Source organism: Panthera onca (genome assembly GCF_046562875.1).
Source record: "Panthera onca isolate mPanOnc1 chromosome Y unlocalized genomic scaffold, mPanOnc1 haplotype 2 h2.ChrY_unloc_6, whole genome shotgun sequence".
Classification (NCBI taxonomy): Eukaryota; Metazoa; Chordata; class Mammalia; order Carnivora; family Felidae; genus Panthera; species Panthera onca.
In genome coordinates, this window is record NW_027675869.1 from 1039877 (window position 1) to 1184055 (window position 144179).

The window sequence follows — 144179 nt, forward strand, 5'->3', positions numbered from 1 at the left end:
AAATCACTGCCAGTTACAATTTCACCAAGAACCGTAAAATACCTAGCAAGAAACCTAACCAAAGATGTAAAAGATCTGTACAGTGAAAAGTATAGAAAATGTATGAAGGAAAATGATGAAGACACAACAAAATCAGGAAAAAACAAACAAACAAAGAAACAAACAATCCATGCCTATAGAGTGGAAGAATGAATAGTGTTAAAATGTAAATACTACCCAAAGAAATCTACACATTTAATGCAATACCAATCAAAATTGTACCAACATTCTTCTCCAGACTAGAGCAAGCAATCTGAAAATTGGCACGGAACAACCAAAGACCCTGAGTAGCCAAAGTTATGTTGAAAATAGAAAGCCAAAGTGGGAGGCATGTCAGACTTTCGACTCTCCTACGAAGCTGTAATCAAGATAGTATGACATTGGCACAGAAACAGGCACATTAACCAATGAAACAGAATAGTTAACCCAGAAGAGGCCCCACAAATGTATGGTGAACTAATCTTTGACAAAGCTGGAAAGAGAATCCAATGGATAGAAGACAGTCTGTTTACAAGTGGTGCTGGGAGAACTGAACAGCAACATGATGAAGAATCAACTAGATGACTTTCTTACACCGTGAACAAAAATAAATGCAAAATGGATGAAAGACTTAAATGTAGACAGGAAACCATCAAAACACTAGAGGAGAAAAGAGGAAAAAAAAACCTTTGACCTCAACTGCAGCAATTTCTTCCTTGGCATGTCTCAAAAGCCAAGGGAACGAAAAGGAAAAATGAATTATCAGGACCTGGTCTAGATAAAAATCTTCTGCACTGCAAAGGAAACAATCAGCCAAATTAAAAGGCAACCGATGGAAGGAGTGAAGATATTTGCGAATGACATATTGGTAAAGGGTTAGTGTACAAAATGTATAAAGAACTTACCCAAGTCACACTGGAAAATGTAATACAGTGAAAAAATGGACAGAAGACATGAATAGACACTTTTCCAAAGGAGACATCCAGATGGTCCACAGACACATGAAAAGATGCTCAACATCACTCATCATCAGGAAAATACAAATCAAAGCCACACTGAGACACCACCTCACACTAGTCAGTGTGGCTAAAATGAGCAACTCAGGAAACCACAGATGCTGCCGAGCATATGGAGAAAGAGTAACCCTCTCTCACTGTTGGTGGGAAAGGAAACTGGTGCACCACTGTAAGCATGAAACCTACGGACATCACAATGACTCTAAACGCATATCTTTCCCTAATAACACTGAATTTCAATGGATTAAATGCTCCAACCAAACAACATAGCGTATCAGAATGGATAGAAAAAACAAAAACAAAAAACAAAACAAGACCCATGTCTTTGCTGTCTACAAGAGACTGATTTTAGACATGAGGACACCTTCAGATTGAAAGGGAGGGGATGGAGAACTATCTATCATGCTACTGGAGGTCAAAAGAAACCTGGAGTAGCCAACTTATATCATGCAAAGTAGAGTTTAAATTAAAGGCTGTAACAAGAGATGACGAAGAGCTTTTTATTTTAATTTCAGGGTCTCTCCATCAGGAAGTGCTCAACATTTTAAATGTCTACACACCAAATTCGGAGACACACACATATATAAAACAATTAATTAAAAACATACAGAAACTTGTTGATAAGAATGAGGTAATTGAAGGGACATTAAATTAACCACAGAAAAAAGGATGGAAAATCTCCAAAAGCATGGAGGTTAAAAAACATCCCACTAATGAATAAATGGGTCAACCAGGCAATTTGAGAAGAAATTAAAAGATATAAGGAAACAAATGGAAATGAAATACAACAATGCAAACCCTTCGGGATGCAGCAAGGGCAGTCCTGACAGGGAACAACAAAACAAAACAAAACAAAACAAAACAACAATAGCAATAACAACAAACATTGCTATCCAGGCCTATCTCAAGAAACAAGAAAAATCCCCAATACAAAATCTAACAGCACACCTAAAGGAACTGGCAGCAGAACAGCAAGGCACCTCAAACCGAGCAGAAGAAGAGAAATAATAAAGATCAGAGCAGAAATAAACAATATGGAGTCTAAAGGAAAACAGTAGAGCACATCAATGAAACCAAGAGTTGTGTTTTTGAGAATATACACAAAAGTGATAAACGTCTAGCCTAGCTTCTCAACAAGAAAAGAGAGGGGACCCATATAGGTAAAATCACGAATGAAAATGGAATTATTACAACGAATCCCTCAGAAATTCAAGCAATCATCAGGAAACACTATAAAATCTTCTATGCCAACAAACTGCACAACCTGGAAGAAATGGACAAATGCCTCCATACCCACACACTTGCAAAACTCAAACCGGAAGAAATAGAAAATGTGTACAGACCCATACTAGTGAGGAAATTGAATCAGTTATCAAAAATATCGCAATAAACAAGAGTCCTAGACCAGGTGGCTTCCCTGGCGAATTCTAGCAGACATTTAAAGTAGAGATAATAGCTATCCTTCCCAAGCTGTTCCAAAAAATGGAAATGAAAGGAAAACTTCCAGACTCATTGTATGAAGCCAGCATTACTTTGCTTCCCAAACGGGAAACACAGAAAAAAAGGAGAATTACAGGCCAATATCCCTGATGAATAGGGGTGCAAAAATTCTCAACAAGATACTAACAAATCACATTCAATAGCATATAGAGAGTATTATTCAACACGATCAAGCGGGATTCATTCCTGGCCTGCAGGGCTAGTGCAATATTCACAAATCAATCAATGTGCTACATCACATTAATAAAAGAAAAGATAAGAACCATAGTGCACTGTCAATAGATGCAGAAAAAGTATTTGAGAAAATACAGCTTCCTTACTTGATACAAACCCTCAAGAAAGTTAGGATAGAAGGAACATACCTTAAACATCATAAAAGCCATTTATGAGAAGCCCACAGTAAATATCGTCCTCAATGGGGAAAAAGTGAAACCATTCCCCCTGAGATCAGGAACAAGACAGAGATGTCCACTCTCACTCCGGTTGTTGAACATAGTGTTGGAAGTTTTAGCATCAGTAATCAGACAGTAAATGAAATTGAAGGTATCATCATTTGCAAAGATGAAGTCAAACTTCCACTTTTTGCAGATGACATGACACTATACATGGAATATCGGACAAATTCCGCCAAAAGTCCTCTAGCACTGATACAGGAATTTAGCAATGTTGCAGGGTACAAAATCAATGTACAGAAATTGGTTGCGTTTTATACACCAATAATGAAGCAACAGAAAGAGAAATAAAGAAACGGATCCAATTTACAATGCTCCAAGAGTCAAAAAATACCTAGGAATAAACCTAACCAAAGATGTAAAAGATCTGTATGCTGAAAACTACAGAAAGCTTGTGAAGGAAATTGAAGAAGATACAGAGAAAGCGAAAAACATCCCATGCTCGTGGATTGGAAGAATAAATATTGACGAAATGTCAATATGACCCAAGGCAGTCCTCACATTATATGCAGCCCCAATCACATTGCACCAGCATTCTTCTCCAAGCTGGAACAAGCAATCATAAAATGTGTATGGAAACACAAAAAACCCTGAATAGCCAAAGTAATACTGAAGAAGAAAACCAAAGTGAGAGGCACCACAATGCCAGACTTTAGCCACTACCACAAAGCTATAACCATCAAGACAGCATGGTATTTGCACAGAAACAAATACGTAGACTTAATGGCATAGAATAGAGATCCCAGAATTGGACCCACATACCTATGGCCAACTAACCTTTGAAAGAGCAGGAAAGAATATCCAATGGAAAAAAAAGACAGTCTCTTTAACAAATGGTGCTGAGAGAAGTGGACAGCAACATGCAGAAGAATGAAACTAGACCACTTTCTTACACCACTCTCAAAAATAAACTCACAATAGATGAAGGACATGAATGTGAGACAGGAAATCATCAAACACTTGAGGAGAAAGCAGGAAAAATCATCTCTGACCTCAGCATCAGCAAGTTCTTAGTAGACACATCTCCGAAGGCAAGGGAACTAAAAGCAAAAATGAACCATTGGACCTCATCAAAATAAAAATCTTCTCCACAATGAAGGAAACAATCAACAAAACTAAAAGGCAACTGACTGAATGGGAAAACATGTGTGCAAAAGTCATACTGGATAATTGGCTAGTATCCAAAACCTATCAAAAGAACTCACCAACTCCACACCCGGGAAACAAATAATCCAGTGAAGAAACGGGCAGAAGACTTGAACAGACACTGTTCTAAAAAAGAAATCCAGATTGTCAAGAGACACATGAAAAGATGCTCAACAGCACTCCCCGTCAGGGAAATCCAAATCAAAACCGACTGAGATACCACCTCATGCCAGTCAGAGTGCCTACAATGAGCAAATTAGAAGACTATAGATGCTGGTGAGGATGTGGAGAAACAGGAACCCTCTTGCACTGTTGGTGGGAATGCAACCTGGTGCAGCCTCTCTGGAAAACATTGTGGAGGTTCCTCAAATCATTAAAAATAGACCTACCCGAAGACCCAGCAATAGCACTGCTAGGAATTTACCCAAGGGGTACAGGAGTGCTGACACATAGGGGCACATGTACCCCAATGTTTATAGCACTACTTTCAACAACAGCCAAACTATGGAAAGAGCCTAGCTGTCCATCAACTGACAAGTGGATAAAGAAGTTGTGGTTTATGTATACACAATGGAATACTACTTGGCCATGAGAAAGAATGAAATCTGGCCATTTGTGGCAACGTGGATGGAACTGGGGGGTATTATGCTACGTGAAATAAGGCAGGCAGAGAAAGACAGATACCATATGTTTTCATCCATGTGTGGATCCGGAGAAACTCAGCGGAACACAATGGGGAAGGTGATGGGGGGAAAAAGTTATAGAGAGGGAGGGAGGCAAACCATAAGAGACTCTTCAATACTGATAACAGACTGAGGGTTGACCTGGGGTTGGGGAGAGGGGAAAGTGGGGGACGGGCATTGAGGAGGGCAACTGTTCGGATGAACACTGAGTGTTGCGTGGAAACCAATTTGAAAATAAATTACATTTAATAAAAAAACATCCAGGGGTTGCTCTTACTGAATATGAGGATAGCTTTCCATTTTCAGCACTTTATGAGCGTGAGGTAGTAGTAGCTTAAGCTGCGTAGATGAAAGTTTTGTTTGTGTGTTTAAGAAAAGGAGCTGAATAAAGACAGAGGCCTCTCACATGTATCACATTGACCTTGGCAAGTTTCTCTTCTGATTGTTACCATGACTTATCACTCTTAGTGATTCACATAGCTTGGAGTCATCCTTTCATGGGGAAGTGGATTTCAGTTGATCATGGTAGGTGGTCCTTGTAGTATTTTGTGAATGAATTGTGTATGTGGTGATGATGGATGGACTATGCTGGTTGCTTTCAAAAGCACTTACACAGACGGTGTAACACGTTTTCTACCCTTGGAATCCCATACGTTCTCTTACTACCTTGTGTATGCGTTACCTGAAATATTCATGAATTGCTAGGTAGTGAATAGGTTTTAGTGGCACTGAATGCCCTACTGGCCACTCACACAGAATTCGTTGACCTTTGCTCTTAAGCACACAATGACTCGGTCTTCCCTAGGCTCCATGAAAGTGAGCATGGATACTAACTAGGCAAACTGTTTGCTGCTGCTGTGAAGAACAGCTTCGTGAACTGTGAGCTGTAGCAACACACGTATGGAACCCTAAGCAAGGCACAGTATATCGGTATTCTTTGAAAGGGTAGAGTAGTAATTTCAATTTGGCTTTCAGTGCGTTGCATGACAAGGCATTTAATTAGCTAAAACCCTCTTAGAGTCGTGTTTGATTGCAAGTTGTGTGTACTGTCCACCGCTAAGTGTCATTTCATGTTAGATGGAATTAATGGAGGCTGAAGCACCCGTGCATTCACCTCTAAGACAACCCTCTTGAATTCGTGTGAAGAATTATGGGCCTTCTCAGGTAAGACTAGGTACAGGTCTTTCTCAAGGGCATAATCTTAAACACAGCCAAACCTAAGGCAGCTTTGGGCAGCCCACCGTGATAAGATATGCAGACATTGTGACCTCACAACGCGCCTGGTCTCCTAGCAACTGCGGTGTAACTCTCACAGCCTGACGCCTGATTTGGCTTCATGGTAGGAAATTCATCAGGGCCCTGCGGCGGCCGCGAGACCTGGCAAGCGCGGGCGGCCCCTAGCGGCCTCACATCCTGAGCAGCATGAAGAGGAGATGGCGCTGGCCCAGGGAGGCCCTGGCCCCGGCCGCCGGGGGAGGAGCCTCTAGCGCTGCAGGAGGGGCCGCGCTGGAGGCGCCTGAGGAGAAGCTAGTGTACATGCGGTGGCAACCGTCGCGACTGTCGCTGGCCAACAGCACCAAGGCGCTGATCGACGTTTTCAAGCTATTCCTGCCCCGCAGCACGGAGTTCATGAGCTCAGACGCGGAGCTCCGGAGCTACCTCTGCAGCCTCAAGCACCAGTTCTCCCCCCACATCCTGCGCAGCAAGGACGTCTAAGGCTACTCCTCCCTCCTGGCCCTGGTCCCGGACCCCCGGCACCAGCCCCCCGAGGCCCGCCTCCAGACGCGCCGGCCAGCTGCCAGGCGGAGGCGCCACGGAGCCCGGACGGTGGCGGTCGGCCAGAGGAAGGTGCCGCCCCCGCCGCCACCGTCCCGCGAGGACAGCAGCCCCCGTAAGCCCGCGGCACCCGGGCCCTGCTCCAGGGGCCGCACCCTGGAGGAGAGTGGGAGGGCGGCCACCCCGACGTTGACCACCTTCCCCACCATTCGCGTACCGGGCGACGTGTGGGTCGAGAGCAGCCTGGCAGAAGCGCGGCGCCAGGCGCGCCAAGTCCCGGGAGTTAACCTGGAACCCGTGGTGAGACTCCGCCGCTTCCCAGTGCCTGGGCGTGAGATGCGGGCCAACGCCGCGCGACCTCTCAGCCCCGGGACGGGTTGTGCCTGGAGGGATGAACCAGGGACAGCCTGGACCGCGTCCCCTAGTGTACTTTATGGGCGAAGAAGCACCAGACGGTCCAGGCCCGCGCCCCCGGGATGCGGCGCCGTCTTCTTGGACTCCCGGGCAGCAGTGCCCTCTGCTGCCTCCCAGCACCGGGTCTGCGGAGGAAGGAGACCCCTGGACCGCAAGGGAGGTACCCTTTCTTCCTAACCCCAGATTGAGATGTCTCCAGGACTGTAGGGGCAGATCCATGTTCTCTCTTGTTCCCTCCTTGGTCTGAAGTCGTCAGACTTCCACCCCCACCCCCTCCAAAGGAATTTGGTTCCATGCTTGTGTAATAAAGCTAGAATTTCCTTGCTGTTCACCCACCTCCCGGCTCCTCCCGCCCCATTTGTTTTTTCTTTCTTTCTTTCTTTCTTTCTTTCTTTCTTTCTTTCTTTCTTTCTTTCTTTCTTTCTCTCTCTCTCTCTCTCTCTCTCTCTCTCTCTCTCTCTCTCTTTCTTTCTTTCTTTCTTTCTTTCTTTCCTTTTTTGACTGCCACTCTTTCTGGACGGATATGTGTGGAATATTCCATATATTCTGTGGAATATGTGTGGAAGATCGAATATGTGTGGAAAGTTGTTGTAATAGTTGGTATTCTCAATACCAATTGCAATAGTGGGTATTCTCAATCCCACACCTTTCTGAGTTTTAACTGGATTCCAAAGCTTTGACCAAGGATATTGTCTAAGAAATTCAAGCGTATCACTGTTAATAATGTAAGGATTTGTATGGCTTTGAATGTCATGGGCTCGGTGATTACAAACCAAAAGATTCAAAGTTCAACTGTGTACACATTCTTAAGACGTTTCTAAAGATTTTATATTGAAATGTAATGTTTATGTTTACTGAGCTCCTAAAGGAAATGGTAGACACTTGGAAGGTTTTGTTTAGTAAAATTAACTTGGGAAATTCTTTATAAGTGGGTAAAATTGAAAGTGCATTGAGAAACCACACGGTTTCTATTACAAACCAATGAGTGAATTTCAAAAAATAAATGAATAAAAAACTGGTGCTGGTTATGGACATGGATGGAATCCACTCGGAAATGACTTGGCCTTGTACCAATCTCACATACTGATCTGGGAATCTTTCCAGGATAATTTATTTTAAAATAGAAATCACATAGTGTAAATGAGTATGGGTAAGGGTGGTGACTAAACCTGCATACAGAATAGCCGTTGGAATTCTCTGAAGTATTACTGATCTAGAGCGGTGGTACATTTTTTTTTTTTTGGCACCAAATAACTGGTTGAGGTTATCTTTGGGCAAAATAGATTTTCCTCACTTGTTTTTGTCGTTGTTGGATAACAGGAAATATCCACATTACCATGCATTACTCTTATCAATATCATGGCAGTTGGTTAACAGTTTTGCTCCAGGATTTCCTTTATTATCTTATGTCGATGCACAGTTATGTTAGCAGGTATTGGTCTTTTGTTTGACAATCAAAGACCACAGGGATCAAACAGGAGAGCCACACAGAGTACTTTTCACTTTTATGATAGTGTTTATATCCTGTGGCCCAGCATGGAATTCTTGATTATCCAAGTGACCTCAGTTATTGGTGGCAGCAAGACTTAATGGTGTTTAGTCAGTGGTGCCGCAGCCAGATTTTACTGCGATATCGGAAAGGCCAAGGAGTTATTTTGTACCATTATTCTTTCAAGTTTAAGTATTTTGCAATAGAACCATCCATCCCAGGCTGAAACATGACCTATTAAATCTTCAATACTACGGTTTCTCTCTGCTTGGCAGCTTTTTAGGGGAATAATGAGAGTTGTGGTTTTTTTTTAAATTTTCTTTTAATGTTTATTTATTTTTGAGACTGAGAGAGACAGAGCATGAATGGGGGAGGGTCAGAGAGAGAGGGAGACACAGAATCTGAAGCAGGCTCCAGGCTCCGAGCTGTTAGCACAGAGCCCGATGTGGGGCTCGAACCCACGGACCGTGAGATCATGACCTGAGCCAAAGTCGGACGCTTAACCGGCTGAGCCACCCAGGCACTCCGAGAGTTCTGATTCTGACTCTTGGGCTTGTAGAGTTCAAATGGCATAGCTTCCTAATATACAGTTTCCCAGTAAGCCTCATATTCTTTTTTTCACTACTCAATGATAATGTGTTGTTACAAATACTGCCACATGAGTAAATAAAAGTGAATAATTATTTAAAAGATGCAGAGGGTTAAATTATACTCATTTCATAGGAAGCTTATATAAATTTTCGTTACTAGCTTCCATTGCCAATGGTATTTCAAATACAGAGGTTTTTCTCCCCCACCCTTCCCAAATTAACTGTTTTAGCTAATTAGCCCCTAAGGGAAAGATACATATTTGTACAACTTCCCTATTGTATATAAATGTATAATAATTAAAAATGAATCCAATGACCATATTAGAATGTAATTTCATCATATAGCTTACCGAGGTAGCTTCCCAGAGGGTTTTGAAATTAGATGTAGCTGGGAGGATAACTTTGCTCAGCACAGCTTTGAAACACAACCATTGACACCATGCAGTTATTTGAACTTAACTGAGAATCTTAGTTTTTCCCTGCTATACCGTGTTACTTTATTGCACTTGAACTTGCATTCATGCTTTGGGTTATCTGGGCTATCTGATTTCGGTTTGGATCTGAATGTCCATCCTGAATTCAATATGTTGTTTAGCTGGTCCCTTAAAAAATTTTGCCATTTCTAATTTAAAAAACAGGATGTTAAAAAAAAATCTTTGTTTTTGCTAAGTTTTTAGCAAAACCTTGCTGAAGTTTTGTTTTACAACTTATAAAATGTGAAGAAACAACTAATATAGTTGATTCATATATTAATAGGAAAATGAAAGTATTTTATGTATCCTTTTGGGCAGACCGTGAAAAGGAACTTGACACGGTGGCCTTTCTGGTGAGGCATTCATTTACTGTCTTCTAAAACGAGTCTGCGCTTAGGTTGTACAGATTTTTGAAATAAATCCCATAGTCTTTATTCATTCTTGTACCTTTATATCTCATATGGCACAAGTAAGGAGGAAGTTTATGACCTTGCTAAGCTTGAGTGCCTATATGTGGTGACTGGCACCTCAAATAAGCTTTTGAATTCCTGATGTCATTTTTATCCCCCTTCTACTTGTCACCCAGCAACTTAATTTTCCTTACAGAACCAGTAATGTTATAATTGTGGAGAGCAAGCTTCATTGTTGTTTACTGTACTGACCATGGAGTTGGGCGGACACCTTAGAGAGATTCCTGACAGTCTGTGGGAAGTGTGTGTGTGTGTGTGTGTGTGTGTGTGTGTGTGTGTGCGCATGTGTGTGTGTGTGTGTGTGTCAGAGAGAGAGAGAGAGAGAGAGAGAGAGAGAGAGAGAGAGAGAGAGATGGAGAGAGAGAAGTCCCAATAAGGAAATGTGATATTTATTCGGATTGCCTCTTCAATTCATTTTCAAAGGATTCAAATCACAGGGAATTTTTCTTAAAATGAAAAGTATGTACTGAGGTTAATCCTAATAACATTAATCAGAAAATAAGACCTAGAATTTGATGTCCATCAAATTATAAATAAATCCTTCTGAGGCAAAGGGGTCAACATGGTGGAGAAGGAGGGGGATCTGTACATCCCATGTCTCTCAAACAAAGTGCTGAGCCAAAGTATTTTGAATCCCAAAAGTCTGTGAGGAAAACACACTGAATACTCCTGAAGGAAATGAGACAACTTAAGAAATGACAGGTGGCTGATTTTGAACTGGGGTACATAAATTGGGCCAAGTAGGAATGGAGGGAAGAGATCCCCTTCTGCGGAGAGACAAAAGTAAGAGAAAGAGTGGCTCCAGAAGTGTAGGGCTGTATGTGGATAAGAGGAGAACCTCGGACTGGGACTGAGAGGGATCTTATCTCTAACTGTGGGGCTTTCTTGGGTCTGGGGCTAGGCTCCCTGTTTGCGCACCTGGGGAGGAGAGGAGCCAGCACTGGTTTCAGGGGTAGATCAGGGGCACAGTGCACAGAAGGAGACAGTAGCCCCTCCCTGGAGGGCTGTGCAATAGAACAAAGCCTGCCTGCATCCACCACCCTCCGGATCAGTGGCTGGGTCTAGGGCGCAGTCTGCAGTAGGAGAAAGTGGCCCCCTCCCTGGGGGCATCGCTGTGGGACAAAACAATGCCTGCCTGCATCCACCATGCCCAAGCTCAGCAGTGAGGTCAGCAGGGCAGTCCAAGGCAGGAAAAGGCAGGGGTCCCTGAAGCACAGCAGCACAAAGATAGCCAGGAAAACATTTGTAGCAGCACAGAGAGGCACTTCCCCAGTGCCAGAGCACACGGAACGGGTCTGCGAATCCTAGACAAGCGCTATGCCAAAGGAGTCAGCGGAGCAAGAAGGACCACCCTGCGTGTGCCCTGGGCACAATGAGGACAACTGGAACGGAGTGCACCAGGTCATGGAGAAGAGGCTGGGCATCACCACGTAAACTGCGAGATTGTGACCCAAGATGAGATCAAGAGTTGGACACCCAACCGAGTGACCCACCCTTTCTTACATTTATTTTATTTGTAGTGTCCAGAGTTTTAGTTATATTTAGTGGGAGGAAGAGGGAAATGTATGTTTACTCCACTTTCCCAGAACCAGAAGAGAAACCTCCTTCATCTTCATTTTTAAAGGAGAGTTTTGTTGGACAGAGAATTCTTAGTTGATGGTTTTTTCAGCACTTGAGATCTATCACTACACCATCTTCGGGCTTCCATTGTTTCTGATGAGAATTCAGCCATTAGTCACATTATTCTTGACATATATGTGATAAGGAGCTTCCTCTTTCTACTTTCAAAATAATATCTTTATTTTCCAATAGTGTAACTATGATATCTCTAGGTGTGTTCTTCTTTGTGTTCATCCAAATTGAAGTTATTTCAAGTTTTTGGATCTTTCAGATAATTTTCATCAAATCTGGTATTTAAACAATTTCTTCAGTAATATTTTGTCCCATTTTCTCCCTCCTCTCCATCTGGGACTCCTATTATACACGTGTTACATAATTATGTTGGAGCACCTGATATTGTCACACAGTGCTCTACTGATTTGTGTCCAATTTCCCCCCCCCCCCCCTCTATTCTTTGGCTTGGGACATTTCTCTTGATTTACCTTCAGGTTCACTGATTCCTTCTTCTATTTCTAACCTACTGAGTTAATCTAGTGAAATTTTATTTGAGTTATTGTGTTTTTCAATTCCATAAATTTCACTTTTTTAAAAATCACTTCCATTTGTCTATTGTGATTCTCGGTGGACTCACATCATGTTTCCTACTGTATCTTTGAATACATGTTCCTTTAGTTCCTTAAATATAGTAGCTGCTGGAAGTCTTTAAGTCCAAATACATTTTCCTTTAGTTCTTTAAATATAGTAGCTGCTTGAAGTCTTTGTTAAATCCAAAGGTGGGCCTAGTCAGTTTCTATTTAATCGTTTTCCTTAGTATGGGTTAAACGTTGTTAATGTACATGTTTCTTTTTTTATGGTGAAAAGTAAACACTTGTTTAGATTATCTGCTCATTTGCTCGTGTGCACACGCATGCATGCAGGCACACACACACACACACACACACACACAAACACACACACACACTGGTTGCTATCATGACTGGCAAGAGATAACATTCTCTCTATTCTTACTAATTAGTATTTCCATAACAAAATCCTAGAAACAATAACACACTCATACATGCTAATACAAGCATAGACTCCGTGTATAAAAGGGGCCACTAAAGAACAATTAAAGTTGCTTGAGGAGGAAAGAAGGGATTTGAGATACAGGATGAACACGTGTACCTTTTGAAACTCACATCCACAAACTACTTATTCATTTAAAAAACAAAAAACAAAAACAAAAACAAAAACAAATCTGTTTCACTGATACTCAGCAACAGCACTGTGCATTAAAACCTAAAAGCACCTTTTATTTTGTATTTGCTACCTTCTCAGCTAGAATCCTCAGGAGAAATTTTGGATGCCACCCCCACTCCCACCCCCGCCCTAATCCCTAAATCCAGCCGATCTGATCAGCTCTACCTCCAAAGCAGATCTCTAATTGTGGCAGCTATCATCTCCATGGTAACCACGCTGGTCCAAACCACCATTTCTCACCGGGACTACTATAATATCTGCTAAAGGGTCGTGCACCTTCCTAAATGCTACCTAGTCACAGCATGACGATATTGGTAGAATAGACAAAGACTATGACTCTGCGGGGGGTGGGGGGATCTGGTGGGGGGATCTGGATCAAAAAAAAAGTACTTACTTTATGATCTCACTCATCAAGAACTCTAAAAAATAGAAACTAATATATTGTGACAGAAGGCAGATCAGTAATGGGTGGCAGAGAGGGGCAAGAGGAAAGGATGACCAAGGGAAACAAGGAAACTTTTCAGTGATGGATATGGTCACTGTCTAGACTAGTGGTTTCATGGATATGTGTGTGTATATACTTTATGATCTGTGTGTATACTCATCCACACTGATGTATAAACTTATCAAATAGCACATTTTAGTTTCCTGCAAGTTATGCCAATTATACGACAATAAAACTTTTTAAAAATAAAAACAAACAGGATGATATTTTAAATAAAGTGCAACGTGTGGGATTTGTCTCAAATAAACCAGGGGAAGACGGGAGCAAGGACAAAACGGGTAGAAAGACAGATGAAACAAGATTAGACATGAGTTTTTGATAATTTTTAAAACTACATCCTAAGCACATGGGGGTATAATATACTATTTTCTTGACTTTTACATATTTGACATTTTCTATAATAAAAACAATTTTTCAGTTGAAGGGGAGCAAATCATAAACCAGGATAAACTAAAAGAAGAAAAATACTATGCTGGCTCCAGAGTCCAGACTGCTAGTAGCCAAAGACTTTCTTAGAAGATGAAGAGCAGGGGAATGTGGAGTTTAAAGGGACACATTTTATTCTCTACTCTATCACCTGAGAAACGTGCACGCTCCTTTGAGAGCGAAGCCATCCTTTCCCTGGTTGGCTCAAAGCTGGGCTCCCTTGCACACTTGACTTCTCATGGAGCCTTCAAGCTGTCAGACCACACAGGCTTCCACAGATATGCTTCCAACAGCCTGAAGTTTAGGATAAAAGAAAAACCATCTTGTCACCCATTTGAAGTATTTCATGCATGCTGAAGCAGCACCTGGTTAGATAGCCAAGTACTACAGCCACAGGCAACTCAAAACACACAAACAGAAGCAGCATTTTTATCTTCTTTTCCTCCAAGCCTCTGCTCATGCATCTTACAAAAGGAGTCCCAATCACATCAACCAATTTTTAAAGAAAGGAACTCTTTGCCAACATTTGCTTAGAGCACACTAACTCATCATCTCATTTGAGCCTCATGTTTAACCTTGGGAAGCAGCACATGTCTTTACCCCCCTTTTTAAGCATGCTAAATACTGAAACTCAGAGAGATGAAACAAATGGAGTGCCCAAGGTCACACAGCTAGCCTGTGGCAGGGCCAGGAGTCAAGGTCCGTCCCACCTCTGTGCCTGTCTAGCGTGACTACCTCACAAGCTTAGCAGAAACTCTCATCAAGATGCCTATATGAAGAAAAGTCATATCCCAATTAACCCACGTTTTTCTACCCAATCTCAAACACGTCAAAAGATTTTAAGAGTAGGCCCATGAAACCATTACTGCAAATAAAGCTTTTTCAGTTATGTATAATTTCTTTATCCCCTAGCACAAGGATGTAAGAAGAAGGGACAGCAATTGACTTTAGACATTACATGAGGGGAGGAAAAGGAAGGTATTGCCCAAAGAAAGATCAAAGAAAGAAAACTAGGGATCAGACTGGAAAGAACAGCACATTAAACACAAAACCCAAATTAACAACCCCCATGGTATTTTCTCTGTAACACCAGCATGTCCTGGGTGGTGATTACCCTGTTAGTGAAATGAAAGAAAACGGCCATTTTTTTCAAGCTACTGGTTTCACCATGCTAGGTTAAACTGGAAGAGAATTTTTCAAAACTGTATTAAATTTGCTCACACTGTGGTGATTCTCCATTTTCCAACAAAACATGTCACTTTCAGAGTTCAAGGTCTACAGTAACAATCCTTGCCTCTGGGGTAATGCATGAAACTGGATAGTTAAAACGTGTATTCTGGTTGTCACAGCTAATAATAGCAACTAGAACTTACTGAGCACATATTATGAGCAGGTGTTGTTTTTAATGCTTTTAATCTTCAAAATGGATCTTCTGACACAGGTTCGCTTATTGTTAGGGCAACAATATAATATATTGTCCAAATAAAGATACTTTGGGGAATCAAAGCAGAAAGCCATTAACAATTGTGCCAGGCACGACCACAATCCAGGAACATTTGGACATAGAATCACTAGCCTCATTTTGCAAATGGAGACTTAAGGAACAGAAAGGTTAAATAGCCTACCCAAGGTCACACATCTAGTCAGCCAGGGTTCAAGCCCAGGTCATCCGGCTCCAGGCTCATATTCAGCCATTCTGCCATGTGCCCCCTCTGAGCTGATATACTACCTTAAAAAAAAAATACATCACCCCACTGTTCCCTTTGAAGCACACAAACCTCTCTGTATTTCAGAATACATTTGCTACAAGAAAATGGCTAAAACCCAAGGAGAACTATGACTCAAGAGTTCATATGTTTAAAAAATAAAGACAGGGCGCCTGAGTGGCTCAGTCAGTTACTATCGGACACTTGATTTCAGCTCAGGTCATGATCTCATGGTTAGTGACATAGAGCCCTGCGACAGGCTCTGCACTGCAAGGTTCTCTCTCTTCCTCTCTCTCTCTCTCTCTCTCTCTCTCTGTCTCTCCTCTCTCTCTCTCTCTCTCTCTCTCTCTCTCTCTCTCTCTCTCTCTCTCCCCCCTTCCCCTGCTTGCATTCTTTCTCTCTGTCTCTGTCTCACACAGAATAAATAAAAACTTTAAACACACACACTCACACACACACACACAGACACACACACACACACACACATACATACACACATACATACATTTGCTATTGGATATGCAACTGAAACATGTCCCTTGTTACACATGTTTTTCTTAATTACTTTTCTCCAGATACAGTATCCCCTCATTTCATTCAGGAATAAATCCACAGCTAAAGTAGCAACAGCTACCATTCAGACATGCATATTTAGATTGATACCACAGATACATTCAGTGGTTTCACTGGCTCAAACCACACTGGGCTTTGGGGCCTTCACCTTATACCATAGAAGCAAAGTCTCACCTTCCCTTGAGTAGTACTGGATGGTTTTCAAAAACTTCCAAGAAAAAATGATGTCCCAGAAATGAGTTTGGAAACTAGAGAATTCAACATTTTCCTTTCATTACTAAAAAAAAAAAAAAAGAAAAAGAAAACTACAGGCATCATAAAACTTCAGAGAGCCACAATGCCAGGTAGGTAGAAAGTGTTTTTGTGAATATACAAGACTGCTTGCAGATGTGCTTTTTGAGGCAACACAATACTGGCGTGTTTCACATCATCCCCTTTCTCAAATACCTCAGTGATACCACTGTCCTTTTACACTTACAGCTCTTCCTGCATCTTCCCTCAGATGACTGCACGTTTGCTTCAATGCTCCATTTAGTGTGTCTGTCAGACAGCAATTCACCAGCCAGGCTAAGATCATGCCCTTCCACCAGCCAGCATCACTCTCCCTCCTCTTACCCCATCTATCCCTTTCTTCGTAGCCAGGGTAGAAGAACAAATAAAAATAAAATAAATAAAAATAAAAATAAAAAAATAAAAATAAAAATAAAAATAGTGTTGAAAGGGAAAAAAATACCCATTGAAAATTCTATATCCAGCAAAAGTGTATTTCAAACTGAAGAAAAAAGACTTTTTGGGGTGCCTGTGTGGCTCAGTCGGTTGAGCATCCGACCTTCGTTTCTGCTCAAGTCATGATCTCAGGTTTAATGAGATTGAGCCCCACATAGGGCTCTCTGCTATCAAAATGGAGTCTGCTTGGAATTCTCTCTCTCTCCACCCCCCTCTCTCTCTGCCCCTTTCTCCCTCAACATAAATGTATAAACATTAAAAAAGATGTTAGGCATGGAGTGCGTTACTCTTCCCAAAAGCATCTGAAGTTTACAATCCCTCACCTTTGGAAACAACAAGAACAACAACAAGAAAAACAACAACCACCCAAAAACAAGTAATACGTTGTGAAACAAAAAAGGAAGGACTTTATCACTAGTAGATCTGCCTTGCAAGAAAAAAAAATTTCCTTGGAGGATACCTCAGTGGTTAAATACCTGACTTTAGCTCAGGTCATGATCTCATCATTCATGAGTTCAAGTCCCACAGTTTGTGAGTTCAAGTGCCACATCAAGTGAGCTCCAGCCCCACTGCAAGTGAGCATGAGCCATACTTTGCGTGAGATCCCATTATCTCTCCCTCTCTCTCTGCCTGTCGTGGGATTCTCTCTCTGCCCCTTGCTCATTTGTGCCCCCTGTCTCTCTCAAGAGAAAGGTCTTTAGAAAAAGGAATATGGATATAGGTTATAGATAAGGAATTCAGATCTATGTTTAAAAAAGAAGAGGATTAGAGTAGGAATAAGGGAAGGTAAGATAAAATATTTTATTTTTCTCATTCCCAACTTATCTGATAGATAACAATTTGTTTAAAGTGATAACAGCAGCAATATACTCGGTTGATCATAGCACATGGATAAGGAGGTAGATGACCTCAATATTAGAAGGCATGGGATGGAGGAATTGAGAAAGTTTTATGGGGTAGCTGCACTACCTGTGAAGTGGTACAGTGTGATTTGAAAGAGGAATTTGACTAGTTATAAATGAGTAATGCAAATGCAAATAAAGGGGATACCACTCCAACTGTTTAAAATAAAAAAGTATAATGAATATGCTAAGAGAAAGAAGAAAATGGAATACACCCACTGCTGCATTAACATCCAGAAGGCAGAAAAAGGTGAAGATAGAAAGGAAGCAAAGTATGAGTGCAGTGAATAGAAAACAGTTACAAACATGGTAGATATTATTCCAACTATATCAATACTCACATCAAATGTGAATAGTCTAAATATACCAATTAAAGCTCAGAGATTGTCACAAGAGATCCAAAAACAAGATGCAACTCTATATTGTCTATAAGAACTTCACATGAGATATAAAGGTACAGATAGATTAAAAGTAAAAGGATGAAGAAAGATTTGTCATGCTAATGCTTATCAAAAGAGAGTTGGAGTAATTGCATTAATTCCAGACAAAGCAAACTTCCAAACAAGGAAACTCTAGAGAGATAAAGAGTGTCATTATATAAAGAGATTATCTAGAGAGATAAAAGGGTCAGTTCTGTAAGAAAACATAACAATCCCTAATTTTCTATGTCTCACAACAGAGAATGAAAATACATGGTGGAAAAACTTTTCACATTTCAAGGAGAAAGGGAAAAATTCATTATTATAGTGGAGACTTCAACACCTTTCTGTCAGTGACTGACAGGTCTAGAAGGATATAGGTAAGGCTACAGCTGGACTAAGCAGTAGCAGTAATCACCTAGATCTAACTGATACGTATGGAATATTTTATCCAACAGTAGTTGAATAAACATGTTTCTCAAGTTCACACAGAACATGCACCAAGTCAGAACATGTTCTGGGCCATAAAACACATCCTACCAAATTTCAAAGACTAGAAGCCATACAAAGTATGCTGTCAGGCCACACTGGAATTGAACTGGATGGAAAGCAATAATAAAAAGATAGCAGAAAAAATCCCCAAATGTTTAGAGATTTAAGAACATACTTCTAAATAACACATCAAAGAAGGAATCTTGAGAGAAATTTCAAAGTAGTTTGGACTCAATGAAAATTAAATACAACCTACCAAAATGTGCAGGGCGGGGTGAGGGGGGCACTGAAGACATGGCTTCCAGTAAAATGAACAGCACTGAGTGCATTTATTAGAAAAGTAGAAAGATCTTCGGGCATCTGGGTGCTCAGTCGTTTTAGCATGCAACTCTTAGTTTCCGCTCAGGTCATGCTATCATGGTCATGAGATCAATCCCCTGTATTGGGTTCCTGCTTGGGATTCTCTCTCTCCCTCTCTCTGCCATGCCGCTGCTCAGGTACATGCTTTCTCTCTCTCTCTCTCAAAGTAAGTAAATAAATGTAACAAAATCGAAAAGGAGAAAGACCTTAAATTAGTAGCCTAATTGAGCCCTGTGTCAGGCTCTGTGCTAACATCTCAGAGCCTGGGGCCTGCTTCAGATTCTGCGTCTCCCTCTCTCTCTGCCCCTTCCCACCTTCCACTCTACAGATCTCTCTCAGAAATAAATGAAAACGTTTTAGAAAAATATAGAAAACAAATAAAAGACACACACTCCTAAAACCCACATAAGGAAACATAGATTATCTGGATAGGCCTATATTTATTAAGTAAATAGAGTCAAGGACAAATAACCTTCCCAAAAGAAAGCATCAGGCCCACATGGTTTCACTGAAGAATTCTAGCAAACATTTACAGGAAAAAATGATGCTAATGTCTTATAATCTCTTCCCGAAAATAAAAACAGAGGGAAGACTTCCTCATTCTAGGAGGCCAGCATTGACAAAACAAGGTAAAGTCATTATAAGAAATTAAAACTGGAGACCAGTGTCTTGCATTTTCATAGACACAAAATACCCAATACATGTTAGCAAATCAAATCCAACAATGTGTAAAAAGAATTATACATCCATAACCAAGAGGGATTTAGTACCAGTATGGAGACTGGTTCAATATTAAAAAATCAATTAGTTTAACCCCTCACAACAATAGGCTAAAGAAGAAAGACAGGACAATGATCAGATGGTCTTAAAAACAGATGCAGACAAGGCAATTGTTACCTCCATTCAAAATAAATAAAACATTCTCTCCGCAAACTATGAGTCCAGGGAGACTTCATCAACTTGATAAAGGACTTTTATAAAACAAACAAAAACAAATCCCCACCAAAAAAGCCTACAACTAGCATCACAAAAGTTTCACCATTTCATGGGGTGCCTGGGTGGCTCAGTCAGTTGAGTGTCCGACTTCAGCTCAGGTCATGGTCTCACAGTTCATGGGTTTGAGCCCTGCATCAGGCTCTGTGCTGACCACTTGCTCAGAGCCTGGAGCCTGCTTCGTATTCTGTCTCCTTCTCTCTCTGCCTCTCCCCCACTCACACTTTGTCTCACTGTTTCTCAAAAATAAATAAATGTAGACACAAAAATTAAAAAAAAATGTTTCACCATTTCAGTGGGGAAGAATGGGATGCTTTCTGAAATGCTACTGTAGCTGATTACGAAGAGGCCAGGTAGGTGAAGACACCTGTAGTAATAATGGACATAATTATATAATTCTATAAGAACACACCCAGAACAGGCCTGTTCTGTTGAATTGTTCCTGATTCTGCTACAACACTAACTGTTGATCAGTTAATACTTTGTGATTCCATCTTTAGAGGAACTAAGTATTGACAAACAAACATCTCATAACACTGAATGTATATTTATATTGTCAGAGGGACGTCATACACCAACTTAGAGCTACTCAGAGTAAATAGAGAATTACATGGAGCCAAAGTATTCCCTGCAAATGATATTTTTGTTTTTATATTATATTCTGTTGATTTTTTCCAGTTTTTTTTATATTGTTCCTTTTTTTTTTTCAAATCCCGATGATTCTACAAATATTAAAGTTTTAGTCATTTGTTTAGAGGTGAATTTTAAAATCATCGGTATCTAGCTAAAACTGGCTGGCTGAAGAGAGTTTCCAGTTTCCATGAATGCAAATTAATAGATTCAATTAAGGGAACAAGCTTGAAAGCCAGATGTTGCTGTACCTCAAGGATAGGCCCCAGCTAGTTGAGAATCAGTGAGAATATATTACCTTTAGATAGCTCACAAACAGGAGCTTCTTAAATTTGGCTTTAGTATACACTCCACATAATAAATAAATGACAAGGAAAGTAAAACAGAACCACAGCAATGACTGCAATCTGTACAGTAGAAAAGACCCTCCAGGAGATAATACATGTGTGTACAAGTTGTACATTTTACAGATTTGAGGGTTACCATTCGCACTATAGTTCATATAAATCATGCCTCCTAGAACTGGGCAGTATACAGCTTGTGCAACCAATAGCAACAAACTGAAAACATTCTGATGCTGGTATAGAATAGCAAATATATGAACAAGGAGTACAAATTACATCTGAAGTTATAAGGTGTATAAATTGGATTCATATAAAAGAAAAAAAATCTCTAAATTGCCCTTCATTAGTACTAAAACTTTTGCTTGGTAAAAGACTCTGTGAAAAGAACAAAAAGACAATCTATGGACTTGGAGAAAATATTCCCAAATCATATATCCAGCAAAGGTCTTGTGTCCAGAATATCATATATTGAAGTGCGCAAAACGATGCTCCACAACACTAGGCTTCAGGGAAACACATTAAAACTGCCCTGAGATACTGCTATACACATATTGAAACCATTTTTTTCAATCTTTACTTATTTTTGAGGGATAAATGAGACAGAGTGTGAGCAGGGAGGGACAGAGAGAGAGGAGATACAGAATCCAAAGCAGGCTCCAGGTTCCAAGTTGTCAGCATAGAGCCAAACATGGGGCTTGAACTCACAAACCGTGAGATCATGACCCGAGCTGAAGTCAGCTACTCAATCTACTGAGCCAACTAGGAGCCCATGAAATATATCTATTTTTAAAGACAATACCTAATACTTGCATGTGACCCATAAATCTGACTCCTAGACATTTGCTCTAGAGAAGTGAAAACTTATGTTTATAAAACAAAAACAAAAACAAAAAAAAACATGCACACAAATGTTTACAGCAACTCTAATCATAACTGACAAAAATGGAAAAACACAAATTTCCTCCAGGAAATGAATGGTTAAACAAAAGCTGGTATATCCGTACAGGGAAACACTAAGAAACAGATGTATTGTAAAGGCATGATGTTGAATGAAAGAAACCAGTCTCATATAGTTACCTACAATAAGGATCCATTTATATGATATTAAAGTTGGAGATAGATGGTTGCCAGGCCTCAGGGGTGGGGTGACAGTGATTCAACATGAGGGAATTCTGGGAGCTGATGGAATTGTTCTCTTTGTGTCTAATTTTTTTTTTTGGGAGGAGACAGAGAGTGAGAGTGGGGGAGGCACAGAAAGAGAGGTAGAGAGGGATAATCGCAAGTAGGCTCCGGGAAGTTCGTGAGCAGGGGCTGAAACTCAAGAACAGTGAGATCATGACCTTAGCCGATATCAAGAGTGGGATGCTTACGTGACTAAGCCACCTATGTGCCCCAGGAACAGAACTCTTCTGTATTATCACTGGGGTGACATTTACATGAGTATATACAATCTGTAAAACTCAAAGCACTATGCACCAAAAGAGTTATTTTATATGATGTTAATTACACAACAAAAAGCATTTTCAAAAAAATACCACATCTGTCCTCATCTCTCCATTTCCTGCATCCATCCTAATTTCTGTCTTGTTCACCTCTCCTGGTCAACTGCAATGACTCCTTACCTGATTTCCTCCCAATTACCTTCTTCAATCTGTCTTTCTAATAAACTTATGAAATATTACTCCTGAATAAAGTGTTATAAGGAAAAAAAAATAAGCCAGATCTAAATAGCTGCACCTTCCTTAGATCATGCATGTACACCACTCCCTATTGTATTTCTAACACGAAGACCCAATGTGGAAATACAATAAGCAGCCAAGGGGAGCCTAGTGGCTCAGTTAGTTGAGTGACCTAATCTTAGTTTCAGTTTAGGTCATGATTTTGCCATTTGTGGTTTCAAGCCCCAGGTCACACTCTGCACAGAGCCTGCTTGGAATTTTCTCTTCCCCTTCTCTCATCCCCTCCCCTTCCTCACACACACTGTAAATCAACCACCCACCCACCCACGCAACCAACCAACAAACATTAAAATAAAAATAAGCAGCCCAAATAGTAAGGGTTTGTAGTCTGTTACACATTTCTCCCATAGTTCAAATAAAAGCAAAGAAAACTTGACTATCGTGCTGGAATTATTTTTCTTTCTTATACCCAACTCATTTTGCTCACTTGTGGTTCATTTCTGTGTCTCCTCCTCTAAATGCAGTGCCCACTTCCTCCGGCAGTCCTAGTTGAAGTGAATTTCTAACTGCTTCAGCTCAGTACCTTCTTCATTCTGTTGCCTTTGTCATGAAGACCTGGAACAAAAATCCTTGAAAGAATGAAAACCCCAGGCCTGGCATGCCAATACTAATACCTGGCAAACAGCAACAACGTCCCAGAGACAGCAACTAGCAAACAATCCGTTGTCTATGTAGGAAACATGAGCGAGAAGATGGAAGAAATAGAACTTCCCAAAGGGAGCCTGAAAAAGAAAACCAAAAACAAAATCCACTGGCGTTAAAAAGTGAAAACAGGTAACACCAAGGTTTATCTCAATGTTATTGCAGGTGTTCCTGGATAGACTAGATGAACCTGAATCAAATGATTTCTAAACAACAAAAACAACAACAGCAGTAGCAGCAGCAACAACAACAACGAAAGAGTCTTCTAAAATATGCATTGGTGTAATTTAGCAGATAATCAGAGCTGCAGAAACTAGCTTTATGTGGGAATAATCAGAATACCATAGCTACTCAGAGGAGTCACGCTTATTGAGAATAATTGATGCTCAGGTGGTGTGATCACTGTATCACACAAAACCAAGTAAGGGTGTTAAAAAGGAGGAGGGAAACCACGCAGGGCAGCAGATGCCAGAACACATGGGGTGAATCAAGGGCTCAGTGAAACGGAAGACTTAATCACAAAGTGAACAATTTGCCTGAAAATGCTGCAGATTCAGGCCAGCACACAGGCCTCCAGGCTCCCTGGTATGAGTCCTGGGAATACCAGGGGCAAAGCAATGAACTTACAGCTACCAATCACTTCCCTTTGGCAAGCACGTTACCTGATAAAGCATCTCAATTGACCCTGTGTACAGAAGAAGGAATTGAGGCTGAAGGAGAAGTTATAATTGCTCAAGGTCACAGAACTAAGAAAGTTATGGAAATGGCCGTTACCCCAAGCACTCTGACTTCTTAGTGCATTACATGCTGTCCCAAGTATGCAAAACTCAGCTTCAGTAACTCTTTTACCATCTTTTTAAGTAAATATGTTTTCAAAAAGTTTTGATTGTTGTATTTTCATTTTTATTTGTTTCCTTATGTCTTTTAATTTCTTTTCTAATTGTCTGGTTGACTGATTTGTTCTTTAGTAGGATGTTTTTTAACCTGTATGCTTTTAGAGGTTTAGCAGACTTTTTCCAGTAGTTTATTTCAAGTTCTAACCATTGTGATCTGAAAGTTTGCATGGTGTCATCTCAATTCTGTTATATATATTGAAGGCTTTTTGTGACCCAGTGTATGGTCTCTCTTGTAGAATGTTCCACGTGCACTCCAGAAGAAAGTATCCTCTGCTGCTTTGGGATGTAGAGTTCTAAAATATCTGACACGTCCTTCTGGTCCAATGTATCATTCAGGACCATTGTTTCTTTCCTGATTCTGTCTAGATTTTCTGTCCGTTGTTGTAAGTTGAGTCTTAAAGCCCCCTGCAATTACCACATTCTTATGAATGAGATTGTTAATGTTTGTAATTAAATGTTTTAAATCTTTGTGTGCTTCCGAATTCACTGCATAGTCATTATAATTGTTAGCTCCTCCTGATGGACAGACACAGTAATTATTTAATAATCCCCTTAAACATCTCTTGCTACAAACTTTAATTTAAAGTCAAGTTTGTCTGATATAAGTATGGCTAACACAGCTTCCTCTTGACTCCCAGTAGCATGAAAGGTAGTTCTCCATTCCCCCACTTTCAATAGTAATGTGTCCTCAGGTCTGAAAGGAGTCTCTTGTAAGACAGCAAATAGATGGGTCTTGTTTTGTATTATCCATTCTGATACCCTATGTCTTTTGGTTGGAGCATTTATTCCACTTCCATGCAGTGTTATTATGGAGAGCTATGGTTCCGAGGCAGTGTAATGTCTGTACTTTTCATGCTTGTACTGGTGTCTGTGGCACTTTGTGATACTTGTGACATTTCCCTCATAGAATCCCTCTTAGGATCTCTTGCAGGGATGGTTTAGCGGTGATGAATTCCTTCAGTTTTGGTTTGTTTGGGAAGACCTTTACCTCGTCTTCGATTCTGAATGGCAGGCTGGCTGGATAAAAGTTTCTTGGTTGCATATTTTTCCTATTCATCACATTGAAGATTCCCTATTCCTTTATGGCTTGTCTGATTTCAGTAGATGGGTCTGCTCCTATCCCAATACTTCTACCTTTGTACGTTAAGGTCCACTCATCCCTAGCTGCTTTCAGAATTCTTTCTTCATGCTTGTATTTTGCCAGTTTCACTATTATATGTTGTACAGGAGATCAACTCAAGTTACATCTGAAGGGAGTTATCTGTGCCCGTTTGGTTTCAATGCCGGTTTCCTTCCCCAGATTGTGGAAGTTCTCAGCTATGATTTGTTCAAGGTCATCTTCACACCCCTTTTTGTTCTCTTCTGGAAATCCTGTGCTATGGATATTGTTCCATTTGATTGCATCACTTAGTTCTAATTCTCCCCTCTTGATCCTCAGTTTTTTCTCTATCTTTTTCTCACCTCCTTTCCCCCATGTTTTTATCTTCTAACTCATTTAGTCTCCCCTCTGTCTCTTCAATCCGCGCTGTGGCTGCCTCCATTTTAAATTGCCCCTCATTTATACCGTTTGAATTCATCATGACTACTTTTTATTTCCTTGATCTGTGCAATAATGGATTCCATGCTGTCTTCTATGCCTTTGCCAATCCCAACGATTCATCCTTTGACTGTTATGCTAGATTCTGATATGTAGCTTATATCTGTTTTGATCAAGTCGTTAGCTTTCCACTTCTTCCTGGAACTTCTTTTGAGGGGAATGCTTCTGTTTCATTATTTTGGCTAGTTTTCTCTCTCTTAAGAGATTTACAAGCTTGTTATTTGCTCTGCACTTGCAAGAATTGTTATATGAAATGGGGGTCACGCCCTGTGCAGGTTCTAGCCCTGCAGGTAGTGTTTCCTGGAGAGTGGTACTGGCTCTCTGTTGTTGTGGCATTTGCTCTTTGAGTTCTCTACTCGTCATGATGTTTTTGACCCTCCACAAGGTGTGCTTTTATTTGTCCCTGGAAGTAGCCCTGGAAAGGAAAACAAACAAAGCAACACATAGGAAACAGAGACATGGAAGGAAACGTGCAACTAAAATAAATAAATGGACACACACGCTCACACACACAGAAAAACAGTCAGAAATCAAAAACGAAACAAAACAAACAAACCAGAAAAACCAGCTACAAGTAAAGAACAAGGTAGAGGCGTTGCTGTTGGAAGAACACATATAAAGAGGGAAATGACAGGAGTGGGGAAAAGGAAAAAATATATATATTGATCAGACTAGGAGGCTAAATGGCTTAATGCAGAGAGAGAGAGAGAAAGGAAAATAAGGAAGGAGGTGTGGGAACAAAAGGAAGATAAGTTTACCCAGGCAGAGAAACTAGATGGCTTGATTATTCCAGAGAGAGAAAAAGGAAAGTATACAAATATAGGTAGGAAATGTATCAAGGGAGTGGATTATAAATGTCCGCTTAAACGAACCAACAAGCAGAGTTATCAACCTAAAAGAGGGAAGAGATAGGGAGGGAGAATATGTCTAACTAACAAGAGTTGTCCCGGAATTAATCCAGTCTATGCAGCATCATTGGTCCGGATGATGGACCTGCCTGGTTCCACAGCGCTTATCCTGCTCCATCAGATAAGCAGGTACCTAGCACAGAGGGGCGTGGTTTGGGGTAGGCTGGTCCCACCTCCGCTATGGACCCTCGACTGATCCCTGAGGCCCCGCCTTGGTGGTGGTGGTGGTGGTGGTGATGGTGGTGGGGAAATGGTGATGTCCAGCCTCGTCTCCATGACCTGGTGTACTCAGTTCCAGTTGTCCTCATTGTGCCCAGGGCACACGCAGGGTGGTCCTTCTTGCTCCGCTGACTCCTTTGGCATAGCGCTTGTCTAGGATTCGCAGACCCGTTCCGTGTGCTCTGGCACTGGGGAAGTGCCTCTCTGTACTGCTACAAATGTCTTCCTGGCTATCTTTGTGCTGCTGTGCTTCAGGGACCCCTGCATTTTCCTGCCGTGGACTGCGCTGCTGAACTCACTGCTGAGCTTGGGCATGGTGGATGCAGGCAGGCATTGTTTTGTCCCACAGCGACGCCCCCAGGGAGGGGGCCACTTTCTCCTACTGCAGACTGCGCCCTAGACCCAGCCACTGATCCGGAGGGTGGTGGATGCAGGCAGGCTTTGTTCTATTGCACAGCCCTCCAGGGAGGGGCTACTGTCTCCTTCTGTGGACTGTGCCCCTGATCTACCCCTGAAACCAGCGCTGGCTCCTCTCCTCCCCAGGTGCGCAAACAGGGAGCCTAGCCCCAGACCCAAGAAAGCCCCACAGTTAGAGATAAGATCCCTCTCAGTCCCAGTCCGAGGTTCTCCTCTTATCCATATACAGCCCTACACTTCCGGAGCCACTCTTTCTCTTACTTTTGTCTCTCCTCAGAAGGGAATTTCTTCCCTCCATTCCTACTTGGCCCAATTTATGTACCCCAGTTCAAAATCAGCCACCTGTCATTTCTTAAGTTGTCTCATTTCCTTCAGGAGTATTCAGTGTGTTTTCCTCGCAGACTTTTGGGGTTCAAAATACTTTGGCTTCAGCACTTTGTTTGAGAGACATGGGATGTACAGATCCCCCTACTTCTCCACCATGTTGACCCTTCTGCCCCAGAAGGATTTATTTATAATTTGATGGACATCAATTTCTAGATCTTATTTTCTGATTAATGTTATTAGGATTAACCTCAGTACATACTTTTCATTTTAAGAAAAATTCCCTGTGATTTGAATCCTTTGAAAATGAATTGAAGAGGCAATCCGAATAAATATCACATTTCCTTACTGGGACTTCTCTCTCTCCATCTCTCTCTCTCTCTCTCTCTCTCTCTCTCTCTCTCTCTCTCTCTCTCTCTCTCTCTCTCTGACACACACACACACACACACACACACACACACACACACACACACACACTTCCCACAGACTGTCAGAATCTCTCTAAGGTGCCCGCCCAACTCCATGGCCAGTACAGAAATTTCACCAGTACTCAGGAATAGACATCCTCACTAAGGTCTGCCCGAACAAAATGGAAGAAAACAGCCTCTGTCAGTCCCACTCTCCTGCCTGTTCAGTTTCCTCCCTCCTGCCAGGTCTCGCTGACCCCCACCCCACCTTGCTGTCAAAGCCCATTCTATAACTACCTGACAAACTTAGCTAGTGTTTGATTCTGCAGCAAAATGCAACAAAGTTTCAAAAGGTCTCAGCCCTCCCAGGCCAATGAGTCAGCAGGAAAACACCAGGCCAAGAATCACACTAGGAGAATTCTCATTCCAGCTGTACCACTTCCTGGCTGAAGATGCACAGTGAAGCTGTCTTCCAACAACAGTCTAGCTCCACATCTATAGGCCTCTAGCCCACCTGCATTGCTACCAGGCTCGGGGACACATCCAACAATTTTGTTTCTTGAGCCCCTTCTGGACTGTGTTTGCTTTGTTTAAAATGTCTACCTCTAGGATAAACTACATTTTGAGATACAAATATGCACAAATATGCAAATTCCCCAAGGGAAAAGACACGTCCAGGAGTCTGTTCTTGCAGTCATCCATGTTCCCAAAGCACTGATTTCTACCGTGTACATAATTAGAGAGAAGAAGCAGGCAGACACCTGCCCAATGACAATGAAAAAGCAACAGAAGGTGATGGAGAGCCCCCCTGATGTAGTAGCTGGAAGCCCAGAAGTCAAGAATTACCCACAACCACCACAGAGGCAGGGGTATACCTCGAGAACAGAGCCTGGCACACAGAGTCCCTCAGTAAGTTTTCGGTTTAGTGGTGAATAAAGCCACAGGTGGACCAATAAACAGACAAGCAAGCGAGCAAAGTCTGACAAGGGAAAATCCACCTGTTCTATGGTGGTATAGACAAAGTAGGTGCTTTTAGCAATGACAGTAAGAGGGTAAACATTATAGAACAGGCCAATTAGTGAAAACTGTGGGTGGAATGTTTTCTCCTAATTACAATGGGCAGCTTATCCATCCTCCATCTCTGAAGCGTATGGTAAGTGGACACCACATGCTGGGGACAACAAGTTCTGGAGTAAAGGAGTGGAAGTAACAAGTCTCCACCTTTGCTAGCATGCCAGTTTCCATTTACAGACCCTCCATCTGGCCCCTGGCCCTTTCTTCCTCCCACCCACCCCGATTACTCCCACATATTATGTCCTTACTGCAATCTTGCAATCCTTGGTTTTGAACCATCCTTCTAATCTTTTTGTTGTTGTTTGTAAGATCTGTCATTTATCTACATAAAAACCTGGGAATTTTAAACAACTATACAGCTGCACGGCTCATGCTAGGTATTTAAACCTTGACATATTTTAGCTTTCTGTTTTTCATTATTTAATATAGTTTTGAGAATTACCTTTTGCTACAATCACATAACTATTAACTTGGGTAACGGACATCCAAGTTTCCAGCTTATCTGTTTTTGTATCAGTGATTAAAATCAATCCCTATGTCATTGCCTTTGTAATTAACCATGGCTATGTTTTAGTTCTTTTATCACTGAAATACTAAATACTCTGTTGTCTTCTATGCCTTTTTTCAAGCCCAGTGATTAATCTTATGACAATTATTCTAAATTCTTGCTGTTATACTGCTTTTATCTATGTTGATCAATTCTTTAATGGTCACTTCTCCTGGAATTTCGTCTGAGGGGAATTCTTCCGTTTCATCATTGTGGATAGTTTTCTATTCCTTATGTGTTTTAACTTTGTTGTTGTTGTTGTTGTTGTTGTTGTTGTTGTTGTTTGGTTCTGTTTTGTTTTATGTGCTCTGCACCTGAGAGCACTGCTACATTAAAGTGGGCTCATCTCCTCTCCATGGCCTGGCCCTTCTGGGGGTGTGTTTTGGAAAGTGTTACTTGCTTTGCATTGCTAAGACTTTCGTTGTTTGATTTCTCATCTCAGAGTGAGTTTTGAAAATTTTGAAAATCAAAACACTCAGAGGTGTGCTGTGATTTGCTCCTTGAAGTACCGAATGAAGTAATTGGAGGTTTGCACTACCTTGACAGGGGTTAAAACACCTTAAGTTGCCATGGATGGATATTCTTCCCCTTCCCAACAATGGGGGTTTCTCCTGGTAGTGAGATCCTGGAGATGTGATGGCGCCAAAGCCCCAGCTCCACACAGATGGCTCCTCTGAAAGGCTCTGGGCAGCTGCACTTATGAAAGCCACTCATTTTCTGATTTCCCAGAGGTTACCTTGGGCAAAATTGTGGATTTTTTGAATTACCTGGCCCCATCAATTTCTTCTACCAGCCAGGTCTTTGATTGTAGGCAAATGATACCTCAGAGTTTGCTTTTCCAATTTGTAAAGGGCAAGTATACTGCCTATGTTCAGTATAGTTGTGAGATTATTGGTAATGCCTGTAAAACGTGTGGAAAAAATCCTGGCACATTACACTCAATAAACATTGTATTGTGTTTTGATTTCTTCATAGTTGTCACTACATCCATGCAAACTGTATCTCCAGGGTGGGATCTTTTGTAGGTCAAAATGTAAGCTACACCATAGAAGCTATCAACGAGGCAAACTCTTTTTCCTATTCTTGAGGAGGTGACCCTTCCCTTTCTTGTATATGAATATTAACTTTGGTGGTAGAGATTATTGAAGACTTGAATGTATATTGCAGTCCAGCACACCGGGAGATAGTTAAAAGTGCCCTATTTCAGGCACTGTGGATATACATATCGAGCACCTTAGGTGTCAGGTGCTATTAGGTTCAAGTACACAGTGATAATCAAACATGCACACTCCATATATTCAGGATGTTTCAAACCTTAGCTACAAAAGGTACATGTGTAATTACAACTTGTGGCAAGTGCTGTTAAATAAAAGACTAAATATTATGAGAAGGAATGACACAGGGGACAAAATGTCGATTAGAGGATTGGCCAACAAAGGTTTCTTGGGGAGAAAAGTCCTTTATTCAAACTTGGACCCGTAGCAAGAACGGTAAGGAAACTAGCAAACACAAAATGCATTCTAAGCGGCACCTACGTGGGTCTAGTTTGAGAAACCAGGAGAAGAGACGGTCCCAATCACCTAAAGAAAGGAGAATGAGGAAAGATGGCATTAGAGGGGTGCAAGGCAGGACTGCCAACGTCTGGTGGTCACGTTACAGATTCTGTGTGTCATTTTGAGTACAGTGGAGATTAGAGGGTTGTTTTAAGCAGAGGAATGAACTGCTCAGATTCAGGATTTTTGGATTGCATTCCTGATGCAGTGAAAAGAATGGACTGGGATTTTGGTGGGAAGGGAAAGACAGCATGGGGCTAAGAACGAAAATGGAGAGTAGGCAGAAGGTGGTGAGAAAATAGCTGGCTTGGCATACGTTGGAGGTGGAGTTGAGAACCCCTGCTGCTGAATGGATCACAGGAAAGACGTTGAGGAGGAGACGACTGACAATGAGTCTCTTTCCCTCCTGAGCAACTGAAGACAATGTCCCATTAACAGAGAGACACAAGAGGGGTCTTAAGTTGGTCATGGATTTCAATTGCTTATTGATTAGGTATTAATTCACATACTTACAGAAGTTTGCTTAGAATTTTAACTTTTCGTTGTTTTGTGTCTACCAAATTGCTTTGTTATTACCATCTTGAGGTTCTAACTGATGGTCTCCAATTCTTCTCTGTCAATAAGACCTTCTTACATAAGATTATGGAATTGATGGGTGATGTAGGTACCTCATCTTCTACCCAGTCTTGGTCATCGTCACAAATACTTAATGGCCACTGTTGTAGAAGAACCTCAAGCTCCAACAGGGTTGTTCTCACTGTTCTTGGAATGCCTGCCCCTCCTTTTTCCCCACACATTTGCTTTTGTCTCCTTTGTCCTTCTCCTTTATGCCTGCCAGCCAAAAATTTGGTCATCCTTTAAGGTTCTTTGTGCTATGCCTCTGAGATGCCTTTACTGATCAACTCAGCTCAGTGGACTTCTCCTGATACATGAAACTTGACCTTGAAGTCTTACTGTGCTTTGTATGGTGTTTGGGTTTTTTCTACCCTCAAATATTGTAAGTTTCTTGAAGGCAAAGATGAGATCTTCCATGCTTCCAGAAACTTTTATAAACACTCAAACATGGTCATACTTTAGAAATCATTCTTGGTGAAGTGGTGGAGTCAATGTCATATCAGGTGGGAGGGGAGTCTGCTGAAGGAATTTTCGGATTCAAGCGCAACCTTGAAACAACGTTTACATCACAAACTAAAGGCAATTACCTAACTTCACAAAAATAATAAGTTACTGCACATATCTTCACGTTTCACAAAAGAGTTATATCATGACCTCGGTTTTCTCCTACCTCTCAATGCATATTGGAGACTGAACTTGAAGAATGTGCTTTCAGAGTTTTGTGATACCTCAATATTAACTGTTGCAGTACTTTCTAGAGTCACATTGTTCGTTTTTGGCTTTCATTCTCTGACATATATTCATCAAGACAGATTCTGGGCATGAATCCAAAAAGCAGTTTCAGGAAACTAGAAAATTAAAGAGCACCAACTAAATTTTCAGTTGTAACAGTTACTACTAAGGAGATCTCATTTCATTCTGTCTTTATCTGGACCATGGAAAATTAACTCTTGCCTTTTCCAGTCTCAGTATTTATGGAGCTGGGATACCAAACTAGGTCATGTCTAGATATTTGATACCCTAATCTCCCACTCAAGTGTGCTGTATCATGGAACACATATTTGTCAAAAATGTCTAAAGACGTTTCTTTTGAGAATTTGGGGAAATTTCAACATATTATGGAAGCCATGCAGATTCTCTTAAAGCCTATAGGTAGTCTTTTTGTGTAAGAGCTTTATGAAAAAGAAGAAGAAGAAGAAGAAGAAGAAGAAGAAGAAGAAGAAGAAGAAGAAGAAGAAGAAGAAGAAGAAGAAGAAGAAGAAAGGGGAGGGGGAAGGGGGGAGGGCGAGGGCGAGGGCGAGGGCGAGGCCGAGGAAAGTGATGTCAATATGGCCACAAAATAATTTTTATATTGCATTTTATTGTCCAGAAAGAGGAACCCATTGAGAATTCCTTAAACTGGATTCATCTCCTCCTTTTGTCTGGGGATTTCAACATCTACCCTAGTGGTTCTTACTCCAAGCTCAAATTAGAATGATCTGTGGAACTGACATCCAGACATCAGGGTGATTCTGATGTACAGCCAGGGTTTAAGGCTAAGGCAGCTAACTAAACATTAACGCGCTGTAGTAGATACGCTTCATGCTGAGCACAGTAAAAGGGAAATGTTCATAGCAGTCTTCCATATAATAAGTACAGTATGGAAACATACATTCCAAACGTAAATCAACAGTAGAAGGGATAAGCAAATTGTTAAATAATCATGTAAGAGAATACAATGTGGAAGTACCAATCCCTGAGTTACACCTATACAAAACAGCATCGATGAGCGTTATAATGTTGAACGGAAGAAGCCAGATCTAAAGAAATGCATATTATTCCATTATATTTTTATAAAATTCAAACACGGACTAATTTAATCTCTGTTGCTCAAAGTCAGGATATTGATTACATTGGGGAAGGGAGATGGAGCAGGATTGGGGAGTGATCGCAGGGAGAGAATTCATGGTGCTGGTAATGTTCTCCTTTTGGAGTTTCATGGAAGTTAGAGGCCTAAGGTTATACAATATAAAATTATGTATTTCCTTTACATTTTCAGTATGTCCTCAAACCTATATGCTGAACTAATTGCAGAAGTTCATCTGTATTAAAAGCAATAGAATCCTTTGAAATAAGCTCTTTGGCCAAAAAAATAGTAACAAATTTGACAGTGGGATGGATCATTATGCGTCATGATTTGCTAATAGTTCTTATTTTGTTTGTTTCTTTGCCTGTCTGTTTGTTGGCTTGCTTGCTTGTTTGTTCGTGTTTAATATGATGTGGTCCTGGAGCAGACCCACTGAAGATGATATTTTGAAGTTAATATATTAATTAGAGTAAGTGTAGTGATGAATCTGTTCACTAAAGTCTTTCCTAAAGCCAATAGCATATGATGTAAAGCCAATTATATGATTTTCAAACAAATGTAATTTCTTATAAACTCAGTTTTTATGGACTCCTGTGTGGCTCAATTAGTCAAGCATCTGACTTCAGGTCAGGTCATGATCTCATAGTCTGTTAGTTTGAGCCCGGAATCTGATTTGGATTTTGGATTTTCTCTCTCTCTCCCTCTCTCTCCCTCTCTCTCTCTCTGGCCCGGTTTTTACTCTTTCTCTCTCTCTTAAAAATAGATCAAAATTTAAAAAATTAAAACAATGAAAAAAATAATAATGTTGATTTTGAGACAGAGAGAGCACAAACAGAGAAGGGGCAACAGAGGGGACAGATGATCCAAAGTGAGTTTTATGCTGATAGCACTGAGTCTGGTGTGGTGCTTGTATTCACAAATTGTGATTTCATGACCTGAGCAGAGGTTGGACACTCAGCTGACTCAGCTACCCAGGTATCCCTAGACTCCCATTTTAATCTAGACCTTAGCAACGTTAACACTGGACTATTTGAAACTATCCTTGATATGTTGAATGTACCTAATAAATGTATGAAATTGAAACACTTTATTTATTTAAATGATACTAGACTGAATCATTTATTTGAAATGTTATTTTATGACTATGGTACTCTTAAAGTTTATTGCAGAAAAGCTAGAAAATTTAAAATAAAAAAGAAAGAAAAATGGTCATAAGTCAAACACCTGGAGATAAGCATATCTAAACACCGTTTTTATGTTTATGTATTTTTGGCAGAGAGAGAGAATGAGAGAGAGATGAGCAAGAGTGAGGGATGGGAGGAGAGAGAGAGATAGAATCATAAGCAGGCTCCACGCTGTCAGTGCAGAGCCTAATATGCAGCTTGGTCCCATAGACTGTGGAATCATAACTGAGCTGGAATCTAGAGCCAGATGCTTAACCGACTGAGCCATTCAGGTGCCCCTGGAGGTAAGCACCTCTAACACTGTGGTATAATCGCCACGGAAGAGGTATATGTACATGCATTAACCAAAATTAGCTATGTAGCTGTGAATCCCATTTCTGGTCATCTAGTGATACGAGCATTTCGCTAGGTCATGAATATTCTGCAGGGCTATGAATTTTAAAGGCCACATAGCATGCCATAACCTATTTAAACACTGCTATTGATCATTGAGGGTGTTCCATTTTCTTGCTTCAATTAGTTGCTACAAGTAGAATTAGCTTTTCATGGTCTAGACACAGTTTAGTAAATGTCAATTAAAAAATAAAAAGATCTGCAGCCGGTAATGTGAGGCGGAGGAACAGGTATGACCAGATGTGGCTTCACCTTGTCTATTGCTGGCAGTGTTTACATCCTTCTCTCCCTCATCCTCTTTTTCTCCTCCTTGACCCACAACCTCACCTCTTTATTGCTCCTTTTTCTCATCCTCCTTTCTCTGTCTATACTGGCCTCCTTGCTTCCCATCAGTACACACGTTCACACTCCTCCCTTGGGGAATTCATGGGTCCTTCTGCCTAGATCACCTCCTGTCAGCAGGTAGTTCTCTCATTTGCTTGAGGTATTTATTGAACTGACACCTTTTTCAGCAAGATCCTCTGTGTCTAGTATTTCACCCTGTCTAGTATTTCACACCCCCTCCCCCAATTCTTCTATCCTCTCCAAGATGTATTTCCTTTTTTTCCCCATTCATTATTCTCTACCATAGTTTCTATTTCCATTATCTTTGTCAGTCCCCCCACTGGACTATTAAGCACCAAGATCACAGTGATCCTGGCTCCTTTTGTTCACTAGTGGATCCTCAGGGCGTAGACTGTGTTGTCTCACTCTACATGCTCCAAAAGTTTTTATTGAATGATTCAATGAATCAACATCACTCCTTCTTTCTTATGAAAGTTTTATAATTTTGTACTTTACACTTACATCTATGATCCATTTGAGTGAATTTTTGTATAAGTTATGAATTTAGGTCAAGGCTTCTCTTAATTAATTAAACAATGAACCGATTAATTAAACAATTAATCACTTAGTTCATTGATTACTATTGCATACGAACACTTAATTGTCCCAGTAACACTTGATGAAAGACTATATCCCTTTGTCTGTTAGGTTGGGTATATGTCATTATCAGAAGTTGGGTGAGGATGCCTGTGTATGGGGTCAGTTTCTGGATTCTCCGTTCTATCTTGTGACCTGTGTCTCCATCTTTCTTCACTATCACACTGCCTTGATTACGGGAGGTTTATATTGAGTCTTAAAATTGTGCAACATGAGTTCTCCAACTTGGTTATTTTTCAGAGCTGTTTGGCTGTTCTAGTTCCTTTGTCTTTTCACACACATTTTAGAATCAGCTTGCTGATATCCACAAAACAATCCTCGGATTTCGACTGGGATTATGTTGAATCTCTAGATCAAGTTGATAATTGACATCTTACTAGCGAGGCTTCCATGGGTAGATATGGCATATCTCTCCATTTATTTATATCTTCCTTGATTGATCCAATGAGCCTTCTGTGGCTTTTAGCATACAGATCCTGTGCATGGCTGTTAGATTTAAATGTAAGTATTTCAATGTTTGGTGTGATAATAAATGGTTCTTCAAAAGCATTTCCTATTCTAATTGTTCATGGCTTATGTATAAAAATACAACTGAGTTGTATATATTGAGCGTGTATTCTGGGGCTTATTTAATTATCTTTGAGTTCTAGAAAACTGACGTATACCCCTTAGAATTTGTTTCATGTTGATAACCCCATGATTTAAGAGTCGCGGCAGTTTTCAGGGCACCTTGATGGCTCCATCAGTTGACTACCAGACTGCTGGGTTCAGCAGCTCAAGTCATGGTCCCATGGTCAGGGGATTGAGCCCCGTGTGGGACTCTGTGCTAAGCATGGAGCCTGCTTAAGCTTCTCTCTCTGTCTTTCTCTCTGTCTCTTTCTCTCCCTGTCTCTGCTCATTCTCTCTTTCCAAAATACAAATTGAAAAATAAATAAATAAAAGAATCGAGATAGTTTTTATTTTTACTTTTTCCAATCTGAAGGCCTTTTCTATGCCTTTTTGTGAACATGCCACGCTTGTAATCAGGGGAGGTACTGGTGTTTATGTCGATTTGTACACAGAACTGGCAGATTCCTTGCTTGTATTGTCTCCTTCCTTGGATTTCTCCTAAACTTTCCCCAATCAAAATAGGATTCAGAGGGACCCTATTCTAGTTTCGGTTCAAGATGGCTGTGTAGGAAGGCCTTGAACTCAACTCCTCCAAGGTGAAAGAAGATTCCAACTACCTCCAGATTGACCTTAAACTTTCCAATTGATTAACTTTTTCTTTCCAGCTTCTCTCCTTCTTTATGATTCTTTATTTTTGAGACAGAGGGAGACAGAGCGCAAGGGGGGGACGGGCAGGGATAGCAGGGGACATAGAATCTGAAACAGGCTCCAGGCTCTGAGCTGTCAGCACAGAGCCCAATGCAGGGCATGAACCCATGAACCATGATATCATGACTTGAACTGAAATAGGATGCGTAATTAGCCAAGCCACCCAGGCGCCCCCTCCCCACCCTCAGCTTATCTCTTAATTCAGGATCCTGAAAGCAAAGTATCACTTAATGGGAACTGAATCTACCGCTCTAGCAGTAAGGACTGCCTGAGCCAATAAGACTCCACCCTCAAGCCCAAGGCAGTGACCAACCTGACCTTAGTGACCACCTGTGTATACCTACCTCTTTTTGTCCCACATTTTCCTTCCATAAACCTGGAAGTATTTTCAGCACGTTAGAGAGAGTCTTTGATGTGAGTCTGCTGCATTTCTTGTGTCAGCTTCTGAATAAATTTCCCATTTGTTTCACCTCCACTAGTTCCTTTGAATTGCGATCTTGTCAGTAATGGGTAGGCAAACCTCACCTTTTTTGGGTCCCCTGGAGCGAGGTGCTCTTGTTCCTGAACTCCCTGACTACGTTTCTGTTGAACCAGCCAGAAGGTGTACTTCCAGTTTGTCCAGCTCCCTAGGGATTGCACCCATTGATATAACAATTCCTCCTGAGGAGCTGAGGATTGACTGCACAGATTGTGCCTAACAAAACATAGAAAATTGAAAGACAGACAAGAAAGAAAACAGCAAGACAGAGAGACAGTAACAAAGGGAACACTCACCCCTAACGTTGCCAAGGACAGTTGGGGAAGGACAGGAACAGACTACTCTGTCTTTGGGCAGAACAAAGAAAGAAAGAAAAAAAAAAACACAACACTGCAGTTTGAAAAGAGCAACTGTCATAATAAAGAGAGCATTAGAACTCTGTCAACGACAGAGGAGCCACAGGAGTTCTCTCTGGGTCATAGAGACGGGAGAATGGCAGGGTTACATTTTACATCCACATTTTTTAATGTTTACTTCTTTTTGAGAAGCAGAGAATACAAGCAGAGCAGGGGCAGAAAGAGAGGGACAGAAGATTCAGGAAAGGCTCTACACTGACAGCATCAAGCCCAATGTGGTTCTCAAATTCATGAACTGTGAAATCATGACCTGAGCTGAAGTCATATACTCCATCCACTGAGCCACCCAGCTGTCCACATTCTCCATCCACCTTAAAAGCATAGACCACAGCAGGGTCCAGTTGCTGTAGCTGGCCTGCTGCCTCAGTAAGTTCCAGGCACACAATACACACCAGCCCCAATTGCACTGGACACACACAAACCCATGACATGCTTTCCCCCCTTAAACAATACACTTTAAAGAGGAACTAGCATATAAAAAGAGCCATTCCTGGACTGTAACCCACCTCAGCTCCCACGGCCCCTTCAGGGCACCCTCTCAGTGGAAAGTCCTGGTACACCCTAGTTTATATCCACTTCAGCTTCAACTATATTGGCAAGGTATCCTCTGCATGTACAGCCCCCAGTGCCTTCAGCTTGTACCCACTTTAGCTTCACCTATCTTGCCCAGGAACCGTCTGCATAGAGAGATCAAGGACAACCTGACCCCCAGACTGCTTACGTTCTAGCCACCCTGTACAGGGCACCTATACACAGCACCCCAGCATGCCTCACCTTGCAATCATTTCAGCTTCAGCTGTCCTGCCAGGGTACCCTCAACACACAGAATCCTGGGACACCCCAGTCTGCATTTACTTCAGCTTTAACTATCCTGACAGGGCACCTGCTATGTAGAAAGCCCCAGGATCCCCAGTCCATGCAAGCCATGGCTTCAGCCAGCCAGCCAATGTCACCAACTAGCACACAGAGTCTACCTAGGGGGACAATCATATATAAGACAATTCCTTCAAGTGTAGGAGGAGTAGCTGCTCTGCCTCATCTATAGAAACAAATGCAGAAAGGTAAGCAAAATGGAGAGACAGGGAAATATGCTCCAAAAGAAAGAACAATAAAAAACCCAGAAAAGAGCTGAAACAGAGGTAAGCATTGTGCCTCAATTAAATAAAGAATATAAATTAATGATGGTCAAGATGCTTGCCGGGCTGCAGAGAAAAGGGAAGAAATAAGTGAGACCCTTAATTAAGAGATAGCAAACACACACAAAATCAGAGTTCAAGAAGATAATAGCTGAGAAGTAAAAAAAAAAAAAAAACAAAAAAAACACTAGAGGGAATCACCTGTAGAAGATGGCATGTGGAAGGACATATCAGTGATATGGAAGACAGATAAGGGAAAGCACCCCAAATAAACAGCAGTTGTTCTGTAAGGCCCGATAACTTATTATTCCACATTTAAAAGAGCAAAGGTAGAAATGGTGAACTTTACATGTGTTACTATGGCTATCACGTAATATTATTTGATATCCACGAATTTTAAGCAAATATACAACTTTAGGAAAACAACTTTAGGTTTGCAAGTTTCCCTTTTACTCTTAAAAAATATTTTGTGCCTGAAATTTTTAGTTTCCCCGAAATGAGCTGCTGATACTGGCCATAGATAAAACCATGAAAATCCAATGTATATCCAGTCACTGCCCTGTGAAATCAAGTAAAAAACAGAAGATTGTTTTATGTTTCCTGTCTTAAATTATTTATTGTTAAAAGGGTTTTCTGTTTTGGGGAGCCTGGGTGGCTCAGTGGTTGAGTGTCCGACTTTGGCTCAGGTCATGATCATATGGTCTGTGAATTCGAGCCCCACGTCAGGCTCTGTGTTGACAGCTCAGAGCATGAAGCCTACCTCAGATTCCCTCTCTCTCTCTCTCTCTCTCTCTCTCTCTCTCTCTGTCTGTCTCTCTCTCTGCCCCTTCCCTGCTCATGCTGTGTCTCTGTCTCTCTGTGCAAAATGAATAAACAATAAAAACATTTTAAGAGAGTTTTATGCTTATTTATTTTTGAAATATAGAAAGATAGAAAGAGGGAGAGAGAGAGTAAGAGAGCACAAGGTCGGATGGTGCAGAGAGACATGGATACACAGAACCCAAGCAAGATTCAAACCCTGAGCTGCAACGCAGACCCTGATGCTGATCTAGAACTCATGAACCATAAGATCATAACCTGAGCTGAAGTTAGATGCTTAACTGACCCAGCCAAACTTGCACCTAGTTTCTTTCTTTCTTTTTTAAATGTTTATTTATTTATTTATTTATTTATTTATTTATTTATTTATTTATTTATTTATTTTTAAAATTAATTTTTGGTGTGTGTGTGTGTGCGTGTGCGTGTGTGTCTCCATCTGTGTGTGTGTGTGTGTGTGTGTGTGTGTGTGTGTGTGTGTGTGTGAGAGAGAGAGAGAGAGAGAGAGAGAGAGAGAGAGAGAGAGAGAGAGAGGGAGAGAGATTGCGGGAGACAGGGAGAGAGAAAGAGAGAGAGACAGTGGAGCGAGACAGAATGAATGGGGGAAGGGCAGAAGAGCAGGAAATACATAATCTAAAGTAATGTCCAGACTTTGACCTGTCAGCAAGGGTCAGATATGGGGCTTGAACTCATGGACCATGAGATCATGATTTGAGCTGAAGATGAAAGCTTAACCATCCAGGAAGCATCCTCAAATAAGTGTATTTATCTATCTGCTTTCAAACAAGCCAAATTAACAGAGAGATGGCAATCTAATCTTCACACATATGTGTGATGAATAAATTTGTCCATCAGAATGTTTTGAACTAATCACCACCGTATCAAAGTTAGAATGGATTTTTACAGTATCCGGTTTACTTTCTTAAAATGTTGTCACTTTGCCCTTGTTTAGCTCTCAATCAATAAAAGTAAATAGATTATTTTCTCATCTGATCAATTATCTTTATAGCAACCCTCCACTAGATTCTTCCTATGGAACCATTATTTTGTCCTGCGACCTTTTTTTTTTTTTTTTTTTGCCATCTGGCCTTATTTGAGTTTTTCTCTACATTTCTAGCATTGGCAAAACTGAGTATCTTGTCTTTGATGCCATGCTTCCAACCATGCTGATGAAATCTTTCACATCATATTACCTCAAGTTCATGGAGATTAGACAAGTTTCATGGCTCCTCCAAGGTTTGTTTGTGGTTTTGAATGGTACAGTACTGGGGAGAATTAGATTGGTCTTACAAAATTTGTTTCCCCAAAGCTGCACTAGCACATACTGATAGTACATATTAGAGTCAAAGTCCATATAAATTGGTTACTGAGTGTTACTTAATGTGAAGTTTACATACAAGCCAGAAAAAACAAAAAACAAAAAACAAAAAAACTCTGGTATTGGGCTCGTGGGTGGCTCAGTTGGTTAGGCCTCCAACTTTTGATTTTGGATCAGGTCATGAGATCATGGTTTCATGAGTTCAAGACCTGCATCAGGCTCTGTGCTCACAGCATAGCGCCTGCTTGGGATTCTCTCTTTCTCTTCCCTCTCTGCCTTTTCCACACACACGCTGTCTGTGTCTCTCTAAAAGGAAATAAAAGTCTTCAAAAAAAAAAAAAAACTTCTGGTCTCATTAATTTATAAGTGACAGGGAAATTGTCAAATGTTGTTTTACAGAGAAAACACAATTCCAGTATACTCTTTATACCGTGCTTAAAACTGTTTATTTTGAATTAATTATTGAATACAAAGTATTCCTTGCTCTTGAATCAAATCAGTGTTCTGTCTTAGAAGGATACTGCATGAACAGTACAAAAGAGGTAGGGAGTGAAGACCAATGCAAGCTTGAAACAAATGATGAACGTGGGTAACACCACTGATGTGACTGGCCATAGAATTTTATTTATGTTTGCTTGATTTGGGTGTTCTGATTCTTAGTTATTAGGCAATAATAGAGACACTCCTACTGAAATGAGCCCAGCTGGAAATAATGAATCACCCCAACTCACCTGTCACACGTTGGTAGCCATCTGTGCATCTGGCAATCTGTGGAAAATCCATATCTGCTAATTGAATGAGAAACACGTAATTTAAATCCTTTATCTTACATCGGACCACCATCTCCCTATTCCTGCCTTGGTACCTGCAAGAAGATTCTCTTTCATCTTCCCCTGGAGCATCATCTACCAAATCTTGCTGGGAATATTTATCTTTCCATCTCCCTGGGAGCCCGATCTCCATCATCCTGCCTAGGAAGGACACCTTGGGACATCCTTCCAGAAAGCATCTTCTCCAGCATTTTGCCTAGGAATGCAACTCCCTAATCCTTCCTGGAATAGTGGTCCCCTACATCTTTCCTGGGACCTAAATTTCTGTCATCCTGCCTGGGAGTGCCAACTCCATCATTCAGAGAGGAAGCAAGGCCTCCCTCATTCTGCTCTCAGCCACTGTTTCTCTCATTCTGCCTGGTAGCACAGTATCCATCACTCACGTTGAATGGCCTTGAAGGCCATTTCCACCATTTTTCCTGGGAGCAGCATTTTGGTTGTCATGTTTGCTGGCACTGTCTACGTCATCATCCTGGGAGCACTGTGTCCTTCATCCTGCATGAATGTGAGGTATCCCTGATCCTCCTGGGAGGACAGTCTCCTTCATTCTGCTTTCCAGTGTGATCTCTGTCATACTTCCTGGGAGTACAACCTATGATATCTTCTATAGGGGATGAAGTCTGGCATACAGCCTGGTAGCCTGATTTCTTTCATCCTAATTGGGAGCTTCCTGTCCCTAGTCTTTTTTTTTTTTTTTTTTTTTTTTTTTGAATGCGATTTTTGTTGTTTTACCTTGGGGTGCCATCTCTATCACCATGCCTGCAGCTATGATCTCTGTCTTTCATGTTGGAAGCGCCATGTACATCATAATGGTGGCGCGCATGGTATCTTCAACCTGCCTGAGATCACGTTATCCACCATTGCCTGGGGATATGAACTACCTCATCCTGCCTGAAATCACCATGTTGTCATCCTGTGTAGGAGTGCAAAATCTCTTATCCTGTGTGGCGGTGCATTCTCCAACATTCTTTCTGTGAGCTCATCCTTATTATCCTGCCTGAGAGCATGAAATCATTCATCGTACCTAAAAGTGCCTTGCCCTTCATTATACTTTGCAGTGTGATTTGCTTCAATTTTCCTGGGAGCACCATCTACCTTAGCCAGCCTCTGATCATGATCCACATCATTCTCCCCTGCATTGCTGTCTCTGCTGTACTGCCTCTGAGTGCTGTACCCTTCCTTCATCCTATCTGGGAGCACAATCTCCTTAAACCTGCCTGGGAAGTCAGTCGCTGACATCCTGCCTGGGAGTGCCTTCTACGTCATATTTGCTGGTATCATGTTCCCCATCATCACGGCTTGGGATACAGTCTCCATCATCTTTCCATGGAGCACCATGTCTATACTCTGGTCTGGCAGCACAATATCTGACATCCTGCCTGCCTAGGAGTCCTGTATCCAACCTCCTGCCTTGAAGGGTCCTCTCCTTCATGATGCCTGGGAATGCAATCCCATAATCCTTCTTACAAGCACGATCTCTGTAATTCTGTCTGAAGGAATACCTCCAATTTATTATCTTGGAGAGCATTCTTGGTCGTCCTGAATGGGATCATTGTCTCCTTTATCCTTTTGGGAACAGATCTCCATCATCTTGCCTTGGAGCTCCCTCTTTCTAATCGTACCTAGTAGCATGTTCTCCTAATTCCCACCCTGGAGCACAGTCCACAATTCCTACCTGAAAGTGCCATCTCCTTAATACTGACCGAGAGCAAGAAACCATCGTTATGCCTAGAAAGGCTGCCTCTGTCATCCTGCCAGGGAACACAGTCTCCACCAGCGTGCCTAGGAGCAGTTCTACCTCATTCTGCTTGAAATAGCAATGCCAGTCATAATTAAGAGCTCCAAATGCATCATCCTATCTGAAAGCAAGTTCTGAGACATACTGTCTGGAACACAATCCTTATCATCCTGCACAGGAGCTCCATTTCAGTCGTCCTACCTGGTAACACAATACCTTTCATCTTGCCTCAAAGCGCCTTATGGTCGTTTACACTGCTAGAGCAATCATCCTCATACTGCCTGGGAGATCTGCCTCCATCATCCTGTCTGGGTGCCAGGGAGAAGGATGTGTTTCATCCTGACCTGGAGTTCTGTCTATGGTTCCTGCCTGGGAGTTCTTTTGTCATCCTTCCTTGGAGGTTTATCCCCACATCTTGCCTAGGAAGGTCATCTCTGACATCCTGCCAGGGAGCATCTTCTCCAGCATCTTGCCTGGGAGCACATCTGTCTCATTCTGCCTTGGTTGAATTTAGGATAATCTCTTTCTTCTTGCCCTGGGACATTTTCTTACAGCCCAGCCTGGAGCACGTATCCCTCACCCTTCCTGGGAGTGTGATCTCCATCATCTTGCCTCAGAATGCCAACTCTGTCATCCTTCCAGCGAACATTTCTGCCAACATCTTCCCTGGGAGCCTGTCTCCCTCATCGTGCCTGGAAGAAGAGTCGCCTCCATCTTTCCTGGGACCTCCAACTCTGTCATCCTGTCCAGGAGCGCCAAATATGTCATGCTGGCAGGAAGCTGAATCTCATTTGGAGCACCGTTTCTTTCATCTTGCCTTGTAGTGCAATATACTCATCCTGCTTGGAAGTCCTTATATGCCTTTTTGCCTGACAGCACCATATCCATCAATCTTCCTGGTTGTGTGGCCACGAGTGAGGGTAGTCACCTTCATCCTGTTTTTCGGCATGCTCTCTGTCTCCCTTCCTGGGAGCAAAATGTACATCATCCTATTTATAGGATCATCTCCAACTTCCAGTCTGGGAGCCTCTTTTCAGTCATCCTACCTGAGAGCATGATTTCCTTTATCGTATTTTGGAGTGCCCTCTCCATCGTCTTTTTTTTTTTTTTTTTGGCGGGGGAGAGGCACATGATTTGTTTTGTTTTACCTGGGAGTGCCATCTCCACTAGCCTGCATGGGGCACGATCTCCATCCTTCAGGGTGGAAATGCCATTCTGTCATTGTGACAGGGTGTTTGGTCTCTGCATCCTGCCAGGGAACAGGATATCCACCAACAACTTGGGACACAAACTCCACCATCCTTCCTGAAAGCGCCCTTTTGCTACATGCATAGTAGAGCAATATCCCTTATCCTGTGTAGGAGCACCTTGTCCATCATCCTTTTTGTGAGTGTCATCCCCATAATCCTGCCTAGAGAAGCATATCCTTCATCCTACCTGAGAGAGCAGTGTCCTCATGATCCTGAGAGTGTGATTTCCTTCCACCTGCCTGGGAGTGCCTTCTACCTTTTCCTGCCTCAGAGCCCAATCTCTGTCATGCTCCCTTGGTGCACCATGTCCTTTATCTTGCCTGGTCATATGATCTCCTTCAACCTGCCTTGGTCTCAGTCATCAACATCCTGCCTAGGAGCACCTTTTAAGTCATCCTTCCTCGTATGCTGTTCCCTGTCATCCTGCCTCAGAACGCCATCTCCATCTGTTGCCAGGGATCACCGGTTGCCCCATCACCTTCCCCTGTCTTGGACTCAGTCTCTGACATCCTGTGTGGGAGCACCTTCTACATCATCCCTCCTAGTATCCTTTTCTCCATCATGCTGCCGTGGAATGCCATCTCCATCATCCTGCCATTAAGTCTGTATGCGTCCTACTGCCTTGGGAGCAGTATGCCTGTCATCCTGTCTTCCTAAAAGTGCTGAGTACGTCCTCCTTCTGGGAAAGGCCATATCCTTTATCATGCCATGGAAATCAATGTCCCTCTCATGATTGGAAGCATGTGTTCTGTCATTGTGGCCTGAGGAAGATCTCTGACATAGTTCTGGGAGAGTGATCTCAGTCTTTTTGCCTGGGAGAATATCATCTCTGTTCTCCTTTTGGAAATCTAATTCACGTCATTTTGTCTGGGAACATCATCATGGTCATCCTTTATGGGAGTATAAACTCCCAATCCGCACCATGCAGCACAGTCCAGTTCCTGCCGGAGAGTCACTTCGGTGTCATAGTGACTGGGAGTGATAAACCCTTGTCCTGCCTTGAAAGGCTGTATATGGCATCCGCTCAGGAAGCACTATCTCTGTCATCTCGCCTAGGAGAATTTCCCCCTCATCTTGCCTGTTATAGTGATTGTCTTTCACATGCCTGGGGACTCCAAGTCCATCATCCCGCCTAGAAGCATGTTCTCTGACATGCTTCCTGGAACATGGTCTCTTTCATCCTTCCTGGGATCACTGTTTCAGTAATTCTCCCTGGTAGCACAATATCACTCAGCCTGTCTTGTAACAAACACCTTATGGTCTCTTACCCTGGTAGAGTAATCGTCGTTGTCCTGCCTGTGAGCAATGTTACCATCACCCTGCCTAGGACGACCACCTCTGTCATCCTGCCAGAGATCATCTTCTCTACCACCTTGCCTGGGAGCACATCTCTCTCATCCTGCCTGGACGTGTGATCCCCTTCTTCTTGCCTGGCGCCCCCATCTCTGTCATCAGGTCTGGTAGCACCAACTCTGTCATCCTGGTAGGAAACACAACCTATCTCTTTCTTCCTTGGAGCGGTGTTTCTCTCATCATGCCTGGGAGTGCATTATCCCTTATCCTGGCTTGGATAAGGGATATTTTCTGTCCTTTTGTCTGGGAGCTCCATTACCATCATCCTCACTGGGAGCACCTTCTTTGTCATCCTTCTGGGGGTGACAAATCCATCATCCTCCCTGTGTGTGTGGTCCCTCTGCTCCTCCTGGGAGGGCAGTCTCCACCATCCTGCTTTACAGCGTGTTCTCTGTCACTTTGCCTTGGAGCACGATGTACGTTATCCTGTTTACAGGAAGATCTCTGACATCCAGTCTGGGAGTGTTATTTTGATCATAATACCTCGAAGTGAGACTTCCTTAATCCTACATGGGAGCGTCTCCTCCATAAGTCTTTTGGGAATGTGATATGTGTTGTTGTATCTTGCAGTTCCATCCCCATCACCCTGGATTTGGACACCATCTCCGCCTGACAGGTTGGAAGTGCCATCTCCATCATCCTGGCAAGGTGCCAGGTATCCGCATTCTGCCAGGGAACATGATATCCAACGTTGCCTGGGGACAATAACTCCATCATCCTGCCCAGGAACACAATTTTGTCATCCTTCCTTAGAGCTCACTATCCCTTTTCCTGTGTTGGAGCGCTTTCTTCATCATCCTGGCTGGCAGCACAATTTCATTCACTCTACTTCAGGGTGCTGTGTCTTCCATCATGCTTGGCTGGATGATTTCCTTAGAGCTGCTTGGAGGGCAGTCTACCATATCCTGCCTTGGAGCAGGCTCTTCATCATGCTCTCTTGGTCTGCTGTGTCTGTTGCGCTTCCTGGGAGCACAGTATGCTTCAGCCTACCTCCGAGCAAAACCTCCGTCAACCTTCCTGGGAACCAAGCATCCGATGTCCTGCCTCGGGGTGCATTTCACCTCACCTTTACTGCTATCGTGTTCCCCACCACACTGACTTTGAACACTGCCCCATCATCTTGCCATGGACCAGGATCTCCATCCTCCTCCTCCCTGGGAGCATTATCTCCTTCAACATGACTGGGCCACCTTCTCTTTCATCATACCTGGGAGATTTGTGTCATTTACCTTGCCGAGGAGTGCAATCCTCATCCTCCTTTGGAGCACAGAATCCATCATTCCTGGGAGCATGATCTCCTTCAATTGGCTTGGGAACCCAGTCTCTGATCTCCTGCCTGCCTGGGCGTGCCCCCTACATCATTCTCCTGATATCATATTTGCCATCACCCTGCCTTGGAACACCATCTCCATCATTTTAGCATGGAGCGCCATCTCGGTACACCTGCCTGGCAGTACTGTATCTGTCATCACGCCTGCCTGGGAGTGCTTTGTATGTCTTCCTGCCTGGAGGCTTGATGTTACTCATCCTGCTGTAAGTACTGCCTCGGTCCTCCTGACTAGAAGACGCATCTCCTTCAGGATGCCTGAGAACACAGTCTCTCTCATCACGTCCAGTAGCACAGTCTCTGCTGTTCTGACGAGAGGAAGATCTCTGACAAATGCCTGAGAGAGCCATCTCAGTCTTCCTTCCTGGGATAGTCATGTCCATTCTACTTTAGGGAAGGTGATTTCCAATATCTTGACTGGGAGTGCCCTCTTTTCATGCCCTCTTTTCGCAACATGAATTCCTAGTTTCCTTTCTGGAGTGCAGTCGATGCTTCTTACCTGAGAGGACTTTCTCCCTCATACTGACTGGGGTCAAGAAACCATCACACTGCCTAGAAAGGCTGTGTTGTTATCCTGCCAGCAAGCACTATCTTTGTCATCCTGCTAGGAGGGCTTCTACCTCCTCCTGCCTCGGGGAACGATGGCCTTCTTCATGCTTTGGAGCACCAGCTGCATCATCCTGCCTGGAAACAAGTTCTCAAGCATACTGCCTGGAACATGATGTAAGCGACCCTGCCTTGGAAACGCCATTTCAGCCATCCTACCTACCTGGTAGTGAAATATCCCTCATTTTCCTCAGAGCACCTTACAGTCATTCAAGCTGTTAGAACAATCATCCTCATCCTGCCTGGGAGCACCATCTCCTACACCCTACTTCAGTGCCTGGGAGATTGCTCTTTTAATCCTGCCTTTCAGTGCCATCTACGAATCCTACCTGGAAGTGCGTATCTGTAATTCCTCCTAGTAGTGAAATCTCCATATCATGTCACAGAGAGCCATGTCCGTTATCCTTCCAGGGAGCATCTTTTCCAACATCTTCCCTAGGAGCGTGTATCCCTCATCCTGCCTTGAGTGGATAACTCCACTTTATCTTGCCTGTGACTGCCATCTTAATCACCCTACCTGGCAGCACCATATCTGTCATCCTGGCAGGAGGCACCATCCCCCTTCTTTTCCTTGGAGAAAATCTTCTCTTATCCTGGCTTTTAGCACAATACCCCTCATCCTGCCTTGGAGGGTATTTTCTGTCATTTTGCCTTGGAATGCGGCATCCTTCATCTTGCATGAGTATGTGATCTTGATCTTCCTGCCTTGCAGACTCCTTCTTCCTGCCACGCTGTGTGGGCTCTATCACCCTTCCTGGAAGCATGATCTACATCAGTCCGTTGAGACGATTTTTGACATCCGGCCTGGGAGTGTGACTTCAGGCAATCCTATCTGAGAGCGTCATGTACTTCATCGTACCTGGGAGCATCCTGACCCACCATTCTTTTGGGGAGTGCAATTTCTGTTGTTTTACCTTGGAGGGACTTTTCCTTCATCTTTCCTGGTGACACGATCTCCATCTCTCAGGTTGGAGGAGTCATTTCTGTCATCGTGGTGGGGAGCATGGTATCTGAATCCTGTTCAGGACCATGATATCCACCATTTCCTGGGGTCACAACCTCTGCCACCCGACCTCCCAGTGTCGTTTTTTGGCATCCTGCCTAGGAGCGCAATATCCCTTATCCTCTGTGGGAATGCCTTTACCGTCCTGTATCCTGCATGTGCAGTCTCTGTTACCCTGCCTGGGAGCATATCATTCATCCTACTTGAAAGCGCTGTGTCCTTCATTTTGCCTGGGTGGGTGATTTCCTCCTACCTGCCTGGGAGTGCCATCTAACTTAGTTTGTCAGAGTGTGAACCTATCGTGTTCCCTTAGTGTGCCATGTCTGTCCTGTTGTCTGGGAACACCACGTACCTCCTCCTGTCTAAGAATATGATTTCCTTCAACCAGCCTGGGAATTCTGCTTTTGACATTCTGGCTGTGAGAGCCTTTTATGTCATCCTTCCTGTTATCATAGTCCCTGTAATTCTATCTTGGAACGACTTCTCCATGAACATGCCATGGAGGACCATCTCAGTAACCCGACCTGGAAGCACTATATCTGTCATCCTGTATGCCTAGAAATCATTTGTACGTCATCCTTCCTCCATGGGTGATCTCTCATCCTCCTTCAAAGTGCCCTCTCCTTCTGCCTGCCTGGATTGGTGATCTCCTTCCTCGTGCCTGGGATTGCAACCTCCCTCATCATGCCTGGGAGCACAATCTTGTCATTCTGCCTCAGGGAAGATTTCCAACGTAGTTCCTGGGCATGGATCTCAGTGTCCCTGTAGGGAAAGTCATTTCTCTTATCCTTTTGGGAAATTGACTTCCATTATTTTGCCTGGTAGTGCCCTCTTTGTCATCCCATCTGGGAGCAGAATCTCCTACTTCCTGTTGTGTAACACACTATGATTCCTGCCTGAAAGTCCCTACTCCATCATACTTACTGGGAGTGCAAAACCATCTCCATACCTAGAAACACTGTCTCTGTCCTCTTTACGGGGGCACCAATCCATGTCTTCTTGCCTGGGAGCATTCTCCTTCTTCCTGCCTGGGAGAAATATGACCAGTCATCATGCTTAGGAGCACCAACAATCATCGTGCCTGGTAGTAATTCTCCGATGTACTGTATGTAACACAATCTCCATCAACCTTCCTGGGAGTGCTGTTGTGGCCACCCTACCTGGTAGCATAAAATCCCTAATCATGCCTCAGAGTGTCTTGTGGTCATTGATCCTGGTAGAGCAATCACCATCATCCTGCCTGGGAACACCATCAGCCTCTTCTTGCCTCTGTACCTGGGACAATGATCTCTTTCATCCTGCCATGGAGAGTCATCTACGAATCCTGCATGGGGGTGCTTATTCGTCCTTCCAGAAAATGCAGTCTCCACCATCCTGCCTCAGATTGCCGTCTGCATCATCCCACCAGAGGGCATCTTCCCCAACACCTTGCCTGGGAACACGTCTCCTTGATCTTGCCTGGAAGAATGGTCCCCTTCATCTTGCAAGGAACCGCCAACTCTGTCATTCTGCCCAGGAGGACCAAATCCTTTTCATCCTGGCAGAAACCACCATCTCCCGCGTTCTACCTTAGGGCACCATTTCTCTCATCTTGCCTGGCAGTGCAATGTCCCTCATCCTGCTTCAGAGGTCTTTATCGACATTTCGCCCTGGGAGAGCCATATCTGTCATCCTGCCTGGGTGGATGGTCTCCCTCTCCCTCTTGACCTGAAGGAGTTCAGTGTCCTTCATCATGCCTTATAGCATGATCTGTCATCCTGTCTGGAAGCATGCTCTTCATCCTGTTCAGATGACGATCCCCAACATCCACCATGGAACTGTGTTTTTTGTCATCCTTCCTAGGAGTGCTATTTCTTTCATCTACTTGGGAGCATCTTCTCCCTCATACTTTGTGGGAACATGTTTTCTGTTCTTTTACCTGGGAGTGCTTACTGGGGCATGACCTCCATCCTTCAGGGTAGGAGCTCAAGCTCCGTCATTGTGGTGGGGAGCATGGCATCTGCGTACCGAATGGGAACACGATATCCACTCTTACCTAGGGACACAAACCCCATCATCCTGTCTGAAAGTGCCATTCTGTTATTTTGCCGAGGAGCGCAATGTCACTGTAGGGGCCATTTCTCCACCATCCTTTTTGAGATTTAGTCTCCATCATCCCTTCTGAGAGCAAGGTATCATTCACCCTACCTGAGAGCTACAAGTTCTTCATTAGGCCTGGGAGTCCTATTTCCTTCAAACTGACTAGGAGCACTGACTATCTTCTCCTGTCAGTTATGAACTCCATCATGCTCCCTTGGTGTGTCGTTTCTTTCATACTTCCCAGAAGCCCTATGTCCTGCTTTCTGCCTGGGACCATCATCTTCAACCTGTTGGGGCAACTCAGTCTCGAAATCCTGCCTGGGAACTCCTTCAACGTCTCCATTTCTGGTATCGTGTTACATGTCACCCTGCCTTGGAACACCATATTCATCAACCTGGCCATTAGGTGTCGTCTCGGGTTTACTCCCTGGGAGCACTATATCCACCATTTTGCCTGGCTAGGAGTATGGTGTAGGTCCCCCTGCCTGGAGGCCTTATTTCTTCCATCGTCCGTGGAAGTGCTGGCTCTGTCTTCCTGCCTGTAAGGGGGATTTGTTTCTTGATGCCTTGAAATGCACTTTCCCTCAACATGCCTGGGAGCGTGATCTCTGTCATTCTACCTAGAAGAGGATCTCCAACATATTAATTGGCAGAGCAATCCTGGTCTTCATGCCTGGGAGCATTTTCTCCTTTTGGGAATGTGATTTCCATCATTTTGCCTGTGAGCACCCACTTTGGCACCCTGACTGGGATCATGATCTCCTACTTCCCACCTTGGAGTGAAGACTACAACTCTTGCCTGACAGTGCCTTCTGCCTCATACTGTCAGGGAGAAAGAAATTGTCATCATGACTAGAAAGGCCACCTCTATCATCCTGCCAGGGAGCACTATCTCTTTCATCTGGCTTAGGAGTGCTGCTCCCTTGTCCTGCCTGGGAGAGTGATGTCCTTCATCCTATTTTGGAACTACAGGGTAATCCAGCGTGGAAACGAGGTATGAGACATACTGTCTGGAACATGATCTCTGTCAACCTGTCTGGCAGCGTTTTCCTCATACTACCTGATAGCACCATATCTCACATCCTGCCACGGAGTGACGTACAGTCATTTACCCTTGTGGAGCAATCATGGTAATCCAGCCTCAGAGCACAATCACTAGCATCCTGCCTAGGAAGTCTGTATCAGTCATTTTACCTGGGAGCATCTTTTCCAGAATCTTACCTGTGAGTGTTGTCTCCCTCATCTTGCCTGGAAGAATGGCCCTCCTCCTCTTGCCTGGAACCACCGTCTCTGTCGTTCTGCCTGGGAGTGCCAACTGCTTCCTCTTGGCAGGATGAATAATCTCCCTTATTCTGCCTTGGAGCACCATTTCTGTCCTCCTGTCTGGTAATGCAATATCAGCCATCCTGCCTTGGAAGGCCGAATCTGTTAATTTGCCTGGAAGCATTATTGTCATCCTCATGCCTGGGAGTGCGTACTTTGTCAGTCTCTTTGTAGCCCTGTTTCCATCATCCTGCCTGGGGCATGGTCTCCTTGATCCACTTGGGCAAGTAGTCTCCTTAATCCTGCTTCACAGCATGATATCCGTCACCCTGCCTAGGAGTGTGATAAACGTTATCCTATTTAGAGCATGAACTCCAAAAGCCAGCCTGGGACAGTGGTTTTGGTCATCTTATTTCAGAGCATGATTTCCTTCATCCTATTTGGGAGTGTCCTCTCCATCACGCTTTATGGTAAAGTGATTTCTTTTGTTTTACCTGGGAATGCTCTCCATCACTTTGCTTGGAGGCATCATCTCCGTCCTTCAGGGGGGGAAGCAATATCTCCATCTTTGTGGCAGGAAGCATTGTAAAGGCAGCCTGCCAGTGAACACGATATGCACCATTGCCTGGGGACACAAACTGCATCATCCTACTTGAAAGAGCCATTCTTTTATGTTGCCAAGGAGTCCAATATCCCTTATCCTGTGTAGGAGCACCTGCTCTGTCATCCTTCCTGCTAGAGCAGTCACTGTCATCCTTTCTAGGACCACAATACCTTTCATCCTACCTGAGAGCGCTGTGTCCTTCATTATGCCTGTGAGTGTATTTTATTCAGCTTTCCTGGGAACACCACCTGATTTATCTTGCCTTGGAATGAGATCTCCATCATGCTTCCGTGGTGTGCGGGATCTGCTGAACTGCCTGCGAGCGCTATGTCCTTCATGTTTCTTGGGAGCATGTTCTCCTTCACCTGCCTTGGAACTCGGTCTCTGACTCATGCCTTGTAGTGTCTTCTCCCTCATTCTTCCTGGTATCATGTTCCCTGTCCTCCTGCCATGGAACACCATCCCTACCACTTTGCCATGGAGAGCACCTCAGTCTTCCAGCTTGGCAGCACAATATCGGTCATCCTGCATGCCTATGGATGCTCTGTGCAATCTCCTGCCTAGAGGGCCACCTCTTTCATGATGCCTGGGAATGCAATCCCCATCATCCTATATGTGAGCGTGATCTCCTTCACTCGGCCTAGAGGAAGATCTTCGACTTATCCTTGGAGAGCAATCGTGTTCTTCCCGCATGGGATCATCACCTCTATTCTCCTTCTGGGAATGTGATTTCCATAATTTGTTCTGGGGCAACCTCTTTGTCACTCTGCCTGATAATACGATCCCCTACTTCTTGCCCTGGGGCACAGTCTACGATTCCTTGCTGAGATTGCTTTCTTTGCCATCCTGACTGCGAGCAAGAAAAAAAAAATGTCATTCTGCCTAGAAAGGCTGTCTCTGTCATTCTGTCAGGGAACACAGTGTCCATCATCCTGCCTAGGAGCGATTCTCACTCTCCTTTCTGCCTGGGAGAGTGATGTACTTCATCATAGTTAGCAGCACCAACTGCATCACCCTCCCTGGAAGCAAGTTCGTAGACACACTGCCTGGAACATGATCCTCATTATCCTGCCTGAAAATATTTCACTCATCCTGAGAGATGACCCTTCTTTGTAGCACAATATGCTCATCTTGCCTCAGAGCACCTTACAGTCATTTACCCCGTCAGAACAATCATCATCATCATCATCATCATCATCATCATTTCTGGACAGCCACCTCCACCATCCTGTTTCGGTGACTGGGAGAAGAATCTCTTTCATCTTGCCCTCAAGCACCTTCTCTGAATATTGCCTGGGAGCACTTATTTGTCTTCTTCCTGGGAGCGTGATCTCCATCATCCTGCCTAGGAAGGCAGTGTCTGTCATCCTGCCAGGGAGCATGTTCTACAACATCTTGACTGGGTGCTCATCTCCCTCAATCCTGCCTGGAAGAGTGGTCTCCTTCGCCTTTCCTTTGGCTGGCTTCTCCATCACACTACCTCAGTGCCTGGGAGAATGGTCTCTTTTACCCTGTCCTGGGGCATGGTGTACCAAACCCTCCTGCAAGTGGTTATCTATCTTCCTTCCTGGAACCACCATGTCCAACATCCTGCCTCAGAAGACCATCTCCTTCATCCTGCCAGGGAGCATATTCTCCAACATCTTGCCTAAGAGAGCACCACTCTTATCCTGCCTGTAAGAGTCATTACCTTCATCTTGCCACGGACCCGCCATCTTTGTCATTATGCCCAAGGGCGCCAACTCCAGCATCCTAGAAGATCTCACTTGTTTCTCCCATCCTGCCTGGTATTAAAATATTCCTCATCCCTGTGAGGGCCTTATCTTTCATTTCCCCCAAGAGCACCATATTAATAATCTTGCCTGGGTGCATGGTCTCCCTGTTCCTCCTGACCTGAAGGAGGGAAGTCTCCTTCATCCGGCTTTGCGGATTGATCTCTGTGATTCCGTTGTGAGCATGATCTATGTCATCCTGTTTCATGGACGATCTCCACTATCCAGCCTCAGAACATGTTTTTAGTCATCCTACCTAAGAGTGTTATTTCCTTCATTCAACTTTGGAGCATATTCTCCATAATCTTTTTTGGGAACGTTATTTGTATTGTTTTACCTGGATTTCCATCTCCTTCAGCCTGCCGGGGACATGAGCTCCGTCCTTCAGGATGGAAGCGCCATCTTCACCATCATGGCAGGGAGCATGGTGTCCACATCCTGCCTGGGAACATTATATGCACCATACCCTGGGTACACAGACTCCATCATCCCGGAAAGGGCCGTTCTCTTGCCTAGTAGCACAATATGGCTTATCCTGTGTCAGAGCACCTTCTCTGTCTTCCTTTTTGCAAGTGCAGTTTCCATCATCCTGCCTGAGACCACGATATCCTTCCTCCTACCCAAGAACACCATGTCTTCTATTATACCTCGGAATGTGATTTCCTTCCACCCACCTTCAAATGCCATCTACGTTAGCTCCTCTAGGAGCACAATCTTCATCATGCTTTCTTGGTGTGCTGTGTCTGTTTTGCTTCCAGGGAGCACCGTGTCCCTCATCCTGCCTGGTTACATGACCTCCCTCAAGCTACCTGGATACTAAGTCTCCAACTTCCTGCCTCGGAAAGTGTTTTCTTCATCCTTCCTGCTATCATTTTTCCTGTCCTCCTGTTTGGACCTTGTCTCCCTCATCTTCCTTTGGAGCACCATTGGTGTCTTTTTGCCTGGAAGTACTTAGCCATCCTCCTGCCTGCCATGGAGTGCTGTGTCCATCCTCCTGTGTGTAGTTCGAATCTCTGTAAATCTTCCTTGGTAGTTCCATCTCCTTCCTGCAGTCTGGAAGGGACATTTTCATCATAATGCCCAGGAACACAAGCCCCCTCATCATGCCAGGGAATACAATCTTTCACATTTGCCATGTATAGAATGTCCATTTCCCCCCCCCCCCCCCCCCGGGATATCACTCTCTCCCTTCCTGTCTGGGAGTGTAATCTCTGATCTCCTTTCGGGAAGGTTATTTACATCATTTTACTGGGAGCACCCTCTCCATCATTCTGTCTGGGATCATGATCTCCATCTGCCGGCCTTGGAGGCTCTTCTACAATTCCAGCGTGTGAATACATTCTTTGTCATACTGACTGGGACCAATAAACCATATTCTGTTTTGAAAGGCCATGGATATCATCTTCCCAAGGAGCACCATCTCTATATCATGCTGCCTACAAGTGCATCCCTCTCTCATGCCTGAAAGAATGATCTCCTTCATCATACCTGAGACAGCCATCTCCATCATCCTGACAGGAAGCATGTTCTCCACCCTATTGTCGGGACATGATTTGCATCAGCCCACCTGGGAGCAACGTATTTGTCATCATATCTGGTAACGCAGTAAACCTCTTCCCGCCTCAAATGCCTTACTGTCATTTACCCCAGTAGAGGCATCATTGTCTTCTTGCCTGAGATCCTGTCTCCATCTGAGATCCATCAGATCCTGAGATACTGTCTCAGTTCCTGGAAGAAATATCCCTTTTATCCTGCCATGGAGTGCTCTCTATGAATCCTCCTGGGAGCAGTTATCTGTCATCATCCCTGAGAACATATATCCATCATCCTGACTAGAAATGCCATCTCCATCATCCTGCCAAGGAGCGTCTTCTTCAGAATCTTGCCTGGGAGCATGTCTCCCTCATTTTCCCTGGAAGAGTGTCCCCCATCACCTAGCCTGGGAGCACCAATCCATCATCCTGGCAGGAAACATAATATCCCTCGTTCTTTTATTATTATTTTTATTTTTTGATTTACATCCAAATTAGTTAACATGTGGTACAACAATGATTTCAGTACTAGATTCCTTAGTGCCCCTTTACCCATTTAGCTCACCTCCCCTATAACCCTTCCAGTAATCCTCAGTTGGTTCTCCATATTTATGAGTCTCTTCTATTTTGTTCCCCCCATGTTTTTATATTATTTTTGTTTCCCTTGTCTTGTGTTCACCTGTTTTGTCTCTTAAAGTCATCCTCTGCGTGAATTCATATGACTTTTGTCTTTCTGTGACAAATTTCACTTAGCATAATGCTGTCCAATCCCATCCAAGTAGTTGCAAATGGCAAGATTTCATTCGTTTTGATAGCCGAGTAATACTCCATTGTGTGTGTATGTATGTATGCATGCTGTATGTGTGTATGTATGTATGTATATATATATATATATATATATATATATATATATATATATATACACACACATATATAGATATGTATGTGTATATATGTATATATATATCTATATATATCGGTATATATCTATATCTATATATCTATATCTATATCTATCTATATCTATATCATCTATATCTATATCTATATCTATATCTATATCTATATCTATATCTATATCTATATCTATATCTATATCTATATCTATATCTATATCTATATCTATATCTATATCTATATCTATATCTATATCTATATCTATATCTATATCTATATCTATATATCTTCTTTATCCATTCATCCATTAATGAATAGTTGAGCACTTTCCTTACTTTAGCTACTGTTCATAGTGCTGCGATAAACATTGGGGTTCATGTGTCCCTTCAAAACAGCACCCCTGTATCCCTTGGATAAATGCCTACTAGTGCAATTGCTGGGTCATAGGGTAGTTCTATTTTTAGTTTTCCTAGGAACCTGTATACTGTTTTCCACAATGGTTGCACCAGCTTGAATTCCCACCAACAATACAAAAGAGATCCTCTTTCTCTGCATCCTCACCAACATCTGTTGTTGCCTGAGTTGTTAATGTTAGCCATTTTGACGGGTGTAAGGTGGTATATCATTGTGGTTTTGATTTGTATTTCCCTGATGATGAGTGAAGTTGAGCATTTTATCATGGATCCGTTGGCCATCTGCATGTCTTCTTTAGAGAAGTGTCTATTCATGTCTTTTGCCCATTTCCTCACTGGATTATTTGTTTTATGCGTGTTGAGTTTGATCAGTTCTTATAGATTTTGGATACTAATCTTTGTCTGATATGTTGCTTGCAAATGTCTTCTCCCATTCTGTCAGTTGCCTTTTAATTTTGCCTATTGTTTCCTTTGCTGTGCAGAAGGTTTTTTTCTCTGTTTCTTTTTTGTTTGTTTGTTTCTGTTTTTGTTTTTTACATGGTCCTATTAGTTCATTTTTGCTTTTGTTCCCCTTGCCTCTGGAAATATGTTGAGTAAGAAGTTGCTGCAGCCAAGATCAAAGATGTTTTTTCCTGCTTTCTCCCTGAAAACCTCCCTCATTCTTACTTGGAGCATCATTTCCCTCATCCTGCATTGTAGTGGAAAATCCCTCCTGCTGGTTTGGATAGGCTTATGTGTCACTTTGTCTGGGAGAGCCATTGCCACCGTCTCGCCTGAGAACACCTTCTTTGTCATCCTCCTGGGAGTGCCATATCCATTACCATGCCTGGGTGCATGGTCTCCATACTCCTGCTGGGAGGATAGCCTCCTTCACCCTGCTCTGTAGCATGATCTCTATCATCCTGCCTGAGAGAATTATCTAAGCCTTCCTGTTTAGAGGATGATCACTGATATTAAGACTGGGAGTGTGGTTTTGGTCATTCTACCTGGGAGTGCAATTTCCTTCATTCAAATTGGGAGCATCCTCTCCACCATCCTTTTTGGAAATGAGATTTACCTTGTTTTTCCTTGGGGTTCCATATCCATCACCCTGGTTGTGGTCACCATCTCTGCCCCACTGGTTGGAAGCAACATTTATGGCTTCATGGCAGGGAATGGGCTAACTACCTCTTGCCGGTAATACTATGTCCATCATTGCATGGGGACACAGATTCCATACTCCTGCTTGAAAATGCCATATTGTCATCCTGCTTTGCAGGATAAGTGACAACTTATCCTGAGGAGTTATACTTGTAATGTGCTGTGAATTCAGTATGTATTATCACGTTGCTGATGCATGTGGGTATACTGGATGAGAAATAACTTTCAGTATAGGTGAAGAAGGCATTCCTTTTCTTGAAACTCCTACACAATCATGCATCGCTTTGATTGTAGTTTTAGTGAAATGCCATTTATTTCTAGGTTTAAAAAATGGGTTAGTGGGCATGGGATTTGCAAAGGCACAATATAGAAATGATGTTTGTGACCTGAAGGACTTAGACCTTTCCCCGACAAGTATTCCTTGTCCTATGTGGGAGTGCTCCTCCGTCATCATTCCTTTGAGCAGCAGTCGTCATCTTCCTTCATGGGAGGACATATTGTTTCTACATGAGAGCACCATGTCTTTCATTTTTCCTGAGAGTATGACCTGCTTCAACCTTCCTTGGAGCGTGGTCTACCTAATCTTGCCCCAGAGCATGATCTCCATTATGCTCCCTTGGCATCTCATGTCTGTCATACTGCTGGGGAGCACAGCATTTTTCAGCAAGCCTAGGGGCATTATCTCCTTAAACCTGCCTGGGAATCTCAGTTTCTAAATTCCTGCCTACGAGAACCTTGTACATCATCCTTCTGCCATCGTGTTCCCCATCACTCTGCCTTGGAATACCTTCTCCATAGTGTTGATATGGAGCACTCTCCCCATGTCCTCCTTCCTTAGAGCACCTTATCCTTCATCATGCCTGCCTAGGAGTGCTGTATACATCATTTATCCTTTGGACCTCCCTCTTTGTCATCGTTTCTGGAACCATGATCTACTACTTTCCACCCTGGGGTGTATTTGGCTGTCATTCACCCTTGACAATGTGGAGTGCTATTATTATCAGGGCTTTATTGGGGTAAGATACAATTAAAATTAATTTTCTTAGGTATCCATAATACAATTCTTTTATGAAGTGGCATTTTGTCTTTAGCAATTGAGATTTTTTATGTTTATGATCTTGGTGTTGTTGTTTTTTTTTTAATGTCCCTAAACTTGGATTCACATCACCTGACTTCAATTTTTCGTGAGGAGTTATACTTGTAATGTGCTGTGAATTCAGTATGTATTATCACATTGCTGATGCATGGGGGTATACTGCATGCGAAATAACTTTCAGTATATGTGAAGAAGACATTCCTTTTCTTTAAACTCGTACAAAATCATGCATTGGTTTGATTGTAGTCTTAGTGAAATGCCATTTATTTCTAGATTTAAAAAATGGGTTAGTGGGCATGGCATTTGCATAGCCACAATATAGAAATGATGTTTGCGACCTGAAGAACTTAGACCTTTCCCCGAGTCAGGATGAGAGAGGTGACACTCTCAGGCAAAACAACAGAAAAAAAGTATCATAGACAGAATGATCCCAAGTAAGATGAAGAAAACCGTGCTCCCATGATGGATGTAAGAGATTATTCTCTAAACAGGATGACAGAAATCGTCCTCCCACACAGGGGGACAGAGATCATGTGCAAAGCAGGATGAAGAAAATAGTCCTCTCAGGATGATCAGGGAGACCATGGACACAGTAGAATGACAGATACGTTGCTCCCAGGAGGATGACAAAGAAGGTGCCCCCAGGCATGATGACTACAATGGCACTCCCAGGCAAAATCACAGAAAAGACCCTGCAAGGCACGATGAGGGATATTCGGCTACCAGGCAGGATGAGAAAAACGGTGTTCCAAGGCAGAGCAAGGGAGATCATGCTTCCTGTAAACGTGATGGTGTTTGCATTCCAGACACGATGACAGAGATGGTTGTCCCAGTAAAGAGGAAGGGGACTACTCTTCCAGGCAGGATGAGGGAAATGTACTCCCAGGGAAATTCTGGAGAAGTTTCTCCCTTGAAGGACAATGGAGACAGCCTTCTGAGGCAGGGTGATGTACATCATGCTCCCAGAAGTGTGACAGACAAGCACTGCCAGGCATGTTTGGTCAGTGAGGGGCACTGTGCCTCCAGGTGGGATGAATAAAGGACAGTTCCGGGCAGGATGATGATGACCATATTCTACACAGGATGTCTGAGAACTCACTTCCTTACAGAATGGTGTAGTTGGCCCTCCTAAGCATGATGAAGGACATTGTTCTCCCAGGCCATACGAGGAAGAATCACTCCTAGGCAGGATTATGGAGACTCTGCCCCCTGGCAGGATGACAGAGATGACCTTTCTATGCATAATCATGATGTCCCACTCCCAGTAAGTATGACAGAGAGACGCTCTCAGGCAGGAATTGTAGACTACACTCCAGCACAGAAATTAGGAGATCATGCTCCCTGAAAAGATGACAAAGCAGGAGCTCCCAGGGGAAAAAAATGATGGGAATCAGGTTCGTGAAAAGGGAATGGAGATGATGCAGGAACACCTAGATAGCTCTCCAAGGCAGTAAATCCAAGATCTTCCTCTAGGCACAATTACAGAGATTGTGCTGACAGGCAGGATGACAGGCATAGCAACCAAGGGAGCATGATGGAAATCGCTCTCCAAGACAAGATAAGGTAAACGGCACACCCAAGCAAGTTGAAGGTAATCACACTCCCGGTTATAATGAAGTGCGCAGCACTCTCAAGTATGATGAATGATATCCTGTTCTCAAGAAGGGTAACAGAGATGCGCTAGCAGGAAGGATGACGGAGAAGGCACTCCCACACAGGATAAGAGATATAGCTCTCCTGCCAACATGACAAAACGGTGCTTCCCAGGAGGATGATGGAGTTCATGACTCCAGACGATGGTGGATGTCATGTTCCTATGAGTGATGTGAACACCACACTCTCAATCAGGATGACAGAGATGGCCTTTCCAACCTGAAGGACAGAGATATTATTCTCAGTCATGGTAATGGAGATGGCATTTCCAGTTAAAACAAAAGAAATACCTTTTCCAAATGGATGGTGGAGAGGACACTCTCCAGAAGGATTAAAGAAATCGCGCTTCCATGTAGGATGTCTGAAATAAAGCTCTCAAGTTCTCAGTAAAAAAAAAAAAAAAAATCATGCTCAGAACAGGATAACGTAGATCTTTCTCCAAATCAGGATGAATGAGACTTCCACCCCAGATGGATTAGCGAGATCATGCATCCTGGCAGGATGATGGAGACATTGCTCCAAGAAGAAAGACAAAGAAGGTAGTCCCAGACATGAGGACCACAATGGCCCTCCCAGGAAAAATGATGGATTAGGCCCTCTAAGGTAGGAATATGATACTGCACAACTATGGTGGATGACATAAATGGTGCTCCACGGCAGAAAAAGGGAGATCATGCATTCTGCAAGGGCGAAGGACTTGGCACTCCCAAGCAGGATGACAGAAATGGCACTCCCAGGTAAGATGAAGGGGACCATTCGTCCAGGCAGGATGAGGGAGATGCACTCCCAGGCAAGGTATGGAGAAAATGCTCCTTGGCGGGATGAAAGAGATGAGCTTACCTACACAGGATGCAGGGTAGTACCCACCCAGGAAGGATGACAGTTACGTCCTCCCATTTGGATGACAAAGAATGCACTCACAGGCAGGGTAATGTCAAGGAGGATGGAGATAGCACTTCCAGGTTGGATGACATAGATCATACCTCCAGATAGGCGGATGGACACAGGTTTCCTAGGCAGGCAGGAGGATAGATATTGTGCTCCCAGGGGGAAAAAAAAAGAGACAATGATCCAAGGTAAGATGATAGAGATAGTGTTCCAAGACAGGAGGATGGGGAAAATGATAACAGGAAGTGTGACATAGAAGGCACTCTGAGACAGGATGTCATATACTGGGTATCCAGGTAGGTTGAAGGATATTGTGCATCCAGGCATGATGAGAGACATGGCCTTCCCTGGCCGTACGGTAGACATGATACACCACAAGAGCATGATGGAGATCGTGCTCTGAGATGAGATAATTGAGAAGGCACTCCCAGTCTGTTTGAAGGTAATCACACATTCAGGTACAATGAAGGGCGGGGCACTCTCAAGTAGAGTGAGTAATATCATGCTTCAAGACATGATGACTGAGACTGTGCTTGCAAAAAAGATGAAGAGGAGGCTTTCCCACAAAAGATACGGCATATTTTGCTCCTAGACAGGTTGACATAAGAGCACTTTTTTTCAGGGAGATGGAGTTCATGTCCCCAGGTGATGGTGGATATAGTATAACCAGGGACTATGTGGCTTCCACGTTCCCTGCCACAATGACACATGGTGTTTCCACCTTGACGGAAGGAGACCATGTCCCCAGGCAGGGTGACAGAGCTCTCTACTCAGGCAAAACAATAGAAATTGCATTCCACATGTGGATGATGGAAGTCCTCTCCCATGTAGGATGAAGGACATCTCACTCCCAGGTAGAATGTCTGAAAACATGCTCCCAGACTGAATTTCTGAGATGGCCATCTAAACAGGATGACATGGATCCGCACCCAGGCAGCATGACAGAGATCATGATCCAAGGCATGAAGAAGGATACCATCCTTTTTCAGGAAAAGGGGGACAGGGAGACCACACACCTAGGCAGGATGATGGATATGGTGCTCCCAGACAAAAAGAGAGATAAGGCCCTCCATGACAGGATGAGGGATACTGCACTACCAGAGATGATGAGAGAAATGGTTCCCCATGACAAAAGTGAGTTTGTGCTTCCTGCCAGGATGACAGAGTTGGCACTCCTGGGAAGCATGACAGAGGTAGAGGTCCTAGAGATGAAGGGGACCACTATTCCAGGCATGGTGAGAGAGACATGTTCATAGGCAAGATGTTGGAGAACATGCTCCCTGGCAGGATGAAGGATATGGTCTTATGAGGCAGGATGGTGAAGATCATGTCCCCATGATGGATGACAAATAAGTGCTACCAGGCAGGTTTCTTAGACGGCACTCCAGTGCAGGATGAAAAAAAAAACCATTCTCCCAGGCACCAAGACAGGACGACGGAGATGGATGTCCCATGTAGGATGAAGGTAACCACTCTTCCAGGCAGGATAAGGAGATGTGCTCCAGGGAAAATGTTGGAGAAGATGCTCCCTGGTTGGATGATGAAGACAGTCTTCATAGGCAGGATGCTGGAGATTGTGCTCTGAGGAAGGGTGACAGATATGCAGTCCCAAGTAGAATTTGTAGGTGGTACTCCAGCGTACTGATGAAAGCGGTGCTTCTTCCAGACCCTGATATAGGATGAAAGAGATGATGTTCCCAAGCAGGATGACGATGACTGTTCTAGCAAAGTAAATGACCATAGGGTTCTCTGAAGCAGGATGCAAGATATGTGCTACCAGGTAGGATGAATAAGACAGCAATCCCAGGCAGGTTGACCAACATCATGTTCCCGACGGTATGTCTGAGAACTTGAATTCCAGACAGAATGAGATAGTTCGTGTTGCTAAGCATGATGAAGTACATCACTCTCCCAGGCTGGAAGTGGGAGAGTCACCTGTAGTCAGGATTATGCAGACTGTGCTCAATGGCAGGATGAAAGAGATGGCCTTTCTATGCAGAATTATGGTTTCTCACACCCACTAAGTATGACAGAGATGACACGTCCAGGCAGGAATTGTAGACTGCCCTATAGGGAGAAATGTTGGAGATCATGCTCCCAGGAAAATTTATGGAAATGATGGAAACCATTTTCCCAAAAGGAGAAAAAGGTGACACTCCCATGTTAGGAGACTGGGATTCCTCCTCAAGGCAATAAATCAGAAATCTTACTCTACACATAATTAAACAGATCATACTCTCAGGCAGTATAAGAGATACAGCAACGAAGGGAATGTAATGAATATTGCTCTCCAGGGCAGGAAAATGTTGACAGCATATCCAGGCAGATTGAATGTATTCACACTCCCAGGTATAATGAAGGATACTGCACTCTCAGCTAAGATAAATGATATCCTGGGGGAGGAGCCAGAAGGGCAGAACAGCATGGAAGCTTTTTGTGTGTCTCACATCCATGAAATACAGCCAGACCCACAGTAAACCATCCTACACACCTAGAAACTGATTGAAGTTTAACACAACAGTCTGCACAACCTGAACCACAGAATTCAGCAAGTATGCGGCACAAAGAGCTGAACTTGGGGAGCAAGAAGCCCCAAAAGGTAGGGAACCCATTTTGTGGTCAGAGAGAGGACAGACTGGGGCAGGGAGAAAACATACGGGAAAAGGATGCCCCCCAAAAGCAGCTGGAGAGAAAGTAGAAAATTGGAAACACCCACAGGAACTAAAGTAAAAAGGGAGAAAGGACCAAGGAGAAAGCAGAGGGTTTAAATTCCATGAAGACTGTAGACAAGGGGAGTTGCAAAGGCTGCAACTCCTCAGCTCGATACCTGGCAGTGCTCTGGGGGAAAAGGTGAATGCCCAGGAACAGAGTGGGGTCTGGGAGGTTCTTGGGCCACACGGGGAAAACTGGTTTCACTGTTGGAAGACCATTTGTTAGAGACTGTTGACATCACCTGTTCCCAGCTGACCCTGAAAGACAGCCACATTCGCTGGTGCTGGGGCAAGGTTGTTGAGGGTGAAGCCTGGTGCCAGATCTGTGTTGCAATTTTCCGTAATCCCTGAAAAGCTGATGCTACACTGTCTCGCGATCTTTTCTGGGGGCGGGCTGGCACCTGGCCGCAGTGTCGGGACACTGGCAACAGCAGAGTCCGGCGGGAATTCCTGGGTGCAGCCAACCTCCGCTATTGCTCATTTGGCCATTGCTCGGTGAGACCCTCCCACAGAGGGGTGCAACAGATCAAAGCTGCAATCTGTCAGAAGTAAGGGGCTGGGGAAAACAGCTGCATCTGAGAGAAAACTTGGGACAGAGTACTGCCTGGGGCCTGGTAACGGAGAGTGCAAAAGTGGGGAGTAGATGAGAGCTGAAGATGGAGGACCGGTGAGCGATTGAAGATCCATGAGTACAGACTGGGTAACTGGGTGGCGCCTTTTTCACCACTAGTAGGATGCCTATGCGCACCTAACAGCCCTGGAACAATCAACCACAGTAGCCTAGCACCGCCATCTAGTGGAGAGCAGAGGTGTTACACGAAGCCCCGCCCAACTGGGCCAACTTTCCTCTTCAAAAACAAAAACCTCATCCCCAGCTTAATTTATGGACTACAAAGAGCTACATGGACTGATCTGTAGGGGAAAATGAAGGCATTTCAGTCCTACTTCAATCTGTGAACAGTTTTATCTATTCATTTTTTTTCTTTTTTTCTCTCTTTTCCTTTTTCTTTTTTAGAATTCTTTTCTTTTTCTTCAATACAGAAAGAAAAAAATTCATTTTATTTTCAATTTTTATTAAATATATCTGTCTTTAGTTTTTATTAGTAAATTTTTTTCCTTGTGTAACTTTTTTCAAAATCTACTTTACTTCCATCATTTTATTTTAATCTACTTCAGTGTACTCACCTTTTCAAATTTTCAAGCAATTTCCTTTTTTTCTTTCTTTTTCTTTTTTCTCTTTTTCATGTCTTTTTTTCTTGAATGCAGAAAAACAGAAAAACTTCATTTGTACTTTAAAATTCTTTTAAAATATTTTATTTAATTTTTATTACTATATTTTTTGCTTTTATATTTTCTTTTTCAAATTCTATCTTACTCCCATCATTTTATTTCAACTACTACAGTGTATTCACTTTTACAAATTTTCAAACTATTTCTTTTTTTTTACCCTTTTACTCTTATTCATTTCTTTCTTTTTTCTTAAATACAGAAAACTAAAACATTCATATTTCTTATTAACTTTAATTAAAATTATTTTTCTATAATTTTTATACTATATTCTCTACTATTGTGTATAATTTTTTCAAATTCTATTTTACCCACATCTTCTCATTTTAGTCTACTTAAGTGTAATCATTTTCTCAAAATCTCAAACGATTTCCATCTTTTTTCACCCTCCCCCCCTTTGTTTTCATTTCTCTAATCTGTCAAACCACGTTAACACCCAGACCAAAACACACCTAGGGTCTAGCATCATCTATTCGAAGTGTGTGTGTGTGTGTGTGTGTGTGTGTGTGTGTGTGTGTGTGTGTGTGTGTGTAATTTTTGATTTTTATGTTATTTAATTTTAATTTTTTTTAATTTCAATTTTCCTACTTCTTTAATTCCTTTTCTCCCTTCAAATGACAAAATAAAGGATTTCACCCCAAAGAAAGTCAAAGAAATGACAGCCAGGGATTTAACCAACACAGATACAAGAACCATGTCTGAACCAGAATTTAGAATCATGATAACAAGAATACTAGCTGGAGTCAAACATAGATTAGAATCCCCTTCTGCAGGGATAAGAGAAGTAAAAAATATCCAGAATTAAATTTAAAATGCTATAACGGTGCTGCAATCACAGATGGATGCAGTGGCGGTAAGGATGAACAAGGCAGAACAGAGAATCAGTTTTCTGAGAACATAGTGCACAAGCTTATAGAGAAACAAAGAGGGAGATTAACACAAAAGAGCATGATTTAAGAAGTAGAGAAATCAGTGACTCATTAAAAAGGAAAAACACCAGAGTCATAGAGGACCCAGAGGAGGAAGAGAGAGAAATAGGGGTAGTAAAGTTATGTGAGCAAATCATGGCAGAAACTTTCAAAAACTGTGGAAAGATACAGACATCAAAATCCAGCAATCACAGAGGACTCCCATTAGATTCAACAAAAACTGACCATCAACAAGCCATATCATACTGAAATTCACAAAATACTCAGGCAAGGAGAGAATAATGAAAGCAGCAAGGGGGAAAAAAGTCACTAACCTAGAAGGGAAGACAGATCAGGTTTGCAGCAGACCTATCCACAGAAACTTGGCAGGCCACAAAGGAGTGGCGAAATATATTCCGTTGGCTGACCTGAATACGGCTGAAATAGAAAAATACACAGCCAGGAATTCTTTACCCAGCAAGGTTGTCATTCAAAAATAGAAGGAGAGAGAAAAAGTTTCCCATACAAACAAAAATTAAAGGAGTTTGTGACCAGTAAACCAGCCCTGCAAGAAATCTTAAGGGTGGCTCTCTGAGGGGAGAAAAGATGAAAATTACATATACATACCTATAAATTATACTATATAATATAATAAAATATAATAATATGATATGAATGATTATAATATAATATAATATATAATATAATATAATATAATATAATATAATATAATATAATATAATATAATATAATATAATATAATATAATATAATATAATATAAATGCAAAAATATGTATACATATACATACATATGTATATGTATACATATATGTATATATGTATATATGTACATATATATGTATATACACATATATATGTGTGTGTTTACATATATATACACACACCAAAAGGAACCAAAGACTAGAAAGGACCATAGAACACCACCAGATACTCCAACTCTACAAGCATCATAATGGCAGTAAATGCATATCTTTCAGTACTCACTCTAAACGTCAATGGACTCAATACTCCAATCAAAAGATATGGTGGATAAGAAAACAAGATCTATCTATATGTTATTTACAAAGGACCCCCTTTAGACCGAAAGATCCCTTCAGATTTAAAATAAGGAGGTGGAGAAGGCAGGAATAGCCATACGTCCATCAGACAATCTAGACTTTAAAATAAAAACTGTATCAAGAGATGCAGAAGGGCATATATCATAATCAAGGGGTCTATCCACCAACAAGACCTAAAAATTGTAAACAGTTATGTGTCAAATGTGGGGACCAGCCAAATATATAAATCAATTAAAAACAAACATAAAGAAACGCATCAATAGTAATACCACAATAGGAGGAGTCTTTAACACCCCACTAGCAGCAATGGACAGATCATCTAATCAAAAAATCAACACAGAAACAAAGGCTTTGAATGACACACTGGACCAGATGGACTTCACAGATATATTCAGAATAGCTCATCCTAAAGCATCAGAATATACATTCTTGTCCAGTGCGCATGGAACATTCTCCAGAATAGACCATATACTGGGAAACAAATCTGCCCTAAGTAAGTACAAAATGATCAAGATCATACCGTGCATATTCTCAGACCACAATGGTATGAAACTCAAATCAACCACAAGAAACAATTTGTAAAGGTAACACATTCTTGGAGACTGAAGAACATCCTACCAAACATTGAATGGGCTAACACAGAAGGGAAAGAGGAAATTAAGTATACGGAAGTCAAAGAAAATGATAGCACCACAACCGAAAACATCTGCGATGCAGCAAAGGTGGTCATAAGAGGAACGTATATAGCAACGCAGGGCTTCCTAAAAAAGGAAGAAAGATCTCAGAGACACAACCTAACCTTATGCCTTACGAGCTGGAAAACAACAGCAAATAAAACCCAAAAACACCAGAAGACAGGAAATGACAAACATTAGAGCAGAAATTAATGTTATCAAAACCAAAAACAAACAAACAAACAAACAAACAAAACAGTAGAACAGATCAATGAAACCAGAAGCTGGTTCTTTGAAAGAATTAACAAAATTGATAAACCACTAGTCAGTTTGACCAAGAAGAAAAAGGAAAGGAACCAAATAAGCAAAATCAAGAATGAAAGAGGTGAAATCACAACCAACACAACAGAAATACAAACAATAATAAGAGAATATTATGAACAATTATATGCCACTAAAATGGACTATATGGAAGAAATGGACAAATTCCTAGAAATATATACACTACCAAAGCTGAAACAGGAATAAATAGAAAATGTAAACAAACCCATAATCAGTAAGGAAATCGAATTAGCAATAAAAAAATCTGCCAAAAAAAAACACGATTCCAGGGCCAGATGGTTTTCCAGAGGAATTCTACCAAACACTTAAAGAAGAGTTAACACCTATTCTCTTGAAACTGTTCCAAAAAAATAGAAATGGACAGAAAACTTCCAAACTCTTTCTATGAAGCCAGCGTTACCTTGATTCCAAAACCAGACAGAGACCCCACTAACAAAGAGAACTATAGACCAAATTCCCTGATGAACATGGATGCAAAGTTCCTCAACAAGGTATTAGCCAAACGGATCCAACAATATTAAAAAAAAAAAAAATTATTTACCACAACCAAGTGTGATTTATACCTGGGATGCAAGGCTGGTTCAATATCCACAAAATAATTAACGTGATTCATCACATCAATAAAAGAAAGGACAAGAACCATATGATCTTCTCAATAGGTGCAGAGAAAGCTTTTGAATAAATACAGCAACGTTTCTTGATAAAAGCTCTCAAGAAAGTAGGGATAGAAGGAGCCTAACTCGAGATCATAAAAGCCATATTGAACGACCCAACGCTAATATCATCCTCAAGAGGGAAAAACTGAGAACGTTCCCCCTAAGGTCAGGTAAAGACAGAGATGTTCTCTATCTCCACGATTATTCAACAGAGAATTAATTGGAAGTCTTAGCCTCTGCAATCAGGCAACACAAAGAAATAAAAGGCATCCAAATCAGCCAGGAGGAGGTCAAACTTTCACTCTTCACAGATGACATGATACTTGATATGGAAAACCCAAAAGATTCTACCCAAAAACTGCTAGAACTGATCCATGGATCCAACAAAGTTGCAGGATATAAAATCAATGCGCAGAAATAGGTTGCATTCCTATACACCAACAACGAAGCCACAGAAAGAGAAATCAAGGAATTGATCCCATTTACAGTTGCACAAAAACCCCTAAGATACCTAGGAATAAATCTAACCAAAGAGGTGGAAAATCCATACACTGAAAACCATAAAAAGCTTATGAAAGCAATTGAAGAAGACACACAAAGAAATGGAAAAAGATTCCATGCTCCTGGATAGGAAGAACATCTATTGTTAAAATGTCGATACCACCCAAAGCAATCTACATATTCAACGTAATCCCTATCAAAGTAACACCAACATTCTTCACAGAGCTAGAACAAATAACCCTAAAATTTGTTTGGAACCAGAAAAGACCCCGAATACACAAAGCAATCTTGAAAAAGAAAACCAAAGCAGGAGGCCTCACAATCCCAGACTTCAAGCTATCGTTGATGGTACAAAGCTGTAATCATCATCGCGACAGTATGATACTGGCACAACAACAGACACTCAGATCAATGGAACAGAATGGAGAGCCAGAAATGGACCAGCAAACATATGTCCAACTAATCTTTGACAAAGACGAAAGAATATCCAATGGAATAAAGACTGTCTCTTCAGCAAGTGTTGCTGGGAAAAGTGGACAGCGACATGCAGAAGAATGAACTTAGACCACTTTCTTACTCCATACACAAAAATAAACTCAAAATGATGAAACACCTAAATGCAAGACAGGAAGCCACCAAATCCTCGAGGAGCAGCAGGCAAAAGTCTCTTTGATCTTGGCCCCAACAACTGCTTACTCAACGTGTCCTCTAGAGAGAAGGGAAACAACAAAAAAGAACTTCTGGGACCTCATCAAAATAAAAACGTCTGTACAGCATAGGAAACAATCAGCAAAACTAAAAGGCTAGTGAAAGAATGGGAGAAGATATTTGCAAGCGACATATCAGATAAAGGGTTCGTATCCAAAATCTATAAAGAACTTATCGAACTCAAACCCCCAAAAAGCAAATGATCCACTGAAGAAGTGGGCAAAAGACATGAATAGACTCTTCTCCAAAGAAGACATCCAGATGGCCAACTGACACATGAAAAAATGCTCGATTTCATTCATCATCAGTGAAATACAAGTCAAAACCACAATGAGACACCACCTTACACCTGTCAGAATGGCTAACATTCGCAAGTCAGGCAACAACAGATGTTGGTGAGGATGCAGAGAAAGAGGATCTCTGTTGCATCATTGGTGAGAATGCAAGATGGTGCAGCCATTCTGGAGAACAGTATGGAGGTTCCTCAAAAACTAAAGTAGAACTACCCTGTGAGCCACCAATTAACGATATCCAAGGGATACGGATATGCTGTTTCGAAGGGGCACATGCTCCCCAATGTTTATAGCAGCACTATCAACAATAGCCAAAGTATGGAAAGAGTCCAAACGTCCATCGATGCGTGAATGGATAAAGGTGTAGTGTGTGTGTGTGTGTGTGTGTGTGTGTGTGTGTGTGTGTGTATAAAAACATATATATATACATATATATACATATGTATATGTATATGTATATACATATATACATATATACATATATACATATATACATATACACATATACACATTCACATACACATATACATATACATACACATACACGTAAATATATACATATACATATACATATACATATACATATACATATACATATACATATACATATACATATACATATACATATACATATACATACTACATATAAATGTATGTATATGGTGACAGATTCCCCAGAGGCAGAAAAAAGGAGACAGAAGTTTATTGGAGTCTTGGGTCTGGACAATGGGGGAGGGAGAGGCCATCTGTCATGCAGTGGAGGTGCGGGGCTGTCTTCCAGGAGGAAGGTGAGCAGGCAGGGCTCATGGCTGTTTTGAGTCAGGTCGCCCGATGGACCTGTTTGTGTTCAGCCAGGAAGTGGGGGGTGGCCACTGTGGGCCCTTATCCCTTTACTCGGGTTTCCACTGCTCTAGTTGGTGGCACAAAAGCGACCTCTGCCCACAGCCTCTGCCCCGTGGACACAGCACGCCGTCCCTGGAGGATGGTCACTCGGCCCAGAGTCAAAGCTTGATAGCCAGGGATGCGCAGGCTGCTGTCTTGATGGAGGAGGAGCAAGAACACGGCTTCTACTGGATCTAAGCTGCGTGGGGCCCACGCTGCTCCACGCCATTGTTCAGAGCTGTTGGCAGGGAGCCGCGGGTTCTCTTTCCTCCGCTTCCCTCTCTTCCTGAGCGCTCCAAGGGGCTGAGTCCAAGCCTGGCTTTGCAGGGCACTGCACAGAACTCGGGCTCCTGAGATGCAAAACACAAAGGCAGTGGAGAGGACTAGAAGCAGCCTGCGACTACCTGCCGTGCGTGGCTGGGGCCCGGGCACCTTCCCTGGCCTTTGAAAACTCCAGCCCACGCGGTGCAGCCAGGACACATGCCTTCCTGTTGTGGTCTCTGATCCAGTGCTGGAGGGCTCCTAGCCAGCCCTCCTGTCTGTTGAGCATGATGACATGGGAAACAAGCATAAGTAAACTTGAATGGAAAGCAGGAGACTCTAGAGGAGGACGTGCGCAAGGCAGGCCCATTGCAGACCTTTGAGCGGGAGAACACCAGGCGCCTCTTTGAAGGTTTGGCTTAGAGGGAGTTGTCTTATTGCCTCTTCTGCCAGAGAAGACCCCTGTGTCCCCTGCTGGACATGTGCAGAGTGAGCTGGGCCCTTCAGGTTTTCAGACCACGAGGTCAAACAAAGCCACTTCCTGAGGGCCCACCCAAGGTCTCCTTGAGCAGGGGCAGCATCTCTGCCCTCCCAAGGCTTCCAAATCTTGGTAGCCACGCCTCCCAAGGCTTCCAAGGCTTGGGAGCCACGCCTCCCAAGGCTTCCAATGCTTGGGAGCTATGCTTCCCAAGGTTGCAGCGTTCTGCTGTGTGGCACTCGCAGCCACTCTCACCAGCCGGCTCCTGGTGACAGCCAGTCATACTCCAGTGAATTCCTTCCATGTTGCCCAGAACATCTTCAGAGTGAAGTAACAGCACACATACAACTAGGCGTTCACACTCAGGCTTCTTCCGGGCTGGCGATCCAAGGACCTGCTGGAAGGAAGGGAGATTGCTTTGCCCTGTGGAGAAAAATCCTTCTTGCTCAAGGAGCAGGGGGAAGTTTTTGACAGCGTCTGCTTCTGCAGAGGCATCTCGGCAAGACCTTTGTTAAAACGTATTTCTCGTCTTTTTTTAATGAGATTTGGTTCAGGGAGATCATGTGGGGGAATGAAAACTCTGCTTTGGAAGGCAGTTTGAAGAGCTGGCTGGGGCTCGGTGACAAGGGACTCGGCAGCTGTTGTCAGGTATTTGGGCTACACTGGATGGTGGGTGTCGGGGGACAGAGCCACTGGGTGGGTGATCCCGCAGAGGGTGGCTAGCTAGAGAGGAGCACTGAGGGGTCCACACAACCCCTCGCCCCCATGAGCCACCCCGGGATCTCCATAGCATCCTAGCTGAAAACCTAGTCTTTGTGGCTGGAAAGCTTGGATTTGAGTCCGAGCATGTGACCTTGGGCAAGCCTCAATTTCTCCATCTGTGAAATGAGGAAATCATCACAAGTTGTGGGGGGAGTGAGTGGGGTCACCCGTGCAGAGAGCTCGGTGCACAGTGGCCTTGCTCAGGCCAGGCCGGGTTCCTTCAGCTCTGGGGTTCTGCTGAAGGCCGTGGTGCGTCCATGCTGCCCCTCTGTCCTGGGAGGTTTGTTTTCCACAGCCTCCCCCCCCACCACCGCCATTCTCCAAGGCTGATGAAACTTAACCCGTAGATTGTTCAGAGCAGCGTTGCATAGAAGTGGACATACCTCCAATGTCCATCAACTTATGAATGGGAATTGCAAATAATATAATGTGATAATACATGGTGAAATCTATCTTGGGTTTGACGGCATTGTTTCAACAGAACAGAAGTGTTGTTCCTATACGCCACCTGAGGAGCCCTCTCCCCCTGCTCCTGGCCCCCACCCTCCCTCCTTCTACCTCCTTTCTGTCTCTGGAACATTCCCTGAGGTGCCCTGATGCACTTGGCGGTCGCTCTGCTGGAGAGGCCCACACTCGCTGGCTGAAAACCACGTCAGTGGTTTATTCTGGGAAAACCACATTCAGCATTTGCTTCCAAGGGTGAGCGGCCTTAAGTAATCCTATCTGAAGCCCCCTTTGCTGGAAGGAGTTGACTGACAACTCATTCTGTCTCAGACACTGAGATTGATTGCCTGAGAAAGACCAGGAAATCCCACAGGAAGGCCTGTGATGGGGCAACTGTCGAACTCAGTGACTGCACAGGCACACCGAGCAGGTGTCGACTGGGCTCACTGGGAAGCGTCGGATATGAAACGGCTGCACAGTGCAGCACGCACGTGCAAAGTGCAAAGCTCAGGACTACATGATTCAGTGAGAAGACATAGATGGGAAATTACTGGAGCTGAAATTTTATTGCAAAGTTGTTTATCTTTGTTATTACTTTCTGAATCCTTTTGTGCTTTTTGTTCACGGCAGTGGATAGAGGCACTCTTACTTACACTTTAAGCAGAGATTAGGAGGGAAAAATATTCCTCACGGCACCACAAAATACCAGAGTAACTCTCAGCCAGGCCTGTGATTTCTCTCATTACAATGAAATATCTAGAAATTGAAATAACAATAATAAAAACTTTTTTTGTAGTCCTTTTGCACAGACCGTTCACGTGATTTCCGTTTGATGCCAGTTAGCATTTCTTATTACAATAATAATGGTGAGAACAGGCTCCCAGAAAGATGTGGCCTGGGACTCCTTCACTTTGGTTTCCAGCTTGTTGTGCAGGGATCCTGGCCAACTTCTGAGAGAAGACGACCCCTGGACAGACCGCTAAGGTGATGTGATGTTAATAACAGGGATGATTCATCTTTTACTTTTTCATAAAGCTGATTACTTTTCAGAATCATAGTCTACATCCTTGGATTATTTAAAATCGCATGCAATTTTTATTAAAAGGGAAACTAATTTTGTGAACTGAAGAAATATACACTTGAACATAGGCATACATAAAACATGTGGAGTTTTAAGTATTAACAAAGGTGTGGGTTTCTTATATTCATTCTTCTTGCAGTTATTTCCTGCTGCAATCAGAGTAAGAAGAAATACATCTTCTTTTTTAATTCTCAGCGTTGCTGTTCAGGTATAACAGTTCAGGAGTGTTGTCAGTAAGGCCTGTCGACCAGCTTACCTAGGCAGGCACTCGGGAGCTCACTGGAAATGAAGATTCGTGGGGTGCCTGGCTGGGGCTCAGTAGGTAGAGCACGTGACTCTTGATCTCAACAACATGTTGGATGTAGAGATTACTTAAAAATAGAGTCTTTTTTTAATGTTTGTTCATTTTTGAGAGAGACAGAGAGACAGAGAGAGAGGGAGGGAGGGAGAGAGAGATAGTAGGAGTGAGCAGGGGTGGGGCAGAGGGAGAGGAAGACACAGAACCCAAAAGAGGCTCCAGGCCCTGAGCTGTCAGCACAGAGCCCAACATGTGGCTTGAACTCACAAATGGTGAGATCATGACCCGAGCCGAAGTCAGAGACTGAACCGACTGAGCCACCCAGGCAACCCAAAATGAAATCTTTTTAAAAACATAAGAAATGCACATTCTTATCCCCTCCCTGGACCTGAGTGTCTGGGACCAGTAACCTGTGTTAACCATGCTCGTCATCCTGGTGATTGATGAGGGCTTTAGAGATGCAGAGGTCACTTCCTTGTTAGGGTCACAGTTGGATAGGGGTTAAAACATTGTTTGGACTCAGATTGCCTGGAATCAAACCCCAGATTCAACGCCTCTATCTCTTTGCTCTGTGACCACAGAGTAAACCTTAAAATAGGAGCATGTTTATAGTGAGGGTCGGGTGTGTGTGTGGGGGGAGCATTTTCAATTGCTCTTGGACACACAACCCATTCTTCATTTAACCCAGAGGGCTCCCCTTCCCAGCACCCCACCCAGCCAGACAGATCTGACGTACATTCCAGGCAAAGAAAACCACTGTTTTCACATGTGGGCAAATAACGTTCAGAAGCTGTTGCCCTAAGTGTAAATGAGAGATGTGGATGACTGTTCGCAGAGTGAGTTTACTGCCCCAGAAACCGGATCAAATCCTCAGCAAGAATGGAGGAATGGATAGGTCTCAAAGTCAGGCAAGAGAGAGGGGAAGTGATGTGAGGCTTCTTGGGAATGAGGTTCAGGAGGCAGTCTGGGAGCCAGATTATGGCAGATTCCGTATTCCACAAATGGCCATGCTGATATTCCCTGTCCCACGTGTCCTTTAAATTTTTTTTTAACATTTATTTATTTTTGAGACAGAGAGAGACAGAGCATGAATGGGGGAGGGTCAGACAGAGGGAGACACAGAATCTGAAACAGTCTTCAGGCTCTGAGCTGTCAGCACAGAGCCCTACGCGGGGCTCAAACTCATGGACCGTGAGATCATGACCTGAGCCAAAGTGGGCCGCTTAACCAACTGAGCCACCCAGACGCCCCTTTGTCCATGTGTTCTTACAGAACTCTGCCCCTGCCTCACTGAAAGTCAGTCTTGGGGCTCCTGGAGGGCTCGGTCGGTTAAGCGTCCAACTCTTGATTTCAGATCACGTCATGATCTCATGGTTACTGGGTTTGAGGTTGTGTCAGGCTCTGTGCTGATAACACAGAGCCTGCTTGGGATTCTCTCTCTCTCTCTCTCTCTCTCTCTCTCTCTCTCTCTCTCTCTCTTTCTCTCTTTCTCTCTCTTTCCCTTCCCTTCCCTTCCTCCCTTCCCTGCCCTTCCCTTCCCTTCCCTTCCCTCCCTCAAGCTCTCTCTCAAAAATACATAAACTTGAGAGAGATGAGTGGGGGATGGGCAGAGAGAGAGGGAGACACAGAATCCAAAGCAGGCTCTAGGCCCCCAGCTATCAACACAGAGCCCAACGCAGGGCTCAAACTCACAAACTGTGAGCTCATGACCTGAGCCAAAGTCAGATTCTCAACTGACTGAGCCACCCGGGTTGCCCCTAAAATAAGTAGACTTTAAAAGAAAAAAAAAAATAAAGTCAGTCTTATGTCCCTTCCTTTTGAAATTGGGTCCGCCTCTGTGACAGCCGGGTGGGGAATGTGGCAGAAGTGATGATGCATGGCTTCTGGGACTCGTTTGGAAAAGGTGTCCAAAAGGCAGTGTCTTCTTGGTTGTGTCTCTCACTGAACATACCCCTTTGGGGGCTCAGAACTGCCACACCAGGGAGCATGAAGTCACTATGCTGGGGGAGGTGCATAGGAAAGGAGATGTTGCCGAAGCCCCAGCTGTCTCTGAGTCTCCCCAGTGCAGACTCCAGGTATGTGAGGGAAGGCGACTCTCATGGCAGCCGCCATCTGACTGCAGTCTTGCGAGAGATCCTGAGTGAGAACTGCCAGGCACAGCTGCTCCCGAGTCCCCTTCCCATGACTCCCTCTCCCCAAAACAGGGATAACAGGTGTTACTATCTTTGAAGAGCTAAGTCTCAGGGTTCATTATTAGGGAGCAGTAGGAACTGTAGCACCAATAACTTGTTTCTCTGTGGTAGGAACTGCCTCTCGGCTGGGGTCAGGAAGTTGACCATTGGTCATCCAGCTGCAAGGTCACTCATCTGTGCCTGGGACTCTGCACAGACCTCCTTCCAGCCCACCTCCTGTAGACACCGCCATGCTCCCGGGATGGAGGTAGCTGCTTGGCGATGCAGAGAACAGAAAGGCTTTGCCGCTGTCTGGGAGGAGACAAGGCGACTCCAAGTCTCCTACTTGCCTGGGGGGGGGGGAGAGATTAGTCTGCTTCGTGTGTGTCAGAGTCACAGGGCGGTGCTTGGTTCATGGGGAGTGGTAAAAGTAGTGGCCGCAGTTACTTACTGGTTTTGTACAGCAGATGGGTACGAGGACTGTGCCGGAACACAGATTGGACAAGCGCTGACGTGGCTGCTCATGAGGCTGAGCCCAGGGAGCTTCAAGGGGGTCACACGTCCCCCTGGTGCACCAGGGATGATCTTGATGATGGTGTTGGTGGTGGTGGGTGGAGGGTGGTGTGATGTGACGTGATATGGGCTCACAGTGAGCAGTCATGAAAGAATTCTTGACACATTTTCAGTGCGAAAAGGTGGTTTTATCAAAGGCACAGGGACAGGACCCCTGGGCAGAAAGAGATGCACTGGGATTGTGAGGAGCTTTCAACTTGGGGGCAGGTAGAAATCAAGGCATTTTGCAAAATGACAGTGTTTGCATGTCGAAGAGGTCTTGCGGGATCCTGGAGGTCTGGCTTTTGTCAAGCTAAGGTGGCTTTTTGCCTCTAGCAAAGCATTAACGGTAATGCTTTACGCATTATACTTCATGCGGTCCTGAGTTCCTGTGCTCTGCCTGCCTCAAGGAGGTTGCGAGTTCTAAGGCAGTTTAATTTTACCTTCCTGTCTTTTGCCTTTGTTCTCCTTGTCAAGGATGATGATGGCGGCTAAGCTTCCTCGTTGTCCGTCACGCATCAGATGCTCGGCGAAGGGTCTGAACCACTCAGTTCTCACTGCAACGCTATGAGGTAGGTCCTACTCTTGTTCCCGTGTTCCAGGCAGGGGGAGGAGGCACTGGGGCATCACATAACTGGCCCTGTCTTATGCAGTCATGAGCTGCCCTGGGCTCCTCATTGTTAACATCTCCAAGTAGCACGTATTTCGAGGTCTGCACCGCATATATAATGTGACTTCATCTTCAAAGCAACCTTGTGAGGGAGTTGAGGAGACCTCCGTTTTTTTCTAGTTTGAAGCTACCATCCAGAAAGTTAAGTGGCATCCTCACAGTGACACTGGACATGAGGCAGAATGGTGTCCGTGGGGGTAAGTGTCAGGCGTGCCGTTTGGAAAACAGTCCAGGTGTGTAAAGGAGAGGTCGCGTGAGATGCGGCTGAAGTGAGGGCCTGAAGCGTGGAGCTGGGACTTCATTCGGGATGAAAGGGGGAGCCACAGAATGCACCCGACGTGCGTAGTTGAGGTTTGTCCCTGGTGTGGAGGAGAGTGTGGAGTGGGAGAGGAGAGCTGATGTGATGGGGTCCCAGCAGGGGCAAGGTGCCGACCTGGCAGGTCACAGGGTCTGACGAAGGACATGCTGTTCTGGAGAAGGCGGTGTCTTAGCAGCATCTCCGCTGTGGTTGAAGACACACAGAGGGGAGTAATTCTGAGCCACGCCTGAGGTGGTGAGGGTGAGTGGGCAGGAAACAAGGGGACGCCTCCACCTCCCGTCGGCCCCAGAGTCAAATGTGAAATGGCCTGACTTGCAGGGAACAGCCAACAGTGAACCACGTTTCACTTTTCTTGCAAAGAGTCTGGTAGATTTCCCACTGTTTTTTCAGATAGCGCGATGGGATCTGTGAAGGGGACACACTCACAGATCCCGTTAGGACACGCGGCACCCTGTCAGGGGCGGAGAGTTGGAGGAATCTGTTGGGGTGCATGTTGGCTGTATTGGTGAGGAGGCCAGAAAGCCAGGATGGGACACTAGGCAGACTAGAAGCCACCTCTCTTCTTGCAGCGGAGAAAAGGGTAACAAAAGGTCCACGTGTGCTCCAGCGACAAATAGTAGCTGTCATATCGGTTGTAAAATTTTGACCGTTACGTACCCCAGATTCCTCGGTGGAGTGGAATGTGTGCTCTAGAGCCAGCCAGACCTGGTTGTCTCCCACCTAGTCGCCACGTGATCTTGGGAGGTTGCTGAGATTGGCACCAGAGTCAGGTAGGTGATGCTGGACAGGTGGGAATCGGAACACTCAATACAGACGTCTTCCTGAGTCCCATCTTGGTTGTCTAAAAAACGGAGGTAGGAAGAACATCCACTGCATTTGGCACCTGTGTAGATGAAGTCAGTTCTCTTAGAGGCAAACCCACTCCATTACTGCTGGAAATGTTAGTCGTAAAGGGGAGGTACAAAGGAGCAATGCCGGAAACGTTCTCGAGTAGGAGGAGGGGCTGTACTCCAAATTCTTGCACATCAGCTTCAGGGCTGATGTTAGATACAAGGAGCCGGCCACGAAGCTCCTGCAGAACATGACTTCCTGGAAAAAATAGCCCAGCGTCGCTTAGGAAGAGACACATTTCGGCCTTCTGCCAAGTTACTCACATTTCGGACAGTTCGTATTTGAATGCAGAATGGGTTTCGAACAAATTCCTTTCTTTTACCCTGACTACTTGCAGTGAGCTTGGGGTTGAACTCTGCACCTTTGAAGACCATAAGGCATTGAACCTAAATTATTATTTTTTGACACTAATTTCCCCAGACTATTTTTCTAGGGTAGTGATCTCAGTTTAACATACATTGATGAGTTTTAAGTGTTTTTCTTCTCAGAACACATTTATGGGGATGAGCAGGACATAGAACACAAGAATTCAGATTCTCAGAATTTTGAGTCATGGTGTTTGGGACAGAGTAACCAATCTGTGTGTGAGCACACGTGTGCAAACACACACACACACACACACACACACACACTCCAGTCTTTACCTGCACATCTGCCTTCTCCAGGAGGAGGAGGGGAAAGGAAGCTCCTCTGTTGCTCGAGCCCTTTTGTTGATTTATCATTTATTATTTTTTAAAATGACTAAAAATGTATTTGGCCTCGTCACTCTGTTTTGGTGTAGGCTTAACCAAGGTCCTCAACCCCTGGGGAAAAGTCCTCCAGATGCCGTGGTTTTTTTTTGTTTTTTTTTCTGTTTTTTGTCCAGTTCTCACCTCAGGCACGAGCTTTTATTCATCGGCATGCCTTTGCAAAAGACTGTTGTCCCTCCATCCCTCGGAAAAACACATTTTCCTTATCAGAAATTTTAGAGATTTCCGGTTCCATTTAGTACTGAGAATGAGTAGCAGTGATGATGGCAGTGATGTCGTAGCGATGGACTCATGTGCTGAAAACTGTGACACATGTCAGGTTTCTTTTCTTTACCATAATCTGCCCAGTTCTGTTAGAAAGCCATTTGTGGGTTTGAGGTGAGTGAGGCTAACAGCCCCCTTCCCTTACCATGGGGCAGGGTGGGGGATGTGGACACATTGCCTTGTTTCCTGCTGGGCACGTGACTCCCAACTGGTTATGTGACCAGACCAGGAGTCTTTCTGTGAGGTCATTGGGTTGGTAGTGACCAGGTCTCCTCCTTGGAGGTCAGAACCAAAAGATTCATGCCATGCCCCATCCCATTTCATGGGGAGAGACAGTCTTCCTGCAAACTTCCAACAGACAGGAACCAGTATAGAGGTTCTGAAGGAGCAGACCTTGGGCGTGAGCCAATCTCAGTAGTGCTGTGTGGGGTGAGGTGGGTCTGTTACCAGAAATAAAAGGAGAGAGCTTGAAAAACATGCGAGAAAGCCAGGAAACAGTTGTTACTTCCAAAGGGGAAGCGTTTTCTGCGGACTCCTGTTGTAAAATGAGCACCGGGCAGAGTAGCAAGGGGTGGATGGATCATCAGAGAAGAGACGAATGGATTTCAATGTTATCCCAGCAGCTTGGATGTTTCAGAAAAGGAGTTGAAAGGGTGGTAAAGAACAGGCCAGTGAGAAGCCTATGGGAGGCGGAGAAATGGCCCCCAAAGATGTCCACCGTAACCCATTGGGCCTGTGGACACGTCCTCTGCTGTGGCCCAAGGAGCACCGAGGATGGATTAAATAAGGGCCTGGGGATGGGAAGCCCTCCTGGACTGTCTGGACAGGTGCACCATTGCCTCACGGACCCTTAAACGTGGAAGAAGGAGGCACAAGAGAGGTGGGAGTGATGAGGCCAAAGGGAAAGACGGGGTGAGAGGTGCAAGACGGACTCAATGCACCTTGAAGATGCAGGAAGGGTGCAGATTCGTGGAATGCAGGGGACCCTGCAGCCAGGACGGGCCTCTGCGGCCACCCGGCCAGCGGTGCGCTGTGCCCACAGAGTGATGGAACAGGAGAGGCCCCACCCCACAGGCCCCCAGGGGGGTGGGGCACAACCTGCCCATACTTGGTGTCAGCCACTTCTGGCCTCCAGAATCCACTGAGGTCATCTAAGCCACGATTTGAGATAACTTTTTGCAGTAGCAACAGAAAATTAGTGTAGAAAAAGACCCACATGCTATCAAATCAGGACAGAGGCGGTGCCCTGCAGACTGGCTCAGTGCGCGCCAGCCACACGGGGACCTGGCCTCCCAGAGGCTCTGCTCCTGGCCTTTCATGTAGAAGGAAAAGTGCCAGTGCCTCCCGGGGCCCATGCTTGTTGGTTAAGATTGTTCTTTTACGGCAGTTAGCAGAGCACCTCCCCGACTCCGTGCTCAGTAACTGCTCGATTGATGCAGATGAACACAGGAGAGGGAGAGACATCCCCATACATACTTTGAGATTCTCCTTCCTTTGTTAAGTAGCCCAACTAGGTCACAAAGAAATGCAGCCTGAATAGACGTTGCGGGCTAATTCCATTTTGAAGGGTTTTGGCAGCTTTCATGTTTTCATCTCTATAAAATTGTAGTGTACTGAAAGTATGTTCAAATTTCATTAGAAGGTAATGCATGAGGCCACACCTCCTTTTTCTGGACAGGAGAGGGATGCGAGGGGGGAAACAAGGAACACATCAGTTTAAAATTCCACTCCATGTGCATCCATTCTGTGACATTTGCAATAGCAGTCAGAGGCCCATGCCTTGGTTACGGTGTGGCAGCAAGTGGATAGCCAAGCCCGTTAGCCCTGGGTTGTTTCTGAATTAAAAGGTTCACCTTATAGGAGCTCATCTGTGTGCTTCCCCGCTGCACATGGCTGGATATGTGGTTTCTCCTCTGCACTGTTTTCCCCTCCCACACACCCAGTTTTTTTCCCCACTCATTTATTCTTGCCCTGTCTCTCTAGAAGGACAGGGAAGCTTGGAGTCTGGGGTTTGAGCCCCTGCTCCACCACGTACAGGGCTGTTCAGGGCTGTGTCCCCGAGCCTGGCTAGCCGCTTGACTGATGGGGTTGCTGCAGGGTGAACACAGGATTCCGGAAATGCACTTAGCAGAGTAAATGCCCCTACTCTTCTTGTCTACACTGCCTCCACAGCAGTCCTGAGAGCCTGGTGTCTTATCCAAGCTGGTGTTTTTCAATTCCAGCATCTCCTAGGTTAATGAAAGTTCAGGGACCCAGGTTCTTACCAGCCCGTCCTTTACGTTCTGACACCTGGGGTACTGCCCCTTGATTTGCTGCTGTAGTGCTAGATGTGTGTGCTTTGAAAATATCCATCTTCCTCCACCCTGCCCTGCCCTCCTCCCCACACGCTGAACATCCATGACAAACCTTCAACCTCATATCACTCACCCGGGCCAGGCTCGCGTGTGCGCCCATATAATCAGTTTCCGCTCGTTGGTTTCTTAACATAAAATCATTTTCTAACTCACTGTTACAATAACAATGATTATTCCTATTGAATCACAATTTGAGGCGCCTCACAGTGTTCCAGTGATCGTTTTGTCTCACCATTACCGTTGCTGTTAATAACTCATGAGGGATGCTTGTCATCCACTCTGATGAGCCCTGGGTCATCCACATACAGCAGTACGGCAGGAGCATTTGGGGGACTGACGTGAGTTCAGGGGCCCCTCCTCTGACCCCATTCAGGGTGTGGGTGTCCTTGATGACACCCTTGTCAGTTTCAGTTTGACCCTTAAACTGCCCCCTCCCTCCTGTCCTGTGGCCTCTGAAAATTCTCAGGCATCTCAGACCTGCCTGCAAGTTTTGTTTGGCCTGACACTGCCTCCCTTCTGAAGGGCGGGGTCAGCCGCAAGGTCAGTGAGCTGGAGGTGAGCAGGGTGGTGGGGTGGCGGTGGGGGTGCTGTGGGTGTCTTTAGAAAGAAAACCACAGGCCCCAAATAGTATCACTTCCCTGAAGTTCCCAAATGGGGGCTTAATGCCTAATCCAACTGCATTTCAGCCCCCCTAGAGATGTAGTCTGAACCAACCAGGAATGTTCCATCAGTGGCAGTGACTCTGCCACAGGGGCCTCTCCACCCACCCCCCAAAGAAAGAAGATGTCTCCTGGATCCAGGGACCCTTTGTTTCCCCCTGGACAGCAGCCTCCCTGCAACAGCACTTCGCTGTTGCTAGTAAGTTTCTTACGTGGCCCTCCTTCTAGATGGACCTTCCTTTTTGTCCAGCTCCTTGGAGCCCCTTCTGCTTGCTTCTTGGGGTGCTACCCAATTCATGAGTCCTAAAGCCAATCAGATCTTTAAAATCTGCTCAGTTGCATTTTTGTTGTCTGGCAGTCTGTGCAAGAAGGCTCAGCCAGTGTCTCTCTGAGGCTTAGGCCACGTCAGGCATGGCCACCGAAGACCATGAGGGACCTTTCTTGGGACGGAAGCGTCTGAGTTTGGGACTTATCTTGAGACAAGATTTGAGTGATGTTAATGCTCGTAAGGGAGCAGGGCAGGATGGGGGTCAATAATGGGTGTGCGGTTCCTCTGAGAGACCGTGGGGACAGTGTGGAGACAGTGTAGGAAACGTGTCAGCGTTGCCTAGTGGCGGCAGAGGACTGGGGCATGGGCGTGCAGTGAGCCCACCCTCCATGGTTGATGCTGGGGCAGAGATGCCTTGCAGGCAGCAGCCTTGGCAGGAGGGGGTGTGGGTGGGGCACCCTGTGGGCTGCTCCTGCCTCGCTTCCCGGCCTCCCTGCCACTTGGGGACCAGAAGTCCTGACCATAGTGTTGATAGTGGAATGTCTGCGCCCCCTAAGGGGAGCCCTGGAGGAGGAGTATGAGAGTGTCCTATAAAAGCTGACCGCTTGGGAGAGCACGGGAGGGAAGAAGAGGGCTCTGTCTGTGAGCTGGCCACAGCCCTCAGACCAGCCAGGAGCCTCTGTGGGAGCAGCCAGTGGGATCAAGCCCAGGGGAGCCTACCCTCCGTTCAGGCCAAGCGTTGGAGCTTCAGACCCAGACGCTGGCAAGGGCAAGACTCTACCCTCACTGCCTCAGCTCTGTCAGGAGCTGAGCCTGCCCAAAGAGGCTGATGGAAGAGAGCAGGTCTCCGCATCCTCTCAGGGGTCATGGCAGCCCTTTGTGGCTTCTCCAAGTGGATTCCTAGGCCACCAGCATGGTCAGGGGGGTTCCAAGACGGACGGAAGTCCAGCAGTGGCAGGACGTGGTAGACGGGCACACGGGAAGAAGCCCTTTTGAGACTCAGAAATGCCTGGGTGTTTTGGGGGGTTTTGACTCGGTCACTAAGGCCACTGGAGGGGTGTCTATGCACCATCATGTGAACATGAAGGAACAACAGGGAAACCCAAACTGATGCACAGCCTGAAAGTAACACACAGGCCTCTGTTCCTCGAAATTTCTGTGGCATGAATGACCAAGGCCGAGGAATGTTCCAGAATAGAAGGTAAATAAACAGATGTGACCACAGAATACAGTTAGTGACCTTGGAATGCATTCTGTGCAGGAACAAAGTTTAATACGGACATTTTTGGGACAGTTGATGACATTGGAATATGACCCATGGTTTAGATTACGGTGTTGTACTGGTGTTCAATTTCCTGAGGCTGGTCACTGACTTGTGAATATGTGAGAGGATGGTTTTGTCCTCAGGGTGTAGACCCTGAGCAGAACCGACAAAGGGGCATGGTATGTGCAACCGACTTGGAAATGATTTAGAAATACAGTAAAACCTTGGATTGTGAGTAATCTGCTCCGCGAGTGTTCCACGAGACGAGCAAACATTTCTAATAAACTTTAACTTGATGAAGGAGCGATGTCTTGTAGTATGAGTCGTACGTGATGCCAAACGTCATGTGGTCACAATTGAGCCAGTGGTTCTTGAAATTTGCTTTGATACATGAGTGTTTTGGATTACAAGCATGTTTCTGGAATGAGATATGCTCAAAAACCAAGGTTTTACTTTATGTACGAGTGCGCACGCATACGTATGTACATATGTAAAACCTGGCCAAGCCAAGTATTAGTGAAACGGGCTAAAAGGTCTATGGGGGTTCCTTTACTATTCTCGCAGTCTTTTGTAGCTTCGACAGTGATTGCAAGATAAAAGGTAAAGGAAGTTAGTGACCAGTTAGTGAGGCCCGGGAACACACACACACAGTGTCCACTGCATCCCATGGGAGACCAGATCCTCCACCCCTCCTGCCCAGTCTGCTCCCCCACCCCAACATGGCAGAGCCCTTAGATTGTCCACGAAGCTCAGTCTCCAACACCCGCCTTGAGCTCCACCCCTTTGGGACTCATGCTTGGAACCATGCACAGGCTTTTGTTTCTCTTCATTCACATGGCCTTGTTTTCTGCTAGCTGTGCCAACGCTGACCCTTGGTGCACCCCCAGGGTCCCCAGACAGATCAGGAGTGTCCCGCCCTACCATCTTGTAAGCCATATTTTCCAAGCCGTATTGTCCAGATCTGGTCTGTCCAGCCCTATGGCATGATGTGTGGCACATACTTCATTTTCTGGGTCGAATGAGCAGGCCAGGCAGGTGGAGGGTGGTGTGCTCCCAGACCCTTGGGAAGATGTTCTGAGGGAGGAGAGGGACACCTCACTGCTGCTTTCATTGGGGGGGGAGGTGGGTAGGCGTGGGCCAGGTGTTCACCCAGGGATTGTGGTGCTGCCGGCAGGCCCGTGTCAGAAATGACAGGAGGTAGAACTATACCGGAGCAAAGTGTCCTGTCCGTTGTGACCACATCATGCTGGAAACTTTCTTTCTTTCTTCCTTTCTTTCTTTCTTTCTTTCTTTCTTTCTTTCTTTCTTTCTTTCTTTCTTTCTTTCTTTCTTTCTTTCTTTCTTTCTTTCTTTCTTCGTGTCCCTTTGAGGCTGCGGTCAGGAAGGAGCTGGGTCCCATTGGAAGCTGGGTTTGTGTGGGGTGGGGAGCCCACAGTCCCCAGGAAGGGGGAAGGAGGGGAAAGGGGAAGGGAGGGAAGGGGGAAGGGGGTGCTTTTGTGTGGCCACAGGAGGTCTATAGGAGTTGAAAGGCAGCTAGAGACACAGAAAATAAAAGCATAATGAAGACTCTTAGGGATCCATAAACAAGCTGATGGGGCCCGCCCCTTGGGGTCGTCTTCAAGGCCCGCCAGTGGGGAGCTTCTCGGGCTTCAGGGAAGGTATTTGTGGGGAAGGTCTGGTAGGCGCTGCACTTAAGTGGATTGATGTAAAAGTATCTCAAGAGCACTAGGGGAGGGTGAGCAGGGTATGACCACTCTATACTAGGGTTTTGGATTTGTACTGTTCCTTTCGATCTGTGAAGTCAGGTCTTTTGTTCATGTGGGGAAAGGCTTTGTTTTGGCAGGGGGGGGGCAACTCGGGGTCCTCTCCTTGCAGGGGGGGTCACAGCCTCTTCCATCTCATTCACTGGCTTTGGGCAAATCAGTAATGAGCCCACCCACTGTCTATAGAATCAAATCAATCCTGTGAGTGTGTCTGGGTGGCCCACACTCCCTTTTCTGGCCCCAGTGGACTCTGGCCAATCCTAATCCTCGATCTGTTCTGCAAATATTGTTGAGCTGCTTTTTAAGAGCCAGGCATGGGGCGCCTGGGTGGCTTGGTCTGTTAAGCATCTGACTTCAGCTCAGGTCATGATCTCACAGCCTGTGAGTTTGAGCCCCGCGTCTGGCTCTGTGCTGACCGCTCAGAGCCTGGAGCCTGTTTCGGATTCTGTGTCTCCCTCTCTCTCTGCCCCTCCCCTGTTCATGCTCTGTCTCTCTCTGTCTCAAAAATAAATAAACATTTAAAAAAATTAAAAAAAAAGAGCCAGGCAGTTAGGCTGGAGCTACAAAGAAAACGGCAGCCCACGGGGGCCCCTGTTCCAGGTTCGAGATGACAGGAGACCAGTAAGCAGAATCCTGAGATCCATGCAGCAGGATTCATGCTGTAAAAATAAAGAAGCCTAGGGCTGGAGAGAGGAGCTCTAGATTAGGTCAGAAACATCTTCCTGGAAGGTCATGGGGTGAGCAGAGCCCAGAAGGAAGTAGGGACAAGCCCTGTGTCCTGCGAGCTCCCGTCAGAAGGCAGGGCTACAGGCATGGTTGTGAGGCATCTCTGGGGAGGAGTGGAGGGCCGTGGGGGGGACGGGGCAGGAGTGGCAGGGACAGGCCTGCATGTTGGAGGCAGCAGGAAGAGCACCGCCTGGCAACACAGGCAGGGGCTTGGCTGTAGCCACACTGATGTGAGAAGCGGGTTTTGGGGCTAGGAGAGTGATATGTAGCACAGTCATCCAGGGGGTCAGATTAACTCCCACCGACTTCAGCTTCTGTGTTACCCCTCCTGAGGGAGCTGTGGCCCGAGTGTCTGTGCCCCGCATCTGTGCTTCTGATTGGATGCTGCATGAGGACCAGCAAGAAATAACACTTAAAGAGGCCATGCTTCTCAAGCAGAGGTGATTCTTCCCCCCGGCTGACAGTCAACAATGTCTGGGGACATTTGTGGTTGTCACCACTGTGTGTGTGCGCACACGTGCCTGCACGTGTGTGTATGGGTACATGCGTGTGCACGTGTGTGCACTCCTGGCATCTACTGGGTACAGGCCAAGGATGTTTCAAACATCCCTCAGTCCCAGGTCAGATGCTCCAAACAGGCTCTTCTGGCCCCAGATGACCCCATTGCTGACTCTAGACCCCAGCTAAACATGGCATGTTCTTTGCTTCATTTAATCTTTATAGGAATCCTATTAAGAATGCAGTTCCCTTTTTATAATTGGGGAAAGTGACATTGGGGATGGTGAGCCATTTCCCAAGTGACAGTGCTGGTTAGTTGTGGAGCTGGGATTGGAACCTGGGATCTGACCCTGCAGGTTGTCTTTTAGTCGATGAAGGACGTTGTGCGGGGACCAGGCAGGTAAGGGGCACTCAGCACGTGCCTGGAGAGCGAAGAAACCTCTTTCTTTTGACTTGAAAGTTCTCTGGGTGTTGCTGCCAGTTTGCTTTTGCCCCAGACATTCCCTGGTCACCCCCTTGATTTGTTCACTCCCTCGGAAATCATCCAGATCATTCACACCACTGCCCAGCACTCATCGGACACTGGCAAGTGGGGAGTTAACGACGTCTTGATGTTGGAGTCAAGGAGACCTAGATTGGGCAGCCAAGTCTTACAATCTGTACATGGGAATGAGGGGTTATATTACCAGTGCCGCCCGCCCTGAGTCTTGGGTTTGTAAAGTGTGCTGACGAGTGCCCGTCAGCCTCAGGTCACTTTCTTAGGAGGCCCCGACACCTTAGGGAGGTTCCTGGACCCACTACACGGCAAGGGAGGGGGCCTGATTACCCACCACGGTGAGAGGAGGGGGGGGCATCTGATTCAATTGCTGTTCCTGTGGATCCACTGTGAAGGATGTCTGTGGTGGGCCCGTGTGCACGCTTGCCCTGGGGACTTCCTCAGTGCCTTGACGGCGATCCCAGGGGACGCCTCAGCAGGGGCACTGAAGGACCCAAATGTGAGATCCATGAGCATGGTTCCTAATCACACCCCCTCCCTGCCCCTCCCGCCGGCTGCCCCAGGGGCTCCTGTTCATATCATCCCCTCAGCTGTGATTCCTTGGGCCTACAGGTTCTGAACCAGCCTGAGCCAGAGCAGTGGGTAGGTGGGCTCCGAATGGCATCAATTTACCAGAGACCTGCTTCTTTTATTTATTTTTTTTTTAAGTTTACTTATTTGGGGGGAGGGAGAGAGAGAGAGAGAGAGAGAGAGAGAGAGAGAGAGAGAGAGAAAGAGAGCGGGAGGGGCAGAGAGAGAGAGAGTCCCAAGCAGACTCCGAGCTGTGAGCAGAGCACCTGACTTGGGGCTCGAAACATGAGATGATGACTTAAGCAGAAATCAAGAGTCACTGGCTTAATGGACTTGAGCTACCCAGATGCCCCAGGAGACCTGCATCTCAGTGTCTCTCACCCACTTCCCTAACCCTCGGGGCCATTGGTGGATGGGCTGATGGGGACGGTGGGGACAAGACAGCATTCATTAGGAGTATACAGATGGCTCATGGGGACCCCTGCTAGTTTTTCAAGTTCAGCTTTCTCACTGAGCTGGGCAGGCCCTGCTCCAGGCATGGGAGCTATTCATTTAAATGAATCCTACAAGGCCTGCCCTCCGTGAGCATTTAGTCTGTTAAAAGAGCCCCATGTACAGTAAGTACATCAGTGCAGGGCCCCCTGGCTCCTGTCACTGCCCTGCTCACCTGCCCGCCTTCCAGGGCTACTCTTGGCTGCTCCCGTCCCCTCTCTTGCCCTCAGCTGAATATTGCTGGTAGGTCTGACCTCCAGGCGCCTGGCCTCCAGAGCCCTTTCTGCACCCACCACCCATCCTTTTCCCTGGGGCCTCCATGCCCTGCCCTCTGGGTAGAGGCCTCTGGATGTGCTCCTCAGCCTGGCTGTGAGCTGGCTGTGGGTGGGCCCTTCTGTGCTGCAGGCCTGGGGCTGTGTGCTGAGGGGCAGAGGAAGGCCTGGCGTGGTGTGCGGGGCAAGTGCAGGGTGTGGAGGGAAACCACGGGTCTGTATACAGCAGCCTTTCCTGCAGAAGGCACTGATCCCGGGTATCTGGGCATTGGCCTCACCCACATCAGAGGCTCAGGGGCAAGACCTTGTTGCCATGAGTCTGCAGTGCACGTGGGCAGGTTACAGTGTCAAGAGCCAAGTGTGGACCCCAAGGCTCATTGTTGGGATTTTCAGCCACTCAACATACACTCGTCCTCCTGCCTAAGGGGAGAAAACCTCCCCAACTCAGGATCCTTATGGAAACCACCAGGGCCTTGGACAAGAGGATAATGAAGATTTTCTGCAGCGACAAAAATGAAACCTGGAACTAATGTGTTTTTACCACGTCCAGTGTCGTCTCCCCGACCCACAATCGCGTTGCCCCAGCACATACTGCCTCCTGCCCCCACCTGCTGCTTGGACTTGGAGGATAAATGAGCTGGGGTGTCCCTGAGAGCTGGCCTTCTGGGCACGTGTAGTCGGGGGCTCTTGGGGCGGGTGTGGTGCAGAGCCACATTTTAATAAGTGTTTGATAGTTGCTACCTGCACAGTGACTAATTGTGTGCACCCATCCAGAGGGCAGACCCCATGCGTGGTGCTCCATTAACAAATTAGTCTTCAGTCCTGAAGGCAGGACTCCCTGCTCTTGCTGTGATTCTGGAAGCTCAGTGGGGCACAGCCTCACCTTCGGAGTGACAGCTTCCTTGTGCCACCAGCAGGCTGTGTGGAAGGTTTTACCTCTCACCCTTCCCATGGCTGGGTCAGAAGGGCCGCCCTGGAAGGGGTGTCGACCTCTGTGCCCTCCTTATCCCCCTCATCTGCTTCAGCCCTTGCCCTCACCCCTGCTGAACAGCCCCCGCCACAGCCACCTCTTTGTCACGTGGAGGTCTCTGTAGTCAAACACCATTTCCTTAAATAGGGCAACTTGATTCCAACAGATTCTGTCCCTGGAGCGGGAAGGCCAGGACCCGCTAAGCCAGAGTGGCAGGTGCGTTATGTGATGTGGGGTCAAAGGGCACCCTCCAGTGATGCTGAAATCATCCCTTTTCCTTGCTCATAATCCCTGGGAGACCCACTTGCTTCTTTCCTACATGCCCAAGCACAGCCCAGGGGAAAAATAAAACCTCTTTTTTGCCATTGCCAAGAATTCTTATTGCCAAGAAAGTCCATGCATTCATTGTAAACTGCTGTTTTTGTAGAGGACAAAAATCAGGGTTATGCCTAGACAGCAGCCTCCTATGAAAAATATACCAGGAAAGATGTGAGGGTTTGGTAAAAGGAATCACACACACAGGATCACAGGAAAGGTTTAACAACTAGATTTTTTCTGACAAAGACTGGCTACTTTCCCTCCCTCCCTCCCTCCTTCTCCACCCCAACTAGTTCCCTGTTATCTTTAAGAAACATCTCCTTTCCTTCCCCATCTTGCTCATGGTTCTTGGTTGCAAACAACAGACCCCGCTCTAGCTCGTGGCTCGTTTCAATGTGGACAGAGCCCGTTGAAGGAATCTGGTGAGCTCACAGAATCCCCTGGGACAGTCCGAGACTTGCGATCACAGGTCATGCACACAGGAGCCCACCCAGGCCTGGCGATGCCACCTCCCCCAGCTACTGTGGGCCATGCTACTGCCATGGATTGGGCCCAGGTCACACGTCCTGCAGGTAGGACAGATGCTGCCCCGCAAATCCAACGTGAGGTGAGGACCCAAGACCGGGGCTGAGGAGCAGGGCAGAGCCATGGACTGAGAAGGGGCTCAGGCAGCCACTGGTCTGTCTCATGGTCATCAGTGGAGACCTGCAGTGTGCCACAGGATGGGAGCACCGGGGGCAGGGGTAGGCGTGGGCTCGTGGGAAAGATGGGCCAAACCAGGGAAACAGAAACATCACAGTAATTTTGCTGGAAGGGAAAAAAATGGAGGTAGTGATGGGCCTTCCCCAGACGGGGTCCAGGGCACTTCCCTGCGGTGGTTCCCGCTAAGCTCACCTGTGGCCGCTCCTGCCATCTGGCCACAGCCAAGTGTGCCGGCTCTGATATCCGCATTGCCAGGATCAAGGCCCATGTGCCTGGCTCAAGCTCATGGCTGTCCTTGGATAAAGTTGGTACGTACATGGGGTGGTTTGGGGTCAGGGGGAAGCATTTGCGCCCTGGAATCCCCGAAGCAGCTTAACTTGGATAAACTGACCTCTCTTACCCTTGGCTTTCTTGTCAGGAGGTAGGATTGATGAAGGTGCCTGTCCCATTGGGTTGGAGATAATGCTTGTCAGGTGTGGAGGACACAGTCTAGCTCACAGCAAGTGCTCAGTTAATGCTTGGCTGTTAGGCTGGCATCACCATGCTCATTAGCAATCAACTGATGAATCAATCACTAAACCATAAAGCCAGACTGTTCCTTAGTGCTTAGCCAGTGTATAGGCACAGGGGAGAATAGCGTTTGGGATTTTCTTTTAAGAATCTCTGTTCTACCATATTTTCATACCTCAGTGTTCTTCCTTGACTACATTATCTACTAGTTGTTGGGTATTTATTCTAGGCACCTTCCCGAGAATGCCATACTTAATCCTTAGTGTGTGTGTGTGTGTGTGTGTGTGTGTGTGTGTGTGTGTGTGTGTGTAAATCAAGTGTCATAGACTTTAAGTATGTTGCCGAGTGTTGTAGCTTCTGTGAGGAATAGCTGGGATTTGAACCCAAATCTGGCTGACCTCCAGGTCTGTCTCATGACCAGTGCCAGGTTGCAGAGCAGCGCTGAGGTGCGGGGGCTGGAGGCCTGGGCTCCGTGTCCATCTCCGTGTCCATCTCCGTGTGAGCCAGGGTCCTCACACACACAGCAGGTGTGTCCCGAGGAGAGCCCAGCAGCATCCATTTTTGCCGTCAGACAAAGAATGTGCCTGGTGTTTCCCCCAGAACCTTCTTGGGAAATTATGCCTAAAGGAGGCAGTTCCTTGTAAATTCAGCCGCCACGGAAAGCAGAGAGGACTCGGTTTTCCAGAATGGCAGAACCAGCCGCCGATCCATTTTTATTTCCTTCTTGTTCATTTTGCATTTTCTTCTATCCCCATAATGCTTTCTCCCCCATGTGTTAAGATTTTCATCTGACTGTCTATTTAACATACCGATGCTTCTCGCAGAAACTGCCATCCATTGTTCCTTGGAGTGGGGATTCATTAGTCTTTGCCGGAGAGGGTCTGTGGATTCGGTGTCTCCTTTGTAGGTTTGAGATTAATTCCTGCTGTGGTCATGTTCATTGGGATAATTTCATCAAGATTTTCTTTCTGTTGCTTTTATTACTTGCTTTCTTGGTTACTTTATTAAATTCTAAAATGTCTTATTAAAACCACTTCTTTTCTCATGACATAAGTATAACTTTTAAACTTGGCTTGAAAAAATTTGCAAACCAGGTGCTTCCTGCCCCTTCCCCCTGCCCCCTGGGGTGGGACAGGGCCTGCTGGGGACATGAGTCAGGGAAGGCTCTCACCTGTTCGCTCTAAACGTTTGTGCATGGTTTTCACTATTGATACTCATCACAGACTATTTCACTGAATTGCTTTAAGCAGTGAAAAAAGACTTCTGGACGTGGTAATGTTAATTTTTAAATTGTCTTATAAATTTATGTTAACAGCAGTCAGCAGATAGAGAAATGTAACAAGTCTTTTGTGAAATACACTTCAAGGACTCCACCTTTAAAAAATTGACAGATGGCAATCCCTCCAGTGAGAATAATGTGGCTATCAAAGTTGCACAGAATTCAGGAACATGCGTTAATGGAGATTTTTAAGGCCGCTTGGCCTAACTGCAGTTTACAGCCCAAGTGACAATCTGTCTGGATTCTGTTGGAGTATCCAAAGGTGCAGAGATAGATAAGCTGCATTCACACTGTGGAGCGAGACTTAATGCCAGCAAATGACTTCCATGTAGGCCATCACCGGAAACCATCTGGAAGGACAATTTATGAAAACCCGGCCTTTTGTGACTTACATGGTGCCTGGTCTTTTGAAAAAGGACTGTCAGGGCAGGACTTATTTGGTGCCCACCATGAGTTAGTTTCTCACCTGGACAGGTGTCTGCCTCTTGCAGGTGGGCAGGTAAGTTGGCTTGCTGGCCTTGGGAGGCAGGGCACCTATGGGTGGAAGCCAGTGGGTGTGGAGAGTGAAGCCTGGTGGTGGAGGAACCTTCCTGTGTTCACAGGCCTCCCCACCCCCCCTTCTCCAGGGCCCTGTGCCTCTCCCAGTCCCAAATAGGAATGCTTTCTTGAAGCTACAATAGTCAGAACACCCCACGTCCTCTGCCTCGTCCCCACCCCTGGATCCCCCACTCATATGTCACATGTGTTTCTTAGACACGGATCTAAAATTAATGCTCTCGAGCTCAGTTCCTCGGGGAAAAGTGGGATAATCAGCAAATGTCAAAATGTTTTCTCCAAATTTCTAAATGAATGGAAAATAAAACAACGTAATTCCCCCTCCCTCAGGAATTACCTGGCCACCGTTTTGCCACAGATTTGACAAGGCTATCTTCTGTTCCCCTGAGTGAATCCAGTTGGGAATATTTTATGCTGCAGATCTCTGAGCTCTGAGGAGAGACACTGCCCCTTTGGAAAGAGGGGGTCCTGAGTGCAAGGGTTCTAGCGCAGTGTCCTCGGGTTCCAGGCAGCTTTCTGAGCCATGAAGTCTGGGAGGCACCTGGCCACACACCCAGAAATGGGCTCCTTCTGTGGGTAGTGCCGGTTAACCTCCAGAATCTAGTGTAACTGGAAATCTTTATTGGAATTACCCAAGACATTACATGCTCACTGTATTAGCTATGCCCTCGAGCACTCTTGACTGCGTCTCATGGGGTTGGAGTGCTTCATCAGTTGGAACTCAAGCCTCCCGATCTTAATTAGAGATGTGCCAAAGTACCTGAATTTAATGGAGAAGGTTGGAAGACAGATCTCTCTCCACCCCTCTTGCATTGAATGACTTCATTACTGAGTACCATCCACAGTCATGCAGAAATTAAATATGCTCTGCAGAGAAGCCCAGAGGTTGACGTGCAACCGCTTCTGCGCGGCACGTTCTGTGTGCAGCTCTGCGCTCTTTGCAAAACGGGGAGAGCCGAGATGTCAGCATTTTGCCCTGCTGTCCCCTGCCCATGCTCCGCCCAGCAGCCTGTCCTCAGACACCCGCAAGGGGCTGATGCCCCTGATACCCTGAGGTGCGGTGAATGCATTATTCATGCACTCGCTCCCATCTGCAGATAATTCAATATTCTGGTCTCAACAACCTTTTCCAGTGTTATCTGTATTCGTCCTCTCGTTTTGTAAAGAAGGCTGCTACGTAATTGTTAAATATCTCTCCTGCTCCCTGAATAAATTGGAGATACAGAAAAATAATAGGGGTATGATTGCACCATGTTCATTGAGTTGCGTCTGCCAGCTGACCCAGCTGGGTCTTTGCGGACGCCCATCCACATCGCCATCGCCTGTGCTGTTGCACCTGGGACTTGGGGATGGCGTACCTGTGGAAGTACCTGTGGAAGTAAGTACCTGTGGAAGTCAGTGGTGCGGTCACGGCAGATGGAAGTGCGGCCTTGTAGGGACTGCAGAGAAGGGCCCAAGTCACAGCTCTTTCTCCCCCTGGAAGATTTCCTCCAACATCTGTCCCTCTTAACTCAAACACGGCACCCTGTCCTGGTGACACCAGCTCTTACCAGCGGTGGCTTCCTTTCCACCAAAAACCAGGTGGTGGTCCTGGTCCATTCACGTGGAAACTCTGCCAGCCTCATTCTCTTATTTAAGCTAAACATTTCCGTCAGAGGCAGGAACAGTGTAACTATTACACTCGTCTGCTTTGCAAAGCCAATTCACAGGTTCAGATTTCCCCAGTCCAAGCAAGGGCTTGTGAGCACATAAATACAGCTGGAGGGAACTGTTTGTGTAACACTTGCTTGGAAGGAATAAATAGCACTGGGTTCTGCCAAGAAAGGTAAAGAGCTCTCAGGCTTCCACAGAGGAGAGAGGAGCCAGGAAAATGGTGACTCTTTCCTGGAAAATTCACTGGAAAAGAAGGAGTCCCTTTCGCTTTGACACTGAAAGAAAACATTCAGGGAGAGTGGCCGATGCTGGGGTGCTGGGCTTGACCGCTGTTCCTCCGGAAGCCAGGTGCAGGCTAAACTTGAGGGCTGGGCAGGCGGCTGAGCACGGGGCTCCCAGGGGGCAAGAAGCTGGTGCTTCCAGAGCTCAGAGCCGCTGGTCCGGGTGTGTGGGTGGGGTGGGTGGCCCAGGGCCAGGTGGCAGGTCAAGGGTGTCAGCTCATGGGGAGTCCTGACCACCTGCTCCTCTGGGCCCCTCTCCGGTCAAGGTGAGGTGCTGGGCTAGTGCTTGCCATCAGCCCTGGGTGGCCGCAGGTAAGTTTAGGACACCACACTTCTCATCCTGAGAGCTCCGTGTGAGGCCACTCGTCCACAGGTATTTATAAGCACGAGTGTCTCTCAGGTAAGTACCTGTGGAAGTCAGCTATACCTTGGTTCTGGTTTTGAGGTCACATGCAGTGGGCTGTATGCAGACGATCCTGCCCTTCCCCTTGTTGGCACAGCACCGTGCTTCTCTCTGTCTGTGGTTGGACATCAGTCTCTTCCCAACCTTTCCTTCTCTAGGTCTCTGACTTAGTGTCTTCTGACATGTCACGTCCTTCTCTCCTTTCCTTGCGGCCAGCAGACTTCATTTGCATCCCGATGTTCAGAGTCACCGCTCACTCCCTTGACATCTTTTTGTTTTAGAGCGTGTCACATCAGCGTGGACGCAAGCCTCCCGCAGCCTCCAGAGATCTTTGACAGTGCTGTAGATGCCTCAACCCACCTGATGTGGGGAATCTGCTCCCTGCTGAGTTAATTTCCTCCCCAGCCTCCGAGAGCCTTCAAGTAAGTATGGTCTCAGCTCTTCATTCACCCTGGCCCAGACTCTCTCGCTGGGGCCGACAAACACATAGCACTGGTTTAGACAAGTGGTTCTCGACCAGGGGGCTGTGCCCTCCCCACGGGACACCAGGGGATGTCTGCAGGCATCTAGGGGGTGGAGGCCAGGGAGGCTGCTGACCATCCCACGGTGCACAGCCCCCATCACAGAGAATCACTCAGGCTAGAAGTCTGTCATTCCTAGGCAGAGGAACCTTAGGTCGTAACACAGCGGTGGTCAGGGTTTGCCTTCTCCTGGCAATATGACCTCGGCCAGAAAACAAACCCCTACAGCTCTTACCTTGAGTGCTTCCATAGGGATTAAAGGAAGTCATGTTCATAAAGTGCCTGGCAAAGTTATTCCTGGCACGTGGAAACACGCAAGTCCCGGGTGCTGTTGCTGATTTTCCTGGGCTTCGTAAAACCCAAGCCCCACACCCTAACCTCTCCCGAGGGCTGGCCAAAAGCCCTTGCTTGGCTCCTTGCGCTACCCTGCTTCACACCAGGACTGTACTGTGCCCCCGGCCGGGGCCCCCGGAGTCCGGCCCGCACTGCCATCATCTGCACCAGCGCTCTGATGTTTGGGCCCTTCCCTGAGTGTGTGCCTCTGTCTCTCGTCCCCAGGGATGTGGCCATGTTCCTCAGGACCTCCCTCACCCAGGCCAGCCTCTCTACCGAGGTTAGTACAGGGGAGGTGGAGGGCTGGTGTGGGAAGGGGTTTAGCGTGCAGAGCCAGAGGCCACCTGCTGATCCCTCTCCTGAATGCCCACTAAGCCTGACCCGGGCACTGGGACGGGGCCTGACCTTCTCACATCCGTGTTCGAGGGTCTCGGGAACAGGATGTAGGGGTGTGCGAGGAGCATGAGGGTCCCTCTTCCCTTCTTCTGAGTCTTCCCCAAGGCAGAGGCTTCTCACCTGGTGGAAAGACACATCAGGGCAATTTCAGGGGCACCTTGTTAAATGATATTAATGACCCTCGAATGTCCAATGTTGCCCCATACTTGGAAATGAAATCAGGGGCAGAAAAGCTGCTTCTGTTACCTGGTACTTAGAGTGAGAGTCAAAGGCCATACACTTGCAGGAAGTCCTTTCCTTTGTGCTGAGGGCTTCCATTTGGCCCAGCAGGTGGGTCTCAGATGCCTCTGCCCCTGCCCTCTGACTGTCCTCAGGACCCTCTTGCTCTGGTGCATTCCAGCAGCTCCTCGGTCTCCGCTCACTTGTCACCTCCTGTCACAGGCTTACCTGAGCATCTGATAGAAAGGCGCCTGTTTTCAATCACCCTGGTTCTGGTTAGGACATTGTCTCCATCTTCAAATACCTTGTTGATCTGTCCACTCGTATTCTCTGTGAGCTCTGCCATGGAGGCAGGTCTGTGTATCCTGTTCATTCATCGGTGTAGCCAAAGGACATAGCTGAGCCTCTGGCACCCAGTAGGCGCTCAGGAACTATTTAGTGAGTGCCTGGCATGAGTGGATGGGAGGTTCTCCTTCTGCCCATGGAGAAGGAGGGAACGGGGAAAGGCAGCGAGATGTGGCATCGTCATGCCTTCCTTAGGGTTCCCCTTGATGCAGACTGGGACCAGGGCAGCATGGTGACACCTTCCATGTCAATGGTATTCTTCTTGGATTCTACAGACCAGTGGTCTCTGTAGCCACGACTCTGAAGACCACAAATAATAAAAATGTGGTTGGGTCCGTGGAGCCGTTCCCTGCTCAGTATGTGTGGACATTATTCCCCGGCCCTGGGCTGAGCACCTGCTGTGCAAGGCCCTGGACCACGGTCACAAGGAGCAGACCTGGTGGGCTGTCAGGAGGAGAACAAAGTTGGAAAAATGGCGGCCACGCGTGACAGTCTGTGGGAAGTGGTAAGGGACACAGAACATGGCCGCAAGCATGGGGCTCTGTTTGCATCGGACCCAAGCTCCTCCGTGGGACCATTTATTAGGTGGGTAGCTAGAAAGATCCCTGTCATTCGTAGTGCAAGATGAGTCCCAGCAACCTACCTGTAGGGATCTCAGCTTTGATAAGGATGTCCACATTGGTTGTTCATTTTCTGCCTCCTGACGCCTCAGACTATGAGCTGCCCCAGGACCCTGCCCCACGGATTTCCCTGCCCTGCACTTCCTTGCTCTTTAGCTGACCTTTAGTGCTATTCAGATCCCTGTACCTGTGCTGTGTCCTGGTTGCCGGTGCCCACCTGCCCTGTCATGGTTGTATGAGCCACACCCTGCTCTCCTGCTCTCCGTTGGCCTGGACGGGGCATTTATAGAAGATAGTTTGTCCATGTGGGATTGTAAATAGGCTCATAACGTGCCTTCCCTGGGTGACCCCTCGGTATCTGCACCCTGTTCTTGAGGCTCGTGTGTTAATGGCATTAGCAGGGTTTGAAGTCCAGTGCCAAGAGGTGAAGTGTGGAGCAGGCTACAGAAAACGCTGCAGACTTTGGGCTTTCACAGCCCTGGTTTGAATCCTGGACCACCATTCACCAGCTCCGTGGCCGGGCCAATCATTTCCCTTCATTGGGCAAGTGTTTCCACCTGTAAGATGCAGATAATACCAGTATTGCACACAGCTCTTAGAATGCAAGCCACATGGCTGAGGCTGGGTCTTGCCTGCCCAGCATTGCTTCCATCGCTGCTAGTAGGGCCCTCTCGTTCCTGTGTAGAGTGCATTTCATCGGGATCAATCTCCCCATCTCCCTTTGGGGACGGGCACCTTGGCCAACCAAGCTCAGGATGCTCACATGACCTAGACTACCAAACCAGCTTGGCAAACACACACACACACACACACACACACACACACACACACACGCACACGGGCACACACATACACACACACACACACACACACACACACGTGCACACACATACAAACACACACACAGCCAGGACTAATCAGTCAGCTCAGGGAGGCAAGCATACGTGACCAGGTGTGACCAGATCAGCAAAGGGTAACTCAGATGACCCAGACTAGACAATCAGCTCAGGGAAAAACATACATGACCAGGGACACTCACTTCAGCTCCAGGATGCACACCTGACCGGGTGGTCCTATCTCCCCGTGAGTGATCAGTCACTCTCCATCCCAGGAGGGAGACTATACTCTTGGGCAATTCTTAGAGCACATAGCCTTCCATGAGCAGGAATCTGGGAGATTTCTGGGTGTATGTGAAGTTTATTTCCATTTCACCCATGCTAGTGGGAGAGTTCCTGTAACTGACCACTGACAACAGGTGCCCAGTGCCTGGCACAGAGCAGATGTTGGGTGTTTCAAGATGGGAGTTGCCCCCAGGCTCTGGGGAGACAAACCAGTAGTTTCCTGCTCCCCTGCCGGACAAGCGGCAGCTGGCTGTGGATGGGCGCAAGGGTCCTTCACGTCCGTCGAGAAGACCACCACCTTCTGAGACGTCCGGAGGAAACAAAAGGTGCCTGTTGCTAGCCCTCAGTGCTCAGCCTGTTAACTGAAGGAAAATGCATTTCTTTAGTGCTGCTCTGAGAGAGCTTTCTTTCTGATTGGTAATTCCCTAGCACCCAATAGATGCTAATGAAAACGCACTCTCATTGCCAATTCCTCGTGTAATTCATTCCTTTTCAGCAACAGAAAGGAGGGTGTTTTATCCATGGGTTTCAGGCAAAGAGAGGCTTTGCCTCTGTAGCAAAGAGACTTCACTACTCATATGTGTGTGACTCTGACTACATCTTGATGTAACTTGAGTCAGCGTTTTAGGGTCGGAGTGTATCGAGTCCCCCCACGAGCGTTGGTGTTGGGGGCAGGAGCCATCTTTCTGACGAGCTACACAAAAGTCAAGCTAGTTAAGCCCCTTGTTGAGTAAGTGACCATCCGTAATCTCTCAGAATTTCAGGAACCTAAGTAGATGGAGTAGGCACACACAGGCTTCCGTGGTCTTTCTTCCTGGAGCTTGCCAGTCGACCATCCCATAGCTGACGGTCCCAAGACATGAGCCCTTCCTACATAATGACGCCCTTCCAGACTAAGGCACCATCTGTCATTACCTCATCACTCAGCCGTGTCTTATTTATTCCAGCATGGCTCTGCAGAGCCCATGAGATAACATGTTCTTCTGCCCCCAGAGAGCGCTGCCTCCGCCTGGTGAAAATGGACTGTTTCCAATCAAATAGCTCACAAATCAGTTATCCCCGGAGCGATGAAAACGCTTGGAGGTCACTGTAGACGGAGCCGAAGGAAGCAAATCCGATGCGTCTCTCCTCGGTTCATCAGCTCTGCGTGTTTGCATCCTCACAGACTCCTTGCTGGAAGATAGCCTCCAATCTTTTCCAGGCAGCCACTGCTTGTGATTTCCCTGAAGTCTCATGACTGCTGATGAAAGACGTCAGAGACTGGCCAGCCAAGGGCACCTCTCCTAGGTCATAGTGGGGAGCACATTGGAGCTCCACTCGTAGGTACAGGCAAGAGCCTGGGAGCCTGGCCACGACTGGGCTGGCCTGACCCATGGGTCTTGTCTTTAGTCTAAACCTTCTGTGGCCACTCAATGCTGAGTGTGTCTCCTGTTACTCCTAGTTGTCTCGGTGTGTGAATGGAAGTCTCAGGCATTTATCCAGGCTGAGTGTTGTGTCAGGGACAGATTAAGCACGTCCTGGGCGGCGTGTCTTAGGAAGAGCAGTGGAGGTGCTTGGGTGTCGTGTACCGTGTGCTGAGGAACACAGAGGCCCCGCTCAGACGGGCTGGGGTCTTGTCTGCCTCTGTTTCTCACTAGGAGTGACTTGGGTGTCTCAGTACATTCAGTGTGCTCTAACCAAATGCCACAGGATGAGTTACAGATAAGAAGCAGACACTTTGAAAGGTTGTGTAATTAGTGAGGTCCGAGATCGTAGCACCAGCGTGTTTGGTGTTTGATGAGCACCTGCTTCCTGGTTCCTAGAGGGCTGTCTTCTTGCTGTGTCTCACATGGTGGAGGGTGTCAGACACCTCTCTGGGGTCTCTTTTATGATGGCACTGGGCCCATTTTGAGGGCCCCATCCCCCTGACCTAACCACCTCCTGGAGTCCCCACCTCCTAACACAGTCACCTTACGCATTAGCATTTCTGTGTATGCATTTGTGGGAGTCATTTGGGGGGACAAAAACATTCAGCCCTCAGCACCTGGGAAAGTTGCTGACTCCCTGTCTCTGTTTCTCATCTGTGAATGAAGTGACGATACTGTCTAACTCTTGGACTTGCTGTGAGAGCCGGGAATGTAACACATGTAAGCTGTGCAGTGAGTGCATGGCACACAGTCAGAAATGCCAAGCTTTATTTTTCGTACCTCATGGACTGAAATATGGAATTGCAATCTTGACAGAAGAGGAAAAAAAACATTAATGTATTAAGAAGCTTACCATGTTGGGGGCCTGGGTGGCTCAGGTATTTAAGCGTCCGATTTCAGCACAGGTCATGATCCCGCAGTCTGTGGGTTCGAGCCCTGCGTTGGGCTCTGTGCTGACGGCTGAGCCTGGAGCCTGCTTGGATTCTGTCTCCCTCTCTCTCTGCCCCTCCCCTGCTCTCATTCTGTCTCTTTCTCTCTCTCTCAAAAAATGAATAAATGTTAAAAATTAAAAAAAGAACCTTACCATTGATGATAGACACTAAAAATGAATGTTCATTATACCTCCAATGAGGAGGCACACCTGTGGAAAATTACCACTTAGTGCATCCAGATCTCGCGAGGCCCCCAACTCGTTAGGAATAGTCCATTTACATAAATTGGGGTCCTCTTCATACGTGGGTGCTTGCCCTAGGGAGACAGTAATGCTGAGAAATTATTAATCTACCCCAACCCAACTTCATTCGTGGGCAGAGTCAAGAGGGTGAAGAGTGAGTGAATGTTGTAGACGTTTGCAGTCTTGGTGATCTGCTCATAAACACAGCGGTTTATTAGAATCTAGGATGCTGGATTTGATAACAGCTGCGGTAGGGAACCTCCTCTCAGAGAGGTTCCAGAATGCCCCTTGGGGCTGGTAATGATGTGCAGAACCAGTCTGTCTCCCTGGAGGGAAAAGGCTGGTGCACAGTGAAGTTTGGAAACAAAAACAAACTCAAACACACCTTCCTCAAGACCCGAGATTCTAGCTGCGTGCGATGCGAGGCATTGCAGAGGGCCAGCCGGTCTTGGGGGAAACTTGTCCAATGCTCACTTCTGCTTGGTGGCAGGGACTCTGCAGAGATTCACTGATGTCCTACTCCAATTGCAAAGCCGTGGCTCATGGCCCACGATCACAGGGCTGCTGGGTTCACATAGCTGCAAGGCAGTTCCAAAGGGTGGAGAATTCCAGAATGTGGGAGAATTGGTGATGGAGGTGGGTGAATATGTGAGTGACTGACATTTACCATTGAAGAGATCTGACGTATGCTCGAAGTTGGCTTTGGAAGGGGCCGGAGATCAAGGTATTGCTAGCCCATTTCCTGGTGATTTTATTTGTCACAGAAGAAAGGAAATACAGTCATCACTTGGGAATTGTGAATGAGGTTGGGGCCCTCTGTTTAGGAATGGGAGCACACTGTGGGACAGGATGTTGGGAAGGAAAGTGGCTCTATTTCTCCCAACACAGTGCCTTTCCTCAAGCCAAGGAGTCTCCCCTGGTTTTCTGAATAGATAAGAATGGTTTGTAATTCACATATTGTCAAGGGCTTCTGGAATGCTTGAGGATGCTTGGAAAAGGATTTCAGTTGACATAGCATGGCTTTGCCCAAATTGCACATGCCATATTCCTTAGCCAGTTCCTTTCTTTATACAGAGGTTAACTTCCCAACTGGCAGGTAGGGATTATCACAGTCCGAATGTAGGTGGTTTCTGTATAATATTTGCCTCTGGGTGCCCCTGTGAAAACAGCTAAAAATAGGGTCTTCTAGAGAGAGAGAAGTCATCAGCTGGGAAAGCTAAGGGCTGGAGGTGACCTCAAAACCTAGGGAGATAAGCTTTGCTGTGGGCTGAGGCAGCTGGGAACCTGCGAGGAGTTTCCAAGAAGTTAATTCTACAGAGGTCTTCAGTTATCTACACTGCTATTTCTCTAACTTCCACCGGAAGAAATGTTTTCTTGCTAAAAAGTCACCAGCATTTGCAAATATCGACTGTTTTTTTCCCAGCCCTTCCTGCACGTGTGTCCGCCACGCACCCTGGGAGGTAAAGAGGACAGGTTTTATTGCCCTGGGAAGATCAAGAAGGAAGGCGTGATGTGGCTGTCTGGTTGAGCCAGAACTCAAACCTGCCTCTCCTATCTGTCAAATGCCTGAAACCTTCTTCCTCTCGTGTATAATCGATTTCTGTTTTCCACGTGCTATGGAAATACTACACTGTGTCTTCCATCGTCCTTGTTGGCGAATCTTCCAACGTCCGAATTTAGGAAAAAAAGGTAAATTGAGAGAGATGTTCCACTTAAAGGAAAGATTTTCTCCCTTTCTCGAAAGAATTTGTGCTTTCTTTACATTGAAAAAAAATGTTGCACATTGTCCTTCGATTTGCAAAAAAACGTGGCATAGCTTTTCAGAGCACGTCCGTTTGGTAGAGTGAGACACAAGAGAACAGAACTCATGCCTCTCAGGGAATTCCTGAATGTGCCCTCAGCCTTTTAACCACTCCAGGGTGCCTGTGTGGGTTTAAGGGTCGGTCTGTGTGGTTGGCGGCCCGCGCCCCCCACGGCAGGTGCAGGCACACACCGTCCCACACGACACACCCGCGTGCATCCCCAGTTGCCTCACTGGTGAACTCTAATGTGGTCTCTCAGCTCTCGTCCTGGGTTTCAGCAGCTCTCTGAGAAAACCAGACAGACAGGGGTGCTCCTGGCAGTCTGGGCATAAATGAACTCTCCACGTTTAGCTGAAGGGTTCTCTTGCTGCCCAACACCCGTTACTTCCTGCCAGTCTCTCTACAAACATGCGCTGGTGTACCTCCGTACACACACATGCACACACAGGCTTGCTTCAGGTAAACAAACAAACACCAAGCCTTCCTCCTAATTGCCTGAGCCAATCCGAGAGCCTTATGGAGAATCGTTGTGTCAATAATCATCCCTGCCACATCAATATTCATCCTCTCGCTTCTCTCTGGATGGTTTCCGTAACCGAGAGTCTACCTTTGTTAAATCTGGAGTAGTCGTTTCCGGCTGGCGGTGATTTTGCCCCTCCCCTGAAGACACCTGGCGATGTTTGGAGACATTTTTGCTTGTCTCAACGTTGGGGGCTCGCTACCGGCAATGTAGTAGGGAGACGCGAAGGATGCTGCTTAACATGCTACGGTGCAAAGAACAGCCCCACAGCAGAGAGCTGTCTACCGCAAATGTCAGGAGTGCCAGGGAAGAGGAATCCTGGGTCATAGGGGGGAACGCAGCATAAACGTGAGATAACAGTTCATCCTAATGAGGGACCCTGGCCCAGAATTTGTGGCTCGCTAGCACTGGGAACTTTCCTTGGAAAACTGGAAGAGGGGAAACCCGTCACACGCACAGTGATACACAGGCATTTTAGACACAGCAATGGCAGTGGCAGGCACGGAAACTTCCCCTTTTAATTAAAGAGTACAGCCAGTGAGCATGGCACCACCATTTCTCAGTTACAGTCCCCTCCAAGTGGCTCATTCCCTGCGCAGTCAGACCAGCAGAGGGTACCCATCTGATGGCGGCCTGACAGTGGTTGAGGGACAGGCAAGCATTCCGTTGGTCTTTCTGAAACACTTTCCCTTCTGTTATAAAGAGGTTGCGTTGTTGAAAAGAGACGCTTGCTGTTTGTGGTGCTATTAATAATTCTCCCCTGGTGACATCACCCATGTGGCCAGAGAAACAGAGTTTCCGACTGCATCACCACAGAGCTCCTGCTGGATCGGGAGGAGGGATGGAGATGGTGAGGTGGGGAGGCTGGAAGTGTCTGCCTGGGCAGTGAAGAGGGGACTGGTTTCATTGCTCATCAGGAAGCGTTGGAACAGGAGAGAGACTGAGCATCTCCGGAAGCACAAGCCACCTATGGCTTGCAAAAGTGTGACATACAATTCTCCATGGAACAGGCAAGCTATATTTAGCTTGGTTTTGGAAAGGGTAGGAAAGGATGTATTTAAATAAAAGTTTGGACAGCTTGTATACCAAAACCCATCACCCTCCAGGTACACATATCCCTACAAGCTGAGGGAAGGAAGCCTTCATCCAATGGCTCCCTTAAATGGTGGCGTCTGTTTCTGTTTGGATCTCGGAAACCCCGAACACAGCTGTTTTCATTAACACAGATTTTAATGGGAGATATTTGTCCCCAGCACTCAGTCGTTTCCACTTGCCTGAGACCGCCATTTAAAACAACAAGTATAGGGGCGCCTGGGTGGCGCAGTCGGTTAAGCGTCCAACTTCAGCCAGGTCACGATCTCGCGGTCCGTGAGTTCGAGCCCCGCGTCGGGCTCTGGGCTGATGGCCCGGAGCCTGGAGCCTGTTTCCAATTCTGTGTCTCCCTCTCTCTCTGCCCCTCCCCCGTTCATGCTGTGTCTCTCTCTGTCCCAAAAATAAATAAAAAACGTTGAAAAAAAAATTTAAAACAACAAGTATAATAGCATCTTTGATCTTTGTAGTGAAAAATTAATTAGGAGGTTTAAGAGCAAACTCTTTGGGGGTTACTGTACAATAGCATGTTTACAGAATTAAGTCTGGGCTTTTTCTTCTGGCTAAGTGTTTCCATCAATTCTCTGTCTATTAAATGTAATTATGTATGATGCTTCCTCAACATTGTGATGTCGCATTTAAAAAGCAAGCTGGGAAAAAGTCTATAATTTTAAGTGTGGGATGAAGGTAACTATGGAAATTCAAATACAGGCACCTGTGACTGGGTGGTGGGGGAGTCACGGCCAAGAATCAAACAGCAGAGTTTCAATCACAGAGACCATTCGGAACACCTTTGTCCCTGTTGGTCTCACCTTCCTGCTTCTGCTAGGATGCTTCCTTGGGGAACACCAGCACAGGCTAGATGTGTGCTGCAGAAGGACAAGAATGAACGGAAAGAAGGAATGTTCTCGCTCACGTCCTTGGCATGTATTTTCGCACTTACTGTTTTTTAATGAGAGCTTTTCGTCGATTAAACGCTCGCTTTTGAAATTGGCCCTTTAAATGCATGTGCTTCCAGAATAACCTTCATTTTCTCAGTTTGGTAACAGCACTTTTAGACACTTTGGAAGCAGACTCTGTAGTCCATTCTTTTTCAGAGCGTAGCTCTTGAACAGGTAGCATTTGCTGGGAGGGTTTTAACGTGTTGCTGTGCAGGTACTCAGGCTTCAGGATGAGGAAGGCCAAAGAGTTCCTCCCCCTCCTGTTCATTAACAGATTCTGTGGCAGTGGCCCGGCATGTTGGGTCACACCTGCTTAATCACCTCTATTAAAAATGGAAGGAATGGTGTCATATCTCGGGATTATATGCAATAACTAAAAAATAGTGCTTCTTGGAGAGGAATGCCAGGGTCTGGTCCTGTGGCCGACCCCCTTCTACAAGCCCGGGGTGTGCATGGGAGCAGTTAGTTCACATCTCACTAGAACAGAGACTTAAGAAGCTTGCAGTGGTGGGGCTCCCCAGTGGTTGGCAAAATAAAGCCTAGACCAGAGTGACCTCTGAACACTCCCATGCTCCTGGCAGACATAAGAGCCACAGGAAGTCACTTGCTGGGAGAGCCCGCCAAGATGGCCCTCTTCTCCTTGTGTCAAGGCACCTTTGGCCCAGCGATGCCCTCCATTTTCAGACGGAGGGGGAATGCCCTGCAGGTAGTTCCTGGACTTGGGGACACCAGACATGCGTCTGTTGGACGCACCCTGACTCGGCGGTGCTGACAGAGCTCACCTTGGAAATACAGCCCTTCCGCAGGCCTTCTCTGAAGAATGCAACTCTTCCCTGTGATTTTTCTTCAGCAGTTGTATTTTTGGAGCGTGTTTCTTGATGGGAGACATGCTGGGATCCATAAGGAAGGATGTTGATGTTCTGGTGTCGCTCCTGGTCATTGGAGTGGCTGCGGGGACACACATCAGTAGGTACGGTTGGGCTTACCATGATGTCCCCCGCCTCCGTCCTGCCTGGTTTCCCTCTTACCGAGAGGAGGGACGGTCTCTCTTCCTTCTCCAGACTTCTCAAGCTCTCCCTGGTGACTGCTGAGGCGGCAGATCCCTTTGGGGGGGATTCTAAGAAGGGAAAATAGACTATTTCTCTTGCTGGGGGCCGCCTGGGTGGCTCAGTCAGTTAAGTGCCCCACTCTTGATTTCAGCTCAGGTCATGATCCTGGAGTTGTGGGATCCAGCCCCGTGTTGGGTTCTGCATTGAGAGCAGAGCCTGCTTCGGATTCTCTCTCTCTCTCTCTCTGCCCCTTCCCAGCTAGTGTTCTTTCTGTCTCTCAAAAGAAAAATTAAAAAAAAAAAAGAAAGGAAAGAAACACAGATTTTTGGGCATCATCTCCCATAGGGCTGGAGTAGGACCAGGAATCTGAACTGGGGACATTTGGATGTCGCCATCACACTGAGGCCTGGAGAGGTTTTCCAGGGGTGCGATTCAATCCAGCATCAAGGGGAGGTGTGGGTGATGGGGCTCCACGAGGAAGGTAGAGCGAAGGGGCTGGGTCTCTACATGCGTGTGAGGAATCAGCTGTACCCAGGCAGGTCCAGTCTCCACCCTCAGCCTCAGGGATGTCATCTCAAGGCCCCTGGAAGGTTCTAGCCAGCAGGAGCATCCTCGTTTGATGGGGACTTTGGCCACTCGACAGTCCAGCAGTGTGATTTATGACGGGGTCTTTAGGACCCATCATATCAGTTCTGATCTGGGGTAGGAGACTAAAGGTCAGCCAAGTGGGCAGGACGCGGTCAAGCCCCAGTTAAGATTCTGGAAAACAAAGGCTTGGGTGAGCTTCCCGGATGAGCCATGCTCTGCAGTGCTGTCGCGCACGGAAGCCCGGAGGAAGTAATACCGTCCAGGACTCCACGGGGGTGGCTGGAGGTTTTTGGCACTGGAAATTCATACGTGGACCCTCCCAGACTTTGCCTCTGTCCTGTGGTCGGCTCTTACTTGTATCCTTGTACTCATGATAAACCTGTAATCGTAAATACAGTGTTTCCTGCATTCTGAGAGGTGTTCTAGTGAATTATCAAACCTGAGGGAATCTTGGGGACCCCAGGATTTGCAGCCAGGGGGTTAGACGTGATGGTGGCCGTGGGGACCCCGAGTGTGTGGCTGGCATCTGAAGTCTTGGGCCTACTTGACAGTCTAGAGGGCTGTGCCCTCTCCTGGAGCATGGCCAATCCTTCTGCAATGTGCTTCAGCCTGGACAAGCATGAGAAACACAAGGTGGAGAGAAAGAAACAAGTTCCATACAATGATATACAGCGTGACAACATTGATGCCAATTTTAGAAAGAATAAAGCAATGCCGGTGTGCCTAGGTGGCTCAGTCGGTTAAGCGTCCGACTTCAGCTCAGGTCATGATCTCACGGTCCGTGAGTTCAGGCCCCACATCGGGCTCTGTGCTGACCCCTCAGAGCCTGGAGCCTGTTTCGGATTCTGTGTCTCCCTCTCTCTCTGACCCTCCCCCGTTCATGTTCTGTCTCTCTGTCTGAAAAAGAAATAACTGTTAAAAAAAATAAAAAAAATAAAATAAAGCAATGCCATAGGTTGTTTACTAACATATATACACACGCACATATAACCCATATTTTCATGCGTGTGAAGTGCATAGGTAAATGTATATGGTTTATGTATAAATATGTATACTTACTCATTTCTATGTATATGCAAAGCATTATAGTTTGGAACTGGAGAGATACACACCAGTTTCTTAACCAACCTGCTTCCAGGGTCAGGATGAGAAAGCCAAAATGACAAAGTTAGAACACTTGTTAATTACCGATGATGATTTTGGGACGTTCATATTATTATTCTGTATGTTTCCCTGTATTTGAAATTAATGCACACAAATCTGGATTGGAGACAAGGGAGGCAGTGGGGCTTTGAGGATGCTGGGAAGAGACCTAGGGGGCTGAGTGGTCGCAGCTCTGGTGGCAGGACCACCCGGACAGCAGCATGGGCTGTCGAGCAAGGACATGCAGATGCTTTGTGATGCTTCTCCCATGATGGCTGTTCAACGGACGACCACACCAGGAGGGATTCTGCAGCCTGAGTGGCTGGATGTTCAGGAGCTGCCCATCGCTGGACTCCCCTCCCCACACCCCCCCACCCCACCCACCCGGATGCCTGGGTGATGGTCACCAAGGAGGGAACAGCTGGGGGCTCTTGGTTCAGCTTCAGCGCAGTGTCTGGGAGTGGCCCTAACAGAGCGGCCATTGGGCTTTCCTGCCTTCGCTTGCTGCCCCCCTGCAACTGAGGGTACATGTGGGTGTGCAGACTTGCCCGGCCTCAGCTCAGGACATCCACAAGGCCCTCTCTCTGGGGCGGGCCAGCCCCGGTCGCCACAATTCCAGCCTGGCCTCCTCGGTGGCTATTGTTTCTTGCCTGTGCCTAAACATGCTCAACGGTGGCACAAGTCAATAAAAACCCCACCTGGCCCTCACAGCACAGAAAACTGCGTCTGCCTTGAAAATTCGTTTGTGCTGAGCCAAGCACACGCTTCTAAATCACAAGGGACAGAAGAGTCAAGGTGACATGGCAGGAACAAAAAATCAGCCACAGGAAGCACAGGCGCCGTGGGGCCATATTTCACCCTTCGTGGGGAGGACAGCGAAGGCACGTTTCCTGGTCTGTTCAGGTGATGAGAGGACATGAGGAGGCACGTGTGAGGACGTTAAATGGGGTGTGTATTTTACCCAGAATATATTATTGTGGGCGCATTGCATTTAACGTCTGTTTGACCTAACTGGGGACCCAGTCAGACTATCAGCTTCACTGTATCAGAACCACAGGCATTAAAAAAAAAAATAAAATTTAATGTTTATTTATTTTTGAGAGAGAGAAGGAGAGAGAGAGAGAGAGAGAGAGAGAGAGAGAGAGAGGGAGAGGGAGGGAGGGGGGAGGGTGGGAGGGAGGGGGAGACAGAGAGAGAGAGAGACAGAGAGAGAGAGGAGAGGCAGAGAGAGAGAGAGAGAGAGGAGAGGCAGAGAGAGAGGGAGACACAGAAACAAAGGCAGGCTCCAGGCTCTGAGCTGTCAGCACAGAGCCCGACGCGGGGCTCGAACCCACAAACTGTGAGATCATGACCTGAGCCAAAGTCCGGTGCTTAACCGATTGAGCCACCCAAGCGCCCCAGAACCACAGGCATTTTGAGCTCCAGCCACCCTAGTAAGCTGCCTGGGACAGTGTCAGGTCAGCTGTGCCCAACTCAGGGTCCTGGGCACCTTCCTGTGTGAAAGAATTCCAAGCAGGATACCAGGTGGAAAAAGCCTGGATTTTCACAATAGACATGAACTTGATGTATAGGTGTCTTGTTCTGTTCTGGTGTGGGGCAGGGGTAGGACACACTCCTTGTCTTTCTTACCCTCTTTTTCTGAGCATCTGTGCTTCTGAGCTCAGCGTTGGGGAAGCAGGGCTGGTCAAGACACGGGTCCTGCTCTCCAGGGTCTGCATGTGGCGGTGGGGAGACAGAGGCAAATCAGCGAACAGACAGGCACTTTCAGGTGCTGAGGGAATGGGGGAAGTCACAGGGCGGGGGTGTGGGGTGAGGCATGGGGTCCCCATGAGGGGCCTCATTGAGAAGGAAGGAGGGGTAGGAGAACTGACAGAGGCAGAAGGAGAAGGAGAGGGAGGGGGCGAAAGGAGGGAAAGAGGAGGAGGGAAGAGGAGGGATAGAGGGAGAGAGGAAAAGGAAGCATGCATGGCTGCCACTGTGTGATGGGCTTTGGCGGCCGCTCGCCCACCTTCCTGGGCGCTGGCTGCTTGACTGCCCTCGGTCTTCCTCAAGCCCGCCGTGTCCCCACCTCTCACCACCTCTGTCGCCATTGTGCTATCTCTGACTTCTGGCATCTGTGGCCCCCAGCCTGGCCCCTGCTTCTGGCCCGGATATGACAGTTCTACCTTTTATCCAGTCCTTGAATCTTAATATGTTTCAGCAGCTTGGGGCCTGGGTTCCCCTGCTGGTCTCGTCCTCACCTCGTTGCTGGCAGCACCTGGTGCCCCTGTCCCGGTGGCTTGCGGTCACCTGCGCCGTCCTCCAGGGGCTGGCTTCTCTGCCACAGCCCTGGCCTCCGGGTCCCTAGACATTACACATTTTGGTGGAGGCAGTAAAATTTCTTAGCACCTGGAATCAGCAGACAGCCTCCTGTCCTTGTGTTACCCGCAGTCATCCGCCGCCTGCAGTTACGGTAAACCGCGTGCACGTGGGGACAAAAGGCTCGTGTGGTGATAGATGTGGCCCCTGGTTCCACACCCCACGCAGGATTAAACAGGTGTTTCACCTTCTGCTTATGAATCCTGTCAATAAGTCTAATAAGAACTTGCAAACATTAAATTAAAATCAGCTCATAGGTTTTTTAACATGAAAGGAGACAAAATTTGCTGAGATAAGTCAATTTGAAAAAAAAGAAAAGAAGCTGCTCACATTATGCATTTATGAAGTAGAAACTCATTTTCCCATCCAATTTGAGCTTGCTGTTTCACGATGGGTAATAGGTACTTCTGATAACAACAGCAGCCTCTGATGGAAACGCCAACGCAGTCTCACCAGTAAGTTCTCTCCAGGCTCGGGTCAGTGATGAAAATCTCATTGGCCAGACCCTGGCTAGTTAAAGGCAGAGTGCAGTGTGCCAGCCTGTTCCCTGGCTCCCTGCCTTGCTGCCTTTATTTATTATTCGTACCTAAATGCTGCCCACCCTGTGCACGTGAACTCCAGGCTCCCTCCTCTGGGAAGTGTCCACAGCTGGTCCTGGGCTTCAGTGATTGCGCCTCTGGCCACCACTGCCCTTCAGGCCCCTTCTCCGCTGCTCCCAGCTCTGTGCTCAGGACAGGACAGGCAGAAAGGGAAGGCGGGTGCTGAGTTTGACACCCATTTTCTGCTGGATCCCTCACAAGAAATCTGTTTGTGGACCTGACAGGCCCCTGCTCAGGCTTCTGAGGGTGACCTCTGCCTCCTGGGGCCCCAGCCTGGGTGTGGGAACAAGGACTGTGGGTGCAGAGGCCTAGAAGGACCCAGAAAGTTCTGCATAAGCCACGTGGTTGAAAAGCAGGCTTGGGGAAGGTTTGCTCTTGGAGAACTAGAGTCAGAGAGATCCAGGGGAGAGCTGGGCACCCGGCCTAGGGAGGATTATGGCGTTATCTGGGGTGGCCGGTTGACAGAGAAATGATGAAGGACTTTGAGGGCAGCCGCAAGGCAAGGGCTAGACAGCCCGTGAGTGGGGAGAGGACGGGTGTATGGTATTGTCGCTCAGGGTCACTCACCCCATCTTCTCCGGTGTTCGCTGAGATGCTCTGCCAGACCCAGAGGGACCGCGTCTCTCTGCACTGCCCCGCCTGGCCGTGTGACACCTTGGCTGCATGGCGTGTTGTGGGCCGTATGTGGCCCCTTTGCTCAGGCCCCGGTCTGAATTTGGCTATGCGGCGGGGAAGCTGGATGGCATTTCTGGAGCAGGTTGCTTAGCTCTCTATGCCTTGTGTCCTCAGCTGTGAAAGGGGCACAACTAATCACCTCCTAATGAGGTTGTTCTGAGATCAAAGTGAGATAAAGGGAGGTGACATGGGGTGCGGGGCTCATCACGAGGCAAACAATTGGAGGCTAACAGGTCTTTGTGTCATTGATCTCCTAGCCCCGCATGGCTCAGCCCTACCCTCTGTCTGCGTCTTACCCCTCAGCTGCTGTGTGTGCCCTCTGCGGAAGGGGCCATGACTCAGGAGCTGTTTATGCCCCCAGAGCCCTCCCAGGAAGGGGTGCACAGGGGGAGCTCAGTGAGCCCATGAGCATGTTCCTCCTGTTACCCCAGCGGGCAGTTTCCTGAGCTGCAGGAAGGCCGGGCTGGCTCAGGCACAGAGGAGAGCCCTGGGGCCAGCACGCTGGCCGGACGGGATTCCTCTCTGGCTGCGCTGTCCTGCGTCTGAGTCTCTGGACTTTGGTCACAAGAATCTTGTTGGAGAGAAGCACGCGGGTTTGGCATGCTGCACTCACCCTCTAGAAATAGCACGCACACACACGGCTCTCAACACATGTTCCTGCGAGGAGTCATAAATTCGTAAGCACATTTAATTGTTCAACAACAAGGCGTCCACTTGTCTAAGGGCAAAATTCTGAAAAATGCATCGAGCAGGGGAAAATCACCAACAAAAATTGAACTTAAAGTCCCATGACTAAGTATTTATGTAGGGTGTTCCGTTCAATCACATTTGACCATGTCTGAAAACAGCCAGATGGTGCAGCAGGCATGGGAGAGTTGACCATGGGTCAGCCCAAGCTGGGCCCGTGGACCCAGGCCATGTCTGTGAGCAGGCGACTCAGGCAGATACAGCGGCTCCTTGGACTGTGGTTTCACAAGAGGAGCTGAGGGGCTGTGTGCACAGCGTCCGGCACCAACCGAGGACTTAGTGTACCCCAGACGTTGTAACTCTTATTACTGGAGTTTTTATTTTACTTTTTTACTTCATTTTACTTAATTGTTTTATTTTACTTTATGTATGTATGTATGTATGTATGTATGTATGTATGTATGTATGTATTTGAGAGAGGGAGAGAGAGCACACAGGCATGTGAGCAGGGGAGGGGCAGAGAGAGAGAGAGGGAATCCCAGGCAGGATTCACGCTCAGCGTAACGCCCCACACGGACTCCGTGTCACAACCACGAGACCACGACCTGAGCTGAGATCAAGAGTCAGACGCTTAGCCTATTGAGCCACCCAGGGGCCACCCTTATGATTGTATTTAGGAGCACTAATGCCATTTGTTCCTCCTGAAAAAATTGCCGTTCTTAATTCTATTGTGTACTCTAAAGTGAGATAAACATATTAACTGATTGCTGTCGCACGTTCCACGCCTGACACCCTGGTGAATGGCAAACACATTTCCATTCAGTAACGGCCTTAAAAGAACCAGACCTGGTTTCGCAAAAACATGTATCTTTGCAATCAACAGACCTGCCGTTCATTCCTGCAGCCATCAGGAGGCTCTCAGCTGTTGGCACACATCCACCAAAAATGCAGAGGGGTGGGTGCGTGACCTTGAATATTCACATGAGAACAACAGGTGTCTGTGAACACGAGCTGAGAGCAAAGAGCACACTTAGGGACATTTCGCTCGGAGTGGGACCCCTGGCTCTCACACCTACTCCCCTGGAAGCAAATTTACTGAGAAAGAAATGGAGTCAGCATGACAGCGTCTCAGACTGGAGCCCCCCGCCATCTGTGCAAAGACTTAAGCGTGTGGTGCAGACCCCGTGCCTTTTCTCTCTGGCTGTTTTAAGATAAATATCCTGAAAAAGCATAACTGTTGACTGAGCTTGATTCAGTCATTATGGAAAGAAAAGTCCGAAAACTAATAAGCAAAGAGAAAGCACTCAGAGGTTTGGCGGTTGGTGAGCGTTTGGCTCACCACCTGTCCCCAACCCCAGTGCTGTGCATTATGCCACTATTGCTGCTGCGACTTTGATCCCCAATGAGCAAGGGCCAGGCCTGGGTCTCAGAAGCATCTGAGGTCCCTGATGGGAGACAAGTGATGGTAAGACCATAGCTGTGAGCCAGCCCTTCCTGCACAAGGTGCTTTGCAGAGAGATTCTGTTTGCCTCTGCGATGGTCTGGATGTACGTATCACAAAAATTCATGTGTTGAAACATAATTCCCAACATGCTGGTCTTAGAAGGTGAGCTTTGGGGGGCACCTGTGTGGCTCAGTCAGTTAAGCGTCTGACTTCAGCTGAGGTCATGTTCTTGAGGTTTGTGAGTTCGAGCCCCGCATCGAACTGTGTGCTGAGAGCTCAGAGCCTGGAGCCTGCTTCAGATTCTGTCTCCCTCGCCGTCTGCCCCTCCCCTGCTTGTGCTCTGTCTCTTTCTGTCTCTACCCTAAATAATTACATATTAAAAACAAATTTGAAAAGAAGGTGACGGCACCTGAGTGGCTCAGTCGGTTAAGCATCCAACTTCGGCTCAGGTCATGATCTCATGGTTTATGGGTTCGAGCCCCTCATCGGGATCTGTGCTGACAGGTCATAGCCTGGGGCCTGCTTCGGATTCTGTTTCTCCCTCTCTCTGCCCCTCCCCTGCTTACTCTCTGTCTCTCTGTCTCTCTCTGTCTCTCTCTGTTTCTCTCTGTGTCTCTCTCTGTCTCTCTCTCTCTCAAAAATAAACCTAAAAAATAATAATTAAAAAAAAAGAAGGTGAGCCTCTGGGAGGTGATTAGTCATGAGAGTAGGGCTGTCATGAATGGGTCCAGTGCGCTTCCTTATAAAAGAGACCTCAGAGAGTTCCTTCCCCCCGCTCTGCCATGTCAGGACACAGTACAAGACTCTTGGAGCCAGGAAGACTTTCCCAAACAGTACACTGGTACTATGATCTGAGTTTCCCAGTGTCTAGAACTGTGAGAGATACACTTTCTGTTGTTTGTAAGCTGTCTAGTCTAGGTGTTTTTTTGTTATAGCAGCCCGAAGGGACTAAGAGAGCATCACTTCTTTTGTTTTTCATGTTATTTATTTTTTTAGAGAGAGAGAGGGAGGGGGGTCAGGGGAGGGGCAGAGAGAGAGAGAGGGAGACACGGAATCAAAAGCAGGTTCCAGGCTTCGAGCTGTCAGCACAGAGCCCGACACGGGGCTCGAACTCATGAACCGTGAGATCATGACCTGAGCCGAAGTCGGATGCTCAACCGACTGAGCCACCCAGGCGCCCAAGAGAACATCACTTCTAATTTTATCTTCATAATAATTTATAAGGTTGAAAACACCTTCACCCCATTTCACAGATGTGCAAATGAGGCCCAGTGGAGCTCTGGTGCTCCACACAGCACAGGTGATGTGGGTTAGCATTTCAGCCTCTGGAATTTTCTCTCCTTCTGTTGGGTTGAGATCTTCATTTGCAAACTTTCACCATGATCCAGGCGCCTCAATTGGAAGCACTGTGCAAATGCCTGCCCTATCCCAGTGGACAGACCGTTAGGCGGCCAGACGTGGCGCCCCAAACCTGCGGTATTCACTGTAGTACCTGTCACGTCCCTCAGGTGTTCTTCCCCTTGCCTGGCTGTGAGTATCCTCAACATTTCAGTTGTTTTCAAAGCACCTCCAGTTGAGGGAACGTCCCTCTGCAAAGTTCAGTGCCTGGCACCCAATGCCACACTGCTACCTGTTTTTAAAACACCTCAGTTACGCTTACAATGATCACTTCTATTAACTTTGTCGCTAGAGTTCTCAAATGCAGCCTCAGTTTGGGCCAGCTGTGTCAGGAGCCAACAAGTGAGTAGTGAGTACACTCACTGGTGTGTGGACTCCACAAAGGTCACAAGGAAATCTTGTTTGTTGGTGGGTTCGCAAGGAGCTGGGAGTGTCTCCTGTGTACCAGGCACTTTGCTGGGTGCCGTGATGTAACGCTGAGCAGTCTCCAGGGCAGAAGCAAGTGAAACAGGCCAGTCTGTGTGAAATTGTCACCGTGTGTGTGCTGCAGACGAGAGGGTACCGTGCGTAACGGGAGCGTGAAGAGGTAAGCCTAGCCTGGCCTGGCCTAGATGGGGGTGGTGGCTGCTAAGGGAACATTTCCCCGAAGGGGATGATGTTTTACATGAGAGAAGACAAATGAAAAGGAAGTGATATGGGGGGAGGGGTGGAGAGTGGTAGGAGAGATTATTCCAGGAATAGGGTCTGGCATGTGCCGAGGTCCTGAGGTAGCAAGGGGCTTCCTGGGTAGGACGGGTGGACAAGGAGAATGTCCACATTTGGAGAGTGAGTCTGTGCAGAGACAGGGCTGGAAGAGCTGGGGAGGGCAGCCATGCAGGCAGGGGCTGGTAGGCTGTGGCGAGGGTGCTGGGTTTTATGTTGACCGAAGCAGGAAGTCCCTGAAGGATTGTAGGCTGAGGGGTAAGCTGACGAGCTGGCTTTTGTACAGTGGCCACGTCCACAGACTGACTCCAGAGTGCAGACTTGCAGCCACTTAGCCTCTCTTGCACAGGAAGGAGAGCCTCCTCCAGCTCCCTCTGTCTTACACTTGGAAATCACACACATACACACGCATGCACACACACACACACACACACACACACACACACACACACACAGGCTGCCTCCAGCTAAGGCTAAAAGAGGAAGGTGCTGTTTGGACCTGAGTCTGCATTCTTTAAAACTGGGCGTTTGAGAGGAAGCGTGGTGCCGAATGCAACAATGCTTATGGCGAACAGCGAGTGCTCCGGATACGGCCAAGGGTATTTGATATCAGCTATTTCTTTGAAGTTTGAAGAGCCTCATGCTACAGCCATACACCCCTTCCCCACCAGCACCCCACGCCAGGGAAAGGCCAGGGCTCAGGTGAGTGGACGGTGGACAGAAAGCGTGACCTCACAGCCTGACCAGAGAGAGACGGAGTGCGTGGGCCTGGGGGAGGCTTGCGGGGGGTGCCTGCTGCCCGCTTGGGTGGAACCAGCCTTTCACAGGAGAGAATTTGGGGCTCAGAGCCTTCCTGTTTGGGGTGGAATAAATACAGGGAGTCCCAGGCCAACCTTCCAAGGGCATCGCATGGCCCATTTTTATGCTTATTCGTCATACTCATAGCGGTGCTGTGATTATTTATTTAATTCTGATGTGTAAAACCAGCAATCAATGCGGCTACAAACGGTGAAATGTAACACGCTTCCATTCCGACGGCACCTGCTGGAGCCGGAAAGCAAGTTCCGGTGGAACAGCTCTCGGTGGGCAGAATCCAGGATGCACGGGGGCATCACCTGGTTTGTGTGTCTGCTGTGCAGGGCTTGTGGCAGACACAGCGAGCCTGGCAACATGATGGTAGCCGTGACCCCGCACTCAGGCCTGAAAACTGCTCTGTCCCAGGCAAGGGACAGGAGACTGGGGTGCAAAGGGTGCAAAGAGTCCAGGGTCACGGGGATGGAAGGCAGTGGAGGCGGGTCTCGAATCCAAGTCTGGGTCTCAGCCTGTGGGATTACGGTCCACATTCCTGCCTTGAATATGCTCTTTCCAGGCCACGGGGAGAAGAGAGGTGATGCCAGTAGCGGGTATCAGGAAGCTAGAGGCGAAACCACCCAGATGCTCTGTCCACTGAGCGCACGGGGCAGAGCACCTGCTGAGTCAGCAGCTCCTGACTGTTCACATGGGGCGTTTATTCCACTGTAAACACAATTTAAAATGTCCATTCTTTTAAGATACTGCCATAGACTGTGTTCCCCAAATTTAAATGTTGAAACCTAATCCCCAGGGGGATGGTATTGGGAGGTGGGGCCTTTGGGAGGACATCAGGTCATGGGGGTGAAGCCTCACGGATGGGATCCGTGCCCCAAAGAAGAGAGCCAGAGAGCTCCCCTCCACCATGTGGGGACCCTTTGAAGAGCCAGCCACCGTGAACCGGGAAGTAGGTCCCACCAAGCCCCGGATCTGTGGGCGCTGCGGGAGCTGTAAGAAACTGTGGTTCCTCAGCCCCTAGTCTGTGGTCTTCTGTTACAGTCGCCCAGTCTCAGACGGATACTTGTTTCTGCTGCTTGAAGTCACTCAAGTTTGCCTGGTGATCAGACTTGGAGAAAGCAGCATGGAGGTGTTTGGGACTAACGTGAGGAGAGCGCATTTGTAAGAGGGTTGGAAGATGCTGTTTCTTATTCACTTCCATAGCAAGAGCCAGATGAAATTGTAGTTGCTTCCTGTAGCCAAAGTAACAGATACCATGTTTGATGGCTTCAGAAGCAGAAACTCTCTCTCTCTGCCTCTCTCTCTCTCTCTCTCTCTCTCTCTCTCTCTCTCTCTCTCTCTCTCTCGAAGTTCTGGAGCCCAGGCATCCACAATCAGGCTGTGGGCATGGCTGGGCTCCCTCCAGAGGCTCTAGTGGAACATCCTTTTGCCTCTTCCACTTCCAGTGGCTCCAACCATCCTCGGCTTGTGGCATCACTCTGACCTCTGCCTCCTCTTCACATCACCTCCGCTGTACGTCATCTCCTCTTTGGTCTTTTATAAGGACACCACTGTGTCACATCTGGTATGAGCTCATCTCGAGATGCTTCACATAACTCCATCTGCAAAGACCCTTTTCCAGAAGTGACATTCACAGCTTCCAGGATGCAAATGTAATTGGGGGTGAGGGGGCACCGTTCACCCTCTGCAGAGAGCCTTCAGTCAAAGCTCTCAGCACAATGCCTGGCACCACTGAGTGCTCAAGGAATATTATCTGTTCCTGTATCGGTAACTATTGTTTCCTGGGAGAGGGTTTGGGAAGCCCTCTGGTCCTTTGGTTAAAACAGAACAGATGGAAAGGAGAGTCTTCATGACGGGGCAGGTGAGAAGGGGCCGGGGGCACTGTCACCGGGCCTGCCAAGTGAACACGGGGCTCCCTGCCTCAGTCCCCTCAGCCTGGGTTGAACTTTTCTCTTGGCATCTGCATTGTGGGTTTCTCGGGAGCAGAAGTTTTCCGGGTGGAGTATGCTTTCCCTCTGGAGAGGCTCGGCTGTCCTGCCCCTGGCCAGCGTGCTCCTGCAGCACCGAGTCTCAGAGCTAACCGCCACCTGCTGTCAGCAGAGAGGTGGGCGGAGCCCAGGATGATTGTACCAGGGGATGAACGCGCCACTGGTCTCCTCTATCATCTGCGGCCTCAGTGGAGCTGCTCGGATGCCAGACTGGAGGAAGCAGGAGAATCTTCCTCTCTTCCCAGGGGATGAACCCATGCACCTGACCTGGGACGTTTGGCTGCCAGAGCACCAGGACTGAGGGGCTCGGAGCTCCTTGCTTGAGGCTGGGGCTCTCGGACAGGTCTCTGTCCCGAGCCCTGCACAGCGGCCCCCTCACCCCCGCCTGACCTCTCCGACCCCATGGGTGGCCCGCAGGCACTCATGCCCTTCCATGTTCTCTTGCCTTCTGGGGATCACGGGCCCACTTTATGCCAGGTGAGGTGCTAGGTGGACGCTGCAGCCTTGGAGGGAGCACTGGCCAGAGAAAAGCCATCTGTCTGTGTCTGCCCCCATTTACCTATTTGTGGGATGAAGATATCCTGTCCAGGCGGTGACCGTTGAACACCTGCAGGCTGCAAGCCACCTCCCCCTGCGGTCCTCAGGTGCGTCTCCGGCTCTGGCCTTGTGTGTGCACTAAGAGCCAATTACGTCTGTTCCCACATCTGTTTATGTCAATTGCACCAGTTCGTGTAATTACATCACGTGACTAAATATTACATAAAACAATGACTTTTCAGCGCGAACAGGAAGAAGGCCTTTGTTTGTATAAAAACAGTCGAATTTTTGGAAAGACTTAAAATGGGCAAGGTAGTAAAATTTTTCTTTCAAATTCAGTTTCCATGAATCTGCAATAAAGGATTGAAAGAAGGTGTCACAATTCCCACTGATGGTGATACCTGCTGGCGCTTCAAATTGCCTGCGTCCTCACAGCACGTTTGGTGGGTGGGAAGTGCGCTGCAGGCATGGTAGCTGCGAGTCAGAAACCAGAAGGCAGAGGGGGTGTGTTTTCCCAGAGGTGAGCAGAGAGTAAGTGAGCATATGTCCAAGCATTTTGTGTTGAGATGTTTAAGGTATCATCAGTGGTAATGACTGTCCACTTCACAAGACTGAGCCTGTGTGGCTCAGTTGGTTTAGCATCTGAATCTTCTTGACTTTGGCTCAGGTCATGATCCCAGGACTGTAAAATTGAGCCCTGCATCAGTCTCTGCCCTTAGTGTGGAGCCTGCTTGGGATTCTCTCTCTCTCTCTCTCTCTCTCTCTCTGTCCCTCTTCCCTCCTTCTACCTCCCTCTCTCTCTCTCTCCCTCTCTCTTTCTCTCCCTCCTCTCTCTCCCTGTTTCTCCCTCTCTCTGCCTTCCCCCTCCACCCCTCTACTGCTCATGCTCCCTCTTTCCAAATTAAAAAAAAAAATGGTCCACTTCATAGGACGTTTTTCGTCCTGTTTGAGAGGGAGTCTTCTGGGAGGCACTGTGACAGCGGGAACTCACAAGGACCTGGGTCTTTCCAACATCCAGGATGTCATCCCCAGACCAGAGATCTCAGAACAGTGATACCTGTGGGATGGTGTGTCAGAGTCTCCACAGCGTCTGACACATCCTCAGGTGGAAGTGCTCCAGTTTTGTTGTTACTCTTCAGTGGAGGAAGCGTGTAAAAGAGGGCTTACTTTTGTCACACATACGCACATGCGTCTGTATTCCTCTCTCTGTTCCAAAGACGGTAACTCTAAACATGACCTTCTGTTTGGTCAGCTTACACAAAATAATCCTGAAAACATGGGAACTCACTTCCAAGAGAGAAAAAGAAGTGTAGACAGAAATTGAGGTGTAAGCAGCAGTTACCTGCCGGTCAGGTCTCCTTAGGGACCCGGAGAGCTGTCAGCTGGCCCCTCGACACGAAGACGCAGTGTCTCACACAGCAGCCACCTGGATGCTCACACACCAAGTGTGGGGATGCTTTGCATGCAAAGCTCTATGCACTCCATCTAGTTAGAAGGCAATATCTTTTAAAAGGTAAAATATTGCTCATGTAGATTATTTAACTTTTTTTAGCTCCTCCTATAATAAAAAAAGAGACATGCAGCATCGAAATGAGCAATTTATGGAAACATATAAAGGAGCACATTTTCCTGGCGAGTCCTTGAAATTTAATTTAGAGATGTGGCAGCAGAGAAAGGGATGCATTTTCAAGTTGCTTGTTTCCCCTCCTTTGGGTGACTTTGCGGTGCCTTTGTGAGAGCGGCTGAGCTCAGGGAAGGAGCCACAGGGCCTTTCAGATGGGCAGGCGTCCCCGTCCCTGAGCATCGGGTGGGGAGAGACTTGTGCTAAGCCTGAGGACCTCCTGTCTCTGCACTCACTCCCTTGCTCGAGAGTTGAGTGCCACCGGCGTGTCTCTACTTGGACGTCAGGAGACCATCTCACACTTGATGCGTGGGGAGCTCAGCTCCCGCCTCTGAAGCTTTCTCTGCGAAGTCTTTCCCATCCTCGCAGATTTCAACAGTGTCCGTCCAGGTGCTCCAGCAGGATCACCGTGTCTTCCTGGCTCCTCTTTTCCTACACCTCACACATAATCCATCACCGTGCCTTTCAGCAACACCTTCCAAATACATCCAGAAGCCAGCCGACATAGATAGGTAGCTTCTAGCCAACACCACTTGGGCACCTGCAGAACTGCCGTGGCTGCTGAACTTCCGTCCTGCCCATCCTTACCCCATTTCGGTGTCTACATGGTGGCCAGTGGGAGCCTGCTAACGGCCGGTAGGGCGATGTCACCCTGCTTCCAATCCTCTCATGGTTCTTTTTTCCCTCAGCAGGTCATGTGACTGTGTGAGCGAGGGGCCGGTCCACCGTGTGGTGCCACGGGCTCCTGCAGCTGGAGACACTGAGAGCCAGGGGTGATGAATGCAAGCGGGTACCCTCAAAAAGGGAGCGAGCCCCACGGACAAAGCAGGTTCTTAGTGTTCTGGCCCCATCCCTCCGATGCCAGAGCAGGTACTTCCCTATATCACGTCATCATCACTGGGGAAGGCCTCCTAGGCTAGGACCTTGGTGGATGTGAAGGAGGGTTGCCAGGAGGGAGAGAATAGCAGATGGATGAAATGTCTACGAGTCCATTCTGGTTTAGGGAAGTAACTTACGCCTCAAAGATAGCGAGTGGGGCACCCGCGTGTCTCAGTCAGTTGACCGTCTTGACTCTTGAATTCAGCTTAGGTCGTGATCTCACAGTTCATGGATCGAGCCCTGTGTCAGGCTCTGCATTGACGAGGAGGCTGCTTGCGATTCTCTCTCTCCCTCTCTCTTTCCCTATCCTGCTTGCTCTCAGTGTCTCAAAAAAGGAGGAGGGGGACAAGGGACAGAAGAAGGAGGAGGGGAAGGGGAAGCGGAAGAGGAAGGAGGTGCCTGGGTGGCTCCGTCACTTAAGTAACCAAGTTCGGCTCAGGTCATGATCTCACAGTTCATGAGTTCAGGCCCCACGTTGGGCTCTGTGCTGATTGCTTGGACCCTGGAAGCTGCTTTGGATTCTGTGTCTCCCCCTCTCTCTGCCCCTCCCCTGCACATGCTCTGCCAGTCTCTCAAAACTGAATAAATGTTAAAAAAATTTAATAAAAGAAGAAGGAGGAGGAGAGAGGGAGGAGGAGGAAGAGTGGAAGAAGGAGGGGCGTGGGGGAAGGGGGAGGAAGAGGGGAAGGAGAAGGAGGAGGAGGCAGAGGGGTGGGGGAGGGGAGGGGGAGGAGGAGAAGGAGGCAGAGATGATAATACAGAGTGGCTGGAATAACCAAAGTCCGCGTATGACCCTGTGTGATCAACCCTAAGTTGTGTGCCACAACTAGGTTGTGTGTCACAACCCTAGTGCTTTCCCGGGAGAGTGCCCCAGGCGAGGGACATCCCTGCTCTCACAGAGTGTACAGTCTGGAATACCTGTCTAAAGTCCCTAAGAGGGTCTGAACTGACCGACATCAGCCAAGAGAGCTCACTGGCATCACATGATGCTCTGCAGACCGAGTCTGGTTTCTCTGGGTGTCGTCCAGTCAGACTTGCGCGTGGCATTTAAGGCCCTCCTCTGGAATGAAACCAGGGGTCCAGGTGATGGATTGTTGACTGCTTCATTCATTCACACACATTCATTGAGCACCTGTTGTATGCCAGGCACTGGGTCAGCCACTGGGGGTGGTGAGCTCCATGAGAACATGAAGCGAACCAAGAATCTCCCAGCACCAGGGCTCCTGGAGGACCCTGTCATGGAGCCATCTTGCACAAGGATGTCTGGAAGGCCTCCCTGTGCAGCTGCCCCCATACACACCACATTTCTGTTGTATGTTTACGCAGGGCATCGGGGATTTATGTGGGGAGGCATTAAAGCATCAGGGATATCCAGTCAGAGCAACAAAAAAATACAGGGACCGTCTTTCACTCCTGGTATCTGCATAGTTCCCTTTTTATGTGACAAATATGGAGAACAGTTAGGTCCCTTTTGATGGGATAATTGTTTGCTACCTGAAGAAGCCACCTTAAAATGACAACTTGAGCAACATGGACTTGCCAGCACTACTTAAACCCATCACATTATCAAGAAGAAGTGGAAGGAAGGCTGAGCCAATCCGTGGCCACCTCCTTCCTAGATTGCCCAGCCTTTTGTATCTGTTATTAAGCCCTTCACAAGTATGCTGCTTCTCTGGAGATAAAATGTATTTACATACATAGCTCCCAGTGGCTCCACCAGACAGTGGTCGGCTCGTGATAAACCTCCCAGAGCTGGGGAGGAGAGTATTACACACATACCATAACCGGGTCCAATTATGTTGAAAAGCAATAGCTGTGTTTCTCTGCCCATATGTTCCCCGAGTGTGAAGAGAAGGAACAAATAGACTGATAAAATAGAATGGAATGGAATGGAACGGAACAGAATGGAATGGAATGGAACAGAATAGAACAGAATAGAATAGGACTAAAATAAACTAGACTAGGCTAGACTAGACTAGACTAGACTAGATTAGAACAGAATAGACTAGACTACACTGGAATAGAATAGAATAGAATAGAATAGAATAGAATAGAATAGAATAGAATAGAATAGAATAGAGTAGAGTAGAGTAGAGTAGAGTAGAGTAGAGTAGAGTAGAGTAGAGTAGAAGAATAGAATAGAATAGAATAGAATAGAATAGAATAGAATAGAATAGAATAGAATAGAATAGACTCAAATAGACTAGAGTAGACGAGACTAGACTAGAATAGAATAATAAAATTGCTACAGGGTTTTAAGGATGGGAGTCTGAGGAGGAGCCATTCAGGTTCTTGCCGCTTGTCCCGTCTTGTGTGTGTCTCCCAGGAGCACAGGGTATGCTGGTTCTGGCAGCCCCTGTGGGCTGCCCCTTGGTTGGAGGCACTGCTGGGGCCTGCCAGCACTCCACGTGGCACCAGAGCCTGGAAGTGCATTCTCGAAGAAATGGCCTGGAGAGGCACGAGGCTCCTCATTTTCTTTCTTTCCAGTAATTGACTTTGTGTTGAGTTCCCCACCAAAGTGGACAGTCAGGCGCTCTTTCCCAATGAAAATTGCAGCGAGAGACAAATGGTAGTTGAAATAAGTAACATCGAGTCACTTGACAAATGCATCTGCAGCAGCAGCAGAGGCCCCGGCTCAGGAGACGCAATTATGCACCTGACCTGTGAAGCCAGTGCCTCAGTGGCCGCAGGAAAATGGATCGGCTACGCGGGGCCTGGGGTGGGCTCTTTCCATGTATTTGTCCCAGAAAAGTTAATCAGAGTGAAGTAGAGACGGGGAGAGCTAAGGTTATCCTGATAGCGTTAAAAAAAATTAAATTCCGCTTGGCCCTTTGCAATCCAGGCTCATTTCTCTCTCCCTCCCTCTCTCCTATGGAAACCGTGTCTATCCGTGTCTTTTCGGTGTGAGAACCGTGTCACCCTTGAATTGGTGAGAGGGGCCTTACAGTTTCTTAGGGAAGTGCAGAGGGCAGGACAGGGATTGCGAGGGGAGGTCCAGTGGCTCCCTTGGTCTCCTCCACTCCAGCCACAGGGCTGGCGGGAGAACACAGATGGTGCCATTTTACCTGTACAAGCGTGTGGTTGAGGACAAGGCCCCTGGGGGTTTTATGGGCATGGGTTTGCCTGGAGGACAGATCTGGGAAGGCTAAGAGAACATACGCAGGGAGCTCTGGAGGAGCAGAGGAAGGATAGGTCAGGTGTCGTCAGTCACCCAGCACTCCTTGCCCTGAACAGATGCATCGTGCAAGACTGCCGTCTTTGCGTCTGCCCATCATGCCCAAGGCTGGGGGTGATGCTACGCCCCTGAGGATTCAAGGACCAGACTGAGCCCCTCTGCTGGTTGAGGTGGGAGGAGTGTCAAGGCTGGGATCCTAGATGCTCACACTGGAAGACATCTCCCTGAGCACTGCACGGCTGCCTGCCGGCCAGTGCCAACCACCATGGCCTGGAAGGCTCCAGAGCTCAGGCTGAGAAGCCACCCCTGGACATTGTGTCCATAGGAAGCCCTTCCCTTAGCTGTCATCCAGAAGGTGAAAGTCCCTAGTGTTGCTTCTGAGGCCACCACCGCACTGCCTCTTAACACCCCAGACAGGTTCCTGGAGGTTGGACGGTTGCCGAGTAGAAACTTGCACCCAGAACCTTCTAGGGGTTTGCCAGGGGGCTTTGTGCATGCGTACAGTGTTGGGAGGCCCTGCAGGAGGTTGCCTCCACCCGGTGCAGTGCCCTGGTGGTGGTTCAAGGTCCTTCTCTCCTGCCCTCCCACCCTTCACGCGTGTATGGGCAGCACTGGGTCACACGTGCCAGGTGCCGATGGCAGTGTTTTACCAACCTCAGTCATTTACTTCGTTACTCCGTGGTTTGCTTGGGCCTAGTCTCCTGCCACCACGGCCCATCTTCACGGTTTTCCACTTTGAAATATTTCCTTTTTTATTATTTACTCATTGTCTCCTCTTAGTTGCCTTTTTAAAAATAGACTTTATTTTTTAGAGCAGTTTTAGATCCACAGCAAAATCGAGAGCAAGAGGAAGGTCCAAAAACGTTTCCATATGCCGCCCGCCCCGCACTGACGCGGCCTCCCTCGTCATCACCGTGCCCACGGGATTTGTTACAGTCCATGAACCACGTGGACGAGTCATTATCACCCAAAGTCCATCGTTCACCTGAGGGTTCACTCTTGGCGCTGTGTGCATTCTGTGGGTCTAGACTGATGTGCGGTGGTACGGCCCGCCAACATAGCGCCACACACTGTGGTTTCTCGGTCCTGAAAGTCTTCCGTGCTCCCCCCTGGTCCTCCGCCTCGCATATCCCTGGAAACCACGGATCTGTTTACTGTCTCTCTAGTGTCGCCTTTTCCAGAAAATCATAGACTGGAGTCAGATTGGCTTCTTTCACGTGGTAATAGACACTTACGTTTCCTTAGGTAACTTATTAAACTGAAGTGAATTTATTTTAAAGGGAATCAGTACCACGCATGGAAAACTAGTATCATTTATATTAACAGGGGATAATGGGATGAATACAATAAAAAGCGAATACGTTTTGGCTAGAGATCATCAATTAACAAAGGGTCAGAGCCCCAGATCTATTTTCTTTATTGAAAAGATACATGAGTGTATGTGAGGTGTCAAGGCTAGATAGAGCACCATGGAACTGAGGCTTTCCTCTTTATCGGAAGAGCTGAAGAGCCTCTGCTGCGTGTGTCCGCTCGGTCGATACCAGTAGGACAGTGGTGGGTTCACACTCTTCCTTCTTCTCGGATTTAGTTATATTCTGGAGCAGATGTTACTATTGCCAGTTTAAAGAGGGGAAATTGAGGCTTGGCAAGTCAGTGGAGCCAGGACCTGAACCCAGCGTCCTGGCCCTCAGGTCTCATGCTTACAAACATCGCATTCCTCCCGTCGGGGAGAGGGGGCGTTTCCATATCAAGGCTCCTGGCCCCCGGCTTCAGACTGACAGGGAGGGCTGCCCCCAAGGAGTGCATCGGTCCTGGAGGGCTCAAGGCAGCACACCTCTGAGGCCAGGCTGGTCATCTACCTCACCTTTGGGTTGACTCTCTGACCCAAAGTGCAGAAGGCTTCTGTGTGAGTGGACCCTCCGCAGCTGGGATGGGTTGGAACCTCTGGGAAGGGCCCTAACCTTACTAGGTACTCTTCTCTGTCATGTGTCTCGTGGGCAATCAGGAAGTGATGCGGGGTGACCTTTCCCCCAGAGTAGAGCTCCCCGTTAATGCTCGACATTAATGCTCAGGTTCAGAGGATCAGGTTCACAACATCTCAGCCTGCCCCATTAATGCTTGACACCTGGAAAGATTGGGCCCACACCAGGAGTTGGTTTCTCAGAGAGGCTCTCTGCAGCCCCAGGGTTCCTTTTAAATTTCTCAGCAGCAAAGGATATACGAGAGGGAGTGGCATGTGTGCCCAGGCAGTGGGAGGTCTTTCTTACCAGTGACCTGGGGAAGTGACCTGCTGTCTCCAGGAAGGTGGATGCTGGAAGTCCCTCACCTGTGAGCATCTGGCAGGGCTTATTATCCATGGCCATGGAAGGAGCGGCCCCCAAGCTTTCACGACCCGAGGATAAGTTATGTCTGAGTAACGTATTGGCAGACCCGCGAGCGTCTGTCCTGGTTTTCTGGGTCAGCTGTTGTCAGCAGGAAGATTGACACTCCTCCAGCTCCTTGTTCTGCATCCTCCCTCCTTCCGTTCGACACCTGTTGATAGCGTGCAAGGCGCTCCACCACTCGGGATGGCTACACGGCCCTGGTTTCTGCTTCTATTAGGCCACCAGGCACCTTGTCTAAGAGCGGAGCGTAGACCTGGAGTGCGGGCTGTCTGCATCCACACTTCCCACCCATGCACACAGGGGGGCAGGCTTTCTCCCTCCCCTGTGTCCCCTCTGGAAGTGTACCTTATATTCTGTGGCTGTGATGACTGGGTATTTCTATATTTGAGGAAAGTATGAATGGTTACAGGGAGGACAGGACCAGGGCACTTGAGGCCTCTTTCCTCCCCTTTTTGGGGTTGTGTGTATGGGAAGATAGAAATGGGACCCACTGCATCTAAGCCCCGTGTGCAGAACTGAGCCATGGGGAGTAAAATGTCGACATGGACATGGCCCAGGGGGCCTGACTCTCTTGTCTGAGAAGGTTCTGGAAACCATAGAGACCAGAGTCCAATGGTCTGTGTCACGATCCCTTATGGTCGGTCTGTCCTCTGTGGAACACAGAGTGGGAGGGTCGGTCAATCGGAGGAAGGAGTTGGCAAGCACCTGGCAGGTTGACTGGTCCCAGGCACTGCCTGAGCTTTAGGTGAGGCAACAGTTCCCATGGACACTGGAGAGCTGCACAGAGATGCCGCGGTCATCAAGACAGCGTGATGTGGGAGGAGAGGGGGTGATTACACCAGTGTGGCCCAAAGCCCAGGTGCCACTGGCACACCAGGTACAACATCTCTGAACCTGAGGGAGCAAGCCAAGAGCTCAGGCTTGTCACCAGAGGGGCTGGGGCCTCCCCTCTGCCCTCTTCCTTTGCCTCTTCAGTTCTGGGCACCTGGTCTAATACTGTATATGCCCAGCCCACCCCCTTCCCTGCTGACTCCTTCTTCTGGCTGCTGCCACCATCCAATCGTACATTGTACTTCATTCTTTCGTCCGTCGTGTGGTTCTGCCCATTGGGGTCTGGGCGGGAGAGCTCGTTGTCTGGTTCCCAGTGCCGGGCACCTTGTGAGTCCAGGACACATGTTTCTTGCATGGCTGACAGGTGGCCACATGCCGCATGGACGTCTTGTGCAGGCTAGATCACACGGCCAGCTTACGGTGTCTGGAGGGGAGGCGTGCATGGGTCCACTCGGGCCGCAGGGACCTCGCCATCCACTCGGTCTTTCTGGCTTCTCCTGGAGCAGTTTTTCTTCCGGCAAATGGTAGCCAGAGCAAATGTGCCCGAGCCTAGTTGTGAAATCTGCAGTGGTATGTAACAGGAACACTTTTACCTTCTGTAAAGCTGAGCGCACAGTTCTCCCCATTCCCCCCTTTTGGGGGAGCGATGGGAAGGATTGTAAAGATATTTTTTTTAACGTCAATTTTAAAAAAGAGAGACGCCGCATATTCCCCTCTGTTCTGCCTTAAATCAAGGAAATACAGCTAGGGCCTTCTTGGGGGACTTCCCGACTCCTTCCCATCCACATACTTACTGCTCTGTTCAGTTGTTCATCTGGCGCACAGACACGGGTCTGGCACCCACCAAGCTCCAGGTGTGATGTGTGATAAAGAACCCTTCCTATTAGATCAGATGCTTTGAAGGTCAAAGAAACCAACCAGGGATAGCATTGGCTGAGGCCCACAAGGACATGCTGGAAGTCGTCCCGGGAGCCTCGCTGAGTTTACAGAGAGAGGAAGCTGGGGCACAAAGAGTGGTGGATGCGTGAACAGGAAGAAGTCAGACAGTAAGCTGGTGCTGTGTCTTTGAGAAATTTGAAGGTGAGGAGAAGCCGAAGGTTGTGAGGACAAAGCAGGGTTGGAAGCTCGGGGATTGAAATCACCGTATTCCAAGTGGATGAGGAACAGCCAGTGGAGAGAAAGAGAACCTGCTACACATCATCTTTTTAAAAAAAAAAATAATTTCACCTTTTATTTTTAGAGAGCTCGAGTGGGGAAGAGGGCAGACAGAAGGCGAGAATCTTAAGCAGGCTCATGGAGCCCGATAATGGGGCTGGATCACACGACCCTGGGATCATGACCGGAGCCGAAGCCAAGAGGCAGACGCTCAACCAACTGAGACCTCCAGGTGCATCGACGACGACACGTCTTTCATCTCCTTGTGTCCTGCTGGCAGAGGTGGCGAGGAGGTGAGAGTTCCTTGGAGGACCTTGGGGGGCCCGTCTTTGGCTAGACTCCCAGGTTCCTTAAGTTGGGGGGGGGGCCTGAGCAACCATCCAGTGCTCCTGCACGACTGCTTACAAGATGGGGAGCGTGGTGGCATCAGCGGCGAGCGGGGATGACTTTCTTCTGGAACCTTCTTCGGTGTCACCGAGCAGCTTGTAGCCTGTGACATGCCATGTGTGTCATTCGACAGGTTTGCGCGAATGCCCAAAATATGCCGAAGAAGGCTCTCTCGAATGAAAGGTTAAGAGATGAGTGGTCCGCGTTGCTGGCGGGGCGGTGGGAAGGGCGGCTTCCACTGTCACCCTCGTCTTGTGGAGCCAATAGCCACAGGGATCTTGCAGGGACCGGGGCGCACCTTCCCCCAGCCACACAGAGCCCTTGGTGATCTTTCCGCCTGGGTCTCCATCGGCTCTGGGTGCGGCTACTCCACTAAATCATTGCCGGTGTGATGAGGGTACAGTGATGACTCCTGTGGCTTTAATGAGAGTTTCCTGAAGACGAGTGAGTTTGAGAATAGTTTTCACGTTTGCCGGTCGGTTGGCGATGCTCTTGAGATTTACTGACTGTGCACATCCTTTTGTTGATTGACTAATGGCTGGGTTGTTTCTTCTTGTCCTTTCTGTCAGAGGTCTGTGCGTGTTGGAGCTGTTCACCCATTGCTTCTTATCTGCTGCAAATGCGGATGGCTCCAGACTGCCAATGGTTTGACCTCACCGTTTTTCGTCTTTTCCGTGGTGTGAAGGCAACATGCACTCAGTGGAAAGCGTCTTTGGGATTGCGGGTTTGGACCTCTTCCTGGGTTAGTGATGTGTGGTCCGATCGTCTCCTATGATGTGGGGCAACGCGGGCTCCCGTTAGCCACATGACCACAAGTGTCACCAACCCATACGCTGGTGGCCACTCTGCACCCAGGCGTCCCTCTGGCTCCCACTTCAGGACAGTATTTGGTACATTCCACGAGGCAGTCAGCACTCTTTGATCCAATAGGATTTAGGATGAACGGTCCTGCCCAGCCATGGGCTCACACGACTGTTCTTGCATATGGAAGGCAGGCTGGACTGAGCTCTGAGGTGTGGGAGGTCAGGTGTATGCATGCATTTTAGACTTAATGATGTTTTCAACGAAGGATGGGTTGATAGGGATACAACCCCATCGTGAGTCCAGGAAGATCCGTATTTATTTTTTTTACAAAGACTTCATTTAGGGGCACCTGGGGGGCTCAGGCCATGCGTGATCTCACAGCTGGTGGGTTTGAGCCCCCATTGTGCTCTGTGCTGACAGCTCCGAGCCTGGGGCCTGCTTCACATTCTGTGTCTCCACCACTCTCTGCCCCTCCTCTGCTCACACTCTGTCTCTCTCTCTCAAAAATAAATAAATAAGTATTAAAAAATTAAAACAAAATAAAACCCAAAGGCTTTCATTTACCTGTTGATGTGTTTGCAAAGGCATTTGCTATGTAAAATTTCTCATTTTTTATGCTGCCAAGTGTGACTGCTGTCTGTGCAGCATCTGAGGTCCCGTCCTGCCCAGGGATGTGTCCCTGTGCCTAGATCCTGGTGGAGTTTCTTCTGTTTGTCCTGGGAAAGTGCCTGTCTGACACCACCCCTTAAATGAGCCTTGTCTTTTCTGAAACATCAATTAGATCTGAAATAGAAATACGGAAGGTTTAAAATTGTTGCCTGGATATTATTTTATAGCCCTGTGTCAAGATCCTATTGAGAATTGCTGGGAAACCCGTGTTGTGAGAGAACTTTGACTTGATTTTCATGGGGGATATTTGCTTCTTACCCTTTCCGCACTGAGCCCTCTCCTCTGGACAGTCTGGACAGTGGCACCCCCAGTTTCTTTGGGGGAATGAATGTGTCTCGGCCATCGAGGGCATTCTGGATTAGACCCATTGGTTTCCACTCTTGCCCCGCGAGCTCCTGGTGCAGCCAAGCCTGGTGGAGGCCCTCCTGAGCTGAGTGGAGGGCAGGAGGGCAGAGAGTGGGCCAGGGGGCTGGGCCGTGTCTCTAAGCCCCTGTGCCTCCCCTTTTTGTCCTCTGGGGGCATGATTCTCAGAAGTGGCCGGGCAGTCCCGGTCTGGAGCATCCTGCATTCACTGTTCCTCGTTCTGGGTATTTCCATGGCTCTTCCTGTCCCGGCACATCGCGATGCCCAGACACGCACCAGGCAGGTTCGCACACCGGGCCGGGCTCCGGTACAAATGCTTGGCAGGCCTTGGCAGTGCAGTGGAACTCCTTTGGCTTGAACTTTGGATACACAGGTGACTCCAGGCTTACAGCAGACCCGGACCAGGTAGTTTGGTTCCCGATGTTCAGTCCAAATCCAGGAAGTTCCTTTTGGAGCAGGGGTGGACACTGGCTGAAGAGCCCCTTCTCGGGGCTGCCCCCTGGGCGGTCGGGCAAGAACGGGTGGAATAAAGACGTCAGCCGTGGAGGGACAGACGTGCTCTGCGGTGGCTGTGGTTCGAGTGTCCCAGCCCCTGGCACCGGTGGAAATGTTCCCCAAATATGACGAGGAAGCCCATGCCCGAGGAGCTGGGGAGAGCCGGTAGTCTCTGCATTTTGATGTTGGATTTTCACACTGAAAGCTGTTTACAAGACATGTTCAGTCCAAATTTTTCATCTCCTCTTGGTTTACGGAGAAAATACCAAAATGAGTGACTTAGTTTTTCCAAATTCAGTGAAATGGTCCTAGTCCGGGGGATGGGAAGAGATCAGCGGAGGCCCGGATTCCAGAGAAGGGGGTTGTGGTGACTTTTTCTGGTGACTGAAGGAAGTTTTGCCTCTCCCCGCCACCCACCAGGGTCCAGAGGAAACACACCCTCTACAGGGTGGGTACCTCACTCTCCCCATGGGCTGGTTTGTCAGAGCATCACTGGTCGACACATTTGCCTGCTAAATAGTGTTGATTTCACTCCTGTGCTGTAGATTGCACGTTGAGCAAAACTAGATGTGACACCTGTCTCTCTTCAGAGAGATGGAATTTAATAGAGAAGGCAAGTAATGGGTTTTACGAATATAATTTCATGTAAAGTTTGAAGGCCGCAAGAATGAATGATAGGAGGATTTGAGTTAGTCTTGAGAGGGCGAGGGCAGGGAAGCCTTCCTGGAGGCGGTGACGACTGCTCAGCGGGAGAGAAAGAACCATTGTTTTGGGCAGAGGGAAAGACATGAGCAAAGGTCCTGGGGCAGGCGGGAGTTTAGAATTCAACTGACCAGAAGCCAGTCCTCATGGCTGGGAGTCACAGAGGAAGCAGAAATAGCAATTACAAGAAGCTGCAGTGGGGGGCTGGGCCATAGCATTCTGAGCCTTGTGTTTGGTACAGGATTTCAGACTTATCTGTCCAGCTTCTCACCTGCCCACCTGTCCAAGGTGTACCGAGGAGACGGGTGTGGACATTGATCTCGTGACTGGTGCTCCCCGGGTCTCCCCTCCATACCCCAGCTTTGTCCACCTGACCGGGCCTTCATGTCTCTGAGATCCCACCGCTGGCTTGCTGCCCTCCTCCCCACATCTGCCCCAGGTGCTCACCCACGGATGCTGCATCACTCTGGGCCCCTGGCTTTCCGACCTCAGACTTCATACCAGCAGCATCTCCTCCTCCCTGCCTCCCCTTCCTTGTTGCTGTTCACTCACACTGGTCTTTGAGCCACTTTCAGTCCAGATCTTTCATGGCTTCCCTGAGTGAGGCTGGGACAGGAGCCCCTCACCAGGGGGACTGTGAGCGACCTTCCCTAAAGCGTGTTCCCGTCAGACTGAGCTTCTAGAGCACAGGGCCTGGCCAGGCCCCTTCCCTGCTGTGAACTTGGTGCCCAGCGTGGTGCTTAGCACACGGGCATGCAGCGTGCATGTGACCCAGTGAGAGCCCCCGTGCACCCGCCCGCTGCATCCCAAACCACCCCAAGGGCCCCGCCCCACAAGCTGCTGCAGAAGGAGCCCGCTGTTCATGCAGATGCAGACAGACAGACTGATGCAGCGGCTTGCAGACCAGGAGAGGATGAGACACCGGTTCCGGAAGCTTTCTGGCTGCCACCATTTAACGCCCAGAGCTATTTTCAAATGCTAGACACAGACATTTTGAATCGCATTAGAATACACAGAATTCTGAATTATCTTCTCAGCAGCACATGAGAGAACTGTCTGTCACCCGAAAGGGGAAGAAGGGAATGACGAATTTCTAAGGTACAAAACCTGGAAAGGGGAAACTAATCCACAGGCAGTTCTGGAACTTTCTTCCACACCAGGTGGTTCTCTCTCCTGTCCTCCGTTTCCAGCCCCAGCTCCGGTGACTTGGGGAAAGTGGGAACAGATGAGGTGGAGCAAGCCGGAGAGGGGAGTTCATGCTGATGGGCAGCAGCTCAGGAAAAACAGAGCCCTGCCTGAGGACCGCTGAGGAGGCCATTGCCAACACAGCACACAGCCAGCCAGGCTCGGATGCACATACCGCAGGGCCCTTGCAAACGTGAGTTTTGCGGACAGCGTGAAAAGCATCGCACGTGCCTTCCCCTTTTACTCCCCAGGACTCCTGTCAAAGCTGGGCCCTCGCCAAATGGTATCTCCGTGTCCCGCCCATAGGCCCTCAGTCACAATGACCCCCCCACTGTGGTGTCCAGCCTTAGATCATCCCCCACCCCATGCTGCGGCCACACTGGCTGCCCTCCAGGTCCCTTGCAGACCAGGTGTATCCCCGCAACACACACACCACGGGGCCTTTGGTCATGCTGCGCCTGCTTATAGAAGGTCCTATTCTATTCGCCCAGCTGCACCTTCTCTCTGGTCTCAGCTTGGTTTTATCTCCCCTGAGAGGCCCTCCTGCCCCCCACCCCACCCCTAATTTGGCCTTCCCTTTGATTCTGTTGCTCTGCCCTGTGTGGCATCCTATGTGGTGTCCTATGTGCCGTCCCGTGTGGCACTGATCACGAGTGTGGCCACTTCACACGCCTGCTCTGGCTGGTCACTCTGGTTGGTTGTCCTCACCAGAACTAACCACCACGCTGAAAGAGGCCTGCAGGCCCCCCATTGCCAAGCACAGTGCTAGGCCCAGGGTTGGGAACCCAGTGAAAGAGACACGGACTGGAAGAAGGCCCATCTGGCAGGCGTGGGGCTGGCACTGGGGGTCTCGCCTGTGCCTGTGCCTCCTCTGTAGAAAACACGCTGATCCTCAAATACGATATTCCGCTTTTCTATCCGCAAAGTCTATCCCAACCCACAGACCAGGAAGCGGCTTTGCTAATGGGAATATCCACGCTTTGTTCCTGGTCAGTTGTGATATAAAGGCCACCCTGACAAAAGGCAGGACACCACACAGAGAGGTGGAGGGCACTCTGGCTGCACGTGGACACTTGCGGGTGGCAGCCAACCCCAGTGCCGTGGGACAGTGTCTCGTAGAGCCATGCCTGCCCAAGCCTGCCCATGTTGCCTTCTCTGTCCGGTGGGCTTCCCACTTGGATGATCGCAGTTTCTCTCTGCAAATGTTGGATTTCTCATGGATGTCTTCCCAGACAAGATTGGTGGTCGGCGTGGTCATTCGACATCTGTGTTGATGACTTAGTGTGTGCTCAGAGATACAGGGGAGCATCGGTGGCCCAGAGGTGTGTTTATGTGCTCATGGTGACAGCTGTCAGGTGAGCTCAGGTCAGCAGATGCTCCAGGTTTTATAGGCGCTGCGGCTTTACCTTTGACCCACGGCATCTCTGTGTCTTCGAGCCAGGTCCTGACTCGCTGCATTCCCTCAGCTGTTCTGGGCTCCTGTCACGTGCTGGGGCTGCTTGAAACCACGCAGAACCAAACAACACATGGCTCCCACCTTCTGGGGGTTTGAGGCCTGTGGGGACAAGTCCATGAAGACCAGGGACCCTGGAGCCGTATCAGCAGATGTGCCTATGGCATCCCACGGAGGACAGAGGTGGCCACTCACTGCAGCTGGGATGGGTAGTCCTCCCCATGTTTACTTTTGTGGCAGCCACTGTACTCACAACCACCTCATAGGGAAGGACCCAGCTGTCCTCCAAAGGGCTCCTCCCCAGCTTGTGTCCCAGTCACGGGGAGAGTCTCTCCTGGCACCTGGAGTGGAATCTACAGGTGCCATGTGTCAGGCTCCATGGGCGGCCACATCGGTATGCCTGCCTCCACTGCAGGCTACTGGGAAACAGGGATCTTGCGCGCATCACCTTCTCTTGGTCCCTCCAGACTGCCTCCCTTCCGGTAAGAACAGCCCTCTGAGAGCAGCACAGGGCTGGAGTCACCATTTCCAAAGAGGAACCAGAATGCAGACTCCTGAGCGTGCACCCAGGGACTGGTTCTGCGTTAAGTCTCTGGAGGAGGGAAATCGGGGTTTTAATTGGCTGGTGGTGTTCGGGGAAGGGTCGTGGTCTCCAGGTTGTGAAAGGATCCATTCAGCTTTGGCATCTGGAGAAGGTGTCCAGATGGTGCTGTGTCTCTGCCTGGCTGCCCTTAGGTCGACCCAGCAGGCCGACGCGTCACATGAAAGATCCTGAATTGAAAGGCTCTCCGCCCACGTTGGCAAGGCTTGTCACTCAGAGCCACGCTTGCACATGAATTCTGGGGTGCCTGGTCGAGAAGGCTTTTGCATGTAACCAGAACGGGCTGAGGGCGAATTCGGAAAATTGCCGGAGGGAGAACACGGGGGTCTGTATCAGTCCCACTCAAGGGCACATGTGTATGTGATGGTGGCTGTGCACACAGAGAGCTAACACATGGCAGACGTAGCCCGTCTCTCCCCAGCACCCACCCCTCCCTGCCGTCCTTGCAACCCTGCTGGCCTTCTTCCTCTTCCCAGAACAAGATAACTCCCTCCCGCCCTGTAACCTCAGGACACTTGCACGTGCGACTCCACTGCCTGGGCTGCTCTTCCCCAGCTATGCCTGTTGGTCCCTCCCCATTCTTGTCTCTGCTTAAACATCACGCCCTCACTGGGCTCCATGATGGTCACCCTGGCCAGTTCAATTTGCTCCCCCCCCCCCCACAGTCCTATATTTACAATTTGCTCCCCCCCCCCCACAGTCCTATATTTATCTGTCTCCACGTTGACTATCTGAGCCCTCTGTGGGAACACGCTCTCCGAGAGAGGAAGGCCTGATGCTCTTTTTGGCTGCTGTGCCTCATGGCACCTGCAGTGGAACCAGTGTTCCATACTGAGCAAATGCATGGACAAGTCAGTCCTTTGAGATGCAGATTCCCTGGGCTCAAAATTAAAGTTAAAAAACAATATGTGGGCATCTGGGTGGCTCGGTCAGTTAAGAGTCTGACTCTTGGTTTCGGCACAGGTCACGATCTCGCCGTTTATGGGATCGAGCCCACAGCAGGCTCTGCACTGAGAGCACGGAGAATGCTTGGGATTCTCTCTCTTTCCCTCTCTCTTTGCCCCCCCCCCACCCAATAAACATTAAAAAATAATAAAAAATGACCTTCAAAAAGGGTTAGGAAAGGGGTTGATTTAAATTCTAAAAAGCTGATGTGTTTAAAAAAATCAGAAATTCTAGAAAACTGTTGAATTTGTAAGTTACTTGGTTGCCTGATTATGTAATGGATTTTCCTCCTACTTTTTTCTCTTGCACACTTCTTGCCTCCTCATGTGACAAAGATTGTGTGGTATTGTTTTAACAGAGAGAATAGAACGCCAATTCCATGTGCCTTGTAGTGTGGTTGGATGAAAGCGTTTTGTTTTGTTTTTTAGTTTATTTATTTGTTTTGAGAAAGGGAGTAAGTATGAGTGAGGGAGGGGCAGAGAGACAGGAGACAGACAATTCCAAGCAGGGGACCCGATCCCATGAACTGTGACATCATGACCTGAGCTGAAACCAAGAATCAGATGCAACGGACTGAGCCACCCAGGCAGCCCAAAAGTGTTGTTATTAGTATGATTATGGAGAGTGGACTGCACACAACATGCAGATCGACTCACGGACATGCTCACTGTCACATCAGACAAGTTTTTGCCCTACGGACACAAGAATTCTGATGAATTCCATTTCAGCCCATCAAAAAAACAAATGGTGTGCCGAAGCTCGTATCTATGCGTTAGGCATTACCCCTTGCAGGAGACAATGCTCATTTTGACTAGTTGCTGCTGACAGCTGATGAGAACTGGGTCCTGTCCTCACAGTGACTTTCCTGTGGTCAGGATTTCCTGCCCCCTGGCTCCTGGCTCCACACGTCCCAAGCCTTTTTTCTCTTCTGCAGTGTACTCGTGGTTCTAGGTGCCTGTGTCGTGAAGCGGCATCTGGCCCTGGACCCCACAAGCGAGGACGTGGGAGGCTTGGCCTTGCCGCTCTGGGCTGGCTGGCATCATGGAGCTCTTCGTGGAGGTGAATTTGTACGAAGCTGCCACTGAACCCTAATAAGCGTGTCCCAGGCGTGCCAAGTCCCGTTAACAACATCTGGTGTGAGGGAGACGTGACGGAGGGGAGTCGGAGCACGAGACCGTGGTCTGAACTGACTGAATTTGAAGTGTCTCCCCCTTACAGGTTTTGTAGAGCGTGTGAGCATAAACGCATGACAGGGGCTCTCCCCGAGGTCCCGGAAGTGAGGGGCTCCAGGGCCAACCTGCCTCTGTCCTGTTCATCTGTGGTCCCGTCCCAGCCCCTCACGCAGGAAGCTCCTACATTCATGGGCTGTCCGGCCCGACAGTGACCTGAATCGGACCCCCTTCCTTTGTGACTCTTCAAGTCTAGACTCTGACAGCATCTCCACTCAAAACACTGCATGTGAGGAATTACTTCTCATCACATGTGGAGAAAACGTGGACCCAGCTGGACTTTCAACTGAAACAGGCCATCGCCTCACTTGCTGTTGCTGCTGACTCTGTGACATCCATGGCGGAGTGGCCACAGGGGCCATCCCAGAGCCTGTGTTTGGGGGCCTCTGTGTCATTATGAATAGAATGTGACTCTCACAGCCCTGGTGACGACAAGCATGTATGGTGAGCAGAATTCTCTGCAGGAAACGAGCAGGGGCTCAGGACACTTTAATGGGCCAGAGAGAGGAGTCCTCTAAGGGGGTCATGGTGGCTGGGTGATTACGCAGCACTTGGCAGGCACTGGGGGAGAAAGAGCTCTGTGCCACACATGCAGAAATGACACAGGACACACTTGTGACTGCCACAGTACGTTTGTAATTATGGCAACCACAATATTCTAGACAGAAGGCCGGTCAAGGCAAATGTGCTGCCAGGGGTCAGGAAAGAGACCTCCACCTGCTCGGTGATTTCAGGACATGCTGAAGGAAATTGCCAAGAAATCTCAATTCACAAAAAATAATCTAATGGAGACCTTTGCATTCCCCTCTGAGAAGCCACATAGTCAAAGAGCTAAGGATGTGGGCTCTCGTAAGGGGCACGTCTGAGCTCAAATGCCCATCGTGACACTGACTGCCTGTGTGACCTAGCACTGTGTTTCCCAGACTCCGCCATATCCACACACCCCTGAGTCCTGCCTCATGAGTATGCAGTTACCGCTTACTGGGCAGACAACCCTCACCGTCCTCACATCTTCCTTCTGTGTGCCTTGGTGTCCAAACTTTACCCTTCTCAGAAGGACACCAGGCTTTGGATTAGTCCCCACCTCAGATCACTATGACCTCATCGTCACCTGGTTACATCTGCAAAGACCCTGTTTCCAAATGAGGTCAATTCTGAGGCTCCAGGTGAACGAGATGTGTTGGACATACCCCACCCCACCCAGTAGAAGCACCTTCAAGGTTTTTGCACTGCTCGAGAGAGCTGATTGTGCATGTCCCTTCCCGATTCTGCCATGATGGTGCATTTATATCTACCTGACTGGGCCTCAGGGTCCCGGATAACTGGCACATACTTCCAGGTGTGTCTGGGAGAGTGTTTCCAGAAGAGATTAGCATGTGGATCCTTAGACTGAATGTAGCAGGTGGCCACCTCAATTTGGATGGGCATTGCACAGTTTTTGGAGGGTCTGGGTAGGCCAAAAAGGTGGAGGGTGGACTTTTCTCTCTGCCTGACTGAGCTGGGGAGTCTTTGGCTCTTCTCCCCTTGGACTGGAAGTTACACCTTTGGATCTCCTGGTTCTCGGACATTCAGGCTCAGATTGGAACTACCCCATGGGCTTGCCTGGGTCACCAGCTTGCAGGTGGCAGGTTGTGGGGATTCTCAGCCTCCATAACCACATGAGCCAATTTCTCCTAAATCTCTTAAGTAGGATAAATAATAGGATAAGTGTAAAGGTATAATGGGATAAATACATTTTATGTATAAATATCGGTGTGCTTGTCTGGAGAGCCCTAATAGATTAGTGTTCAGTGATATATGTGCATAGCTGGAAATTGGCTATGGTGGGAATATTTATCCCCAGGGAATCTGTAGTTGCTACAAGTGGGGCTTTTTTAACGTCTGGACCACCAGTTGTTAAACATTTAGCAGCACACCACTGGACAGCAGAGTATTCCTGGGATACTATTTGCTTCACATTTTCTTCTACAAAATACACAGTAAAAAAACAAAAACAAAAACAAAAACAAAAATACATTGATTTTGCAGAGACAACTTCAGACCAGAGGTCAGCAAACTAGAGCCTGCAGAACAAAGCTGGCCCATTGTCTCTTCTTAGAAATAAACTTTTGTAGGAGCTCAGCCATGCACGTACTGTCCGTGGCTGTTTTCAGACCACAGGGACAGAGCTGAGCAGCTGGGACAGAAGCCAGATGGCCTGCAGAGGCTGAGTGTTGACTCCCAGGCCCTTGGTGGAAAATGTGCCAGCTCCTCCTTTAGACAGGTGCTTCTCAAATGTTAATGAGCAGGTGAATCACTGCACCTGGTCCTGGGCCACAGCCTTATAGCACAACTGCCTGGAAAATCAGCAGCACTTGCCCTGAAGGGAAGGAGCTCTGAAGAGAACAGGGCAAGGTGGACTAAATGGCAGAATGCTTCCCGGAGTTTGTGGCCTGCCAGGGACTCCGGGCCGGATGTCCCTTTTTGTGGTGAAGGACATCGGCGAGCATATGAGACGTGTTGGCAGTGAAACGAGACTTTGTCCTGCGTGTAGGAAGAGTGGATAGGAGACCACCAAAAAGGTGAAACTCCCACCCCGTGTGGTTCAGTGGCCT

At 47.1% G+C, this 144179-nt stretch overlaps 1 pseudogene; it reads left to right on the forward strand.

Annotated features, from left to right (window-relative positions):
* The first annotated feature begins 4864 nt into the window (after nt 1–4864).
* On the forward strand, nt 4865–113968 carry LOC145715280 (coiled-coil domain-containing protein 71L-like; annotated as a pseudogene).
* The last annotated feature ends 30211 nt before the right edge of the window (nt 113969–144179 follow it).